The sequence below is a fragment of the Haemaphysalis longicornis genome, unplaced genomic scaffold, assembly GCF_048455015.1.
Source record: "Haemaphysalis longicornis isolate Haplotype H1 unplaced genomic scaffold, Haemaphysalis longicornis Haplotype H1 scaffold_7, whole genome shotgun sequence".
Lineage (NCBI taxonomy): Eukaryota > Metazoa > Arthropoda > Arachnida > Ixodida > Ixodidae > Haemaphysalis > Haemaphysalis longicornis.
In genome coordinates, this window is record NW_027526422.1 from 95,825,553 (window position 1) to 95,969,731 (window position 144,179).

Here is a 144,179-nt window from a genome sequence, read left to right on the forward strand (position 1 = left end):
AAGTAGTAATACACGTTGCTAACAGAAGAGAGAGCCAGGCGAGAGCCGATAAAAGCGAAGCGCAGAGCAAAGCATAACGAACCCGTACAGACCTGTCCAGGTGCCGTAAAATGCAAGGATGTGAGCGGTTTCAACGCAGTATGCTTCCCCTGATCGCAGGGACACCTGCGCCACTTTGGACACGTGCGCACAATGAGAATGCAAAGCCGACACAACACACACTACTCATTCGGTCGGCGAATAAAAATAATTTTGATTCAGCCCGTTCATGCACGCGAAGACTGGTAACCGCACCCGCTGCGGTGGCTCAGTGCCTAAGGCGTTGCACTGCTGAGCCCAAGGACGCGGGTTCGACTCCCGGCCGCTTTTCTTATGTAGGCGAAAAACGAAAACGCCCGTGTGTTCGAGATTTCGGCGCTCGTTAAAGATCCCCAGGTGACTGGCAACCGCAAATTTGTCGGGCTTACGTACATTTAGCGAACTCCTTTACTACGTACACAACCTTTTCGAGCCCGTCTCGAGGCGTCACTGGCGGCCGCGTTGCTTTAGTCTCCTCGGTTTTCTCCGCACATTGCAATTGACATTCGCTGAAGTCGTACTTGATTGATGAGATGTCCCGATATACATCATCACACACGACCTGTTTGGTAACCTAGACAATAAGCGCAAGAAGCAAGAGTTGACGTCTCTTGTCACTACCCGGCACTCTTCCGGGCTCCTACCTGATCAGTTCATCTTGCTACGAAAGCACCGGGATCTAAACCGTGCTTCAGGACGCGGCCGTGCGCAAATGGTAGGCAACGCGACATTCGCTTTCGAGTTGGGAAACTGCGCGAACGCGTGAAGCTTCACACAGCGCAGCCAAGAACAGCGTGGTCGCTCGCTTAAAAACATTTCACGTTAAAATGTGAGTTTTTTGTAGACTTCTGACTTCTGTGTAAGCAACAGGGTATGACTCATAGCCAGCGTGCGCGCTTGTAAACTCGTGTGTGCGGCAGCCACCGCACTTATTTCATAGTTATCTTGAATTACCCTATAGTTCTGTTGTAGCTTTATTTTGGCACAAGAAAAAATTGAGCACCCCTGGATATTTAACGTATCGCGATGAACTGTATGTGAGTGTCTGTCAAGTATGTCACTTAGCCGAGTAGTACTTCTTACCCTGAATCAAACGGGTAGAACACATTGCGGTAACACTCGATCTCTTCGGCAATTCCAGGCGACGTACAAAGCGCCAGAAAGGAGTTCTGTGCTACTTTGCTCCGTATTTCTTTATTTGAGTCGGTTACAGAAGGAATAAACACCTTTGTGGAGTGGTTAGCCGCGGAGAAGAATCCTCGTTTCAGGACCCCTTGAGACCATCAGGGTCTGAACTGACGATGTGCTCTCTCCCGGTTCAAGAGGAAGGAAAGGGTATACGGCCGCAGGGCGGTTCTGATCACAGCACCATACGGTGTGGTTGAGGGTGTCCAGAGCCTCGCAGAAGCGGCATTGTGAATATAGTATTGGTGGAGGCCAGAAATCTTCCCCTTTCCACCCCTCGCGCCCGGACACACAAAAGTTTAAAATTCATTAGGCAAAGTGAAAAGCGAAGCACCCGGCAACAAGTTCCTCGAAAACAGAACTTCGCTTGTCGTTTCAGGCGGCGCTGCATCGTTTTATCGCAACGTGGACCACGGCTCTTTCCTCAACACACTAGGAGCGGCATTCGTACAGGGAACTCCGCTTCTTCATACAAGTGTGATCGAGAGCTCGCACCTCGGCTTTTGATATACGAGGGTTATACGAAGAACAGGCTTATTGAAGCCGTGGCGGGACCGATTTTAGCACTTCGCCTTACGACTCCATCGGCACAAGGGGATTCACTCGGCGCCAGCTGTTTGCGGAGCACCTGTGCACAATAGCCGCCTTCCCAGAACGACAGCGCCGAATAATGGGAGCGGCTAGGGGGCGTGAATCGAATCGCGGAACATTCTCGCTGATTTAAGCATCTGGCTATGCTCTTTCCCTTTGTGTATACACTTGTATTTATAAAGCGCAATTCGTTTTTGCCACACGCGCAGGGATGAGGGCTTGTGAGTGACCCGTGACCAGGGCACCCCTCATCTGAGAGAGGAATGTACACGTACAGGGTATGCGTTTCAACCCTTTCTCGAAAGACGCCATGGTCGAGAAATGCCTCAGCGCCGCAGCATTCCCTCGTAAGTGAGGCGAAATAAGAGCGTGTCACGTTCCTGGAAGACGCTATGCCCTGCAAAAAAATTGGCCGTGTATGCAAATGTCGAGGAATGACGATAGTCTTTCGTCGACATTTGCCAAGTAAATGCCTTCCTTCGCTTTGCCGCTCACGTCTCATGTTGTTCCTCTCCCGTCGCGCTCCTCCCAAGGTAAATACGCAAAAGGTTTGCTCAAGTCAATTTAAATTTGCCGCGTTCTACTGCTCCAGGCCAGGGTGCCTCGATGCCAGCGCTGCCGTACGGCGGAGATGCGCGTGAATGGCGGCGCCACTCTTCAGCGTTTATAGAACCGCGTTGCGCTTCTCCACGTGCGTTTCAAGCGGAACGTGGAACCTATATCTTGTGGAACCTTTCGTTGCTGTTGCCGCTTGTTTGTTAAAGTGCTGCCAGAAGCTATAGTGGCGGGAGCGACAGCAGGCGACGAAGTGAATATTTTCTGAAGTGGAAGTAGTACTTCATTTGCTATCGCAAAGATCAAGCATCCGTGATTTTTTTTTAGAAAGGAACACTGCAAATATTACTTATGTATAGATTTTCTGCCTCACATTTGCATAATGTTTTGTTCTTCAACAATGTTGACAAGTATGAACATTGCCACCGGACTGACACGTTTAGATTTGGCTGTGCATATGTAAACCTATCGAGCAACTTTTTTTCACTTATCCCGTGTGGCTGAATAGAGTTTGCATTCTTCTATGTGAGCGTGCACCTTGATCAGGCTATGAAGAAACCACTGAATGTGATATGAGAACTATCCGTTGGCAACTTATTCAGCTCCGTTCCAGCCGCGAAAGGCATTTTAACCGCAGAACTGTTTAAGCTCTCCGCCGTAGAGCGTTACCACAAAAATACCAGGAAAAAAGACCGAGCGCATGCTAGCGTGCGCCTCGTGCGGAGTGCCAGGCGACAGCCAGACTTTCGCGGGGGCTTTCACGACGGGATGAGCTTGCAAAAAAAATTGTGGCAGCTTTAGCTCAGCTAACCTTGGATAAGCAAAGCAAAAGCTTGGCTTAGTCTAGTTGATTCTTGGATTCGCTTGGTCCACCTTTGATGTAGCTGTTTGGCGGACCACGGCTCAAGGTCGTTCGGTCCCGTGCAACGCTCACAGAAGGAGTCCCGGCCTCGCTTTCATTCTCGGCAAACGCTGCGTTCCTGTTTCACGGCGAACGCGGCGCAAGATGACTCATACATGCCGAGACGACCGAGCGACGAATGCGTGGAAGGCGGCGGTTTTGGTCGGCTGCCGATCAGCTGAGCGGCCGCGGCCGCTAAGACACAAAACAACTTAAAACGGGGCCATGTGCGCAGTGCTGACAGCGGACCCGGCGAATCACGCGATGCGATGCGAGGGGTGTGTCCGCGGGGGGGGGGTGTCTCCGGTCAAACTGAGGTCAACTTGCGCATCCTCCCCGAAACCGCTGGACGACAATAGTAAAGCTTTGCTTCAAAAAATACCAAGAAAAAATACCGTGCGCACGTGAGCGTGCGCCTTGAGAACACTCTGCCAAGCGTTCGTGGCGTGATTCCACGCGTGCTCTTTCTTCTACTGGCCAGTTGACGTGCGTTCGGGCCTGAAGTGGGGAGCACAGTCGCCGAGTTCGCGAAGCCGGTCGCCGCGGGTTCTAGCCGCGGTACACTTTGGGAGAGATGTGAAAGGTTGGCGGACAAAACGATCCGGGCCTGCCAGTCACTTTCGGCCGCACGTTCGGAAATCCATGTGAGGTGCAAAATTTGGGTCTCCGACGAAGGGAGAGGGGCTGCCGCCAGCTCTGCTGTTTCTCCAGCCTTGCACCACTATAGTGCAAGCAGCACCAGATTTTTTAAAGAGCAACAACTAAAGAAAAACGCGAGAAATATTTAGACTCAAATTTCGCGCTATTGGGACGGACGTATAATGGACAGGAGTGACGTAATATGGTCCAACACTAAAAACATCAGTGCGTTAGCTTCACGTTAGCATTCGAGCGATACGGCAAAAGGACTTCGAGACCCCGCTACAACTGCCCAGTCATGTTTCTCGGCGGTGACTGAGGGCGGCAGTCGCAAGTTGCGCCGGCAAGATTCTGCGACGTCACTGAGAAACAGCAAGATTCTGTGACGTCACTAAGAAATCACTGGAAAGTGGCTGGGGGTCTCCATTACTTCGTCTGTTTTCATTAATATCCAGATCTGTTCGAAGTTTGCGATAAAATAATTACCATTGTTATGGGGACAAAGTCTTTAATGAACCCAACTTGCATTTTGTCTTCATGGCTAACGTAACGAAAAAAAAATGTAAATGCGAGCTAAGAATGCCTGCTTTTTTAATGCAAACTCAATGACAGGTCCATAGTACGATAAGCGGCGTTGGCGACTTCTGTAGCCGCGAAACGGCTCCTAAACCCACGTGACAGCGCCGAGTTTCACAATTTGCGCTTCGCGTCGATAAAAGGCTGTGTTTATTGCATCGGCAAGCGAGAGAACTACCTAGCCAAAACTCCGCCGGAACTCGCCTTTCTGTTGCTTATAAAACCACGTGACACTTCCCTGATCAATAAGAGCTTTGTTTTACTCCCGGCACATTTCCAGCAGTGACGAAAGTGAGGGCCAGAAGTAATTCTAACGTGGCCTAACGTAACGTAACTCAGCCTAACCAAACCGACCTCGAGTAATCTAACATAACGTAACCTAACCTATCAGAACCTAAACTAACCCAGCCCAACGTAACCGAACCTAACTCAACCCAACCCAGTAAAATTCCTGTGCGTCGATATCGCAATAATTGTAAGATAAGCCGATGGCACAAAAATGCGCTAATGAAATCCCAATGAATGAGGCGCCAGAGTATAGGAAATTTTGAAAATAGCAAAAAAACAAAACATTTCCGGGCTTAAGTAGCCGAACAAGGACTATCGCTTAAAAAAAAAACAAGCTTGTTATGCGGCCTTCTGATGGCAGCCTTCCCATCTCGAAACCACATTGTCCAAATACTTATCCACGTGACGTACATAGCCAATCACAGGCCACTGCCGGGAGAAATAACCTGCGACATTTCTACCGGCTGCTCGGGCCAGGGTGCTGTTTGTGGCAGCAGAATTCTCAGCAATTGCGTTTAACAATCCAGGCTTACAGCCAACGCACTCGCTTAGAAACTATAAAGAATAATCTCTGCCAGTCTATTCGCGGAACTCGAAAACATTGCCCACAGCGAGACGACAAAACATTGATGGAAACTCAGCACTGGAAGGAGCACTCAACGGCGTTCAATTGGACAATGCTTACGCATCCACAACTCATAAGAACTGCTTAGGTGTCCTCAATGTTTTTTGTTTATTTCTGGACAAACACGGCATCATTTTTCGTCGAACAATAATAAGCTGCGAAAGGCGTGATCTCTGGGTTTAAGCTAAATGTTATTCATGAGTTAATGTACCTTAAACAGTTTGCTTCCGAATTTCCCAATTTCTGTGTTAAGATCCATAGCGAAGAAGGGCTACTGAGTTTAAAGTCAAGAAACCTTTTGAGAGAGAGAGAGAGATAGAATGCATTTATGGTGAAAGCGAGGTTATCCGAGCTAGTGTCACTATATACCTTATTTAGTGACTCTAATCCGAGCCATATCGCTTAGCATGCTACGCCATATGAAGGAATAGAAACATGAGGGTCTGTGAACTGAAATAAATAAATAAACAAATTAACAAAATAAATAAATAAATAAATAAATAAATAAATAAATAAATAAATAAATAAATAAATAAATAAATAAATAAATAAATCCTTTTGAAACGAAGGCATACGTAATCGGAGTTGGTTCGAAACGTCGAACAAGACATCCATTCTCACCATCCAAATCGCTGCGTCGAAATTACGTGTTAAAGTGCTAGTCTTCGGTCGGGGGGGGGTCGACGTCCGCATATATACGTGCACGGCGCTGCGCTCCAGAATGCACAAAGAGGAAAGTACAGGATGTTGCAACCGAAAATGAGCGCCCATAAAACTTTTTTTTTTCTGAGAAAGGCATTCTTTCATTCGCGCTCAAACTCACACGAAGGTCGCAGTTTGTGATCTATTCTGTTTAACACCAAGAACGTCGAATGCACTTGCCTCTTTTTTTTTACAAATAGAATTTAAAAATTACGAGGACACGCAAGCGCTCCTTTTGACGCAATGAATGCTTTCATTGCATTATGAGGAGTTCTAGGTTGTCATTAGGAGCGCTAAAAGGAGTGCCGGCGGACTGCCCTGACGACAGTACGACCTTGTTCCTTCTCGCCCATAATGCTAGCTGGTTGCACCCGTCAGGTCAGTTAATTGCGCTTTCACCCCTAGCGTCGTTCGAAAAAAAAAATGTTTCGTGTAGTTACCACTTTACGTGGTAGGCGATTAGGTTAAGATTTCGGAATTCATCGAGTTACCAGAATTTTAAATTTTGGACTAACCGATAATTCGATTGGTGTAGGCTCTTGCAGACTAACGTAATGAAGATATTGCAAACTGAAGCCTATCGCGAAACCTCCGGCAGGGGTTAACAATAACAACGGAGCAGGCAAGCGACCAAAAAGCGATCCTGCGCCGCGAAGTATACGCAGTGCACTTTTTTTTGTTTTCTTCAAGGACAAGGACGAGAAGTGCGAAAACCGGATAAAACCGGCAGAGCCCGGCGAAAACCGAGATGCTCGTTTGTTTCCCACCTGCCATTAGGCCGTTGCGAAGTTGTTTTCATCGTGAATCATGCTCCGTATGCGGCCCAAATAAACAGCTATGTATATAGCTCGCATATGCCCGCGTTCCTTTCCCATGTGTTTGTCTTTCGTGGGATGGATTTTTTACTCACTTTTTGGCGGAGGAGTGTTATGGTGTGTCCTATAGGGATAACGTGGACGTCAATAAACTAAAAAGAAGTCGTGCGGGCCAAAAGCATCTTAGTACGATAGGCGCATCGGCAACTGACACCACATACGGACACAGCGGGCTTCCTTTTAAGTGCGGAGGACAACGTGCTTCCTTTTAACATGCTTCCGGATCACTTCAGGGGCCCGGCTTTGTCGTTGCAGCTCGTCCGTGGTCCCGTCGTGAAAGATAACCGCGTCACCGGGTCGAGATTTACCATTACGAAGTATACCACTGCGCCACAGAGGCACACGCTACTCGTATGCAAAGTGTTGAGTGTGAGCTTTGGGCTGCGCCGTTGCCACGGGGGCAGGGTTTCGTTGCTAGGCCGCAAATAAGTGCACGATAATATAAAGGAAGGGAAACATCACGAATTAACGAATTAATTACTCCAAATCAATGAAAACTCAATCCAGCGTCTCTTCATAGGCCTTTTCTTCATGGGCTGCGGCGGTCTCTCTTGACTACTTTCTGTATCGACACCAGGATGATACTGAAACTAGCCAAGAGGGGGCGAGCCACAGCCACTCTGGCAAATCACTGCTCCGCAGTTCGACAGCATTCACCTTGCGTGAAACCGCTTTAATTTTTCTATCATAGATTCCAAATTGCTAATGCTTTCTGGGGACTCTCAAAACATGCAGATTTAGCTTACTCCGCTTTTTTATGCTCGCAAAGCCGGATTTTATTGAATTCGGCGTGTTTTGCATAATATTATTGCTACTGCCACAGCATAGGCAAGAAACCAGAGATAAATATTATTTCTAGTGGCTGAAATTATAACTTCGAAGCAAACATTGAATAAAAACACTGTTGTTGAACGGAATGCAGACATTTTCGGTTATTTGGGAGGTTGGTATGTACATGCACGCCGTTAACGGGCGACGACATTTCTGGACCCGTGGCTGCAATGGAGTACGAACGGTATTCTGCACGCAGCAATGTATACCGCTGACAAGGGGCTGATTTGATGCATTGAAAGCAGATGGAACGGACTGAGTTAATCGGAACTCTTTAAACGAAAAACATGGCTCTGGATGAAATGAATTGGTCCAAGGCAAATTTGAGTTGATCGCGTTAATGAGCAGCAGGGTTTGTACTTGGGCAAGTTGGTGCATCATTTTGGGTAAGTTAGGCAAGTTGGTACACCAAGTTGGTACCAACCTGGGCAAGTTGGTACACCAAGTTGGTACCAACCTGGACAAGTTGATACACCAATTTGGTACCAACTGGGTACACCAACTTGGTACCAACTTGGGCAAGTTGGTACAGCAAGTTGGTACCAACCTGGGCAAGTTGGTGCACCAAGTTGGTACCAACCTGGACAAGTTGGTACACCAAGTTGGTACCAACCTGGGCAAGTTGGTACACCAAGTTGGTACCAACCTGGGCAAGTTGGTACAGCAAGTTGGTACCAACCTGGGCAAGTTGGTACACCAAGTTGGTACCAACCTGGGCAAGTTGGTACACCAAGCTGGTACCAACTTGCGCAAGTTGGTACACAAGTTGGTACACCCATGAAGACGAAGTGCAGCCTTGTTTCAATACCAAGAGCTAGCCTTGGGTTGTTCACTTAATTACACTACTGTCCCAAGGACCCTGCTTCTGCCGAAAAACAGAAACAAAGCAAACAGAAATATTGAAAAACTTTCCTATCTCGCGCTATACCTAAGAAGCAGTGGGACCTAAGAAGCAACATAGTTATTCGCGTCTTAGCTTTATGTTGGTGTTCAAACGGTATACTTAAAGCCATATACAATTGCCCTGACATGTCATTGCTGGGGCTTTTACCGGCGGCTGCCAATCGCACAAGCCACGGTTTCCCCTAATGATGTCATTAGAGCTGGGCGGGAAAGGGGCTAATCGCCACTGCAGTGCTTCATTCGTGTTACTTAATATTTAGATTAATTGCTGGAAGGGCAAAACAACTCAGTGAAGTAACATAAAGCCTTGATATTGTAGGTAGTTCTGCCTACCGAGGGGGGTTCAGGCAACGGCCTCGTCAAAACATCACGCACAGAACATTGCAAGAGGAACAATTGCGCTTTACTCAAGCAGTGGAAAATGAAATATAAATGGAACAGGGGATACAATCAACCAAGCACATAACAAAAGCATTTCAGGGTCCCAGGGCTTACGGTACGGCGGGACGAACGGCGGGCCTTGCTGACGTGCGTCTTCTTCAAGGAGGGCTGACGGCGGTGGCTTCTCTCTTGTGACCGGCGGCGCTCCCGGCCGGCAACTCCCCCCGCTACCAAGCACCGCTGCCCTTATCTAGCGTGCCCAAAGATGTGCCACGCCCCCCCTCCATCGCACAGTCTTTCTGCCGTGTGTTCCCAGATGGCAGGAGAGGTGGCGCGCGGCACTTTGAAACGGCCTAACGTGGGCGCTCACAGGGGAGAATCCCCACAATATATATATATATATATATATATATATATATATATATATATATATATATATATATATATATATATATATATATATATATATATATATATATATAGCGAATTAGAATACGAAATGAGGGGCTCGTTGAAAATAAGACAGAAATAAAGGTTGGCAGACAAGACAACATCGGAAAGAAAAGGGGAGGATATGGCAGGTCATTGAAACAAAGAATTTGGAAAGAAAGAAAGTGGAGAAAAAATGCCCGCCAGGTGGGATCCGAACCCACGACCTGGCGGGCATTTTTTCTCCACTTTCTTTCTTTCCAAATCCTTTATCTGTTTCAATGACCTACCATATCCTCCCCTTTGCTTTCCGATGTTGGCTTGACTGCCAACCTTTATTTCTCTACATATATATATATATATATATATATATATATATATATAGTCAGAAAGCATAAAAACTCACACACAGCGCGTGAAAATAACGTAAGCAGAGACAGAAGAGACACACGAGAAAAACAAAACAAAAGTTTACTGACGTTTCAGGAAGAGCAGTCTTCCTGAAACGTCAGTAAACTTTTATTTTTCTCGTGTGTCTCTTCTGTCTCTGCTTACGTTATATATATATATATATATATATATATATACAATAATCTGATGCAAACCTACTCTGACGGAGGCAAGAACGGGAGTAAACATCCTTTTTATTCTTCTTGCCTTGCGTTCAAGTAGTTACTCACACTGGATGTATATGTTTATGGGTACACATTTATATATGATATGTTTTGAACAAGCCATGTTAGACCTGAAACGGATCTCTGTACAAGGAGGCTGCGGGGTGGCAGCCTACTTGCGAGCTTCGGCACTCGAAGCAACTTTAACCTACGCCTGTGTTCGATAGGCAATGTCGTTAAGCAAGTTCATACTCCTTTTGCGCGGCTAAAAGGAAGGTTGGAGAGCTTAGAACACGAAGAAGGTGATGGAAGAACCCGGGTGCGTAAGAAAGCCCGCAAGTGCTTAGGACACTGCCCATCTTGAGAGCTGCGCGTCTGCTCGCATATTTGATTATTAGTAACGCCATCACTTTTACCTTCGCGGAGAGGGAAGGAGTTGGGTATGTACACATTATAGGCGGCACGAAAAAAAGTAAAAAAAAGCGACTCCTGCGAACCGGCAGAATTTGGAGTAATGTCTTAGAAGTTTAGATAAGAAAAAACTTGTTAACCTATGCGTTCTAGGAAAATTGCAACATCTTTCCGACAGCCAACGCTTGCGACCGTCACTGGACACGCTCTTGAAATAGTGGTTGCGCTTCTAGGATATTAAGTTTAAAGTTTCAACTTCGCAGTGCAGGTTTCAGTGCATATTTTGTAGCAACGCGTACTTGTCAACCGTGTTGTTTTTAAAAGCGTGATGGCGTTATACGTGATATGGAGGTGGAAAGTGCGTGATATATATATATATATATATATATATATATATATATATATATATATATATATATATATATATATATATATATATATATATATATATATATATATATAGAGAGAGAGAGAGAGAGAGAGAGGGAGACAGAGAGAGAGAGAGAGATGTAACTATAGTTTTACAGAGAGGTCAGCCCAGCACCGAGCTCTGCTCACTCCAAACGCATGCAAAATAACATACGAAAAAACGCCTACTTTAACACGCGAATGAGGATGTGATTACGGTAAAACTTCCACTCAACTTGACCCTAGCCGCAAGCCGCATTCGCGGAGAAAAAACAACTAAGCTTTCGAAGCCCGTGTGGCAGCGGCAGCCGAGTGCCTTAATTGGCCCGCGGATGTCACTGAGTTTCAGGTGTGTGCCAGCAAGCTGGCGCAATGCCACTTCAATGGAAAGCCATTGCATATTACGCAAATGGGGACGAAACTCGGAAAGACATTGCATATTACGCAAATGGGAACGAAACACTGAACGCCACATTTGCGCAAAGCCTGAACACGAGCCAGCCAGCCGTTCTAGCCAGTTGATGATCGTCTAGTTGTTATTATAGGAGGAGACACGATACGGCCCGGGCTCCTTAAGAAAGTAACACCTTTAAAAAGTACATGCACACACCTTTATTTTGACTATACTGATCTTGAAACTAATCCACTAAAAATTAATATCGAAGGGATGGAACGTGTAAACTTGAAGCTTAAGCCATGTTTTGATCTTGCAAATGGAGCTTACTACGATATAAACTACTCAAGATTTATGTTCGAAGCGACGATACGTATAAGTCCGATTAATTTCTTAGACATCATACGACTTTGGTGATGACCGCGCTTTAATAGCACACGTCATGACGTGTGTTTGCCAACGTCCCGCGCGCGCGATTCAAAGAATGGTGGAGCCTCGGAAGCTTTTGTTTTCCGACATGAAAAGTACACGGAACCTTAGCTATATAAGCTTCGCTGAAAAGTTAAATGTTGGGGGAAATTGCAATCCTCGAGTATCGATATTGGGCTTTGTTCACCCGCCTTTTAAAGCAAAGCTTTCTACCTCTACCAGCCAACGGTTCTTCGCGGCGCTCGGGACAATAAACTCCCAATGGGGGAGGGGGGGAAGGGGGGGGGGGGGGAAGGGGGCGCGGAGGATTTCAGCACTCACGGAGCACCTTTTAGATGGGGCGGTGAATTGACCCAGCGTTCCCCGAACGGAGGGGCCTGCTTGTATGCGGGCGCATCGGTGGTACGGCTTTGGCGTCTGCTTAAGCGACAGTTGTTTCGGGCCTGTTTTTTTTGGCGCAGCTTCGCGTCCATTGCACGCTTCGTTCGCACGGCTTGATTAACTTGTTCGACAGCACCTCCTAGGTAACCTGAACCCGACGGAATTAAGTGGTCGTATGCAAAGATACGTTAACGATGTTTTACAGGGCAGGAAAACAAAATATAGAGACTACATACGGACATCTGGCCGCTTGGCAAACGCTACCTTTTGCGCCCAACTTGGCACGAATGGGACTCCGCTTTCCAAATTGGTGAATACAAATTAGTTTATGTTTTTAAAAGGTGTTACAAAAGGCCAAAGAAGCAACTTGTTTTGCTAAATAGCGATTATAAAAGTTCTCAAAAGTTCGCAATAAAAGTTCGCAATTCTAAAACTTTACTAAACTAGTTTAAATCGGTTAAATGGGAATCACTAAGCTCACCTGCCGAATTGTTTTGGCGTCTGCGCTTGCGTCGCGCGGTGGTGTAGCCTCGAGCTAGCATATCAGGATGGTTAGGTTCCGCTGTCCCACCCTTCGAAAGACGTTCCTCTCCGTTGTCTTTCAGCCGACGCACGGCCGGGCTACAGCGGCAGTGTCCGCTGCTCTAGCCCGGCTGCGGCCGACGCTGCTGCTGCTTTCGGGACGTCGCCCCGGCGAATTCCGGGTATAACGGCTGGCAGAATCTCTGGTTTCACTCTTTGTAGCGCCACGTTTGTGCATTCAAGTGACGTCACATGGGCAATTGTTGTGGGTGTCGTTTAAAGCTTTGCTTTCCAACCACCTTCACAGCGTGGATTGGAGCCATTTTTTTTTTCTTCCGCCTTCACTTCTAAAATCATCCTGTCGACTTAGACTCGTTTAACGCGATGCGCTTCGGCCGGCTCGCTCTGCTGTGAGCGCTGCGTGACGTCCTCAGTCGCGGGTAAGAACAACAAAGGCAGTGGAAAGGCCCCTAGAGATGGCGGTCAACTCCGCTGACGCCTACGACCGTCGTTTCTTTTTTTCTTTTCATCTTTGCTATGCTTTCAGTTTGCCTTCTTTTCGTAGCGCCTAGTGACGTCGGTCCGACCAGCCATGCCGACCGTGCGCGGGCATTCCTTCGCCTCTGGTGTGTCTACTGGCGTCTCGGCAGGGTGCCCCGTTTGCCCCTTTGGCATTCCAGACACGCGACCAGAGAGGGAGATGGCGGCAGCGGACGAGGGTGTAGACCCAAAAGAGAGTGCGAGAGAGGTAGTAATCTCACCCACTCTCTGGCGCCGCTACTACGTCGAATGCACGCAGAGCACTGCCAATTCCGAGTAGTAGTTCCTGAGGGAGAAAGAAAATCAAAAGGAGATCGCTGTCCGCCCCGTGTCCTCTCAACACGCGACTTAATGCGCACACCCGAGAGGAGTAGCGCTTGCGTGCGGTTAATGCCCGGTTGCGAACCCCGTCAAACTGGCGTGCACTTAGTGTCAGTTTGGAATTTGAATCGGACGGATTTGCGCCGGCACGTTTAGTGCCACATTCACGGTACAGCGCCCTCGCGGGCAAATGTGACCAATATTCTGTCGTGGTCAGCGAACTCGCAAGAGCAACAGGTCGAAATAATTTAAGGACAGTGCGAGTGAACTGAATTGAATAGATTTTGAGATGAGAGAGGTCGCTTTGCAGAAGTTGGGGAAGAAAAAAAAAAAAGGAGGAGGAGGTCGCGATCGGTCACTCATAACTGAGAGCGGTTGCGCGGGCTGGCCGCCGAAGGGATGGTGCGTAGTATCTTGGAAAGGGGAGCTTGGATCCCATCTCTCCCTATCCTTTCCAGGACACGCCTAATTAAATGAGTTATGATTAAAATGATTCTGATTAAATGAAAATGTTGTATGATTAAAAAATTAAAAGAATTTATGGAATGTACAATTGAAAGCAATTAAGGACGGTAGTTGATGTGGTGAGATTGTCGTCAAGTTCATATTTACGTCGAGGCAAACGAACGCAGGGCTCACAGTAAACTGAAATTTTTTTTAATCTCCGAAGGCGTGGTTCGCTTCGTACATTTCTCGAGGCTTTTAGCAGCCCGCTCAGGTCGTGCGTGGAATCCGCCTCGCCGCACGCGATGTCACGTGTAGCTTTCACGCTGCAAACTGGAGGGGCAGTAATTATACCGCGCTGAAAATGCGTTTAATAAATTTAATAGGTCCAGTCGCGGTTGAGCCCGAGACAGCGTTCAGTGGCCAGAATTTCGCTGAAATAAATAAATAAATAAATAAATAAATAAATAAATAAATAAATAAATAAATAAATAAATAAATAAATAAATAAATAAATAAATAAATAAATAAATAAATAAATAAATAAATAAATAAATAAATAAATTGTAAGGGATATAGTTGACCCTCCGGTAGTAGACCGAACGTAGTTTATTGGCAGGAGCAGAAGCAAGGCGAGCGTTGGTACAAGCGATGGCCGAACTCGCGCGCCGAGCACCTTCGGCCGTACTTCTTCCGCTGCTACCAGCGCGCGCATGGCACTCTTTCTTGATGTGGCGCACACCCCGATAAGCTGATTGCGTTACAAGAGCTGCTCACTAGCCATGCTACAAAATAAATAAATAAATAAATAAATAAATAAATAAATAAATAAATAAATAAATAAATAAATAAATAAATAAATAAATAAATAAATAAATAAATAAATAAATAAATAAATAAATAAATAAATAAATAAATAAATAAATAAACGCACGCATCCGCATACACGGGGGCATACGCGCACGCATACAATATCTGCTGAATTATGATGGCGTAGGCGTGGTAGGCGTTTCATCGGGTGCATTATTAAGACCACTTCTTTTTTCACGTTCTTTGCGTTTATCTAATGTCGGGCCTCAATGGACGTGTTTTCCATTTTTAGAGGAAAACGTTTTTCCCAGTTCAACTGCCTCATTGCTCGAACCAAACCTCTGTAAACGACGCTAGCGATCCTGCTCTTGCGGAAAACATGGGCTCCTGGTGGACGTTTGTCTCCTCCAGATGGTCTCCTTAGCGCGCGCTAGCGATGAAGTGGCGCAATTGGTTCAAGGAAAGCTGTGAATTTGGTAAGGGCCAGCGTCTGGCCTTACCAGGAAAGCACGTGTATAGGAGACGGCCACCCTTACTATAAAATACGCGGTGACGCTCGTTCCGCCCGCTCTTCTGAGAAACTTGCGCACTATTTTTGCTTCGAAGAAAACGCGGCCGGCATGCGCAGGGATGGATCCTCGTACGCGATATACGCCACAAGGTCGCACGTGCCCGGGTGTAAAGCCACGTGTGTACCGCTCTTGCTTCGGCGGTGAGCTCCCGTAGGATTCCGTCCGATAACGTGACCATACCAGGAGGCACAGTCCTGTTCTCGATCGTGTTTTTGCAACCACCCTCCGCTCGCTAGGGGCGGTGATTCCCCGGCGCACGTGCCCGCAGTTGACGGCGCCTGCGGTTTCTCCAGTCCAGTCGTCACCTGTTTGCGACGCGGCCGTCGTCGTTGAGCTGTTTCAGTAACGCTGCAGTGATGCAACCCTGCAGCCGTGACGAATAAAGTCCGTCAGAGTGGAGAAAACATCCTCTGTATTTAGGCCGCTCGAGGCACTCGTCCGGGGGCGCTTTTCAAGGACGCCGAGACGACTACGATGTGCAAAACAATTGGGAAACTCGATGCGCGTGGGGAAACAAAAGGATTGAGAGGATGAACAAAAAGCTACACGCGCGGATTGTATGTACTCTCGGCGGACACGCCGGTGTAGGCTGTCGCGTGCCCTGCGTTGCCAAGTGGAGACAGGTGTAAGTGTGCCGTTATGTCGATGTCGCCGGGTTGCTTGCGCAAACCGTGCGTGCGTCTGCAGTTAATAAAGAAGAAAAAAAGACTCCCAGTATATACGGAGTACAAAAAGCAGTAAAAAGACAGGTTATCGCAGCGTAGGAATTCTCGATTCTGGATAGCGAAAATTGAAATTGAAGTCTTCTGCACCCAAGCAGCGCTAGGGTTAGTATACATGATGAAATGGTAAGGAATGCTTTAGATCAACAGAGTATATTAAGCACCACCGAATTCTGGTATTTCCGCGTGGTTTTTAAGATTTTTTTCCACCCTTCAAACAAACAAACAAACAAACAAACTTTAGCAGCATTAACGAAGACAAAGACGAAGACGAAGCACCACTCTGAGGCTCACTGCGCGAGCCCTGTGGCGCAAGCGGTCAGTGCTCCCAGGAACTCCGAGCGTTAGGCCAGGCATTGCTGCCGCCGGCCCGCAAGCTGGTGACGTGTTCTGAATATATGTGTTGTTCTGTGGCTCGGCGTTTTCAATGCCTCGTGTTGCCGAAGAATTGGTGACCACGGACATCGCACATGGCAGCCGACAATCACAACGCTTTGGATGCCCAGCTCGGAGCCACCGCTGCAGATGACAGCCATCGAACATCCTCCGCCACGCAGGGTGTCGTGGCTGCACTTTCGCTGCGGCTTCCCCAGTACTGGCCTGAAGATCCAGAGCTCTGGCTCGCCCAGGTAAACAGCCGGTTCGCCATAGCTCGCATCATGTCGCAGATCCAAAAATTCAATCACCTCGCGTCTGCGTTGCCTCCTGAGATCGCAACCGAGCTTCGCGACATGATTGTTTCACCGCCGGCGCCCTCCCCGTTTGACACCCTGACGAGTGAACTCATCAAGCGGACGACAATGTCGGAACAGCGGCGGTTGCAGCTTCTACAATCTGAAGAACTCGGTGATCGCAAACCCTCACAGCTACTGCATCGCCTTCAAGAAAAGGAAGCCACGTTCGATCAAGGTTTGCTTAGAGAGCTTTTTCTTCAACGCCTGCCCGCCTCCGTCCGCATGGTGCTGGCGACCGCGAGCAGTTGGCCCATTTCCCAGCTGGCCCACTTGCCGACTCCGTCATGGACGTTTCCACTCCTGTCGAATGTCTTGTGTTCAACTTACCACTCCCGGAACGTTCCGGGCCCACTAAAGCAGCACCCACAACGCCGTCTCCACCAGCGCTGCAGAGCCTGCGCGAGGAATTCCATGGTGCGATCACCAAGCTATCAGATCAGATCGCCGCTCTCTCAGCCCAGCGCCAGCTTACTCCCTCGCGCCGCCGTTCGCCGTCGCCTTAAAGCAAGGCGTTTTCTGGCACCATCGCAACTTTGGAAAAGCAGCGTGGAAGCGTACAGCATCCTGCACTTTTTAGGGAAACTTCCCGGCGCACCACTAGAGGCGGCGAGTGGTTTCAGTTGGAAAGTAAGCCGCCTGTGTTTTGTGACGGACAAAGCCAATGGACTGCGTTTTGTCGTCGACACCTTAGCGGAGGTCAGCGTCACGCCGTCTTCAGCCGTGTTCCGCAAGAGCAGGCGAGCCACAAGCAGCTTACAAGCCGCCAACAAGTCTCCCATACAGAGAGCAATCGCTGCCACTCAACATTGGCCCCCGAAGAACATTTCGATGGATTTTTCTTATCGCTGATGTGGCCTACCCCATTCTGGGGGCAGACTTTCTGCGTCACTACAACTTGTTAATTGACATGCACCGCAAGCACCTCATTGATGCTACAACGCACCTCTCTGTGCTTGGTGTATCGAAGGAACCGCTCTTGGCGGTCGCAAACACCTCGTCGCACATACCCACGCGTGGAGTGGGCTATGGTTGCCAACATGCCGTTCACTACTCCCGATTTTCCATGACACCTATACCCACGGAGGGATTCGTGATTCAATCCCCTTCATTATAAAACAAACAACGCGTTAGAAGGCAAAGTGGGGGCAGTGCATGACGTACCAGCGGCGTGGAGCCAATCGCAACGTAATTTCTTCCTAGCGATAAAAACGTAGCTTTCACTGTCATTGCAAGCGTGAAGAGACAGGGGAAAGTTTTACAACTGTGTATCAACCATCGCTCGGGGCCTTTAAATGTCCACCAGGGTGCAACCAAAGCTTACGCGGAAACGCACATGTGCACATTTTTTTTCCCAGCAAACAAAAGGGAGAGATAAAAAACAAAACAACACGAAAATAAATAAATAAATAAATAAATAAATAAATAAATAAATAAATAAATAAATAAATAAATAAATAAATAAATAAATAAATAAATAAATAAATAAATAAATAAATAAATAAATAAATAAATAAATAAATAAATAAATAAATAAATAAATAAGAACGAATCAACGAAAGAAATAAAGAAAGAAGCAGCGACAGAAAGAAAAAAGTAAAAAAGACAAAGAAAGAAAAACGGAAACGGAAGTAAAAAAGCAAGAGAAATTCAATCGCAAACAGTATAGGCACCAGGAATAATAACTTTCTTAACAAGTGTACCAGTCTCGCTTGACACGCTACTCACAGTTTGTGAAAAGTTAAATTGTCAGTATCTTGCAGCGAATTCTTGATATGCGCGCATGCATTAGAATACAATTACGAGCAGAAAGTGCAAACCAGATAGTGCGTGGTGGTGCATATGGACCCGTACCTTGTCCTGCTCTACGTGTTGTCATATTGATTACGCTTCTGAAGGTTGCACGTCGAACGCGAACGAACAAATATGCAGTTAAAGCTGCGCAAGGTAGACTGTGCGCGTGCCGCGTTCTCTTGCTCCTGTCTTAATCCCCATTTTGCAATGCACATCAGCTCAGAGCAAATGCCGCAGAAACTGTGTAGCCCCGTCCTGAATCTGTGATGCAGATCGACTCTTGCCTAAGTACTTCTCATTTAAAAACATCGTGTGAATTATATATTGCCCCGGATTAACGTGTTTTACATTACCATTTTTTAAAATTACCACGGATTACAAACACCGTGAATTAACTCCTATTATGCAAGCTGGGGAGTGCTTATAGAAACGATGGCCTCCGAGGAGATTGGGTGACTTCTTTGTGTATGCGCTGAAGCTGTCCGCATGACACGTGCCCGCGGTACCAAGTAATTCAAGGTGTCTGGAAAACGCACACGAAAGAATTTACACAAGAGGACGAAAATAAACCTGATGTGAGGGAGCTCGAAGCGATAGCAACTGCGAAACAAATGACAAACTGCGTCTAGAAATGTTCGGTGCGCTTTTTTTGTTCGCTTTACTAACCCGAGTGCGATGCACTCATAGTCACTGTAGCGTTTGAAGCAAGTCAGGAAAGTTGTGCGGGCGATTGTGAAGATCTTACCCACACCAATTTTGCACCAAGTCGGTTCGAATGCCGCGCGCTGCATCTCTTCAACGTGAAGGTCTGGAGCCATCGACACAGACGGTACGGTGGTTTTAGCTCCATTAAAGCAACTCACTCACTCACTCACTCACTCACTCACTCACTCACTCACTCACTCACTCACTCACTCACTCACTCACTCACTCACTCACTCACTCACTCACTCACTCACTCACTCACTCACTCACTCACTCACTCACTCACTCACTCACTCACTCACTCACTCAATCAATCAATCAATCGATCGATCGATCGATCGATCGATCGATCGATCGATCAATCAATCAATCAATCAATCAATCAATCAATCAATCAATCAATCAATCAATCAATCAATCAATCAATCAATCAATCAATCAATCAATCAATCAATCAATCAATCAATCAATCAGCGCCACTGAGAAACCCCGTCATTCGAACAGCGACACGACACACTTTGCACTTCTTTTGCCCAGAAGCTCCCTAATGTAACGCGCTCCCGACTTGTAATATTTTCAGCCAAAATTACGCTTTTTCAAACCATATATTTTCGTAGCTTGTGCGAATTACTCTACACACGAGATGCCCATTCGTCTCTGTCTGTGTCACTGCGCATACGCGCCGAATTTGGAGCTGGCTGAGTGCGTGCGGAGTAGCGATGCAGGCTGGAAAGCGAGAGGAGCTCACGGTCTGGTTTCTGGTGGGCTCTGATTGGATAAATGGTAATACAAGTGAACTGAAATTGAACATCGGAGAAGTATACAAGATGCAGTACTACACATGGGCGTCAGCAGGAATTCTAAAAATGTGCACAAGCGAACGATGAGCGAAAAGATATGTACTCTTACGCATACAGTCTTTGTCAAAATTTTGTGGGCAAAGCCGGAAACGCGCAGGCTGCAAAAAATTCGATGTACAAGCTTACGTCCCGAGAGAGGCTGAAACTTTTTATGCAGGAAAGATAGAAAAAACACCTTTCTTTCTCACTGCAGTGAGAAAGAAAGGTATATTTTTGTGCCATTTAAAGGTAAAGCCGTTTCTTTGAATTCTTTGTGGTCAAGAAGGGTTAGGATTGGCCCACAAAATTTTGACAAAGGATGTACATACATACATACATACATACATACATACATACATTCATTCATGCATACGCACGCACGTCCATACATTTATACATACGGCATGTAGATATACGTACTGTCCTCCTATTGGTGTATGGCTCGGATGCGAGAACAGTCGCGATGCACAGGCAGACAGACGGAAAAAATGAGATTCTGTTACGCGTATTTTCATATTCTGACGGTTTTTGTTGCGCTATTTTTTCGCTCGAGAAAGGTAAGCGCACGCAAGAGGCAACCGCCAAACAAAAACAAACGAGAGGAGACGAACACGCGTACTCGTTTAAACGAACAAGCCTGCGAACAAACAAGCAACCCCGGAGAGACGAAAACGAGCAGGCACACACAAGAGGCGATTGTGAGAGGTACACAGCTGGCACGAAGCGTGCGCACTGGCGTGCGCGGACGCGGAATCGATTCGGCAGGGGAGGGTTGGGGGTATCGAGGAAATCCACGCCGGCACGCCCCCGCAAGCAGCGCGGAACCGCGCGTCTAAAGCCCGTCCGGTGTCTTCTCCGGCGCGCCTTCTTGGCTCCGCGGCCGGAGGCGCCAGCGAGGCAGACCGAAAACCACTCTCGGCGGCCCGCGACGCCCCATCGCTGCTCCCAGCCGCCTCTCCCGCATCCCTTCGCCTCCATCTCCCGGCGACGCGCGCAGACGCGAGCGTGCTTCGGCTTCACCTCCTGGCTTTACCTGTACTGCGGGGAAGCGTGCGGAACAGGCGTTTCAGTACGTGCGCCGGCAAACGCCGCTTTTGTTCTTCGCCTGAGGGTCGAGTGAACCGAATCGCCCTGACGTTTTTCTGGCTCGATCGGGGCGCGTTTACGCGGTAGGGTGAAAGCGGTTAATCACAAACCGACGCGGTCGGGCCGATAGCTGTAGTTGATACGATGGATGCGACGAGTCTTTCCTGGTTTACATAAACCTGAAAATTTTGGTCTGTCTGTCTGTCTGTCTGTCTGTCTGTCTGTCTGTCTGTCTGTCTGTCTGTCTGTCTGTCTGTCTGTCTGTCTGTCTGTCTGTCTGGGACGCACCACAGCTTCCGTAGAACGCCGTGTCTAGAATGCGGTCCGACGACATTCGAATATTTGAGAAGGCTAGCACCGGCCAAAGCGTCTGTAGGTGTTGTGTAGGGGATCCGTCTTAGCTTCGTGATCCCAAGGACAATGTTTAGAGACTGGATTTTGCTTCGTTTTTTTTCCCTTAGGTTAGTTTTGGTGTTTAAATGATTTCGTTGTGTGCGTTATGTCATGCTATATAATGTTTCAGTTAGGTTGCCTAGCTTTACGTTATGTAGAGCGATTTAGTTCTAGACGCGGCACTTCTGTTGCAAAACGCCGGTGGACGTCGATATAATGGAGAGCTTATAATGCCGTCGGACGGGACTCTAGGCGCGGCCTCCGTAGAGTCAGGATCCTGCGCGGCTGGCGGACACCTGTTCTACTCTCGTGCCATCACGTCCAGGTGCCACGCGGTGTGCATTATTCGACAACATTTACGTTTCAGCTTCATAGTTTCGTGATCTTTGTGAGGCGGACAGATCGATCCTCTGCTCCCGATTCCTAGTCTATCCCCGAAGTCCGTATATGTCACGTAGAAAGAAACAACAACGACGACAACCTTTGTTCTGCGCTGGCAGTGGGGGGAGATATCACAACTCCTTTGTTTTTATTTTCTTCTTTTTTTACACCTTTCAAGTCAACATTGTAATAAAAAGCGTGTACCGTGCTTTTCTCGGCGGAAGCTACTAAAAACTACTAAAAAACGTCAAAAGATTTCAATTTTTGCAAGTACTGCAATGATTTCAGCATCAGTATTGTCAACTGAGCTGCTACTGTGCAGACCCGGGTTCACATCTCACTGGATCACGCGTGTTTTTTTTTTTTATTTATTTGCTCTTCACTTTGGCGGCCATTTTTTTTTGGTCGGTCAACAACAAAAACAACAACAACAACGGCGTGTTTTCGCGAAATGGGGCACTCCTTAATAAAGTACAGCGCACTAAGGACCAATTACAAGAGGAGATTCAGATATGAGAGGATGAAATGTCCAATCGACCCTGAATATCCAACGAGGCGAAGGATCCTTAGGGACGTGAAGTTCACTGTTGGGTCCTCCGTTTCGTTCGGCCATCAGGCATTTGATCATACAGCGCTTGCCCTGTCCGCATTCAAATCCCTCGTTGTGTTAGTCGTAACCATCGCAAGCTTTCTTTGCCCTTGCACCGGGCAGAAAGTTTATTAAGGCCTCACAGGTTTTCCAGAGAAAAAAGAAAAACACTCGTTTAATTTAAACACCCCTCTAGTGTTTACCCGTTAAGAAGACTTTAAAGTGAAATCGTCTTTCGCACGGAAGTTGATTGATTGATGATTGATTGTAGAGTTTAACGCGCCGACGCAACGCAGGCGATGAGGCGCGCCGTAGTGGAGGGCTCCGGATTAATTTTGACCACCTGGGGATCTTTAACGTGCGCCGAAATCTCGTACACACGGGCGTTTTTGCTTTTCGCCTCCATCAGAAAAGCGGCCGCCGCGGCCGGGAGTTTTCGCACGGAAGTAGGTTATCGGTTGCTTGAAAGACTATTTAGCACACGTGTGGAGAAAAGCGCGTGTCTCGCCTCGTCACTGTCCTTTTATTTCTTTGCGATAAGCCTTCCTTTTCAATGTAAACCAACTCGCCCAACAACACGGTCTATTGAACGGTGTTTGAAGAGCTTTGGACTTATCGTCCTCCCCCGCAAACAGACACGGGATAATTTAAGGAGTGTTCATCTAATTTTTCCTGAAGCCATTCGCCTAGCGGACGTTTCCTTGTCTCCAGCTGGTCCTGATAGGCCATCGCGTCCCCTCTCTCTCTCCAAAACTGCAAAAAAGAAAACTTCCGGTGAACGCAACACCAGCAAAAGTGACTTGCGTGCCATAGCGGCGGTAGCGTTGAGTTTAAGAAACGCTTTAAAAGGCCAGGGCCAGCGGTGTTTATGTGTACAGAATACGTATACAGGAATCGATATGTCGCCCTGAAATAACACGTGCCGAGGAACCGATGCACGCAAGGTATCGTGACTCACTCCCGAAACGCATCGTGTATACACGAGAACGTACAGAGTGCACGCCAAGTTGTCGCCTACCGCGTGGGCAAAATGCTGGGCGTTCACAAGTGAAATGAAATGTTGTAAGCAGTGAGGACGTGCTCGCCTAGGCACAGCGCTTGTAAACGGCGGCGTATACAGCCTGTCCCACGCGAAAAATAGACGAAGTCACCCGTAATGTGGATGCAATAGCAAGCGCGTGTGTGACTCAGTGGGTTCGAGAGGTAGGAGGAAACCGCGTGGTAATTTGTACACTCACAGCACCACGCGTCGTGGTCGAGAGAAATTCCGCAAGACCGGCCAGTGGCCACCGAGGAGGGAACTGGAATGTACGCTCATTGCGTAACATTTCGCCGCGTATACCGACGAGACTACGCGCGCGCATGCGCACGCGTGCGCGCGGTTGGCTCTGTGGGCTCCCCTTACTATAACTAGGCTGCTTAGTTTATTGCTTGCTTCAGTCGCGCGCGGAAGGTCCGCTGCACGCGGCCGGCTACACGACGTCTGAAGTGTGACAGCGATCTGTGGGCTTGTGCGCGTGCGCGTGGTGCTTGTGAGAGTGCACCTGTCGGTGGACGCGACGAACGTGCCAGTGGTGTGTGCGCGATATCGGATGTGGCGTCTCTTCCTGTGACCAAGGTATGAAGTGTGAGATTATAATAGCTTCTTAAAGACGATAGCCTTTCCTGGGCTACTTAAACCAGAAAACTTCGATCTGTCTGTCTGTCTGTCTGTCTGTCTGTCTGTCTGTCTGTCTGTCTGTCTGTCTGTCTGTCTGTCTGTCTGTCTGTCTGTCTGTCTGTCTGTCTGTCTGTCTGTCTGTCCTTCGATTAAGGCGTCCGGCCAAAAGTTAGGGGAAATCTTCAACAAAGAGTTTATGTCGCGAAAACCATTCCAAACCGCTAAACTTGGAGATATTCTTTATCTTTGCCAATATTGTCGAGCAGTAAGAAAACGTCAGGCATGTTTGAGGCAAAACAACAATGCACAACTGGTGCTCGCGGCGTCCTTATAGCTGGAAAGAAATCTGTGCTTGATATTGGCGATATCAAATAAGAAATGCGCGTTCAAAACAATATTTTGACGAAATATGCAAAAAAGAGCTCGCGCGAGCCTGAAATAGTGGCAGTGTTCCAATTTTGAAAGTAACAAGAAATTTCAGTAGATGGTGCGAGAAGTGTAGCGCGGCAAAATTGAATTGACTTTAGCCAACTTCCTCCGTGTTTATCGTGCGGGGATCGAAACGGAGGGGCATAAGAGGTGGGCGGGGCAGAGAAGAGAGCCACGTACAAGGCAGGGGCGCCAGACGACTATCGTCTTTCGTCGACATTTGCAACGAAGGGAGCAGATACGCGGCCTCTTTTAAAGACGATAGTATTTGTTGGGCTACTTAAAACCAGGAATTTTGATCTGTCTGTCTGTCTGTCTGTCTGTCTGTCTGTCTGTCTGTCTGTCTGTTTGCTTGTGATTCGATTCAACCACCCGGCCAAAGTGAAACGAAGTCTGCGCAATAGTCTTGTATACTCGCAGCCAAATCTAAACGTCTGAGTACGGGCTATATGTTCCTACTTGTCAGCATGGTATAACAAGAACAAAACATCGCGCAAATATAAGCACAAAAGTTAATACGCAGGGGATATTTACAGTGTTACTTTATAAAAAAATTCATAGATGCTTGATTTTTGCGAAATGAAATACAACATCCACTGCAGAAAAAAAAAAAAAAAAATCACACGGTCGCCTGCTGTCACCCGCGCCGCTGTAGCTTCTGGACGCATTTTAAGAAATCAAGCGGCAACAGTTAGGAAATGTTCCACTAGATAGGTTGCACGTTCTGCTTGGAATGCACGTGGACTAGAGAAACGCGGTTCTATAAAAGTTGAAGTAGGGCGCCTCGATTTACGCGCGTCTCCGCCGTATACGGCAGCGCTGGCATCGAGGCGCCCGGCCTGGAGCAGTGGAACGCGGTAAATTTAAATTGACTTGAGCAAACCTTTAGCGTGCTTACCTTGGGAGGAGCGCGACACAAGAGGAACACTATGAGAGGTGAGCGGGAAAGCGAAGGGAGGCACTTACTCGGCAAATGTCGACAAAGACTATCGTCTTTTGTCGACATTTGCGACGAAAGGAGCAGATACGCGTCCATTTCTTTTTTGTCCAAAACAGGGGGAAAGGAGGAAGGGGAAGAGTCATCAACGGTCTTTGATTTGTCTAGCAGCGGCTTACATTTCGGCTCTGAGTAGTTCCCGTCCACGTAAATCCTACAGAGAGTGACGAATTATCCTTCTGTATTCCGGACTTGATAACAGTTCACCAAAAGTGCGTGCAAAACGCGCAGTTGTACTTAACATAATAACAGAGGAATTCTTTAGCCCAGTGGTTACTATAACTCCCGCTTTGGAGTGAGCAGGGACTAATTTCGACTGCGGTGCTGGCAAGGGCTTCGTCGACGTTGTGTCACACGCACAAGAGCGACAGGCTCAACAATCGTCGTCGTCGTCGTCGTCCTCTTCGGCGACGCCGGAAGTTAGCCAAGAAGCTAACCGGTAACCATTGTAACTGTTGTCGTAGCCTTCGTCGCTTCGTTAAGCGCAGCGTCGTCACGCAGAAGGTACTTTCCTCCACTCACCGGCGTTTGGCAGTGTGGTAGTGCCCCGTTAGTCAAAATCTCGAACATCCACGCCCAATTCGCGAAGCACCGTCTGTGATCTTCTGCCACTTCTGTTGCGTGTCCGCGTATTGAGGCGAAACCATTATATGGCCACTTGAGCAATAAAGCAGGTGTCGGCGTCTGTAACAGCGAAGCGGCGCCTTTGGAAAGCTTTCCAAAGCACGCTGCGTTCCATAGCGGTAGCTTAAACTAGGCAATAGCTCAAGGTGGCCGTCAACGCCAGTACGCTGCAGATCAAGGAAGCAGAAGAACGTAGCTAAATGAGCGAACAACAAGCAGATAAATTCACCATCGTCGTCAGCTCCCCCCTTACATGAACGCAATAACGAGCGGCGGCGCAACGTGCAGGAGACAGACCGAAGCCATTCGAAAGCGTTGAGGTGGCTCGTAACGCAAATAGTCTCAAGGGGCGGGGTTCCAAAGCCCCTGGACAACGCGAGGCGGAAGAAACGTGCCTCAGGCGTTAAACTCTGTCGCATTCAGAGCCCTTGACGAGTGCTTACGACTCCAGGGACTTGTTTCGCACGTTTCTAACGATAGCACCGCAAAAACACTGCGGCCGCGTCGTATGTGCAAAACGAACCAAAACAGCTTCAAGGCGTTCGAAGGCAGCGCTGAGCTTGTCATTACACACTGCTATTCCCAGGGTTTCGTGCAGCTTTTCCGCCTGGCTATATTTACGGGCCGCTTGGTTTAGCGCCTACGCTCATATAGCGCAAACGTCGCGTGCAAGACCTCGATCCGCTCTTCGCAGTCGAAGGATTGTTCGCGTTTGGTCAAAGGTTTCCGAAACTGAGTGTCTGGCGCTTGGCACGCGCGCGGCAGTTATTTGCGTCGAATCGATCATGGTTGCCCTTTTGAGGCACGAGTTATTATTACGAGAGGACGCCGCGCTTTACCGAATATAGATGCGCATCGGCGTACGTCGCGTTGATATTTCTTTTGCGTGCGCGTCGCTCGCTCGCACTGTTTCCCTTGCTTCAAGTTTGAATGTCGCATGTTCACGCTTCGATTCAAGGAAAGACGGAAATCGACGGAATATTATAAGTATTCTATATGTCAAGGAAACAGTAATCAATATCTGTCATCAGACGCTCGTAATCTCAAGGAAGCGGTCCGTCCTCTGTCTGTCTGTCTGTCTGTCTGTCTGTCTGTCTGTCTGTCTGTCTGTCTGTTCGTTCGTTCGTTCGTTCGTTCATCCGTCCGTACGTGCGTCTCTTTCTCCACAGCTTTCCACCGCTTCCCGAAAATTGTCAGTCAAAATATCGAACGCCATGACCGAATAATGTATTCTAGTACGACCCTGAAAACTAAAAACCTCGCAAAGCCGAAATATCTTACACCCACAGCGGTGGCTCAGGGGCTAAAGAGTTGTCCTGCTGATCCTATATAAGGAGCCGGGTTCGATCCCAGTCGTAGCGACCACTTTTCTGACGCTGATAAAAAAAAAAAAAAAAACACCCGTGTTCACATGCAGATTTCGGTTCACGTTGAAGATCCCCAGGTGGTCGAAATTATTCCGGGTGCAGTTCGTCCCATATAACTCCAGAATTTGTTGTCTGAATTTATTGATTGATTGTAGGGTTTAATGCGCCAACGCAACGCAGGCATTAAGGCGCACCGTAGTAAAGCGCTCCGGATTAATTTTGACCACTTGAGGATTTATAACGTGCGGCGAAATCTCGTACACACGGGTATTCTTGCTTTTCGCCTCCATTAGAAAAGCGGCCGCTGCGGCTGGGAATCGAACCCGCGACCTCGTGCTCAGCAGCGCAACGCCTTAGCCACTGAGCCACCGCGGTAGGTGTTTTCTGAATTTAAGATGTCTAACGGTTGTAGAGACCTCGAGGCCTTGCGTAATTTATAAGGTACAGTTATCGTCTCCGCTAAGTGAGAAATATCAGCTTCATTCGCGAGTTTCTCGTGTGCGCATAACAACTGTGGGCGAGCGAGATTTTACCGGGACCTTGTGCTGGAATGTGATTTGACCCGCTATAAATCCTTCCATAGCTGCCGTGCGGTATTCGAATTGGCTGCATTGCGTAGCGTGGCCTACTCTTTCCAAGGTGTCAGACGCATCAACCAAGGAGGAAAAACAAAACAGAAACGAATCCTGCCAAATCCCGCGAAGTCGTCCTTTTTCAATGCTACTTTTTGGATGGCGGCACAAAATTTAGCTCCTCAGGCCACAGGGAAAACAAAGTAACGCGTCTCTTCGACAATTCTGGCAACTCCACTGAAGGCGATTCCGAATTTCGCTTCTTAGCTGGCTTAGCTGGCAATGCGCAGCCCACCCTTATTCTTGCTTTCTTTTTTTTTTTTTGTCTGTAGCAGAAAAAAAAGTAAAGGGGCATATTTAAAGCCGAGTAAGGGAACGTTCGCAACAATGCCAGTGAAGCATCTCGAGACCGAGTCGCGTGCAAAAAAACAGAGTTCGCGCCAACAATAGGCGCCCTTCACGCTAAGAGGACCATTGTCCGCGCGGAGCGTGTGTGCGTTCACAACTGTAGACGTCGTCGAGTCACCGGCGTCCAGGTTCGCCTTTGCGGTGGAAGCGCGCGGTGCGTACACTGAGCAAATAAGAGCAACAGCGCTGTGTAAGAGGGAGAGAGGGAGGTTGAAAAAGAAAGTACACATCCACGCGCTCCCAAGTCCCTAAGCCGACGGCGTAGACCTTCCTCGATTAACCTATAGAGCGGCTTTCTTTCTCGCTCGTTCGCCGGCAGCGTTGCAGAGCTGGGTACAATAAGAGGGGTAATGCATTTTTAGCAGCGCCCATGCACTGCGGAAGAGTCGTTCCTCGTGAGCCCGACATTCCCGGGTCATGGCGCGGGGGGGCGTCTGCGGCGATCCTACAGTGCAAGCCACTGCCGCTTCATCTCTCCGCGGAATCGTCAACGCTCACGACCCTACTTTTGGGCCTCGGGACTGAGCAGGGCACTCGTCGCCGATCGTGAGTGCTTTTTACACCATCCCTCTAGCTTTATTTTCTTGTGTTGTCGTTGCGTCTCCGATTACTGCTTCTTTTTTTGTCCTTTCGCATCTGCCGTGGCATCAGTGAAGTAGGCGTGTTTCACTGCAGAACATGCTCGGAAATGAAGGAAGGGACATGATGGTCGTTGTACGCATGATGGTGGCGGCACGTGGTCGTATAAACGCGCGAAAATGAGTTTTCCTTTTTTCGGTTTGTTTTTCTACGGGTTTTTACAGACTTGACTGCCGACCGAAGGACGTCGCTGGAGTCGACCGTCCGTTTGAGACGTACGACTTGGGGCACATTGACGTCGCGAATTTTAAAGCGACAGTCTTTGCTGGGATACCTAAACGCTAAAATGTCTGTCTGTCTGTCTGTCTGTCTGTCTGTCTGTCTGTCTGTCTGTCTGTCTGTCTGTCTGTCTGTCTACTTAACCGCCCGGCAAAAAAAAAAAAGAGAAAAACATCGCTGGAAGACTGCTTGTACACGAAACGTTTATACAGGCAAGGCAGCTCCAAACTAGTTAAATGGCTGTTATGGTTCATACACATCGCATTATAATCAGCGCGAAGGAAACTTCAGACATATTGGAGGCACAATGTAAGCCCATAATTGAGAGTACCAATGCCATTTTAATTAGCAATACACTTTGGCTAGGTTTTTGCCATGAAAAATAAAAAAAAAAGCCACGTTAAAAATGGTGTGAGAGAGGTGGGCTGAGATCAAACAGAAGAGAACAGGAAGAAAAAAGATGTAAGCTCGAGCTGTTCGAACCACAACGAAAACAAAACGCTGGAAAATCGAACTGCAGTGAGCGAACCGCTATTGCATTCACCAGGGGAGGAGCTAGAGGGAAGGGGCGGAGCATAAGCGGTGGGCAGGAGATAGGAGGCAACGTCGAAGAGGCGCCAGAGTATTATCCTCTTTTGACGACGTTTAGAGAATGTCGTCAAACACGCTTGCCCTACAGAAGGAAAGCGTGGCAGGGGGCGGAAGGAAGTTAGATGGCCAGATGAGATCAAGAAGTTTGCTGGGATAAATTTGTCGCAGTTAGCACAGGACCGGGATAATTGGAGAATAATGGGTGAGGCCTTTGCCCTGCAGTGGGCGTAGATAGGCTGGTGGTGATGATTATGATGACAGCGAAGCAAGCTGATACGCAACCAAATTTTTGTTCCTCCTGGAGTGAAGGTTGACCATGACACTGCCTTGTGAGATGGGCCCTTGAAATCAATCAATCAATCAATCAATCAATCAATCAATCAATCAATCAATCAATCAATCAATCAATCAATCAATCAATCAATCAATCAATCAATCAATCAATCAATCAATCAATCAATCAATCAATCAATCAAAATCAATCAATCAGTCAATAAATTCTTTATTGTAGTGGTCAGGAACAACCAGGCGGTCTTGGTAACGGCGCATTTTTCCAATAAGGCAACAAAGGTTCACCAGCACACAGAAAGTGACGTAAGCGAGAATACACAAAAACAAACAAACGCCCGAATGGAACATAAAGGTGTGACACCCAGAATGGAGTTGGAAACACTAATATATTATGCAACATGAAGGAATTGTACAAAAACATGAATTGAGAGGGTACGCAGTGAAAGCAAACGAAGGCTGAATTAAAGGGCTGTGAACTAAGAGTAAACATGTAGACTTTATGAGAAACCTCCTAACAATCACGTTCATAACAATGCAATAAGAGTACTTTTGAACACAAAAGAAACACAGGAACAAAATCTTGCATAAATGGAGAATCTTGCCTGCTTTATCAGAGTGTCTGTAAATATTCCATCTGCTCGGGCATTCAGACCACGTAGTTTGACAAGCAGCGCAGTTCGCTAGAACATGTTGTAAGGGCGCGATTTAATGCGTCTAAATTTTCTGCGAGTGCATTACAGAGGGGCTGCATGCGCGCCAAGGGCTCCTTTGTAACGCCTCGGATGAAGACGCGGAATGGCCTAGACTTTTTGATGTTTCCTGTAGGAGTGCTGAAGTGGATGGCACCCAGTAGAGCTGGCTGCAGAATCAATGAGGCTATGAATCAGTTTATACAAAAATAGAAAGTCAGCCTTGTTCCTTCGGTGGCGTATCGGGTCAATTGCAAGCAAGCTGGAGGGATCAATACTAGAATCGCCTTCATCCTGCGTCGTAGCGTATACGTTTCACTATGGAAAGAAATTTTGTTTGCACTCACTCAATGGCCGCCGCTTTCGACTGACACGTTCCGTCCTGTGCAGCTTATGCATATTCTAATGAAGCATGACAGAGCGAAGTATGCAGCGGAAAGAATGTGCCAGGAGAGCTGAACGTTTTAAATTACGGCGTGCGACACGTAGTGTTCCTATGGCACGATAAGTTATCTGGCTTGTATGGGCTGAAAAGGCAAGCTTGGAATCAATAAAAACTCGGGGATCTCAGATCACACACTCTCGATTTCATTGTTCTTCATATATACGATAGATAAAACGCATTTCATTTGTTTTATGTGCACATGACATCATCCTAATTTTTCATTAAGTATCAACTTATTTGTGTTGCGCGCCATTTCTAAAACGAGACGACGACACGCAGCAGAGCAGCAGTGTTTAATCAAATATTTGGAATTTTTTTGAACATTTTTATATCGCCTGCATAGAGCAACAAATACTCAACTGCTGTCGAAACATCATTATCAAAAAGAAAAAAAACAAAAGATGACCAAGGACCGAGCCCTGAGGCACACCGCATGTGGCCGAGTGTGAGGAAGTCGCGCAGCAGGGCGAGCGGAGGATCACTGATGTCAAATTTGGAGAGCTTTTTAAACAACAATGAGCGTCAAACCATATCAAATGCCTTGCTAAGGTCACAATAGACTTCGTCAGGCTGGTTTCAATTTTCAACTGTTGTTGACGCATGTTCTATAAACAAAGCAAAGATTGTGGTGGTCGAGCGGTCACATATGAAGCCATGTTGATTTGGAATAATTGCATTTCCTACTCTAAAGATAGCAAGCGAAGGAATGATGGATGAAAAAATTTTCGAGGCAGAGTGCAGTAGGAATGTTGGCCTGTAAATTTTTGCGTCAGTTTTTGAGCCACATTTGAGCACTCTGGCAGTTTTCCAGCACACAGGGTACGCACCAGTAGTAATGCAGTTTTCAAACCACCAAGTTTGAAAAGTTTACACCTCAATAAATGACCTTCGAATCTATAGAGCTGAGGTACACACTTCAGGGGTAGAGGCATGTAAGTTATGATGATGATCTTGCGATGTATGAATGTTGCTGTAAGCTGACAAAAAAAAAACAAAAAAACGAGCACACACATTTACATGCAAGAATTATTGTTCTTGCTTATTTGGCAAACTATCCGACAGCGCCCAGATACAGTTGTAGTATATATAAATATCCCAGAAAGTGAAGCGGAACACAGTCGCCCAGATAGCCGAATTGGTAAGGCATTCGAGATCTAATCGAAAGGCGTGGGTTCGGTCCCCACTCTGGGCGCGTGTTTTTCTTTCTTTCTTTCTCACGTAATTAATAATAATAAATAATAATGTAACGTCACTAACGGTAAAAATATTCTAACCGTTCCCCTATGCCTTCTTTGGCGTTGTAGACTGCCGGCATTTCTTCCTGTATTTTCTAACGAGCCCCTCATTTACAAAACCTATTATCGTGCGAAAGCTTAGCGAGGGCCTCGGTTCTGGCAGCCTTGATGCCAAGGTAGCATAAGAGGGTTTGCCGCCAGTTACCCGCTTATGACAGGCTGTAGACGTTCATGTCACACCCCGGGGGTTGAAAAGAAGGTCCCCTTCTCCCCGTGTAGTCTGAGTGGCGCTGGCTACCACCCTCAAGCGTCAGATACAGTTGTAGTATATATAAATATCCCAGAAAGTGAAGCGGAACACAGTCGCCCAGATAGCCGAATTGGTAAGGCATTCGAGATCTAATCGAAAGGCGTGGGTTCGGTCCCCACTCTGGGCGCGTGTTTTTCTTTCTTTCTTTCTCACGTAATTAATAATAATAAATAATAATGTAACGTCACTAACGGTAAAAAATATTCTAACCGTTCCCCTATGCCTTCTTTGGCGTTGTAGACTGCCGGCATTTCTTCCTGTATTTTCTAACGAGCCCCTCATTTACAATACCTATTATCGTGCGAAAGCTTAGCGAGGGCCTCGGTTCTGGCAGCCTTGATGCCAAGGTAGCATAAGAGGGTTTGCCGCCAGTTACCCGCTTATGACAGGCTGTAGACGTTCATGTCACACCCCGGGGGTTGAAAAGAAGGTCCCCTTCTCCCCGTGTAGTCTGAGTGGCGCTGGCTACCACCCTCAAGCGTCAGATACAGTTGTAGTATATATAAATATCCCAGAAAGTGAAGCGGAACACAGTCGCCCAGATAGCCGAATTGGTAAGGCATTCGAGATCTAATCGAAAGGCGTGGGTTCGGTCCCCACTCTGGGCGCGTGTTTTTCTTTCTTTCTTTCTCACGTAATTAATAATAATAAATAATAATGTAATGTCACTAACGGTACAAAATATTCTAACCGTTCCCCTATGCCTTCTTTGGCGTTGTAGACTGCCGGCATTTCTTCCTGTATGTGTGTATATGTACATATATATATATATATATATATATATATATATATATATATATATATATATATATATATATATATATATATATATATATATATATATATATATATATATATATATATAAATATATAGTCTGGAAAGCACACACACAGAGCGCGAAAAAATAAGGTTAGTAGAGACAGAGGCACACGACAAAGACGTAGAAAATAAAAATAAGTTTACTGACGTTTCAGGAAGAGGACTTCCTTTCTTCAGAGGGAGTCCTCTTCCTGAAGGAAGTCCTCTTCCTGAAACGTCAGTAAACTTATTTCTATATTCTACGTCTTTCTCGTGTGTCTCTGTCTCTACTAACCTTATATATATATATATATATATATATATATATATATATATATATATATATATATATATATATATATATAGTAAATGCTCGTTAATTCGAACTTCCGTTTAATTCGAACTATGATCCTCTGGTTTCCATTGCTCCTCGCAGAATAAGACGGACCTGAGTGATTGCAGTGTGTTTCAAAGCCAAACCAAACGAAATTTACTAGAGATGGGAGACAACGAAACAGAAAAACAACATCGTGGCGCACGCACTACGCTCCTGCAACAGCTTATTTCGCTTCTACAGAGGGCGTCGCACCACTGGCGCCAGTCCTCCGGCGCATGCTATTTTTAATTACGAAACATTATTGACGAAATCACCGGCCACAAACGAGTCGAGGTGGCTTCTTTGTGTTCTGTCCGCGTAGTGTGGTGCGATTTCCATTCATGTTAGCGCCCGCCCACCAGTTCGAACTCCGCTTAATTCGAAAATTCGAACAATTTTGTGGTCCCCTTCGAGTTCGAGTTATCAAGATTTTACTATACACACACACACACACACACACACACACACACAGATATATATATATATATATATATATATATATATATATATATATATATATAGAGAGAGAGAGAGAGAGAGAGAGAGGGAGGGAGAGAGAGAGAAAGAAATGCCGGCAGTCTACAACGCCAAAGAAGGCATAGGGGAGTGGTTGGACTATTTTTTACCGTTAGTGACGTTACATTATTATTAATTTTTATTAATTACGTGAGAAAGAAAGAAAGAAAAACACGCGCCCAGAGTGGGGACCGAACCCAGGCCTTTCGATTAGATCTCGAATGCCTTACCAATTCGGCTATCTGGGCGACTGTGTTCCGCTTCATTTTCTGGGGTATTTATATTTACTACAACTGTATCTGACGCTTGAGGGTGGTAGCCAGCGCCACTCAGCCTTGATGCCAAGGTAGCATAAGAGGGTTTCCCGCCAGTTGACCGCTTCTGACAGGCTGTAGACGTTCGCGTCACGCCCGGGGGTTGAAAAAGAAGGTCCCCTTCTCCCCGTGTAGTCTGAGTGGCGCTGGCTACCACCCTCAAGCGTCAGATACAGTTGTAGTAAATATAAATACCCCAGAAAGTGAAGCGGAACACAGTCGCCCAGATAGCCGAATTGGTAAGGCATTCGAGATCTAATCGAAAGGCGTGGGTTCGGTCCCCACTCTGGGCGCGTGCTTTTCTTTCTTTCTTTCTCACGTAATTAATAAAAATTAATAATAATGTAACGTCACTAACGGTAAAAAATAGTCCAACCACTCCCCTATGCCTTCTTTGGCGTTGTAGACTGCCGGCATTTCTTTCTCTATTTCCTAACGAGCCCCTCATTTTCCAAACCCTATATATATATATATATATATATATATATATATATATATATATATATATATATATATATATATATATATATATATATATATATAAGCCATAAGCCCCTTTTTCTCTAAGCAAACATCGCAAGGTAGTTTTCAGACGCGTGAAAGCGGGCCTGAGTTGTTGACGTTGTGGCCAAGCAGTTTATGAAGTTTTCAATGACAAGTCACTTCAACTGAACAGAAGCCGACCTGCTGGGAAATTGAGAGCGGCGGCCCAAACGGCCCAACGGACTCGAATGGCAGTAACGGTAACTGAGTATCAGACGTATTTAGTGGGTTCCCCGTCTGTACCTACATTTTTAATGTTTGACAAATAAAACATTTATGCCTTGCGCCCCCCTCGTCGAGATACGGCTGCGAAAAACAGTGGCAGGGGGGGGGGGGGGGTATTTAGGTTTTTCCGAACCTAAGCACCCCCCTCACTTTGGGCATCGCGATCATGCAAAAAAAAAAGGGGGTGCTTAGAATCGAGTAAATACGATATATACCTATATGAGGTAACACTTATGCAGTGCTACAGCCACACCGCAAGCAAAACAAAAAAACATTGTTGGAAAGTGAAGAGAGCAGAGTGGTTTTACATTCCGAGTGGGCTGTCAATCCGACATACTCATTATTGATGGCCAAGTATTAAAAATAAATTACGTGGACAATAATGTTAAAGTTACACAATGCTGTCTATTACTTTAAAGGCTGAGCTGGGTCGAGAAGATTGCACTCGCAGGGAAGCCTATAAAGGGATGCTATCGGATTTCCGGTCGCGTTATTCTACGCGGAAAGCTTATTGTATAAGTAAGCTTTCGGCTTTTTTTTTTTTTTTTTTTTCCGCGAACGAACGCCTCCGCGCGGAGCTCTACGGTGACTCATAGAGATGCCACCCCAGCAGTAGTGCTGGCGTCTAGTCAGCATGGAACACGATCCGCTATATATTGTGTGCTGGAGAAGATTGCCTCTTGTAATGATGGCTAGTCAAACGTGCACATGATACTCGACGTCTTTCGTCACGCAATCAGTAAAAAGCGCTGACAGAAGACCCATTACCCCGTAAGGCAACACATGCGTTCGATTGCCTGAAGGACGGCCGGAATTTGCCGTTCTGTGTTGCGCGACGGTTTTCGTTTGTTATTGCTTCCTTCGGTCTCATGAATTAAATCAGGCTATGCTGACACGGAGTTCGGCTTTTATCGCGTTTAAGGCATCGAATTTCACTATCCGAAAAAAAAAAAGTGGAACTCTGGGAACAGCTATTTCGTGTCGATCATGACTACGCTCATGACTAGCTCTTTTTTTACGGCGATGATGGTGATAACTGAGGAGTGATGGTGACCTTTTTGCATTGGAAGATGGAAGATGGAAACACCTATAGCCTGCGTAATTAATTGTTATTATCCTTTCAAAATACTCCTGGTTCATCCTTTTCTCATTTATCTCTTCTTCTTTTTTAATTATGCGCTGAATCTAACTATTGCTGTGGAGGCGCTGAGAGTGGCCCTTGCTTGCTTTTTGTTCACAAAGACACTAAGTCCTTTTTCTGATCTCTACCGGATACCAGTTAAAATTTGCATCGACTGTAGAAAACGCACTGCTTCGATAAAGTTGACTTTGCCCCCATTTCAGGCTGGATGGATACTTCGGCATTCCAGAACTGTGCGCGGATTGTTTTAGTATCGTCCCCACAGCACGCACAAGCTTAATACTGTTGCGAGTTCTTGTTCTTATAGGTCGGCGTCCTCATGCGGCCAGGTCGAGCCTAAAAAGGAAAATGCATTCTTCTTACTGTTGCAGCCAAGCATTTTTAAAGCGAAACCTTTCTTAATGGGACAGATGGCACATTGTAAAAAAAAAACCAATGCATTTTTTCATAAACCGGTTGGTCGACCGAACGTCTCTGATAAAATATCTGGACACACGGCGCCTGCGTGGCACAGGGCTTCCATTGCGTCAAAACGGTTACTGTAAAGTCGCCGAAAAGGAATGGTTCTGGGTAAAGAACATGCGCGTAAAAGGCAAGACAATAAGGAAGGGACAAGACGGGACAGGCCGTCCTGTCCCTTCCTTATTGTCTTGCCTTTTACGCGCAGTTTTTTCACCCTCGAAATGGTGCTGCAACTAGCCCAACAACGCGCTGCCAATACACGCATTGACCATCAAGAAGGCGTACAATAGTATGCCTTCATCTCATAAATCACGTATCGGTACACATTTAGCTTGTTGACCGTGAAGAGGGTGTACAATAGTACACCTTTATGTCATAAACCACGTATCGGTACACTTTTAAATCGTTAGTAGATGCGTTTACTTAGTGCGCGAAAAATTGTCGCATTGGTTCGTTCTTCGATTGCTATTTGGGTTTTTGAAAGTTTGATGATCGACTGGACGCACTTTCAGAGAAGATTAAACGCAATTCTAGCTTTCGCACTTCTCTCAAATTTCATTAGGAAAAGGTGGTAATTTTTTTTTCATACCTCCTCGCCTGCGTTTGCTCTATATAAATTCCCATTAGCCTTTTTCTTGCAAACATTTTTTTCGCCTTCCGAACAGTCTTTGTTTCTTTCACTTTCTTTCTGAGGGCCATCAACATCACTTGCACGCCAACTTGCGTGCAAAGCACTACCGCGCCAATTGCGCGGTAGTACTTGCACAGCACTCAAGAACTCCAGAGTAGTCAGTCCTCGAGTAACCCTGATAAGTCGGTAAGCTGTACTTAAGTTTTTACTTTTAAAAAGCGCCGAAGCAAGAAGTCAAGGACACTGCAGAAGTACTGCACGAGTGTAAATGGTCGGACTCGGTAGAATACTTAAAAATGAACATGTGCTTGGGTTGACTAATGCCTTAGGCTTGCAGTTTTAGCCCTTTTCCTATTGCGGAAGTTTGCTATTCAGCATGAGGAAAAGCTATATATACAGATACACTTCGGAGTCCCGAAGAAATCGGAGGGGGGGGGGGGGGGGAGGGCATGCTGTGGACTTTGTGGACATGTGCATTTCGCTTGGCTGACAGTGACGTCTCATGACATGTCTGATACTGAAACGCAGTAGACACTTGCGGATTATTTTCTGCACAAATCCTCATTATCATTGTCATCATCATTTACTTTTACAGCCTTTTTTTGCTAAATCTAGATGCACTTTCATAGCGCTTTCCCGTTTCTACACTGAGGCTGTAGGCCCTCTTTTTTGAAAGAAAGTTTATTTAGTTCAATTTTCCCGAGTTCGCACTACTTGCGTGATTATCCAGAGAGGCGGTTAACGGCCCGTCACGTCCTTCAGCTAACTGCGCCAGTAATCTCCGAGCTCTGCTAATAAAGTTAAAAGAGCTAAAATTTGTGCCTTTTTGAAGCACACGTGCTCAGCAAAAGTTTCAATTTTCCGCCTAAGTGTTTGTTTAAGAAAGACGCTTAGGCAAGCTCTACCAACGGCATGCTTCAACATTCGAGGTTTTCGATGTCAGAAATCGTGGTGCTGTAAAGTGAACGGAGGGCACGATACCTCGTTTTATGTTTTTACTTTTTCTGCATTTATATTTGCGACTACTGTTGCTACGAGTTGCTACTGTTGCTACTGTTGTTACAACGAAATCGCTTTATTCGAAGTGTTTCGTGGTTCCCACTGCAGTGCATAACGAGCGGCACACAATTCCTGCTTTTTACGAAGTATCGCGAAAAACGAAGCCATTTTTTAGCTCAAAAGACTTCGTTATAACCAGGCTTTACTGTTTTAGCATTTACGGCACTCTAATTTACCATTTCAAGCAAACTAGCTTTGACACGTTATTGTCCCTTTAACTCGCCTTGTTATGCCTTCATTACAGTCGGTATGGTATGACTAGCCGTGACTTTAGAGGGGCCACAGACAAAACGCACGCTTGGTTCATTCGAAAAATTGCCTCGTTAGAGTAATAGTGGCACCAATTTTAACGCACATTTCGCTCAAATAAGCCATATAATTAGGGAAAAAGGGAATGGCCATGCGACCCACTAGCTCATTTCCCGCAACAGAGCCTATGATGTCATATGCGTCCAGCTGTGCGATTGGCTGAGGCCGGCAAAAGCAAACGCAAATTAGGCACGGCTTATAAGCTTTCGGAACGAGCTGTTTGCGCTTAAGTGTAATGCATATTCATTTTACAGCAGTAAGAAAGGGGCGGTAAACAAGGAAAGTTACGAAACTACACGTAAGCATGGAAGTGCCGATGCGCACTGCTGTTGGTACTGGGTGCGCTATGCTTGTTTTAGCTGCACAGCACTCCGCTGCTTTGGAGTTGTCTTACACGACACTAGCCGATTAGCGTTAGCGACGTTCTCTTACGTGACCCTGTTTGTCGAGGATACCCCATCTTTGAGGAAACGACTACTTCCTACCGTAACAAGAACAAGCTAGGTGGAAACACGGTCAAAAATAAAGCAACGGCGGAAAACAGTCCGCGCCGCCGTATGGTAGCGCCATCTGATAGGGCTGACGGTAAGCAAGGCTGCAGTGCCTAATGACGTACTGTCGATTCGTTTGAATACCCGCCCCTGTGACTTTATGGCAGATGTCGCGAAAAAGTATTTGCGGGAAAATCGAAATTTTAACGTAAATGAATTGATTCCTCAGTGAATGCGGCATCGTTTGCTGCCGGGCAAGCGCTGGGGACACTATAAAACATAGAGATAATATACTCTATAAAACACAAAACCTTTCGAAGAAAACAAACTTGTATTTTGTCTGCATGACCCCTCTAAAGTACAAAGGAATAAATTTGCGCAAAATACGAGGACGAAGAGACGAGGGGACAAGACGAGCTCAAGCCCTTTGAAAGGTGGCGCCAGCGGGCAGTCTACCGCGTCGCGTGATGAGGGCGTGTGACCAATTCGACTCGCAGTTCGCGCGGTGCGCCAAAGTAGAATACGGGGTTGGCAGGCAGTGGTTTTCGTGCATTTGAACGCGTGAGCATGCTAGGGCTACTTTCGCCGAAGAATCGCTCTTCCGTAGCATAACGCATTGGGCCTCTTACGCATACACGAAGTCTTATTTAATAAAAACCCTTATGGCCTTCATATTTTGATACGAGTGTTTACGCTGCTTTCGAAATGCCTTCTCGGCAACTGGTTTTCGTACAATAGTAAAGCTGACTTTAAATTAGCTTCGTTTAAAGCAGCCAAACCCACTATACAGTGGCCTGGTTTCTTTTTTTAGTGCTGACTTTCTCGCAACGTTACCGCGAGTTACAATGAAACCTTACCATAGCAAGTGAGCCACGTGTCAGCGTGTCATCATTCCGCCACGTGGTAGCAGCAGCGCGAGGAAATAGTTGAAGGGAAGCAAGAATGAACCGTATAACTGTAACTAAAGGTCTTTTCTGCTCTAGTCTACTGTACATATACTGCCTGGCATTTTACCAAGGAACAAAGGAAGGATGTAGAAGGAAGGCAGGGAGGTTAACCTGGCTATGCGAAAGCATTAGTTAACGCGGTAAACAGAAAACCCGGCTTCCTCGTTGCCCAGAGATAGAACACAAAAATGTGCACGGTAAACAACAACAACAACAAAAACAACAAAAACAGAAGACAACAGTCCCAAGAATGCTCCGACTCACGTAAAACTTCTCAAACATCTCGTAGAAAAGTAGTTGAGTGCAAAATATCTGACCTAGAAAACTAGGCGCTTTTGCCAGACTAACCTCGCCACTTTCACTAAAGACAGTCCTCCCTCTCTCCCTGTCTGAGTTCGAAAGAAAATTGGGTGGTTTTGAACTTGTATCGGAATCGAATCCAACTCTCCCGAAATTGGAAACGAGCACGCATCCCCCAACGCCACGACGGCTCAACGGATCTCGCTGACAAGGGTGTACCTTGATACTCTGTGGCGTTGGACTCAGTAACGTGTGTAAGACACGTGCTGAGGCCTGCACGAGTAATCTGAGCAGGGTAGTTACACTAGTTGTGCTAGTTATAGAGGTCATGCTAGTTATTAAGTGCGAATGCACTTTATAAGCGACCCTGAATTCCGTTGACCGCCGTCCGTCCACATAGCAACAGCTGCGGGTGCGCGCGCTCCTCGTCTTCCTTGGCAATGGGGGAAGATGGGCGCGTGCTGCCTGGCCGCTGACATGGCACATACCCACGTGGGGGATTGGCCAGGAATCGGGCGTGAGAAGGGCTAATGCACCCGCTTAAAGGAGTACTGACACGACATTTCAAAGCTGAGATCCGCTCTAGCAATCAAGTACAACGACAACACAAATAGGTGTCTGTGCATGGCACATACCCGCTTCACCCGCATTTCCCCGAAGGGGAGCATGAATCCCCACTTGATCACGCGGGGTGTTAAATGCAACTAACGGGCGAATGCCAACACAGTTCAACATAACTCCCCCTCATAGCATCACCCGTGCATTCGCACTTCCCCATGCTCCCCTTTGGGGAAATGCGGGTGTGATTTTTTTTCTTCTCACCCTAAGTTTTTCTGTAAAACTGAAATAAAGGTTGATTGATTTATTGAATAGTTGATTAAATTAAGCTGCATAGTGTTTCCGTTGAACGCGCTCCTTGCTTTGCGTGCAACAGCAGCGCCATCGATTTCTTTTTTTTTGTACATCTGATGTAGCAAGCTAGGCGCCTTGGCCAGGCTAACCTCACCAGTATCATTAAAGACTATTCTCTCCCTTTATCACAGCAACGCCATCATGTAGCATGCAGTGAAACCTGCGATCATGCAGCTCTGCCTCAACGGGTGGTGCGGGAGCATTTCGAACACTACGTATTTCCTAAAATAACGTTTTTCTACTACTACTACTACTACGGAGACCCTATGCACAGGCGGTAAATGCAGGCTCCCTAGCGAACGTGGGTATGTGCCACCCCGACGTTAGGCCTAACGTTACGCTTTCAACTCTACCATCGCCAGCTTGTGCTCGCAGCTTGACGTACAATGAGTTTGACGTGCCTGGCGCGTCGTACGGTTCAGCGTTATGGCTACCTACTGTTAAGGCTAGATGTGGGCTTAACGAGCGTGATGGCCCAAGGCTGGCAGTCGCACTAACGGAGAGACGGAGAACCAAATGGAAGTAGACGATGACAAGGGGAGGACAGCTTCAGCAATTCGACAATTCAGTGCGTCAGCGTTTACGAAATTATGAGCAGTTTGTTGTGTCGTGGGCGACGGCGAGCGGCCTCGGCAGCGACGGGAGCGAAGGCGCAGCGCGCCGGGCCCACGCACAAGCCCAAGAAGAAAGAGTGCGGCCTGCTCGTACCAAGACCAGAACCCAAAGAGAACGTTTATTGTTCGACAAGACGACACCGAGACGCATACGCACGTGACCCGTCACGTGCGTCCACAGCAACGACATCTAGTTACAATTAATACAACCAAACGCACACAGTGAGCGGGCGCTCCACTAGAGGGCGCCACTACACCACATCATCTTCCCGTGCAAAAGAAGTTCGCACACTCTGCGAAATACGCCACTACACCACATCATCTTCCCGTGCAAAAGAAGTTCGCACACTCTGCGAAATACATACAGCATCTTAAATGCACACTCCACATCATTCTCCCGTGCTTTGAAGAATGTCTGCATCTTCCTTTCACTTGACTCACACAACAGGCTATCAGTCGCTCACGACAGTTCTATAAGTCCCAAAAAAAAAAACCGTCCAAAACACTTTCAATGATGATATACGATTCAACACAGACATGACACGTCCAACATGACGCAAAGCATGAACCGTACGTATACCCCCTACTGCACATATTCGCGAAGCCACTGAGGCTGCTTAGTCTTACGGCGTGGACGCGTAGACGATGAACTTGCATTATTTGACGATCCAGACGCCCCCTCATTTTCCCTTGTTTTGTCTACATGGTTATTTGGATCTATTTGTTCACTATTTTCTTCCTGACATTCTAATGGTTCCCGAGGGACAACGGATTCAGACCTTGCACTGGTAGAAACCTCCGACAGATCAGGGTCTGTCTGAACCCTGGGGCTTGTCCCTTCTGACAACTGTAGACTAGGGGACTGACTGTCACAAATGTCCAAGTTAGACAAAGAGTATAAAAACTCTTTATGCCTCGACGAGAGTTCAACATTGTCAAAGGAATACGGTGCTGAGCCAACCTCGATTCCCTTCGGAACGACTGTGAGTTTCGAAGCGTTCCAGATCTTTCCATCACTGAGCTTAAAAGTGAAAGGTGCAACCTGAGCTTGCACTGTCAACGGCTTACTATACTTCAGAAATCCTTGCTTACGGAATTTTACCTTCACGACATCTCCCACCTTTATGCGGGTCTGCTGCGCACCTTTCCTTCTGTCAAAGTACTGTTTAGCTTTATGCTGCTTCGTGAAGACCTGATTCCGAACATGAGGCAGGAAATTGTCCGATTCTGCTGCCTTTTTACGTATCCTGAAGTTGCTAATATCCACTTTGGAACGAGGCTGACGTACATGCAGCAAAAAAGCTGGAGAAAGACCTGTCACTGAATGTGGTGTGACCCTCTACGACCCAAGAAATTGTGTAATGCTTTTCGAAGCATCCTTGCCTTCCAGTCTGGCTACCTGTAAATGTTCTTTGAGAACTCTGTTAAACCGCTCAATCTGGCCGTTAGCCTGAGGGTAATAATTCGACGAGAACACGTGGCGGATACCTTTCTCCTTTAGATACTCTTGCATTTGTTTGGAGACAAACTGGGGTCCATTATCCGTCACTAAAACCTCAGGGAGCCCTTCCCGACTGAAAGACCAGTCCAACAACTTAATGACATCCTCAGTTGAAATGGAATTTGTGCCCAGAACCTCAGGCCACTTAGAGTAGTAATCGACTAGTGTAACAAGAAATCGGGGATACGACACATCTAACGGACCGACGATGTCCATTCCCAACTTTTGCCAAGGCCCTTCAGGCCATTCCACTGGCTGCAACGGAGCTACATGAGGCTTAGCAGACTTGTCTGCCAGCTGACAAACGTGACAATGCTTTACATGTTCTTCAACATTGCGATCCATTTGAGGCCACCAGTAACGTTCCCGGAGAAGTTGTTTCGTACGTACTATTCCTTGATGATTTTCATGTGCTAACTCGAGAAACGTAGGTACCAGTACACAAGGAATGACTACACGGTCATCACGCATGAGTAATCCGTCCACAACAGAAAGTTCATCCCTTACATGAAAGTAAGCAGTTAAATCACTGTGTACCTTTTTCTTATCAGGCCAACCCTTTGACACATACTCTGCTACCTTCTGCAACGTCACATCGGCCTTCGTTGCCCGCTGCACGGTTTCTTTATCGACTACTGATGTTACTAATGACACTATCTCTTCCTCCTTAACAAGTTCTTAACCGGTCTGAATGGGTAATCTCGATAGAGCGTCAGCCACCAGATTTTCTGACCCTTTGCAATACTCGATGTCAAAATTGTAGTACAGCAGACGAGCTGACCACCGTGAAATCCTTAAAGGTCTCCGACCTGAGTCTCCTGCGGCTAACAAAGCAACTACAGCCTGATGGTCAGTTCTAAGTGTGAACCGTCTGCCCCAAAGAAAAATGTGCCACTTTTCGCACGCGAACAAACAAGCCAGCGCTTCGCGCTCTCCCACAGAGTATTTTCTCTCAGTCTCGGACAAAGTTCTAGAAGCAAAGGCTACTGTTTCAAGCCTACAACCATACCGCTGCTGTAGTACCGCGCGAATTCCCACATCAGATGCGTCGGTAGTAACTACTACAGGCAAGTCAGGATTAAAGACCTTCACAACCGGAGAACATGTGAGGCACGCTTTCAACTGATCGAAACTGCGCTGAGCATCATCAGACCAACAAAACGTCTGACCCTTCCTGAGCATGAGGCGAAGTGGTTCAACTATCTCTGCATAGTTCTTTATGAACTTAGCATAGTATCCTGCAAGACCTAAGAATGATTGCAGTGACTTTATGTCCGTAGGAGCGGGAGCATGAACTATAGCTTTTACTTTGCTCTCCAAAGGTGAGATGCCCTCAGCCGAAATCTTGTGACCCAAAAAATCAAGTTCCTTGACCGAAAAAAGACATTTGTCGTTCAACTTCATGCCACTGTTTGCTATACATGTTAAGACTTCAACCAGGCTCGCGTCATGCTCAGCTTGAGTCTTTCCCCACACAAGAATATCATCAAGATAGCAAACAACATTTTTGCCATTTTTTAATATCTGAGACATCATTTTTTGAAAAACCGCAGGCGCCGACGCCAGACCAAAACACACCCTCTTAAACCTGAATAAGCCTTCATGAGTCACAAAGGTAGTTAAGTCCCTACTGCCCTCTTCCAGCAACAACTGATGATAAGCCGACGCCAAGTCAAGCTTAGAAAAACAAACAGCACCATGAAACATCTGCAACAGCTCTTCAACATGCGGTAAAGGATACCCATCAATGATAATTGCCTTATTCGGTTCCCGGAGGTCCACACACAGCCGAATGTCCCCGTTCTTTTTCCGGACGACGACGAGTGGCGAAACCCACTCCGAGGCGTCGACACGCTCAATGACATCATTGTCCTCGAGGCGTCGCAGCTCGCTGGACACTGGATCACGGAGAGCAAGAGGCAATCTTCGTAGCTTAGATGCAACTGGAGTCACACCTGGCCGCCGTTGGATCTTATGCGAGACGTCCTTGACAAGACCCAACTCGCCGTTGAAGAGATGTTCGAAACCCGGGGGCACGTTCACGGGACACTGCACTGCACACACCGATGCTAGTCGACACGTAAGAGACGCACCGTCGATCTGAATGCCCAGTTGCTGGATGGCGTCGAGCCCCAAAAGAGATGTCCCTTTGTCGGTGACGTAGAATGTGACGGAGCAAGACCGTTGCAAGACTTGAACAGGAGCTTGAAATGAGCCGCGGATGCCGATACGTTGTTTGGAAAAATTCCACAAGTTGACGGAAGCCTTGGACAGCGCATGCTGTTTACTGAAGTGACGCTTGAAATCTTCGACAGTCATCAACGACACGGATGCTCCGGTATCGACTAAGAGTTGCATGGTCACTCCGCTGACTTCGGCTTGAACGACTAAGTCCTTTCTTGGAGGATTGTTGACGCTGACTTCAGCTTGGACGACTAAGTCCTTTCTAGAAGAAGTGCTGACTGTTAAGACGGAAGATCTTGCGGGTGCGTTGATCTCCGTGGATGCTGGATGCTCTACAGGTTCCGGTGTCGAAGCGGATCCCGTAGCTTCCTTCGAAGAAACTCGATGCACTGGTGCCGGCTTACGGCACATCGATGCGAAATGTCCCCACTTATTACAAGAGTTGCAGCGCCGATTTCGGGCTGGACAATTTGGGAATGCTGAATTGTGCCATTTATTTCCGCATCGCTCGCATAACTGAAGCTTGCCTGCAAACTTCTTCGCCTGGACTGTACCGCGAAACTCTGCAGCTGACTGCGAATGGAAACGTCCATCTTGGGGGCCACCATCTTGTCTTCCCGAACCCGGTGGAATGACGTCACGGCCTCCCCGGCTGGCCAGGCCATCTTGAATTCCTGTGCCGCCATTTTGAGCGCGCCGGCCTCCCCGGCGGCCCATGCCATCTTGATATTCCACGCCGCCATCTTGAGCGCGGCGGCTTCCCCGACTGTCATCTTCCGCGACGCCACCTTCTCCTCGTCGACCTACTGCTTGTACTTGATGATGCGAACCGAAGGCTTGGTTCGCCAACGACAAAGATTCAAAACTCCGACCAATCTCTTCAGCTTTCTCCAAAGACAACCTTTCGCCATGTGCGAGCAGCTTTTCTCTAACCTGGGGGTTAGACGTTCCATGTATGATTTGATCTCGGACGCGCTCCGCGTACGTCAGCCCGAACTTGCAACGTACGGCTTTCTCCTTTAGAGCGGTCACGTATTCTAAAAAACTTTCCCCCCGAAATTGACGACGGCTTGTGAACTCATGTCGTTCAACAAGCGTATTTGTGGACGCAGCGAAGAGCCGGTTCAGCTGCTCCAAAAGTTGGTCGAATTTCGAAATGGCCGGAGCCGAGGATGCGGTCACACTACAGTCGGTCGCGGAGTCGGTCACGATAGGGCTGGTTACATTAGCGTCGGTCACGTTACTGGCGGCGTCCCTCCTTGCTTCGTCCTGCTCCGCCTCAGCAAAATACCTTCGTTGCTTCTCCCTACCCAAAACACTGACGAGCGCCGACGCGCGTCGTCCGTCATTCCAGTCGCTGCCGCCAGCCGCCTCGAGATGGGCCTGAAACAATTTTTTCCAGTTATGCCACGGAATCGGAGGCGGCCCCGGCAATTCGAGGAAAACGGGCAGGTTATCGAAGAGGCCCATGCTGCCAAGCAGGAAGGAGAGAGATGCAGGAGCAGAAGCAGAAGAGCGAAGTAGGGCGAGGCCTAAACGACGGTTCGACAAGCGTCAGCACAAAGAACGCTAGGCCTCGCGACGCCAGACGCGCCGGACAGTCACACTCGAGCGAGGTCAAACGCACTCACGTTTTCATTCTGCCGGACCCGTCGACGATGTCGTCGCAGCAGAAGAAAAGCATCCCATCCTCGTCGCCAAAAAGATGTTGTGTCGTGGGCGACGGCGAGCGGCCTCGGAAGCGACGGGAGCGAAGGCGCAGCGCGCCGGGCCCACGCACAAGCCCAAGAAGAAAGAGTGCGGCCTGCTCGTACCAAGACCAGAACCCAAAGAGAACGTTTATTGTTCGACAAGACGACACCGAGACGCATACGCACGTGACCCGTCACGTGCGTCCACAGCAACGACATCTAGTTACAATTAATACAACCAAACGCACACAGTGAGCGGGCGCTCCACTAGAGGGCGCCACTACACCACACAGTTCTTATGTGTCCGCTTAATTTCTGCTCACGCCTTTAGTGTTTTACCTTTTTCGGGCACAAAGAGGTTGTGTTGAAAGCGGCAAGTGTGAAAGAGAGCGGAGGTTAAGTAAGAGTATACACTAAACAGTTTTATACCTTTACGGGTGCTGAGTGGGTGCCTTCAACACCTGGAACCCTTTTTGTGCCTTTTGAGCACCCAATTTTAGCTCCAGCGCCCTAACAACAGAGTGCTGAAAAATAAGAAATGATTCAAGCCGGCTGACTTTCAAATTGACGGGGTGTTTTTGTTTCCTTCCGTTTTTTTTTTTCTTTTTGTTCTGTCAGAGAGTTAATTCGATTCGTTATTGTACAGCAACACTAAAGGCATGTTTTCAAATTTTTTGTTTCTCTTTTTAAATTTAGCGCAGTTTCAATGGCGCTTGTCTGTCCGCGTCGCGGCCATTGTGCAGAACTATACATAGTTTCTACAAATGCTAGGATTCCTATAAGATGCAAATGAAAGAAAGCAGACTTGTTCACTTGAACCTCAGTTGGTTTCAGACGGTTAAGAAAATTGAATGCCGCTATTGTGCACATATATCTTGGGACCGTGCCACCCTTTTCTTCTTCTTTTTACCTTTTTGTTTCGACTAAAATGCATAATGGCTCATGCAACAAAGCATCCGTTAGTTGGTCTGAGCGATTTGTCCCGTGTTTTGTGTGCGGTATGTGCCTGTCGGGTATGTGCCAGAGCGGCGGAGCTTAGGCCTAACGTTTCACTTTGAGTACTTACGACACCAACTGTTACCATGCTCGACAGACGTTGCGTGGGTACTCAATGAGCGCCGGTTGACAACGTACCTTAGACCTCAAAAAGTGGCGTTAGGTCTGATGACTCACGTTAGGCCTAATATTTGTGATGTCTTACGCTAGGCCTAACGGTAGGCCTAACCATTCAACTGAGCCTCACGACAGCCAAGCAACGTCATGTCGTCCTGCTAGATAGTCAGGTAGAGCTGCGGCCCTTACCGGTTGACGACGTTAGAGCTGAAAACGTGGCGATAGGCATAAAGTCTGGCCGTCGCATTCCCGCTTTACCCTTCCCTCTACTGGGCATCAACGTTTGCGCAAGCGAGTTGTAAACTGAAAAAAATATTTCAAATGCTTTTTCTTGATTTCATTTAATTAAGTCGTTTGGGAAAGAAGGACGGCTGTTCACGATATAAAATAGGCGTAGGGAGGGAGGGAAATGGAATATAAACAAATGCTGGTAGTTCACAAAGGCTCAGTTAAGCGAATGAGTGGGCCATTCTTGGTATCTGCAGTTAATTGACCAGTTGATGGTATCAGCTGTAGCAACAGCTAGCGCTCCGTACAGTCAGAAAGTAATATTTAGCTGTTGTTTTTCTGTGATCTGAGCAGAAGTTGGCGGGCTATCAGGGTGATTTGTCAATGAGGTAGTCTGAACCGTTTTCGGACTTTTGCTTTCTCCGCCTCATAAATACCTACGCACATGGAAATTTTGCATCATATTCCACCAACAGTTTTTCCCTACAACTGCACAACATGCAATACACCAAACACCACCTATCACCTCGTATGGGAGTGCGTCAAATATCCCAACCCAGTTCCATCACCTACATTGGAGCAGTGAGAGCCAGGGGTTTCCCCAGGCATCGAATCAAGGGGGGGGGTGTCTCAATGGCCCGAGGGGCGGGGGTTCATAAACTAGAAAAGCTGTTTTTATCCCACTAGTTAAATAATTAAGTTAAATAATTACGTTAAATTATTAGTTAATTAATTAGGTTATGTTAACTAGTTAAATAATTAAGTTAAATAACTAGTTAAATAAACTTCCCTCGACCGTGGGACTGTCCTGCATACTCGCGTTTCCGCTGCCTCCATTGAACCATTTTTCCCTGGGCACCCGACGTCACTCCCAAAATCACTTCAAGCAAGTGGTATTCCACTTGCGTGGTATTCCACTTCGGCGTATTAAAAATGGCAGTAAGGCACACCCCCGAAAATATCTGGGTTTCGGAGAACTCGTGCACAAAATGTTCTCGTCCTGCAGTTGCTCCCGCACCCACCCGTCACCCGTACCGTTCATATGAGAAAGTTTCCGTGACTAATCTGCGGCCGTTGAAGCTCCCCTTTTCCTTACCTTTTTTTTTTATTTTCGCTACTCCCTGGCTGGTAGCAATGTACTCGCAGCGTGGTCAGCCTCAAACCACTTTGCCCCTTTCCTTTGAAAGCCTTTTTTGTGTGCACATACGAACTTGCCACGAGCTGTCGAAAAAAAGGAAATAAATACGTGCAACGCTAACAGCAAGCTCGGGGGGCGCACTTCTGTTTATTTTGCCCGAGGCTACTGCCAAGAATAGCAGACGGGCAGCCCGCGCATGCGCAGATCGATACTGAAAAAGGTCCATACAAGGACTGACAAGAGTGAAATTTGGGGATTCAAGGGGGGGTATCCATAAAAACAAGGGGGGGGGTCTACACACCCCCTAGGGGGGGTGTAGGGAAATCACTGGCCAGCTGGAGGATCAGGAGTACCTGATCTCCCGGGCGAGGACTACTGGGGAGCCCGAAGGCGGCCTGGACTGAGGCCACCACCCACTCTCCTTTCCCCCTCCCTTTTCCCTTAAAGGTAAATGTTATTCTTCCTCCTCCTATTCCTAATCACTACGACGTTGCTTGTAACTTTCCCATTCCACCTCTCGCTACTATAGTTTTTTGACGGAAAACTAGGGGAATGCGGGAAGTGTACGGGCAGGAAGGTGAGAAATGAGCCCTCTTCAAGATTCAGTACCAACTAGTCCAGTTGTCGATTTTTGTCTTCAAGATAACCTGCAGCATTATTGCAAAATCAAGGCCGGCGAATTAGCGCGAATACGATAGTCGCAACAGGAATAAACATGAAGTAGCGGACAGCGTATGGATATAGAAATGCGCCAATCTGTCTGCTGGTGGACTTCGGCATTCACCGATCACGCGAGCGTTCTTCCGCCACAGGCGTATAGAGTAATGTACTGGCGAATCCGTCGGGCAGTCGGAGTCGTGTGTCGCTCGGATCCGGGAAGCAGCGAAAGGCGAGAAGCGAAGAACGCGTATCCGCGGATGGTACGGCGGGTACCTGCTCCGGATGCGCAGAGGTCTCGTATTGCGAGCGCGAACGGAAGCGTTCTCTGAGGCTGTCGTCGACGGCCCCGGGCGGCGGGGGCCACAGGTAGATCTAGTGGCGACAAGGTGACGACAACGACAGGGTCTGCCGAGCGGACAGTTGAGGAGAGAGCACGTGAGACAGCGGCACAATAGCCGCGGTATCCGAGCAGTAGAGGCACCGCAGGCGTACCCTGCAGTCACGTTTCTGGAACGCTCCGACGTTCGAGGGTCAGCTCTCGTAATACGCATCTGTTGCGCTGTGTCCGAAGCTGGCGTCTGCCATCCGACGTCTTAGGTAAGATCTTCTCGTTTTGTCACCGGTAATTAATTTCTATTTTGACGATGGTCAGGCATAAGGGATAAATTTTCTTCAACGCCCACCCTTTTTGGTATTCCCGCGCTTAACTTATCGACTGGTACCTTTGAAGGAATATTGAAGGAGGCTGGCGATTTATATCCGAATAGAGCTTTGAACCACACATGAATTTCCGCTTCCCCAGTTCTTGAAAAATGCACACTGTTCATGAAGCATTTTCTAACCAAATTCTTCACCGGTGTGGCGTTTGTAGCACACACGCATGCAGCCTAAAAGTGCACTCTCTTTCAAGTTCAGCTCTCCTTGCATCTCCCCAGTTCAACAGACCAACTATCACAGTCGAAAACAATCACCACCGTCTCCGTCCGCTAACGCCTACTGCAGTTCGAGGGCCTGCGCTCTTCGTAGTGTCGGTCTTTAGAGTTAGCGTCATAATTAAAATAGCAGAGTGTTTCTTGTAATAACATCCCGTGCACTTGTCGGCCTACCATCCCAACAAAGCCTTTTGGCTTTCACCTCACCCACCTGCTTCGCCCAGCATCGTTGAAATGCTAAGTAAACATATTTTAGACAGGGTAAACAAACTGACGCAGTCGTAAGGTTGCATGTCCAAGGGTATCTGAGCCGAATATTGGCTTTAACGAGCAGATGAAAGCTTACATTTAAGCAGCAAAGTTCGCAGCAACCTTCAGTGCTTATTTCAAATTTCGGCCACCGGTCACCGCGTTTACGCCCGAAGTTCACCTGTCTGCTACTGCTTAGTCTTTTTAGAGGACTTTCGGTTACTCGCACGTTCGCGAAAAAGACTGACGAATTGCAGAGATCCATGCTTTGTGACGCGTAGACGGGTCATTTCTGCTATTGGTCGGTCTTCGTTCGCGCAACTTGCAGCTACGCGGAAGTGCGCCAAATGGACTGACCAATCGCAGAGATCTGTGTTTCACGACGCGTAAAAACGGTGCGTCTGCTATTGTTCAGCCCTTTTACTGCGCATTTGCGGTTACGTGCAAGCTCGCGAAGGAAGGTATGACCAATAGCAGACATCCGTGCACCGTGACGGGAAAACGACTCATCGCTGCTATTGGTCAGTCAGCCTTTCTTCGGGAGCACGAAGAAAACATTACGGAGGAGTGGTCCCTATAATCCACAATGAATTGCAGCATAGAGGAGAGAAGGATTAGGACAGCCTCCCCTCGCCCTACGGCGCATTGCAAGTGTGGCAGAATTCACGCGGGTTTTGGCAAGGGCAGTAATTAAAGGCCAACCCACCGAGGACCACGTCGCCTGGCGGCCCAACCCCTATTCAATGGTTGACGGGCGCAGGGGGAGGAGACCACAGGTGAAGCGAGTAAAGCCAGAGGTGGTGCCGATTGCGCACAGAATCTATAAAAAAAGGGACCTCCTAAAACGGCGCTTCTAGCTTCAGTAGACGTGACGTCAGAGCTTCTCCGAACTTTCCTTCATGCATTGCAGCAAGTGTAGGGGAAGTAACGTCACGGAGCATCAGTTTCGCTGCTTCGGCTGGCTACCGATAAATTTAATGACGTCCCCCTTTTTTTTTTGTTTTTTTTTTTGCGCTCGCGGGCACGATAAGCTGCGCTTTGAACGAAAATTGAGGCGGAGAAGGCGAGTTTACGTCTGACTTTCGAAACATTTTGCCGCCTCCACCGTTTCTTCCGGTGTTCAAGCAGCTGCTATTTCAACATAGTAGCGACGGAGAAGGCTAGCCGTAGCAGAGGAGAATAAGAAAAGATAGTTGGCGTCATGGACGTCTCAAGGTTATGGAACGCAGCTTCGCAAAATGTGCTGTCAGGGCTCTGCTGAGTATTCCTCACTCTATGATCACTCACTTTCGGTAACGTGGAAGATAACAGAAAAAGAAAAACCAATAGCAGAGATCTGCGCTTCGTGGCTTGTAATTGCGTCATCCCAGCTCTTGGTTAGTCTTTTGTTCGCGCACTTCCAGTTACGCGCAAGCGTCGGTTTTGTATCGTCTGCTCTTCGTCGACGCCGACACTTTTCATTAATAGAGAGTTTTAGCTGACCGTTTTCGACGGTTCGCTCCGGTATTGGCGGCCCGCTCAGCGCAGCCGGAGCCAATAATGCCGTTCGCGGCCAAGCGCGCCACGCATGCGCAATGGCGCTCCTGCTGGTAATCGGAGCGGAGCGCACCGTGAAAGCGGTCAGTTAACTCGCTAATAGTGTTGACTCCAGCAGGGATTCCCGCGACCGTCATCATCAAGCGCAACCTTTCCGAGCGAAAGCTCCACTACGCGATGTCTCGCAAGGTCATTCATCGCGTCGCAATGGCCTTGAGCCACCGGAGCGCCCGTGTGGCAAGTGTGACGGCGCGTCACGCGATTCGCTTTGGAGAGGCGTCGCAGCTGCGCTTTCTCAGAGCCTCGCCGCTGCGGTACCGCATGACTAGGCAAAGGTTCAAACGGCTGCTTCGCCGGCGCGTGGTCACTCAGTCACGCCATGGGTGGAGCGCCGCCACCGGATAGCAAGTTTGGCAGGCGTGACCTAATTTCACGAAACACTGTGCGCATAATCTGCAAAAACCAAGCCAAACAGACCTTTCGCTCGTGGTAACGAGGTTTACAAGTGTTAATCCTTACCCGTTGTTGTAGGCGCATCTTACCTATACGTTTTGTTGCAAGACCTACGCGCGCGTTGTAGAGAGAAATGGCCGAACATCTCGCCGAAGTGTTGGCTGCAGCCAATTTCGCTCCGGTTTTTTACTATGGTGCTGCCCCGTGATTGTGAAGCGTCTGAATTACACCGCCGGTATATTTACAGAAACAATCACGAATTTTATAATTGCAGCCTTCTACGTAGTCTCTAGGAGTTGGGAAAGATGGCTTTCACCCTGGAAGAGGCCCGGGCTCAATTCCAGATTTGGAGAGTTGCCTGTTCGGAAGAAAAAAATTGCAGAAGGTTCTTGGAACTGTGATTTGGTTGATTATAGGGTTTAACGCGCCGACGCAACGCAGGCGATGAGGCGCGCCGTAGTGGAGGGCTCCGGATTAATTTTGACCACCTGGGGATCTTTAACGTGCGACGAAATCTCGTACACACGGGCGTTTTTGCTTTTCGCCTCCATCAGAAAAGCTGCCGCCGTGGCCGGGAATCGAACCCGCGACCTGGTGCTCAGCAGCACAACGCCTTAGCCACTGAGCCACCGCGGCGGGTCTTGGAACTTTACAATGGGGAGGCGAAAGCCTAGTTGGACCATCTACAGATGTGATGTTTAAAAACGAAGCGCTTGGCGCGCAAAAACGATAAGTGCACACGCCGGGTGCCCTGACGCGGTCGTGTACACATTCGCACAGCGCCCCGGCCGGCGCGTGGTGCGGCCAGCACAGGCACCGTGGCGCTACCTGCGCGCATGGAACGGCGGAACGACACACTCAGGTGCGGCTACAATTTGTTGCCGCTCGCCTGAATGAAACCAATAGCGGAAAACAAGTTACACATGCGAGAAAGGGGGTGATACTGTGGGGAAAGTTTGCGCAAGGGACCGTCACCCGCGCTAGTAGTGCACGGAGGTATCAAATGCTTGCCGCTATATTAAGCCTAAAGATATCTACGGGGACCTTGCACAGACGTAGCTAAGTGCAACTCGAGGCGGGCTTTTCTCATTCTGGTCCTCTTCCGACCCTTAAGGAAGAAGGCCTTAAGTTTGCTTTCTGCATACAAGGCTAGGTAACGACACTTAAAGGTATGAAGAGAGGCGAAGCCTCAGGTGACGACGCAATGGCTGTGGATTTACTAAGAAAGGAGGTTGAGATTGTGCTACGAGAGCTAGCGAAATTGCTAGGAAAATTTAGCAAAATCTAGCAAAATTGCCTTATGACATAAGTTTGCTTTCCGCATAGTGGGTAGGTATATAATGTCACTTAAGGTATAAACAAAGGCGAAGCATTAGGTGGCGACGTATCTATCGACTGTGGATTTACTAAATGAGGAGGGCGAGGTTGTGCTACAACATCTGGCAGAATTGCTAACAAAATTTAGCAAGAGCTAGCAAAAGCTAGTAATTGCTAGCAAGCTAGCAAAATTTCCTTACGACAGAAGTGTTTTATGCATAGGGGGGTAGGTAGTGGCACTTGAATGTATGAACAGAGGCGATGCCTCAGGGTACGACGTAATGACTGTGGATTTACTAAAGGAGGAGCGTGAGTTTTTAATACGAAAGCTAGCAATATTTAGCAAAAGCTAGCAAAATTGCCTTATGAAAAGTTTGCTTTCCGCTTGAGGGGTAGGTAACGGCAGTTAAAGGTATGAAGAGAGGCGAAGCCTCAGGTGACGACGTGATAGCTGTGGGTTTATAAATATTAAGGGTTAAATTTTGCTACGAAAGCTATCAAAATTGCTGGCAAAATTTAGCAAAAGCTAGCAAAACTGCCTTATGACGTAAGTGCTTTCCGCAGAGGGTGTAAGTAACGCCACTTAAAGGTATGAAGAGAGGCGAAGCCTCTGGGGATGATGTAATGGCTGTGTTATTTACTAAATAGGGAGGGAGAGATTGTGCTACTAAAGCTAGAAAAAACTGCTAGCAAAATTTAGCAAAAGCCAGAAAAATTGCCTTATGACGTGTATGTTTTCCGCATAGGTGGTGGGAACTGCATTTTAAGGTAGGGAAAGGTGAAGCCTCTTGTGACGACGTAACGGCTGTGGATTTATTAAATTAGGAGGGTGAGATTGTGCTGCAAAAGGTAGCGAATTGCTGGCAAAATTTAGCAAAAGCTAGCAAAACTGCCTTATGACACAAGTTTGCTTGTAGGAAGAGAGGCGAAGCCTCAGGTGACCACGTAATGACTGTAGATTTACTAAATGAGGAGGGTGAGATTGTGCTACGAAAGCTAGCAAAATTGCTCTCAGAATGCTTCAGTACATTAAAGGTACTACTGGCCTCGAAAACTAGCAAAACTGTCAAATTTACAAGAGGGAATATGCCAAAGTGCGTAAGAATCACTGTCCCGTCAGCCTTCTATCGGTTGTGTATAGGTTGTTTACCAAAGTGTTGATCGATTGATTGTAGGGTTTAACGCGCCGACGCAACGCAGCTGATGAGGCGCGCCGTGGTGGAGGGCTCCGGATTAATTTTGACCGCCTGGGGATCTTTAACGTGCGCCGAAATCTCGAACACACGGGCGTTTCTGCTTTTCGCCTCCATCAGAAAAGCGGCCACCGTGGCCGGGAATCGAACCCGCAACCTCGTGCTCAGCAGCGCAACGCCTTAGCCACTGAGCTACCGCGGCGGGTTGTTTACCAAGGTATTACTTAAACGCACAATGGAAACCCTTGATTTACAAAATCTGCATGGGAGACTAGGCTCGATTTAGGTAAGGCTACTTATAGGTGTATCACATTCATGGCAGCAAACAAGTGTTGGACACATTCGAAATAATACAACAAACGTCCTTATATGGAATTTAAAATGACAAAAAAAGCCTTTGATTCAGTAGAAACCTCTGCAGGGCTGGATGCATTATCACGCCGCACAGGACCGAATCCATATAAGAGCTTACGTGAGCGAAGTACAAGAGCGTGGAAATTAACCCAAGTGCACCGCATAGCATGCTTTGGCCACGGCAATGTTACAAGTTGGTCGCTTGCGCAACCAATGGCACAAACGTACTTACTAGCTTTAGCGAAACACCGCTGCCAGTCTCTTTGCTAAAGGCCAGTCGTGGTCCCCAGCCTGCCCGCTGCAACTCATACAGCGTTATAGATGGCACGGAAGAAAAAAAAAAAAGAAGAAAGAAGGACAAGTGCTCTTTCGATGTCAGGCATTCCGCTTTGATCGCATTTTCTGCGGGGCGATACTACTCAAATTTGGCTCTGAGGTGCTCCGTTGCGTAAATGGAGGGCGGTTGAGAAGACCACTTTAATGTCGACTTTCTATTTTTATGCTATCTATAGAATACATAAGCAGGCCTTTCTCTTTTCTTCTGTGGAGCCTTTTCACCCGCGAGCTGTCTCAGAAAGTTTAATGAGACTTTTCAGACTCACTACAAAGAGCGCGCACTCATGTCACTGTCGACACTATTCTTCTCTTTTCGCAACCACCGTTCCTAAATAGAAAACTACACGCATACCTTTCCGGACGCCGTGTTCAGGTTCGTGTGACGGCTTTCTTAATGCGTATTCGCCACACACACACCGCCGGAGAATCTGGTGCTGGCGTGTAAAGGTTCGCGTTGTGTTATTCAAGTTTTATAGGCGGCGTAAACGAACTCTGTAAACAAACAAACAAAAAAAATGAACGCCTTCCTTCCAGAAACGGGAGCACATGAAGCTTGACCTCAGTGAAAACGACTCCTGCTACGAATAGCCAAACGCGAAACCATTGTAATCAAAACGCAAAACAATTGACCGACCACAGCATAGCCTTTGCTTTCGGTGAGCTTTACACTAGCGCTCCGCTGAGCGAACCAAGCGTGGCCTACCCATGCCGCAGGCGACAGCGAACTGGCTGACTGGCCTTCATCGGAGCGCACCTGCAATAAGTGCGCGCTCCAGCTGCGCCGGGGAGCGACAGCTGTGGGCGAGGAGCTAGGGAGGGAGGGGAATCCCAAGGAGCAGGGATTTGCGCGACGACACCGTCACAAAAGGCCATTGTGGCGTGATCTGGCGAGCCATTTGTGCGCGCAAGCGCCAGCTGCTAACAAGGAGCGACAGCTGAGGGCGAGGAGGAAGAGGGAGGGGGTTCTAGGCGAACAGCCCCGACGACGCAAGTCAGCCAATACGGGCTTCGCTTGAAAATACTTAGGAAGCACTCATCAACCAACACTCATAGTGCGGAAGTACCTGGAAAAGGGAACGCGCCGGTGCGGACGCGAACAAATATCGAGCAACTTTAATAGCTACATGGAGTAATCAACTTTGGCTTTGCACCTCCCCCCGTTAGGGCCTGTCTTCATATTAGACCACAGTAGTAGCTGTGCTCTGTCCTGATATTGCATCGACCACGGAGATGTTCATGCAGAATAGTTCCTTTGTCTTCGCACGCGCGCCTTCCGCGAGACAGCTTGTGGGCAAGTGTACCGTGGAAAGGTTCAGTACGGTAACACTTACTCGACTGTTCGGGAAATAATACCCTCTGCCACACGGCACATTTAATGACATTTCGAGCAAATGTCATTAATTCGGCGCTACACGAGTATACCAAATGACATTTGAGGCGAATGAAATTTAGCGGCAACTGAGCTACCGGAGCTCATTTAGCAGCCAAATGAGTACCCTCGAGAGCTGTGGCGCGTCACTAGAGAAGAAAAGTTCAGTTATACCCCGAAAAATGCCGTTCTAAAAACGGTCAGCAAGCATACTTTCCCCAAGATGTTGTTTTTGGAATAAATAAAAACAAGTACTGACAAACAAAGAAAATCTCGTCCTCAGTTCGCGTGATACCATAAGGATTTTTTGTGGACTTATTTCGGCTTGTTATGTTCACTGATGTCACCTAAACCGGTAATTTTCGTATGTTTATTAAAAAAAATAATCCTTTCGTGTGTTTTAAAAAATTATTATGTATGCACTTGAAATTTAATTTTGTGGTTTTGCGAGCTCTCTAATCGTCAGCGCTATCACTATCAAATGACATTTGTTCCGCCGTGTGGACCCACACGGCCAAACCGAATGCCACTAACAGTTAATATTATTCACTTTGAATGACATTAGACTTGCCGTGTGACAGGGGTATTAGATGCGAAACACTCTAAGGTGTTCATTTTTAGATACTACATCGATTGAGTGCGCGGATGTTTTGGGTAGGTGGCCTTGGGCCGCGGTCTCGTGTCGGGCGATCAAATTCCTGCCATCGCAAACGGGACTTGGGAAAGACGCGTTGGGTGGCTGCCTGTCGGTGATACGCGCGTTCCACGCTAGGCGAGTCGTCCGGAAGCGCGCGCGGAAGTTATGGCGAGGCACACGACTGTTGCTGCTTTCAAGATTACGCAACGACAAAAAAAAAAAAAAAAAAAAAAACACCCTCTGATAAAGTGCCGTCGCTTAACACGTGCGAGAGGCCACTGGCGCGCTCTAGTCTTGTTTTGAAACATTGCTCGTAGAGTTGACGCCTCTCAAACGTCGCCACTGACTTACAAGCTTCATCGTGTGTAGTTTCGGTGGCATAGGGTAAACGAGGGCAGAAGATAGTAACGTGTAGAATAAAGGGTTACGCCATTTGCGAGGCTGGTTTATGCACGTAAATTTCTTTAGTGCGAAAACACTGTTTCGCTGGAAATTCGTGAAACCTGTTTTGTAGAGCCGCTTTCGTGAATAAAGCGAAGCTTTCTATTGCTCACAGATGGCGCTGTTGCACCAAAACGCACTGCAGGGAAGCCAACTTTTGCTGACGATGATGATCGTGGGTGAAGTGGAAGATGGTTGGAACGCCAAGCTTTCTACAAATGTTTTCAGATCCTAAAGTCAAAGTCAGAAACCCAATTTGTTACGCCCAAAACGCACTGCACGAAAGCTAACTTACGCAATGGGTTTTCGCAAAAACACACCAAGCACTTCAAAAGAAAAAAAAAAAAAACCTTTTTCGTGGTCGGAATCGAATTTGGGTCCGTCGCGTTATGATGCGGACATCTATTCGATTGCACTATTCTGACACGGCCGAATCAGCTTGGATTTTGGCCTTTGACTTTGACTCTGGTTGCATGGAATAAAGCTGCGCGTTTCAACTATTTTTTTTCCTGGATTATAACTTACTCGCGCAACGGCTGATGTGCAGCGGATGGAAGGGGCAACGCAGTCGTGCGACGGTTTTATGTTAGGCCTAACGCCACGTGGTGAGGCCTAACTTCGTCAACCTTGACACGCAGCTCGAAGTATAATAAGTATAGCGTTGCTCGGCGAGTCGTAAAGATCAGCTTCAAGGATGCCTGACATTAAGCCTAAGCATAACACGTTAGGCCTAACGGCACGTTTTGAGGTCTAACGTCGTCAACCGGTGCTCATTAAAAAAAAAAAAGTACGCTGCGTCAAGCTGAGCCCCTGAAGACTGGGAGTTTAAAGATGAAAGATTGACTGGAAGCCGCTGAGAGCTCAATAAAAACATTTTACTAAACAACGATAAAGCTACGGGCACCGATTTTGTCGTAAGGCCACATAGTGGAGCGTTAGGCCGAAGATGGCGCCCAGTCGATAGTTGTTGTTAACCTAGCAAAGTGCTACATACCGGTAGTGCATTGGACAAGCACTGGGAGGGTCAACCACAAGAAATCTGTGCCGGTACTCTGAACCATGTGCCGATATTGTGAAGCCTACGAAAGTAATACATTCGCACAGAGTAGCACATTCATGCCCGGGAAGGGGGGGGGAGGGTGTAGGAAACACATTATAAGAAGGAACGTCTACAGCTTGCGCAAGCTATCCCGTGATAGGCGTTACCACACCGTTCTAACCGAACCGTCTGCCCGGCTCTACCAACTGACTTTTTCTTCGCGTGCTAATCTGGGCATCACCAAATTTTCAGGAATACATAACCGCAGCAGAAAAGTCGTCTCCTGGTGGTGGGTCAAATGAACTGATGGCGAATCAGAGCCAATAAAAACGACATTTTTTTTTTTTGTAAAGTTCTGAACGGAGCAACTTCATCCAATGTCGCAAACTTACTCTCCGATTTATGGGAGAGTTGGCGTGAAGCAAGAGCCTCTGTCAGGCTGTAGCCCTTAGCTCTTGCTTCACTTTCCACAATTGGAAAGTGAATAAACTTGAAACTTGAAGATGACGTCGAACTACGCATTGGTGTTCTTCACTGTCGGGGGAAACAAATGCTTTTGTATTTGGTTGATTGATTGTGAGGATTAACGTACCGACGCGTCACAGGCGATGAGGCGCACCGTAGTGGAGGGCTCCGAATTAATTTTGACCACCTGAGGATCTTTAACGTGCGGAACACACCGGCGTAATCTGGAACACACCGGCGTTTTTGCTTTTCGCTTCCATTAGAAAAGCGGCCGCCGCGGCCAAGAATCGAACCCGCGTCCTTGTGCTCAGCAGCACAATGCCATAGCCACTGAGCCACCGCGGCGAGTCCGCTTTTATATCTGCAACGCGCTTTGCTTCAATGCGGGTGTGCATGACACCTACCAGTAATTTATGTCTGCGCTCTTTACACTTTGGTAATGCTGTAAGCAGGGAATATCGGATGTTACCGACTGTAACTGGGAAACATGCACAAGCCAAATTTTGTTTTTATGAGGAAAAAAAACAAAACAAAGGTTATGAGAAAAAAATAAGTATGAGGAAAAAATGAAAATAATAAAAAAAAAAGAAACATGCTTACTGCAAGCAAAAGTCAGCCTCGAATGAGATAAATCTTGGGCAGCGAAATTGTCTTCGCAAGGGTAGGATGACAACACGTTCATTCTCTAATAGCCTGTACTGGGATGAGTACCGAGTCGGCTCGAAGGTTTAAAAGTTATTTCCGCTTTACCCATAGCGTCAGGCGCAGGGGCCTGAGACCAAATTCCGTAATCTGTACTGGCTTATGGTTGCTTGGTGGTTTGTGTAAACGAGGGCATTGCGAAAAAAATCAATCACTCCATCCATACGTACGTCCGTACGTCCGTGAGCTTTGGTGTGCCAGCGAAGAAAAATGCAGATGAACTAAAAAAAAAAAAAGCCCTTCCACTCAATGTGAAAGCTGTCGGAAGTGCACAGCAGTGATTCACCATAATGGGCTGTAGCGCCGTTATCCGCTCACTGCTACCACCCAACGCAACTCAAATTTCCCGCCTTCGCAGTGACAGACAGACAGACGGACAGACAGACAGACAGACAGACAGGCAGACAGACATACAGACAGACCAAAATTTCTGGGTTTAAGTAGCCCAAGAAAGACTATCGTCTTTAAAACGAACCCAACGAGCGTTCCTAACTAAATGAACGCGAGCGCTGCCGGTTAATTGCGTATATTTTACGTGAAACGTACCTCCAGCTTTCTTTGCAATAAACAACGGGGAGATGTATGACAAGCGCCAGCGGTTCACGAGTTTCGAACGCTCGTGACTATGTAAACCGCTTGGCATTCGAAGCCTCTGGGTTACGCCGCGACGACAGCCACTACGACGGAACGCCGTGTGACTCTACTTGGGTCCAGCGAGCGAGATACGACGATAAGGCGATCCCCTAAAGGGCGCTGCACTTAAAAAAAATATCCCTGCCTCCACTTTTGTTTTAGAGGAACACCACTACTCCACTACGCTTCCCTTTATGATACGGTGTTCACAAGCCTTCAAGTCGAAGACGACACTGCAGATAAATTTGGTTGATTCCGCCGTACATTCATTGGAAGCAGAAATATGCAATTCAACCTTGTTAATACGTACTCGAGTAAGCCGTAGTATAGTATTAAATCTTATCCACGTCGTGTCCCAAGCAGGAATTGCAGGCATGACCGGCTAGATGTAACCGCAATTACCACGTATGAAAGGGTAGTGCGGCTTAACCAGTTGAAACGAAGTTGTTACATTTAGCCGGTCATGCTTTAAAGGGCAACAATTTTTCCTGTCTTTCTCGCAACACTCGTTCCGCCGGAAGCTCGGACTGTTTTGTACGCCTGTGCTCTCAAAAGCGTGGTTTCAAAAAATCGTACCCTTGTTTCTTGGCACAGTTGTTGCGATGTTCGACGAACCGGAGGAGAAAAGAACAGACGCAGTAAAAGCGCGGGGTAATCGAACTTGTTGTAAAATGCAACGGCGACTGCTTGGCAACGCGGGGGAAATTGCGTTCTTGGGTTTCGGCGGCGCGGCCACGCTGTCATGTTTCTCGGCTCGCTTACATGTTTCTACGCTTCGTTCGCTTACTGTTGAAACTTCCCAAGGCATACCGGAGGACGAAAAAGTGGGGAAGGGTGGAGTGTGGGCAGTAATAATGAAACAAAAAAAAAAAGAGAAGAAAAAAATTTACAGCGATCGGACAGGGCTGCTGAGAATCTTAGTTCAACATTTACAATTGTAGTTTATTTATTAGTGTTATCTATTTGATTAGCTGTTCTACGTATCCTTGGCTGATCCATCTGGTGGGTGAAATCAACGAATTTTTGCGTTGACCTTGAAAACCACGTTTTGGCTTTGCAGCTCGCCTCGTTGGAGCCTGTCGCCACGTTAGACTAGAGGGTAGCCGTGCTTTGTACTGATATTGCATCGACCAGGAATAAGTTCATCCAGAATAGTTCCTTTGTCTTCGCATGCACGCCTTAAAGGAGCACTGACACCAATTTTCGGCGTTAATATTATTGCACAGTTCGCTTCCTTCACTCAACAAAATACCCTGGCTGAAATATGAGCGGCCTGCGACGCCAAGAACATAGTTCAATTGGATCTCATTTATCGCGCCGACGAAGCAGCGCGCGGAGCAGCACTCAGCAAATGGACATCAGCGTGGCATCACTCCAGGAGAGGAAAAAGAAGTGACGCGACAGCGCTCGTCAAAAACTCGCGACGTCACTTCCGCGCGCGGCCCCACGAGCCTAATTTACTGGAAGAAATGCGTGATTAGCACATACCGGAGCCCATTATTTAACTATTCAGTCCTCGCTGGAAGGCAATTTTTCCACAGGCGACAAATGCGTCCCAAATCACGTGCGGGCGCAGCACCCTCTCAAGCGGGCGCCGGTGACGTCCGCACAAAGTGGTGAGGTCAGGCAGGGAGTCTGTCATATGCGCCGTTCGGGATGAAAGCGCGGGAATTTGAAACAAACGATTTTCAGGACGTTCAATGTAATTAACTATCGCGCGCTGAAGTATTTAAAGTGCTGTTTCAGGTTGGCCAGACCATTAAGCATCGATAAAAGCAATAAAAGTGTAACATAAAATTTTCGTGTCAGTGCTCCTTTAAAGGGGCACTGACACAAAATTTTGAAGGCGAGATAACTTCGGAGATAGATTGGTGGGAACACATATACATCATCTGCAAAATATCAGCGGTGAATGCAGCCTAGAACATATTTAAAATCAATTTTGAAGTGTGCGAAACGCAACCGAGCGGCCAGCAGAGGACCACGCGCAAGTGTAAATAAACAACATCCAAACACGTCACGAGTTTGTGTTTGCCGCTTCCGCACTGCCGGCTCGCCGCTCCAATCGGAGGGCCGGAGGGCGGAGCTTCTGCTCTCGAGAACGAACGACCCGATCGTTGGCAGCGGAGGCGCCGTGATTTCGTCAGTTCATCGGGCAGCTGGCCGCGACCAAAGTTCTACAGCGATTCCAGGCACTCTGTTTCTATTACTGTTTATTACCATTGGATGCGGAAACGCGCCGGAGGCACGAAAAGCCCACTGAGCAAGCCGCACGGTCGCTGTGCAGGCGGCGGCCACGGCCGCGAAGTGGCCCACGCCGGCGCAGGTAGCTCGAGTGATAGCTTGTTACCGCTGCACGAAATTGTCCCCAAGTCCCGACCATGGCAGCTTATATGAGAAAAAAGTTAATGATGCGATGGCGGTTGCATTAAAAATTGTCATCTGCACCGCTTACGAGAGCGGCACTCGAATATCCGCCGCAGTGCTAAGCCGAACACATCTGTAGGCGGACCTGTAGGCAGATCGGCCGGCTGCTCCCAGCGCGCGTCTTGCCACCCACCGTCTCGAGCGTCGCGCGTCGTTCTTTAGCCGCGGTAGCATTTGCACTCGCAGCGCCTGTGTCACATCCACGGTCGCTTTTTAATTAAGCGCCTCACGAGATCAGTACGTGGGGGCATTCCCAGAAACTGCCGTCGATGCGGATTCGACAGTGCTACGGCGGCTCTGCTCTGTGATATCCCTCCGACAGTCACGTGATCCGCTTTGTTCACACAAAATCCACAAAATCCATCGTTTCGCGGCACTCGCTGAAACCGAAACTGCGACTGGCCGCATTGAAAATGCCTCTAATTAAACAACCGTCGCACGCTGAAGCAAATGAGGTTTCTACAGGTTATAAGTAGGTCACTAGCTACTTATCGCAACAAAAAAAAAACAAGATGCAAAATTTTTGTGTCAGTGCCCCTTTAAGGGAGGCAGCTTGTGTGTGAGTGTACCGTCGAGAGGTTCATGGTGACGTACAGTGATGACGAGCACTATACCTGTCTCAACACTGGTCAAAAGTACCTTATGTAGGTGAAAGTTCAGTGGCCACGCAAAATAAAAGTTCTTGTTCCTTCCCATTCTAAACAAAGCGGTAACTTAATATTGTGGCTCTAAACCGAGCGTTAACACGAAAGCGTTCATAGGCTCATTCAGTGATTTTTCGTGGGGAGCTGCGTCCGCCGCGGCGGTGGCTATCCGCCGTGCTCATCAACCGTGCTTATTAAGCGTCCACGTAATGACGTCATCGCCTCCAACCGGAAACGCGACGGTGCAGCCAGAAGCGAGCGCCCGCCTAAAGATGGAATCGGGAGCAGCGGCAACCGGAGCGTGGGAAGTTGGAGGAGCGCTCGTAGTACCGCCAACAATGATACTACGGCGGAGATGAAAAAGAGAGTATACTTGATTTTCGCAAGCACTGCGCCTGCGCACTGATGTTTGTTCGCTCCAGCTGGTGCTCGCACGTTGCTTAGCAGGCAAGGTGGCCAGAAGTGATCGGAACTGACGCCATCACACCGATGTATCCTTCCGTACGAAACTGGCCTCTGCGCCAACGTCGCGTCAGTTAACCACAAAAAGCGGCGAAATTTTAACCTTAAGCTTTTCAAAACCAACGAAAGGCTTAGCTTATTAAGATAAGCGAACTGCGTTCCAATTAGAAATTGTACCCAGTGTATTGCACCCAGTGACATTGCAAACTACTTTTCGAATCTGCCGTGACCCGGCACCAGACTCTGTCTGCTGTGCGATGTATGGCGCCACGCGGCCAGGTCAGCCACTACAAGACGCCCACAGAATATACACTTTGGAAACACAGAGGATGTCGCATTCTCCCTCAGACTCAGCAATACCTCGCAGCCGCATGCCCTCACGGCATCTCAGTAAGCCGGACAAGCGTACATGTCCTGTCTTTTTCCTGTTGTGGTCAGACCAATGAATGCTCTATCCTACTTACTAGCACTGTATCGTGGTCTCACTACTTGACTGGTGAGATGTTCTGTACGATTGTCTACACGTCTGTTGGATGACTGCAATGTTTACCAGCGCCAGCAAAGCGCGGGGAGTGCGAAGTGCGGCAAATGATTGCTTTTTTTTTTTTTTTTTGCGGCTGTCGCTGCCTTCCATCACATGATGCGAAAGTTGAGTTGGCCTGGTAGAATGATGCGAAAGTTATGTTTGACACAGACATGCATACCATTTACTGAGTGTTCGGAAGACACTCATAAATTTGTCATAAATTTTGTACAGTTCGTTGAGTGGTTTTTGATTTTAATAATTGTGGGTAGCTCATAAGGCCTGACACCAACGATGTGCTCCTTTTTTTGTAATTTCAGGATGGAAGACAAGATACCGGTCCCAAGATGGAAAAAAGCTCTCAAGCCCGTCCTAGCAACAGTTACTCCTTTGGTATTGCTGCCCATCCCGCTGAGTATAGGAACCGATGTGAGTAGCCCCTACATCTCTTGCATCATTCTTTTATCTTATCTTATCAGCTTATCTTTTGCAATTTGAACTTCGAAATCAATGTAACTGAGGTTCGCATGAATAACGCGCTGGAAGTTTGTCGAGAGCTGTGGTGATAAAATTAACAAACAGACATGAGGGCATCGTTGGGAGCAAAATTTTCAAATTTTTGGGTTCTTTCGCACCATTTAGCTATAGATCTGGGCTATGTTGGCGCTCTTTTGCCCATAGTCATCCTTGCGCCATTAAAATCAAATCATCATTCGTAATATTTCAATCATCATCATCATACGCCTGGCTAGAGGCGCGCCGTAGCGAAGGGCTTCAGATTAATTTAGGCCATCCAGGTGTTGTTAACGTGCGCCAGTATCTCCACACACGGGCGTTCTTTTTTTTGTTTTACCTCAGCGAGACAAACGGCTGCCATGGCCTGGATCGAACCCACGCCCTGCTGAACACATTGTTAGGAGTAACTAAGTGCATTCCCGATACGCGTAACGGAGAATCTGTTTCTTTTAGTTCCGCATTTCGTTTTGTCGTTCGGTCGGGTAACTTCGAAGATATACACCAAACTGCTCAGCGACGGACCAGCTTGGGGCTTCGTATCTTGCGGGCCAAAGTTGAACAGACGAGGTTGACACGTAGACACCACAATCGCTCTGGACGCGTTAGGAAAAATTGCTGTTGGGCCAGTTGATAGCTGGCTCCTGAAATAAAAAGGTGGTCTTTCGGAAAAGGTAAATATTCCGAAATAAATTAAAGTATAACTGGACCACTGTTTCAGCAGCGAAGGCCTTTAGGGGTTCGGGCTGTCGGCGTCTCATGTCGTCGTCGTTCGTCGTCGTATTCTCATGTGGTCACGGTACTAAACACCGGACAACTCGTTTTCCAACACCTCGCACTAGAACGTTTTATCTCCATAGGCAAAAACGAGTGCTAAAAGTTTGCTTGCACTTCGCTCCGTACTCGCTTTAACTTTACGGTTTGCTGTAGTCCGTCTCGAATTTCACTTCTCCTTCGTCTTCGTAATTGGGATGTCGCGTATATCAACGCGCGCCGTGTGGCACGCGAGAGGCTTATAATCTTTGAATAAACTTATACACTGCATGATTCGCCCCTCCCCAGCTTTCATGTTAGTGGAGATGGCCCACTTTTTTTATGTCCTTGAACCATATTTTTGCCGCGTTCTTTTATACTCCTAGGTACGTTTTAATGGAGAAGTTATTTTCACGCGGGGAAGTGCTGAGGAAACTAATTTAATTAGGTAGCCGGCGTGCGAAAGGTCACAGATATGAGCAAAAGTTGCGCGCAGACGATAGCGAAAGTTACCTCGCCTTTGATAAGTTATTTCAGAATTTCAACATTAGCCAATTTCTTGTATCTTGCATAAGATTTACGTTGATGCCATTGGGATGAGTATCGCAATTCACACACCGTGCAACCCGACGGAAGTGTAGTCGTGTCGTCGTAGGTCACACATGAGTGTAGAGGCGTCAGTAACAAATAAGCTCAGTATACCCTTGTTGCAACAAAATGGCTTTATTGAAAGTGTTTAATGGCCCCAACAGGGAGTCAATTATCTCCGTTTTTAACGAACTATCGCCTATAGCAAACTCAGCTTGTCGCCCCCAGGACTTTGTAAAAACTAGTGCTCAATAGATTGCCGAATGATGCATTTAACGGCCTTTTATTATTGGGCGTGTCTGGAGTGCCGTCCGACGGTATTATAAGCACTCAACTATATCGACGTCCACCGGCTTTTTGTAGCGAAATTGCCGCGTCTAGCACTACATGGCTTTAGATAACGTAAAGCTAGGCAACCCAACCTAAACATCACATAACTTGACCTATCGCACACAAAGAAATCATTTAAAACACCAAAACTAACCTAAGCTATAAAAATTATAGCTGAATTTAAAGAAGGCAAAAGAAAAAAACCGTGCAAAACTCGGTCTCGAACCAACGTCCTCGAGATCACGAAGCTAAGACGGATCCTCCACACTACAGCAACTTTTTTTGTTCTTTAATGCATGGAAAATTCAGGCACACTTACGATTACGCAACAGACGCAATGGCAGGTGCTAGCCTAGTCTTAATTTTCGAATGTCGTCGGACGGCACTCTAGCCACGCCAGCAGCGATCAGCCAGAGTGCCGTCGGACAGCACTCCAGACCGTGCGTTTACTAATACCGTCTTGCAGGCCTCCTGGGTTGCCTTCGTGACGCTCTGGATGGGCGTGTACTACGTGGTCGAGCCAGTGCCACTCTCGGTCACATCGCTACTGCCCATCGTTATACTACCTTTCCTGGGCATACTGTCCACAGAAGAAGTGGCCTCCTTTTACCTCAACGTGAGTACATCCTTCAGCCAGTCTTCGCGCGTCTTACCGACCAGCTGCAACGCGTGGGCTTCGCACAGCTTGCTGTGCGTGAGCAAGTGCAGGACGCTTACCTCGGTTTAAGTGGCCTCTTTACTGCGGAAGCGGTTTAAGCAACGGTTACTCCCTGTTTTAGCAAGGAAAGCTAGGGGGAGGGTTAAGCTGTGTCTGCTCACAACACCGTGAAAAGGCAGTTCATGCCCATGAGGTAACGGGAGCACTTGCGATATTTTTCGCGTGATTTGTTAGGGGGAACAAAACTTTGGCAATCGGAACCTATGCCTGGCATTAACGTTGCCGAGTGATCCTGATGAAGCTAATCCCTTTTGGGAAGACGCCGGAAGCGGGCTATGGGTCCGAGTTTTCCAAAGCTTTTGTTCCTTGTCGCCATTTATACGCATCTCCATCTCTTGCTAGGGTTCAATTATGGACTGTGTGATTTTGTTTTGTGAATTCACCATCTCTAGACTGCTGAAGGAGTGCTTTCTTTACCGGCTTTAATTTTGAGGAAAAAACCTTCAGTGCCCCATTCTGCGAAAAGGCGCTGCGTTGTAGTCGTTGTTGTAGCCGTCCGGTACAGAAAATGAACGCGAACATCAGAGTTTTGTAAAAAAAAAAACAACACTTGGGAGTCCGTGTGGGTCGCAAACCTGGGTTTCTACGGCAGGAGCCGAGGGCGCTACCTACCGCACTATCTCCGCACGTCGGCAGCGATTGGATAAAAGGTATAATACCGTGTGTCGTGTGATATTCGAAAGCGATGGAAGTAAAACAGGTGTTCACCAGAGGCACACAACTGGGATTCTGGGGAAGCTGCGGCGTGTGTTACCAGTCAGCTTGTTAAAGTAATTCGCGCCACAAAAAAAGAGACGTAACTGAAACGGAGAAGGAAACGCGGACTCGACGTGACGTAGCAGTAATGGCGCCTGCCAAAGCAAAGAGACGCAAATACCATATATGAGTTAAGAAGTCGTTGGTAAGGACATCGCCTTCAAAGCAAGCAAGCAGACTAAAAGGGGCCATGCAGGCAAAACTCAAGTTTGGTTCATTCGAAAGATTGCCTCGCTGGAATCATACTGACACCACTTTTAACGCAAACTTCGCTCAAATAAGCTACATAATCAGGAAAAAAGGGTATAGCCATGCGTCCCACCAGCTCATTTCCCGCAACAGAACCCGTGATGTCATTTATGCTCGGCTGTGCGATTGGCTGAGGCCAGCAAAAGCAAACGCAAATTGGGCAGAGCTTACAAACTAGACGAACGAGCTGTTTGCGCCTGAATGTAATGCATATCCATTTTACAGCAGTAAGAATGGTGGGGTAAGCAATGAAAGTTAAGAAAATGCATGTAAACATAGAAGTACCGATACGCACTGCAGTTGGTACTGGGCCCGTTTTAGCTGCACATCAGTCCACTGCTTTGGAGTTGTCTTACACGACACTGGCAGATTGGCGCAAGCGACGTTGTCTTACGTGACCCTGTTCGCCGAGCATACCCCATGTTTCACGAAACGATTAATTTCTACCCTAAGAAAAACAAGCCAGGCGCAAATACGATCAAAAGCAAAGGAACTACGGACACCTGTCAGCGGCTGCGTGTGGTAGCGCCATCTGGGAAGACTGATGGAAAGCAAGGCTGCAAAGTCTAATGACACACTGGAAGTTCGTTTGGATATCCGCAATTACGACGTCATTGCTGACGTCAATAAAACACACAATTTGGCGGAAGAGTGGAAATTTTGACCTAAATTATTTAATTTCTTAGTAAATACGGCATCGTTTGCTGCCGGACAAGCGCTGGGGGCAATATAAAACATAAAATATTTCGAATTAAGCAAAATTGTATTTTTCTGCATGGACCATTTCCTGCCACTTGCTTAGCTGACAGATTCAGTACGTCTGCAGTTGCACGTTTGACGTTTTCTGACGTTCAGCGGAACATGTTCTGAACTTTTTCTCTTTTCCTGCTTCTTGTTGCATGAAAGTCATGGCTGACGTTAAAAAAAAAAAACACTAAGCGGAAGGACCAAAGCTGTTGACGCACCCTTGATTTGCTGCTCCACCAAATTCTTCTTGACTCACGTGAAAACGCCTACTCCCTTTGTGATTACTGGAAACTCATGATGTATATTAAACCTTTGGTGGGGAATACTTCGTACATTTGCACCCTTTAAGGCTATGGGGCTTTATTTCAGCGCAAGTCATCGCTTCTTGCCGCTACTGCATGCAGAACCTATAAAATTTCACGGGTCTTCGACGCCGAGAACTCACCGGGAATTTCCACCAGCCACTTATTCCTACCTGTGGCCGTTCGAATTTTTTTTTAGTAGCCAATAAAATGTGATCGTGTAACAGCGTTGTACAACATGTTTTTACGGATACTAATAACAGAGTAGTTATTGGCTCCGTGAAATTACATATGAATAACGGATCACTAGATGCCTTCCCGTTGCAATGATTGAAATCGCAGCTTCCGCCCAGTCTGCTCTTCGTACACTCGCGCATCACGGGCTCAAAAACTTGAGAAAAATTGAGAGAAACAGGACGAGTTTGTTTATTCTCGTAATGGCCGAACTCGAGCTTGAGCGGTGAGTCAGTCGGCCGTACCGGGATCTTGTTTGATTATCGGGTAAAGTCCTTCGCTGTCAGTACTGCCCTACGAAATCGATAACTACTTGGCATGCACGGCGGGAAACTAGAAGCACAGGACAGCGCAAATGGCGGTGATGGACGTGATAGCGATATTGCAATCACGGCTTGCGTTATGCGTTACGACAGTTTGCGGAGCATGATACGCGATTGTGTATCCAAAAACTGAGGAAAAAAAACATTAGTATGAATGAAAAGAGTGTGTGACGCTCCTCAATTGAAAACTCACTACTGGACATGTTTTATTAACGTCAATTGTAAGTATAGAAATTCGTTCATTACGCTTACGTTAACCTCTGTTTTTTAAATAATAAACGAATGCTTTCGTAACTATTGAGTGCCAAAATTAAACAGCTTCGGGGTGATTTTGTAAGCTTTACAGCGAAATGCGTGCGCGTTCGTCACAACTCTGCGTGCACGTGTTGGCGATCCGCTTATGTTAAAAAAACGGGAAAAGTTAGGAATCCTTTCTAAACTCGAGAATAGTGCTTCTGGTAGCAAAAAAAAAAAAAAAAAAAACGATAATGTTTCGCGTTGGTGCGCAGAAATGCTTGTAGTTGTGTATTGCTTCATGCGTGGAATTAACTGACTTTAATTTACATGAATGTGATTACATTCACTTTTCAAAAAAAAAACAAAAAAAAACCAAAAAAAAACGACGAATCCTCGTTGCCATCAACAGTACGGCCAGAGTCCTGGTACAACTCAGGGGTGCTCGCATGAAAGTTCGTGGACAACAAAGGGTAACTAAAGGGAGTCGTTGTAGCTATTGGCACCGTCCTCCTCTTCACCGCTTTCTTTCTTCTAACCGAACTTTTTTTGTTGGCGACCCGAAAAGGCCGCTTTACCGCATGGTGTACAGTCGTATAGCTTTCCCCCAAAGCCTGTGTTGTGAGGTTGGCTGCCTTGCACGACTCCCCGGTTGGACAAAAAGCCACTCTTACAAAACCAGTCGGCAAACTGGTTTGCGGGTGATGCTTCCGCGAGAGCTTGTTGCTTTTGAAATAAACTGCGTGCATACATCCTTCCCTTCGCTGCGAGGCCCTGGACCACTTTTGAAACCCCTATCTGGGGTGAATGCGAGAGTAAATGGGGGCTAAATGGCGCTTGATCGCGAGATTTCGGAATGGAAAAAGGCAGGACGTCTTTGTCCTCTGTTTCTGGATTTCTTGTGTCTTGCGCTCAAGCCAAGTACTTGCCAGAAGGGGTGCTCGGAATATCCATAGTTGTCAACCACTCATACAACTCACTGCCAAATTTGGACGAAGTAATGCCGGAAACGCAGCATCGGTAAACTTGCGTGATTTTTTTATTTAACTAGGAGGTGGGAACAAATTTGAAACTCGCAGTGGAATTTAGATTCAGGCGTTGGATTCGCACATGCCTAATCTCTTTAATGCACTAATGGTTTCGTGATAGAAGCGATAGTATACGCTGGCGGTAGTTTCAACGTTGTCTGGTCACTGAACAGTTTTTGAAAGGAAGTTGCGCTTGGTATACTTGGGGGGCGGACGTTGGAAGAGCAAAAAAAAACGTACACTTTCACGAGAATTTCCCTTCAAAGGTATGTCACACCAACCATCCTGACATTAAGGTTCTCTTTACAGTATCATTTTAATACGCTTTAAATAGGCACGACTTAGATTAAGTAAAGTAAAATAATTTAAATCAAAATAGATGTATTACAACGTCTACCGATGATTTTTTCAATGCAAAAATAAATACAGCGCAATTCTTGTGATACTGGGGTGACCGATGTCACGTCTCCGACACGTTCACTACCTGACCACCAGCTATACCGCACTGTACACTGCCGTACATCAAGCGAAGTATTTGTATGAATACGGCACGCTGTGATATTAGCTGTTCACACAAGTTGGACTGGGGCAATCCCTACAATCGCGGCGAGTTCGACGTCGAAAAAGGTGGCACTCTGCGTTGCCCCAACAGCAAACACACCCGCCGCGGTGGCTCAGTGGCTAAGACGTTGCGCTGCTGAGCACGAGGTCGCGGGTTCGATTCCCGGCCGCGGCGGTCGCTTTTCTGATGGAGGCGAAAAGCAAAAACGCCCGTGTGTACGAGATTTCGGCGCACGATAAAGGTCCCCAGGTGGTCAAAATTAATCCGGAGCCCTCCACTACGGCGCGCCTCATCGCCTGCGTTGCGTCGGCGCGTTAAACCCTACAATCAATCAATCAATCAACAGCAAACACGCGCGAAACTGTTATCAGATCTGTTTTCTACAAGCTCGCATGCATCTGATAACAGTTTCGAATCGTCTCAGAACCACAAGTGTTCGCATACAGAACACGTATATCCGAGTGAATATTTTCAGAACCGTTTCGGGAAGGCTGACATTCAGAGGGAACATTGCGTTGTATCTTGATCGGCGCTGACAAGATGCTCGCGTTTCTAACACGGCAACGAATGTGCCTCAATTGCCAAGCCAAGCCTTTAATTAACTTCAAGTTCTCCCATTCGTGGTCCAAACCCTCGAGTGCGGTACGTGCCGTATGTGCCCAGCCATGATGCATAATTGGGCAAACTGGCTCGCCGACGTGATTTCGCCTACTGTGCAGCCAGCCGCTACCCTGCAAAAACAGACATTTAGAATTAAGAAGACAGTAACCGATCGCGTGGAACCAAGTAGCTCCATGAAACCTCAGGAACGAGGTTAGCTTAAAGAAGTGAAGACTAAGAAAAAACAGCGCAAACGACGGGACGAACAAAGGTAAGACTAAACCACAGGCGCTGATTTGGTCTTGTGGTTTGGTCTTTGTGGTTTGGTTTTACCTTTCTTCGTCCCGTCGTTTGCGCTGTTTTTTTCTTAATTTAAACAATGTACCAACTGGCCCGTCAGCATACTCTTCTAAAGAAGTGAAGTTTTTTTTACTCGGGCAGGTCCGTGATTATTCGGGGTTAGCTAAGCAGAATTGACAGGCTCCGTACGTACCAAATGACGAGGCTGCCAACTGGAAACATTTTTTTTCACCGAGCTGTTGAATGTGTATGTCGTCCCTCAACGTCATGACGTTTTAATGGGTGGCAATACTGGATTACTTCCCTGAAATCTGGCATCTCGCATTAAGTGCGGAATTCTTCCTAAGGTACAAAATGGCATCCCTATCTTCATGCTATTAATGCAAAAAAAAAAAAAAGACGTCTCTACAGAAGCTTGATGTGGAATGCTTCTAGCGTTTGTCTGGCTGATGAAACGAGGCCTGCCATCTTCTTTCTTTCTTTCTTTCTTTCTTTCTTTCTTTCTTTCTTTCTTTCTTTCTCAACCCTTTCGTCCTGGGCGCAGAATACTGGCCTGCTGTTCATGGCGTCCCTTATGATCGCCACTGCCATCGAGTCGAGCGACCTGCACGAGCGGCTCGCCTTCAAGTGCCTCCTCACCCTCGGAACCAGCGAGGGAAGGTGGGTGTGCCTCCTCCTCCTCCTCTTTCGCCGCCTCCTCCCTGCGGTGCGGACTATTACGCCGCGCGGAGGCATCAGTGGGCGGGCGGACACAGTGGCTGTGAGCCTCTCTGGACACGTGGGCTTAATGAAGTGCTCACTGTGGGCGAAGTTCTGGACGTTATTGTGGAGGTACTTAGTGACGACCAGTAAACAAACGGAAATATCCCACATTGCGGTGGACACTGGCTTCACCAATGTGCACGTCATAAAATCGCCTGGTCAATTCTCAGTACAGCTATCATGGTGGCTGAGGAGCAGCGTCGTTATATATGTTCTAGTAGTGCGATGGATAATGATTTCACTTCGGAACATTGAGGTGTAATTTCACCCTCCTGTGCGGGTAAATTTTGTATGATATACAGTGGGCTCCACCATTAAGACGAACTCGGGTAAGACGAACATTACGGTTAAGGCGAACAACGCTTTTGCTCTCTTGTAACGTCCGCAATAGAAAAAACCTCCGCTTAAGACGAATTTCGGATAATACGAACAAACTTTTACGCTCCCTTCGAGTTCGTTTTAACGGGAGTGTACTGTATGTATAATTACGCGACATATTTATTAGATATGCTGTGATAAACAATACCACCAGCCGCTACGTGTATGAGGGGTTGCCAGAGGCCAGCGCACTCGGCGCTAGAGATGTAAGAGGGAGAGGTGGAGTTATTACAGTGCGTACGGAAGTGCGTAGTATGCTGCATTTTTTCCCGACCATCTCCTGAGTTTTTCGAAACAACCATCTTGTGAGTTTTGCGAAACGAAAGTGGGAGGAACGCTCCGTTTGGGAGAAGTTAGGCATTGCAAATCAAATGCTGGCGCAAGTTTTGCGGAACGTCCTGTATACTGTTAGTTCCTTTAAGTAGCTGGTTCAGTTTACCCGTCTCCCTTTCCGCAACCGACTGAAGAGCCTCCTTCACCCCACACCCCTCAAACCCCTTCCCCGTCTTTCTGGAAAGCAACGCGTTAGTTTCAATCATCCGAACAGGCTATTCGCCGAAACAACGCATCACGCGCAACCTCGACCGCTGGCCTTTCCCGTCCACGTATGGTTCTCGGACGTGGAAGCGGCATGGACGCAATATCGCTTATTGTAAAGCGCCGGCTCGTGCCCTTTTAAGGGCGGTGGCCCCAGACTGCCCGGCGTGTCGCTTTCCATCGGCGATATTACACTCGCGGGTACAATGCACTCGTGCGGCGAGCCTTTTGGCAAGGCAAGCCACACGCCCCCTAGAAAGAAATGCCTACGGAACACGCGTGTGGTCGACTGAGCCCGCCGCCTTTTCCTGATTGGTCGTGATATGGAAGTGGTACGAAACCTGTCAACTACCGCGCGGGTAACGATTATGGCGGGAAATGTTTCTGTCGCCCCCGCCAATGAAGAGGTGGTGGAATGACGCTTTCTTGCCTTAACAGTGACTCCGCCGATATATTTCCTTGGCACCGGAGATTGCGCCGTGCTCATTCAGTCATCCAGGCCACTCTGAGTCGGTGATGGTCTGGACGGACCTCATTTGTCATTCTTTTAGTCTTGTTCGTCTACTGGCTCTGAATATGGGATGATGCCCTTCCAGACACGTCTGTAGCTTTTGTTCTTTTTTTTTTCCTTTTTGTTTTGCTGACGGAAGCTAGAGATGTTTGTGAGCCATTTGTGTGGCTTTCGTGTCACCGTTTATTTTCCTCCTCGTCTTCATCGCAGCGTAAGCGCTAGCCATGTTTATGGCGCACTGCTTGCATTTTGATCTCTCTCCTAAACCACCCTAGCATTTTAGCTTGGGGCAGAGTAAAAAATACATGCTTCGGTGAAAAATCCGGGGATTTGATAGCGCAAGGCCAAAGCCTTTGGGTATGGCGGGATGAAGGGGAAAAAAGATATATCTCGGTTGTCTGGCCGGGCGGAACGAATACTGTGCATATTGAGAAACTTCGGCAAGGTTGGCAGAGGTCGTCCCCGCGACCACTGGCTTCGCGAATGAAGCTAAACACGAGAATGGCGGCGTCTAGGCAGCTCGGCGGAAATGAAGACTCGTAAGTTGGCGCGCTGCTGCCCCATTTCGCGAAGCGGAGCAGTCTGCGATGTACTTTACGGTCGTTTCCGTTTTATTATTTGGTTCGAACATAGGGCAGGTTCTTTCTTTTTTTTTTTTTGTAGGGTCGGTTGATCTCAGTTGCTTCCCAATACTCTGTGTCTTGCCGGGCGTGCACTTTCCTTTATCTGAGCGTTAGATAATGATGTTGGGGCGCAGAGGCCGAGATAAAGAAGTTTTCGTGAAGTCAGGGAAAGCAGTTATTTGGTCTAATAGTTTTTCATTAAGGAGCAGTGACAGTTGATTTGATTGATCGTAGGGTTTAGCGCGCCGACGCAACGCAGGCGATGAGGCGCGCCGAAGTGGAGGGTTCCGGATTAATTTTGACCACCTGGGGATCTTTAACGTGCGCCGAAATCTTGTGCACACGGGCGTTTTTTTGCTTTTCGCCTCCATCAGAAAAGCGGCTGCACTGGCTGGGAGTCGAACCCGCGACCTCGAGCACACCGCGGCGGGTGAGCAGTGACAGTTGTGGGGTGGACTGAATAAGTCATCGTACAGTGACCATACGAAAACAAGTTTACGGTCCGCTGGCCCTGTGTACAATGGATAGCGTACTTAATTTCTTCATTAGATGGCTAAATAAAACTGTACACCAGGAATGTATTTAACATATAATTGCCTGATGACGACGCGCGCCGTAGGTGTTACTTTCCGATCCTGTTTTTTCTGGCGTTGGTTCACCGAAAGTGGATTAAAAGTTGACAGCAGGCAGCGACCCGTTTTAGTGATGAAAAATGATCCAGTTATAATAATTCGTGCGCCATGAACGTTTTTGGGCAAAGTGAGGGAATTAAAGAAAAGTTATTCGTAAAGTTGGGTCGAAGGAGAAAAAATTAAGTCAGAGATTTACGACTAAATATTCGCCGCTGGAAACAGTGCTTTTTCGCAGCCGTGCTCATTTTACTCCGTGCTATACACCAAAGGTGTCGTCACTCGACACCGCCGCAGAAAATTTCCCCTCGCGCCTAGAAAACAAAACCAATACAGCCTGTTTTCTGAGACATGCTTCTCCCAAGATGCCCCATGAGACCAACGTCAACATGCTTGCGTTTTTTTTTTCGCAGCTGTATGCAAAAAAGGAGCAAGACATTGTAGTAGTAAACACAAGACTGATGACGGTGTTTTACGACACTCCTGTAAATATAAAAAATCGTGCACTAACAGCTGTATGTTTTGTTTCTAGGCTCAGCGTGTCATAAAAGCTAATAAAACTAGGATTTTTTAGCTTGAAACAAGCATTTTAATTGCGTTATTACTATATTAGATGTCACGTAACAAGCCGTCTAAGCTCTTGCACAGCCAAGCTATTGTTTTGTTCGTGATCTCATGGGGTCCTAACGCTTAGAAAAATACGCAGAAAAAAGTTTGTGCTCGAAATAAAAAATCCATGGTTGAAAGGGTATTACTAAAGTATTCACTATTTTATAACTTTGGTTTTCTTTGGTTCTGCCTGCCTTGATACACTGTAACTCATTTTAGGCCGAAAAACAGCTTTCACGCGCTTTTGCCTTCTTTTCTTGCATTGTTTTTTCACGTTAACTCGTGAAATAGCCGTGTAGCGTTGCAGTAGGAAATAGTTAGTCAGCTATAAATAAATAAAAAAATAAAAAAATGGCATAAAGTTGCGGCACAACTTAGATACGGCGTTGCATTTTCATAATACTTTAACGTGCAATGAGTATAGCCGAGTTGCGGTCAACAAACAGAAGAACAATTGCTCAGCCTTAAAGAGAACACACACACACACACGCACACACACACGCACGCACGGACAGAGAGAATGAGAGAGATAATGAGAGAGAGAGAGAGAGAGAGAGAGAGAGAGAGATAGAGATAGATAGATAGATAGATAGATAGATAGATAGAGAGAGAGAGAGAGAGAGAGAGAGAGAGAGAGAGAGAGAGAGAGAGAGAGAGAGAGAGAGAGAGAGAGAGAGAGAGAGAGAGAGAGAGAGAGAGAGGCAGTGCCCCTTTTTACATCTTTGAAAATAAAATATTCACCATTTTCAGTTTTCGACAGCTAGCAAACTGGTCGCTAACACGTGACTTCTATTCCAGGCGTGAAACACACTTATATATAAAAAAGAAAAGATCAGAGTGCTCCCACCCTGCTAAGAGGGAAGTCCAGCTAAGCGGGCGAGCTGGTGGCATTTGGTATATTGGGGCTTAGCAATGTTGATTATTTTGTATGTTGAATTTCAAGGGCGGTGACGCGATCTGGTGGTTAGAGACAACGAGGTTTTCGCAGGCGCCGCACAGGCGGCCGCCCAAGAGCGCGTGGCAATGCGCAATGTTAGGGGGTAGAGAGACGCCGCGCGTACCGAGAAGTATATGCACGACTCGGGAAAGAGGCGGAGGGGGTAGAGGGTAGTATATAGGCTGTAACCATAATTCCTCCGAAGACAGCCATGCTTCAGTGTTTACAACACACCATGCATGAAAGCCAACTTACAAAGAACAAGCTTCCACCGATCCCATTAAAATCGGACTCGCCTCTATAAATGAATGCACTGCAGAGAAGGCATTTTTCTAGGGGCAACATAAGCCGTCTTTTATAAAAATATGGAAACCCTAGGACCTTGTTTTATTGTATAACTTTTTTCGCACACTGAAAATTGTTGGTCTGCGCTCAGTTTGCGCCGTAGACAATCTACTTAATCCTAGCCATAGACATCTTCGCTGTAAAATTAAAGATGAAAAAAAAAAAAAACCACTTAGTAGACTTCGCCGTCCAGCATAAACGGAGTGACTGAAGGTCAGAATGTGCAGATGCTTCCCTGGCCGGAAACTAAGCGTCGCCAAAGCGGAAAAGGCGTTTTAGGGGCGAAGCTCCTCTTGCTCGGGCCCTGTCCCGTCCATTGTTGCTGCTGTACACGGCACCATGATGGTGATTGTGGCAGGATCCCCCTAAAGATTATAAAGATTGGCCAACCAAAGATTGGCCGAAGAAGTCAAAACGTTCAACGCGTTCGTTGCTACCCAACAAGGAGGAGAGGAAGAAGAAGAGGTTGTCGTTTGTCGCCTGCGAGCTCAAGACACGTACCGGGGGTATGCGACACAAGACGCTCTGCAGTAGGCGATGGCCAAGGTAGCTAAAATGTCACACACCGAATTCGCCAACTTACCCATGGAGATTCTCATCGTCCAAAACAACCTGTACATAACAACCACAAACATCGACGTCGTCGACGGGCCTGTCAACGGAATAGTGGGAAGTCTCAAGCTTTGCGAGCGAGGAGTGGTGGTCTTGACGCGGCGGCGCCGGGTTTCGATCCCACGACTCTCTGGCCGCGACTGGAGGTACGTGGCGCAATTCCCACTGCGCTACAAACCGAGACGCGAGCATGGCTACGAACGCGCCTTATGTCCTTCACTCATTCAGATGGTGCGCGCCGTCAAGAAGACCTATAACAATGTTTCACGGTTTCACCGATAAGCATTTTAGCTTCGCCCCTCTCATCATCATTCACTTCGTGGAGATGGCGGGATTTTTTCCCGCCAGCCGTAGCCGTTAAATATTGATAAAAAACACAAGGATGGCGCTTGCAAATTAACGAATCAATCAATCAATCAATCAATCAACCTTTTATTTTCCAGCGCAATGCCAGAGGTTCCCCAGGCAAAAAGTGATCTAAAAGACCTCGTGAGTGCTCACACTCACAGCATATGCATGGCAGTAGTTCTAAATTCTTCTTTCGTTATAAAGAGTCGGTTAGTTCGAACAGTAGGCGAAGAATTACTTATACTGAAACAGGCACACGCCGTGGTGGCTCAGTGGCTAAGGCGTTGTGCTGCTGAGCACGAGGACGCGGTTTCGATTCCCGGCCGCGGCGGCCCCTTTTATGATGGAGGCGAAAAGCAAGAATGCCTGTGTGTACGAGATTTCGGCGCACGTTAAAGATACCCAGGTGGTCAAAATTAATCCGGAGCCGTCTACTACGGCACGCCTCATCCCGTGCGTGCGTCGGCGCGTTAAACCCTACAATCAATCGATATACTGAAACAGAGAGAATAACGAAATAGCACGGGAATAGCAAAAGCACACGGATGAAACAACAATCGGATTGCAACCAGAGTAGCAATACCCGAGATACGAAAATGCAAAAAAAAAAAACAAAAAAAAAAAACCGGAACAATGTTGTGAGCAGTGTATATGTAACCAAACATATGTACTTAAGAATATTTAAAAAGAACTCTGTCATTTTTTTTCTTGTGTAGTCACTGAACTTACCTTTTGTATTTTCATATTCGCTTAGCAAATACATTCACTTCATTACATTCAATTCATTCACCCTGTGCTCACGATGACAGGTCGTCCGATTGCTGCAAAAACGGCAGAGTATCGCGTTAAACCAAAAGACAGTTGCAAAAATGTCGTCCATTTTTTTTAAAAGACAAGCTGCTAGAAGCTGTGCAGAGCACTCTTGGAATTGAACGCTTCCGTGCAGGCACAAAGATTGCAGATACTGCTTCGCTCAACGCCACTAGGTAATTCCCACGACCGACTTAAGTGCTACCTCGGATTTTAATTGATATCTATGAACCCTTTTTTAAAATTTTTCGACCGTAGAGAGAGAGAGAGAGAGAGAGAGAGAGAGAGAGAGAGAGAGAGAGAGAGAGAGAGAGAGAGAGAGAGAGAGAGAGAGAGAGAGAGAGAGAGAGAGAGAGAGAGAGAGAGAGAGAGAGAGAGAGAGAGAGAGATCTTTAATAAAGTCTGGTGATGTTAGCCGGGCTAAAATGCCTAACTTGCTACGCCAGTTGATGAAGTGATGAAGGTGATGGCGATGATGTTCAAGGACTTTATGCTCACAGAAATGTAGATGCACTCAGCTGGACTCAATGGGAACTGTTCACTGTTCGTGTTCCGGCCTAAGTCACTGCTTGCCTTTTTGGTTCGCGCATGCTCATGCGCAGGGTCCTGCTGGGGCTGATGTGCATCACAGTGTTCATGTCCATGTGGATGCCCAACACAGCCGTGGCCACCATCATGGGACCAATGGCCATTGCACTGACCACAAGATGGCGACGCCTTCCTACCACCAGGTGCCCACCAACGACTGCCAGCACCGTGCGTACGCTTTTCGTCTTCGATGATTGATTCTTATAATCAGGGGGCGTTCGTGTGCACTTTGTTCATACCTTTGTTCAGCAAAATGGGCCTCGATATGAAAAGGTGACTGTGAGAGGGAAAGAGGTTCCCAGCCTGCACCACATATGTATCGCAGGGGATATGAAAAGGTAGAAACTCACGCCGTTTGGTGTTACCTGCTATCGCAAATGAGCAGACCGATCACCAACTTTCACTTCTATTCGCCACAAAAGTAAGTTGCCTCGAGAACATTTATTTATTAAGCAAATCAAACGAAAAGCGACAAGGATGAGGATATGAACACGAACTTACACACGCCCGTTAATGACGTGAACATGCAACTGCCGAACGATTTTCAACAAGCATCGTCTGGTTCAGAGATCATTTATTAAATGTTTACGCCACAGCAATTGCGACGTGCCTGTTAAATGTTCTATGCTTAGACATTGGAATTTTTTTTTATTCAGTAAGGCTGCTTTACTTGTGACATGGCAAGCCCCTACTGACCTGTCTGCAGCAAACCATCTTTCCTCGTCCAGAGTGGCCGCTACGCGCTAAAAAGAGGTCGCTTTAGAGCAGTCTGAGGCGAGCCTGACAAACTCCCCCAAGATGGTATCCACATGTGAAGGCACAAGTACCTTCCACCGAACTGTCACCTTCCTATAATGCCTACTCCCAACTGGGCTACGAGCCTTCTTGCGGAAGAAAGATAATCAATAAATCAATTCAGTAAATCGATCGGAGTAGAATAGTGGTGCCTGTCAACAGCACTACAACTTGATTGCTAACCTTTTCTTTCTTTTCTCGGAAGCCTCGTCGTGTTCTTTTTAGTTAGATTCTGCCTAATCCCAAGATTAATCCTGCAGGTCTCAAGCAAAACGGGGATGCAGGAAATGATCATTTCGAAGTTGGAATTACCGCGGATCCAAGGTTGGTCACTGATTAAGCTTCACTTTATGTCCACTTGTTGAACGAACATCAACGAAAGTGGTTTCCATTGCGATGTGGTACCCGATTGAACTGTGCGTAAACTTGTCGAGTGATGCCAAACTTGCCACTGACTGCTCAAATATAACCGTCCCATTACTTGTCTAAACAATGAGAAAGTTGTGCCCATGTTTATAGGAGGACTCAAATAACCAACTTATTTTTTTGTGAAGTTTTTTAAATTTACGTCGTTACCCGCCGTGGTGGCTCAGTGGCTAAGGCGTTGGGCTGCTGAGCCCAAGGATGCGGGTTTGATTCGCGGCGCGGCGGCCGCTATTCTCATGGAGGTGAAAAGCAAAAACGCCCGTGTGTTCGAGATTTAGGCGCACGTTAAAGATCCCTAGGTGGTCAAAATTAATACGAAGCCCTGTGCTACGGCGCGCCTCATAGCCTATGGGAGTAGCTTCGGCAGTTAGACCCCACAATCAATCAATCAATCAATCAATCAATCAATCAATCAATCAATCAATCAATCAATCAATCAATCAATCAATCAATCAATCAATCAATCAATCAATCAATCAATCGATCAATCGATCAATCGATCAATCGATCAGTCAATCAATCAATCAATCAATCAATCAATCAATCAATCAATCAATCAATCAATCAATCAATCAATCAATCAATCAATCAATCAATCAATCAATCAATCAATCAATCAATCGATCGATCAATCAATCAATCAATCAATCAATCAATCAATCAATCAATCAAATTTATTTCGTTGTGCTTGGGAGCGTGTGGGAACATTTGAACGTCGTTCATAGATCTTTGAACCCGGATTCCTCCAGTAATTTATGCGGAAGGCAAGTCTTATACTTACAATTGAACGTTAGCGGGGCAGAACCAGAAATTTTGGGTAGCGTATGTTTCAAATTTTGCTACATTCTTAAAGTTAGAAATATTATTGCGTTTTTTGTATCATAGCACTCATTACACGAGAAATTTTACAGAAACAGCCAATTATTATTTCGGTTACTGAATCGTACAATGGCGGGCGAAGCATTCAAGACATGTCGTTCTTTACACTATTATAGTAAGCATTAAGCTATCCAACACCACACCCTTTTAACCGCCACATAATCTGTTGTCAAGCGGACTAAAGCGCCCGGAAGCTTGACGGCAGAGAAACCGAATGCCCATCACAGACGGTTCTTGCAAGAGCCAACAATATCTCCGAATCTAGGCCATGGCCTTCTTAATGTTTCCGCCATCCTTCCTTTCGTGTGTACTCAAGTTTCGAGTGAAACTTTCGCGTGACGCACAACGCAATTTCTTATACCTGCCTTCTTCTTCGCCTTTATTTTTTCTTTCAGCGGAGCCTTAATAAGGAAGAACCACGACCTATTGAAGAAGATCTTCCTCCTGTCTATTGCTTACTCTTCAAACATTGGCGGCACGGGATCTATAATAGGCTCGTCGACCAACATTCTCTTCAAGGGCATCATCGACGAGTGAGTGTATCTCTCGGGCGTATCGCTGCTTTTAGCGTATCGTGCCCCGAATCACGGACTTGAAATTAAATCCCCCGCGAGCAAACTTGGATTGCTGTTTACGGTTGTGAAAAACGTATCCCTTGTCGAATCGATTTGTAACGAGGACAAATACGTGCCCGAACGGCCGCTCGAGTGGAGTGGAATTGTCTCAGAAGCAGACTGGGATACGTACTGTGCACGTCATGTTCGGTCGATTGCCGTGGACATATGCATTGGCTTGAGGAACGATATTTACTCGCAGCGTTTAAGGTATTGGTTGGCGCAACAAGTCAAACACCTGCCATGGCGTGACGCCAGCCAAGGTACAAGTAGAGAAAAAAAAATCTGCCCGTATGTACCGAACGGGTCGAAAAAAAAAACGAAACAAAAAAACAAGACGTGAAGTGAGACGAGAAATCGTTACCTCTGCACGGGTTCAGCGATGTTGTTTGCATGGTTTCTCGCACAATTAGTTCTCTTCTGGAGGCACTGCATTTGGGCCTACAAAGCCAACACAGGGCGAACGAAATTCAGATTTGTTATGGATGGGTAAACGGGCCGTTGATTGAAGCTTAACGAATGCGTGACGCCTGCTCATTTGTTGCTATGGGACGAATTTGCCACGTGCTCGCTAAGGTTTGTCACAATAGAGATTTAGCTGCTAAACCCATGACAAAACATTATCCGAGTTGCGAGGAGGAATAAAGGCGCTATATACGGCATTAAGACCAAGATTGTTTGGGGACGGTTTCTTTTGTAGGGACAGTTTCGGGCCCTTTTCTCCCCCCCCCCCCAAAAAAAAAAAAAAAAAAAAAACATCTCATCGCATCGCATCGCTCGGTCGTTCGGCCAACATGGAGCGGCCTTGCAAGGAAAAAAAAAATTCCCCCGCATTTCCCCGTGGGGGAGAATGTGAAAGTGCGAATGCACGGTTGTCGGCCCGCTTGCGGCGCTTGCGCTCGGCCCCCGCAGCCCACCGCCTCGCCGCCTTCTCTTCCATCTCTTCCATCGGGTTTGTAGTATCACGTGTACACCACGCAGTTATCAAGCCGCTATAACGCCGCTGAGTCGCCAACGCACGCCGCTGACGACGTAGTTTGAATGCGTTAAAGATATAAGGCGCGTTACTGACAATATCAGCGTCGCGTCCGTAGCTTATTCCAATAAAAAAAAAAAAGCGTCCGTAGCTTATTCGGTAGAGCGTCGGGCTGCGGCCCGCAAAGTCCTCGGATCGAAACCTGGCGCCGGACGCTGTTTCTTCTTTAAAGAGCGCTGCGGACGCCGCCGACGCCGACGCCGCCGACGCCGGCGGTGGATGGTTTGGGGTCGCACACTTAAAACGTGGAACGCGCCGCCCGGCGGCGACCGTCGGGCTTCCGCGGTGACGTCAAGCAGGCCGTTTGTAGGCGACCTATAGCTCTCCCAGATACACAGGGGAAACTGTTCTTTTATCCGTCGGCGAAATTCGCTCCATATGGGCCGCGCTTCATGCGCCTCGCCAGTGACCAAGTAGCTCTTCTAAGTGCAAAGCACTTTAGGGGCTCGCCTTGTCGTCGTAGCTCGCTCGCTGGACCAAAGTAGAGCCCCACGGCGTTCCGTCGTAGCGGTTGCCGTCGCGGCGTAACCCAGAGGCTTCGAAAGCCAAGTGGCTTATGTAGTCATAAGCGCTCAAACCTCGTGAACCACTGGCGCTTGTCATACATCTCCCCGTTGTTTAGCGCGAAGAAAACTGCAGGTACATTTGAGGTAAAATATACGTTATTAACCGCCAGCGCCCGCGTTCATTTAGTTAGAAAGGCTCGTTGGGTTGGTGTTTATACGATAGTAAGCGAAACAAAGTGGCAGGGAGGGCAACGCCGCCGCGTGCGGGAGGAAAAGCAAGCGCAAAAAGAACAGAACTCCCGCTGACGCAGTTTCGGGCAGGGGGCGCGCAAGCACTGAGAAGGCGGGAAATTTGAAATGCGTCGGACAAACCTCCGTTCAATTCATCAACAGAGGAATGAGACAGGGCGGCGAAGAGCGTGATGGGTGGTAGCATTGTGCGGATAACGGCGCCACTTGCCCATTATGGCGAATCACTGCTGTGCGCTTCTGACAGCTTTCACACTGAGTAGAACGGCTTTAATTATTTTCCCTTGTCGCCCGAGTCGCAATGCGTAGTTTAATCTCTAGAAATGTCTTCAGAGCCAGCGACGATGTCGGAACCCTTTCATATGCTTTTATGAAACAGAAAATGTAGTCCCGTCTCCGTTTCTTGAAATCACAGCATTTCATGAAACGGAATTTCAAAAAAAAAAAAGAAAAAAACTTACTAGTTGAAAATAGTGCTTCGTCGCTATAGAAAGACCGCACTTGTCCGATGCTTATATATTTATTGAGAATTCCGTGGTGGCATTTATTTTTCTTAGTCGGGCCTTTACTTTTAGGATCACACTTTTCTCGGCATTCTTAACGTTTAAAACTATTAGCTTAAAAATATCACCGCCTTGGTGAGCTGACAGCCGTATTATCAAAACTTACAACAAATAAGTCCAGCTAATTATTCTTGTATGAATCAAAATAACGCACGAACATTTTCGCGTGGCAGCATATAGGCTGGCAGTCACGTTCATTACTACGCGCTGTAACTGTAAGCGATATTCCGGGGATGTTTTTTCCCCTGCTCGATAACATTTTCTGCGGTTATTTTGCATCGTTGTTTTTTTCTGAATATTACTCTGCAAAAGGCCGGTACTTATTTGCTGCACAATATTTGTGGGAACACGGGACAAGGATCCCCCCCAAAAAAGGGGGAACGGTAGCCGGTTGCACCAGCGACGCTTTGTAATTTCGGTGAGTAAGGGACTGGCAGTAGGTGCCAATTCCAAGGTATCATTTCTCGAAGACGGGCTCCCCACCTCGAAGAAACTCGAGCGAGTAACGGTACACCCCAGAGAACTTGCGTGCCTGGAATGACTCCTTTCGCCCTTACTCAGCGCTAACGTCTCCGTGGCTCGAGCTGGGCGTCAAATTTCCCCAACGGAGCCTTCGGACCTATTCATAGCTCGGTTAGAAGCAACATCATATCGCAAGCTACGTGACTCACGCGGAGCGTGTGAGCTGCTGGACTGAGCAGTGAGGTTCCGCAGTTTTATGCGGAGAAAAGAGAAAATTGCCGTACATTCATCTCTATAACTTTCCTCTTCGTATATAAACAAGACGTGAAATTTCATACGTCAAATAAGTAGGAAAAGAATGCACATAACGTGCCCAATTATTTTCTGAGAAGTGAAAGCACAAAAGCTCACTACAAACCGCCGAAACACTTTCCCAAAAGGCTATTGTATCCGGCCACGATCAATGCGCGCATTCTCAATTGTTTCGTTGTTGCCTCTGCTAGTGCAGCTGGCGACCGAGAAACGGTCATCGACGTCCTAGAAAGTGTGGATATAGTCTTTGTCCGCAACCAATCGATGCAGAAACAAAAAAAGAGAAACTGAGTATACATCTGCCTTTTTTGTTCCTCTCCTATTGTGTTTACAACAGCACACTTTACTTGTTGTAGATTCAGTAATAATGATACACTAACATTGTGTGGAAGCAATGCACATGTTCATTGTCAAATATGATCCAAATCATGGAGCAGCATCAGAATAAAGAACAATGATAGAGCTGTTCACTCGAGCTTTCCCTGTTCATTCATTCGGTTTTCCCCGTTGATTGTGGACAGCAGCAAGCCCTTCTTGTGCGATAGCGGTGCCTTAGAGCTGAAATCTTATTCGGGGTCTTGATTGGCAGCAGAGTATTAAAGATAGGAAAGGTACGCCCTGCGGTCTAACCTGCCATTGTGCTAGTTACCTGTGCACATGCAATACCGTCTGTCTCCGCCACTGCTGTCGACTTGAACTGGGCTGCAGCCTAAGCGTTTTATCTGAGCCACATAGCGACGTAATCACGGAAGTACTGCCCGTATTCTGGCTGGGACAGATTAAAACGCTTCGATGCGGGTGGCAGGAGGTTTTTCACCCCGATTCGGAATTAATAGCGGGGGAAAGTCATGGCGTCACTATCCTGATAGGAAATGGAAAGGAACGTTGCCAATCCCACAAGCAATCAAGTAGAAAAAAATGTTACAAAAAGCGACGGTTTTTTTTTCTGCGATAACTTTCGCGATTCAATTACATTCATTTGTATAATCCGGTACTGGTACGTCCTTCGTTCTTTCAGTCCGACGCTGAACCAGCTGAGCTAAGTAAAAAAAACTCTACCGCACTCGCTATTTCATGCGTGGTCAGCAATTCGTGTTAGACACGAACTTTTATGCAGGATAAATAAAAGCCGGTTTGAATCCTTCACCTCACCCGTGGCAGTGGCTCAGTGGCTAGGGCGCTGTGCTGCTGAGCCCAAGAACGCGGGTTCGATTCCCGGCCGCAGTGACCGCTTTTCTGATGTAGGTGAAAAGCGAAAACGCTTGTGTGTTCGAGAGTGTGTGTTCGACCGTTAAGGATCCCCAGGTGGTCAAAATTAATCCGAAGCCCTTCACTATGGCGCGCCTCATCGCCTGTGAAGCGTCGGCGCGCTGAACCCTGCAATCAATCAATCAATCAATCAATCAATCAATCAATCAATCAATCAATCAATCAATCAATCAATCAATCAATCAATCAATCAATCAATCAATCAATCAATCAATCAATCAATCAATCAATCAATCAATCAATCCTCGGCTTGTGATTTCATGAGCTTGGCCATGTGGAGATCCGATGACAGGGGGTGCATTGTTACATTCCGCTTGCGTTCTCCCTTCCTTTCAGGCTGTTCCCTCATTCCACGGAGCTGACGTCCGCCACATGGATGTTGTACAATGTTCCACCCATGATCGTCTGCACCGCCATCGGCTGGATTTACCTGCGGCTCATAATTAAGTTCTGCAGGTACGTTACCTCACCGATTGCACTCGGTTGTAGTTTCCGGTCTTTCTCCGTCATACTAAATCCGCTCTCGTATGCACACGTACGTTGTTCTGCCAGAAATGTACGTTTCGGCTGTTCTACCAAAATTTTTAGCAACCTTCTTTATGCCACACCCTTGATCTTTTACTGCACGGAGGATGTCCCGTAAAAGATCGCAAAAATGCCACCCCGGAACGATATTTATCAAAATATCAACCATAACCGTGCTGATGGTAAGCCGGCCTTTGATGAAGTTTGCGAACAAGCACTGTTCTCTTAAACACATCGTGGCGCTGCTTCTCCACGTTGCACCTGAATTGGCGATCATTGCAGCGTGCCTAGTTGCGTGAAACTCAGTGCGCATGCGTCAAACTGTAGGTCTAACCTCTGGCCAGCACTTCACCTTCGTGCTGTTTGCGTTCGTGCTGTTCGTGCTGTTTGCGTGCCATCCGTAGGGGCAGTGGGGTTATAATTGCAGGCCTCAGTGAAGGCCGCATGATGGCGCTACTGACGTCAGGCCAGCGTGGTCATCGCCACGCAAAGGGGACATTTAAAGGGAAAGTGTTTTGTTGCTGATCTAACTGCTAGTTCTGCAATAAGCGCGCCCAAGCTACTCACGTAGCTCTCGATTGTGTTTAAGACGCATTTTTAAGTCGAAGGTCACAACCCCACTCACTAGGTCCATATCTAGTCAGAGCCGTGGAACCGTGGTGGCGTTGGGGATCAGTGCTTGTCCCGCATTCCGGAGGCCCTGGGCTCGACTGCCATCCGGACCCAAATTCAGTGAATTTTCCTATTTATCCAATTATTTTCTTGTATTCTATTTGTCACGTATGCCATTTCGTCGGCTGCATCTCGTATACGTCGGTATTTCGAGCTGCCGAGTCAACTAGTGCTATCGCACTTAGAGGAACTGAAAAAAAAGACACCTCAGCAGATGACATATTCTTGTCGTTAACTAAATTATGCTTAAATGTTTCGCGTATTAGTGTAACCCACGAAATTTCAATCGTCTCAAATCGCCCTTTAATCGTGGCATCGCTTTCCGACGCAGTCAGCAGCGCCGCTCCGCGGTAGCACGTAGTACAGTCATCCACAGGCTTAGCTGGAACACCATATCCTACTTCGCTGTGACATAGCTCGAGCAATCTGACGTAAAACAATTCAAACCAATATGGAGGACTTGATAACCGCATTTAACTTAAGGTTAATTAAGAAAGCAGGAGATGGTCAGTGCGGAACGATCCAGCTAAGACGGTGGACGACTGTATAGTACTCGCTTTGGTGCTTCTATATCGGTAGATTGACGGTTCAACTTCTCCGCGCGGTGTGTGCCTGTGGTTCCGCGGAGCAGGAAGAACCAGAACTGCCTGGAGGCGAGGCACGACATCCGGCGCGAGATCCAGCTGCAGTACCAGAGGCTGGGCTCCGTGAGCTTCGCCGAGTACACCGTGCTCGCCATTCTGGGCGCGCTCATACTCGTCCTCTTCTTCTACAAGCCGCAATTCATGACCGGCTGGGGGGACCTCCTGCAGTACGGCACGTGAGTATGCCGCTCGCCCCCTACCTCGGCCTATATACTATACGTTGCCTGCGGGGGTTCTGATACAGAGTATCTAGAGTGCCATCTGACGGCGTCCTAGCTCAGCGTTAAAGACGTGACCGGTGCAAAGGCTCGCGGGTATGTCGTCTGCTCCCGCCACTTCCGGTCCGAGATCTCTCGCCCTCCCGTACGCCATCGGCTTTCGAGCGCGTGTGTCCATGTTGTTTATTTGTCACAGGGTGCTTACATGTCAGATAAACACCTAGTAGGTGAATAGGGTGAATAGTTGTCATTTATTGAATTCCCGATGCGTGAGCGTTTTCCCCCCGTGGAAACACATGAACAACAAGCACACACGGGCGGGAAAGCCGACGGCGTACGGGAGGCCAGGAGAGCTCGCGAACCGGAAGTGGCGGCACTCCGTGGGAGAAAACAATGTACCCATGAGCCTTTGCGCTTTTTACAGGTCACCTAGTCATGGATAAAGTACCTCGCGAAGGCAGTCGAGTATTGAAGACGATAGTAATTCTTGGGCTACCTAAACACGAAAATGTTGGTCTGTCTGTGCGTCGGTCTGTCTCTCGACTCAGCCACCCGACTAATAAACATTCTGAAACGAGAAGTTAATGTAGGCAAATCCTTTCCAAACCGCTCAATCTGCTACAGTACCTCATACTTGTCAACACTGTTGAGCAAAACGAAATCATTAGGCATATTTGCGGCAAACCACCAGTACATAACTGATACTCGCAATGTTCTTCTATTTCAGAACAGGTCCGTGCAGGATTTTTTCGACAGAAAAAAAAAAAATACCCGTCGGAACGATACTTTGACCCAAATACAAAAATCGCTCCCGCGAGATCTAAAGGCTCATGGTCGCATTCCAAGAAGTCCAACAGTAACGAAAGGTTGCAGTAGATGCGTGCGAGCAGTGGAACACGGGAAAATTGAATTGACCTTCTGTGTTTATCGTGGGAGAGCGGGGCATAAGGGGAAGAGTATGGGAGGTGTGGAGGAGAGAAGGGAGGCATTTACGAGGCAGGGGCGGCAGAAGACTGTCGTCCTTAGGCGACATTTGCAGCGGAGTAAGCAGATACGCGGCCATTTTTTTAAAGGCCAGGCTGGTGCAGAACAGAACGTCTGCCATAATGATGTAGAGGTTCCATTGTAGCTCCGTGATACGAATGGCGGTGGTTAGAGTCCCTCTGTGGTCTCTCTCTCTCTCTCTCTCTCTCTCTCTCTCTCTCTCTCTCTCTCTCTCTCTCTCTCTCTCTCTCTCTCTCTCTCTCTCTATTTTGGCTTGGGGTCGTTTACGGTGTTTTAGAGCAGCTTTCGGCGATTGCGTTCTATCCGTTACGTTAGGTTAGTGAGAGCGAACTAGTGCCGGCCTCGGCTTTTTCTTGCGAAAGACTGCCGGACGTCGATTTAGTGGCGTGCTTATAGTACCGTCGTAAGAAATTCTATGCACAGCGTTCTTTATATGGGAAGCTTTACAGCGGTCACCGAGCCCCGCTGTCTTCAGGGCTGCTATCTTTTTTTAAGGCGAAACAGTTTCTTGGCTAATTTCGTAGACGCACGCACCCAGCCGGCGTCCGCAAATCACGTGAGATCTGCCACCGGAACAGACATCAGCTCCAATACCTGCCGCAGCAACAATCGGCGACGTTTATTCTTGTTTTCTGAATGGTCTCGTAGGTGGCGGTGAACCGTCGTCAATTTCTCAAGTAAGGAAAAATTGTTTAAAACATTCTGTGAGTCGGCCAATCACCAGGAAAAAAAAAAGAAAAAGAAACTCAGTGATTACGAACTCACGGATTTCACTTGCCAATTGAAAGATCCGAATTACGCTAGTACGCAATTTTCCGAAAAGGCTCGCTGCTGAATGCTGTTAATTTGGTAGATGCTTCATGCACGCCGTCAATGATCCGCAGCAACATCATCAACCATGGCAAGAGCGAAAAACAGTGGTTTCAGCACAGCACAGGTTATTTGTCAGTATTTATTCAATTTCCAAGTTCTCGCTTGTCAAGCCGTGCTGTCCCAAGATGTCGTTCTCAAACCGATGCAACCGCCACCTCCATCTTGGATACCGCAAGTCCTAAAGCAGCTTGAGTACTCCCACATCAACGCAGGAACCGGCTCCGAGAACACAGGGCAGTGTTCTCTTTCTTTCTCCGGTACCATTTCGCAGCGTCGATATGGGTCAACAAAGTGTTTGAGCGCGAGTACACTTCTATGCCTTGCTTTGGAAATGTGAAATAAATATGAGCGGACATGTCCGCATGTTTTTTGTTTGTTTTTTATTGCCCTAAACGCCCTTTTAATGGGATGGTCGTTAACGGTTTCCCTGAAAACGTCCGCGAAGATGTCAACACTACTTCAAGATGAGACCTAACTGCGAGCCCCTTTGTAGTACCTAATAACTCGTCTTATATCTTCGTACATTGTCGCACTTTGGCCAGGGATCGACTTAGGCGAACAATGCGAACCCCCGACTGCTCTCTTCCGCCGAGATGCTTCTGTTCGACCTATTTTGATGAGGTGCCCATGAGAACACCGTTCGATAAGTTTACCCGTTACAAATGGCCTCACGTGACAAATCATTCTTCCGCTGGTCGCGTCATTGACGAATGGGCTGTCGAGGAATAGGCTAGATACGGTTCGTTCCATGGTGTGGGCAACAGTATAGCGGCGTCACTTGATGTTTGACTTGAACCGAGAGGTAATTTGGCTGCTACGCGGTGTTGTGCAGAAAATACCCCCAGTTTGTTTACTTGTCTGCAAAATGAGAGCAGAAGAGGCGGCGTTTGATTGGACAACTTTCGCAGACAATAGGTGAAGACTGGTCGAAGAATTTTTCCATTTCCTAGGCTAGCGTGCAGCAACGAAGTAGCCGATGCACGGTTTAAACCAAATTCGATTTTCAAGCGCCAAAGCCACACTTGGGCTGTGAGGTACGTGGTAATGGAGGGCGGAGGGTTGATACTCGTGTATACCTTGTATGCACGTGCGCGTGTGCTTCTCGGTTTCGCTTTTGAACTCACGGTGGGGTGTCAGTGTGCATGGAGAAGGAGGGGCGCTGTGCTGTTATCATATAAGATCAAGACCTCTATGCACATTATCCCTCTTTTCTCAAACAACTATGAAAGGGCGCGAAAACGACTATGGTATTCCGACAAGCGGATTGGTAAGGCGCGACATAGGCGTGATCCCGCTTTTCATTAGGGGATGAGTCGAATGAACGGAAAGTCTCTCTATCCGGACGCTCACAAAAGTTCTCTCACTGAATCTTAGTTGAAGCGTGCGACCCGCATTTGCACTAAGACCGATTAACTGACTTTGAACGGGTGCGGAAAAACCTCTCCGCAAGCGGGTATCTCGCGTCGTTTTTGAATGCTGTGGAACGCCGTTCGGCCGATTCCGTCCGTCGAACTAATTGTAAACAGATTGTGACTGCGTCTACAGCGGCGAATCGTACAGCTTCAGACTACAGCAGAGGGCAGCACCAAAGCGACGACGAAAAGCAAAGAGCAGCGTCAAGTGCTCTTGCAGAGCACGCGGATGCAACAGCTCACAAAACTGACCTGGGCCGGTACTGGGAGCTTGTCCGTTTTGCGAACGTCCGTTTCGCGTCCGTTCCATCGCGACCTACTTCCGGTTGTAGAGGGCTTGGGGTCCGTTGACTTTTGCTCAGCTGTTCTTGCAAATGCATTTTGAGCAACTTATGAGCAACTTATGTGTTTATTTGAACGTATTTTGAAAACTAGACACGATAAGATTTTTTTATGACGAAGTTGAAAGTTTTCACTTCTAGGGGACGAATGTCAATAGATTGCCGCTGCAGCCAGCTATTTCTTGTGAGCGCAAAGCTTAATTTGCTACAGCTGCTCAGTTTTTTTTTTGCACTTGGACATCGATTTTTATGTCCACTATGCCTCTGTTACGTCGTAACAGAACCCAGAATTTATATTACTCGCAAAAATAGCTGCAAGAGTGGCTGACCTTAGCCTTTCTGTACCGGTCAGCACGACTCTGCTCCGCTAAGGCACTGTCCACTGTCCGCTAAGACACTGTCCAATAGAAGGTGCCGGGCTGGGGGAGAAATGCCGCAGGTGGAGGAGCGAAAACCGAGGAGGGAAAGCTATTCGACACAAGTTTTGCCGCACAATAGGAAGAATGTTACAACAGCATCACATCGACTGTCAGCGGAAAGGGCTTCTGCCTGCATTTTCTTCCTTCGTTACAAAAACAGCGACCGCGGGCCTGGCTGAGAGCCGAATAGGCAGCCACGTGCTCTTGCCTGCCTGTACCGGCTAACTTGTCCCGCATTTAACGTCACTGTTCTGTCTCATGTTCTCCGCAGAAAAATCAAGTCTTCCACTCCCGCGCTGGCCATCTGCTTCCTGTTGTTCGTGCTGCCCAAAGACCCCCGCAACCTGCACTGCAGCGAGCCGCTCGTCTCCTTCAAGGAGTTCTCCACCAAGATGCCCTGGGGAATCGTCATTCTTTTCGGAGGGTGCCTGTCCATCGCGGAGGCCTCTCAGGTGATCACCCTGTGCCCGTGTGCGCGTAGATCGTAGCTTTCTGACCGCGCAGCATAACTGCGTGAAAACCTTGAACGTGTGCCGGCCCCACGGCGGGGTAGCTTCTCCGGCCAGCGGGAGCTATACACGGAAGGCAGGATTATCTGGCGCATGATGAAACCCAGCTGCGCGCCCAGAAAGCAGCAGCCGCAGGGGCAGCCGCCGGACGACCGGAAACAGAAACAAACAAAGAAAGCTTGGCTTTTTAAAAACACCCAGATAACGGCAGCCTCCGCGTATCACGCCCGCGGGACCAGCAAGCGACTGGCGGTGGGGGAAGCCCCATGCAGTTCATGCCAGTCCTCTGCCCTTAGAGCTGGTGGCACCTGAAGAGCGTGTTGACCGGAATAAGCGTTCTTCGCTGTGCAAACCGCGAATGTGAACGGGACGGTCGAAGTGAACCACGTGGTTGCGACCCTTCCGCGCGACAAGGAAGTCTACGTCCCCCATTAAAACATCCCAGTGGTGATACGTCAGTGTACAAGTACAAGAGTAAAGCTTCGTTTTACGTTGATTGCCACCTATGTGTGGCACAGGCCAACTTGATCGTTTTTTGGAGCGACAGCTGTTAATTAAAGATAAAGGTGAGATCACTTTGTCTGCGCCAAAAGCTCAGCAGCGACCGGCCAGGGGAGTGCTATCACAGCAACGCCACCGCTTCATCTCTTTCCATGGGCGATGCTGAAACCTTTATATCTGGGAAGATGAAGATGTATCTCCTTCGCTGTATCCATGAGGTTACTTCTTCGTGTCCCGTGGTAAGAGCGGAGTGGCCGATGGGGTGCGCGCCACTGTTGGTAGGCGTGAAAGCGCATCCAGTAGACACAAGCCGCGAGTGTTATCACTGCAACCGTTCGCATCTGTGTCGGCGCGCGGCCTCTCAATCTCGTTATCCCCTGGTGTGTATTTTTACCGAGCGTTTATCAAACCGAACGTTTTGCAAAACTCTGAGGACGATCAGGCGAAACTAATACCTCATTTATCGTCAGTTGCAACCTCTACGATGTGTTGCGCTCCTTCCGAAAGTGCGGCTTTACGAGAGCAGAAGTCTTTCGGAGTAAGGAAAAGCTGAACGGACAAAATTGGCGGATCCCACAGATTGATGGCAATTAACGTAACGCGAAGCCTTTCAGTGACACCCACGCCTGAATGCGTTTTCGGTGGACGTAGGTTTCCACGTCGTCGAAAACGTCACACGGAAGTGTCGTAACCATGTGGTCTACCCCGACTGTCGCGTTTGCATTCGCGGTTTGTGCAGCAAATCGCGCTCCTGCTGGCCAGCATGCTGTTGAGACGCCACGATCGCCAAGCGGAAATGACGTTATGCAGGCATGAACTGGGGCTTTCCAGCCACCAGACATTTACTGTTCCCCCGAAAGTGACACAAGGAGGCCAGCGTCATTTGGTGGAACTTCCCTGGGCTCCCCGTCGCTTCATGGCCCCGCGGGCGCGGCACGGGGAGGTCAGCGTCATCTAATGCACTATAAGATAAAACCCAGTTTCGCGCCCTGCCAAAAAGCAGCAGGAGTATCAGCAGCACCCTTAAAACCAGGAGGAGAGCCAAAGAAATCATCGCTTAAAAAGATGGGTCATCGGTGAAGATCCGGCAAAGCATGCGGGGTGTGGCCAATAGGAATAAACGTTCGTTGCCATCGATGCAGTGCCGGGCAGTTCTAAAACAATACCATTGGCGTCCTTGCAGTATGACGGTCTTGTGAATCAAGAACATGCCGCCCATTCCATCGACCGCAGTACCTGTTGTTGAAAATGCGCCAATCAGCGCACTTGTAGTTTCACAGTTTCGCACCGCGAATACGATATGGGCGCATTGCACCGTAGAGTGATTTCAGCCCACTCTGAATGTTATTGCATTACTTTTGCACAATCGCCATCAGAAATTTCAAAACTCCCCTGGCGAATAATTTTAACTGCGGATCGTTTACGATTAAAGATTACAATAATAGTAGTGCACGCATTCCTAATCTTCCCCGTTCGTCGTCTCACCACGCATGCGCCTGGCATCCGCAGCGTTCGGGCCTGTCGACCATTGTGATCCACACGCTTAATGGGCTGCGAGACCTTCCTTCGGGCCTGGTGCTCGTGCTTCTCTGTTTCACCGGCTGCTTCCTGACCGAGGTGGTCAGCACGTACGTGGTCACCGGTATCCTCACGCCCATCATCAGCGAACTGGTGAGAGCACTGGGTACACCACGTTTAGTCTCTCTGTGTCGTATATGGCACCCGCGTCACACGTCGGATTAAAAGCCGGCCCAGGAAAGTTCTAAATTTTTGAACAGAACGAGGGCCCCTGAGTTATTTCCTGCGCAGTGCCTACACAATCCGACTGTTGATTATTCGCTGACGAGCTATCCACTTAACCTGATCTTGCAGCCTGCGTTAATTTGCAGGAAGGAAGAAAACAGGTAAAAAAAGCAGGAATGTTAACCAGGGTGTGGGGTAGTTTGTTATTCTATGCGTGGGAAAACTGGAGAAAAAAAGCAGCAGTAAAAGAAGCTGAAAGGTAGAGACAGAGCGTAGAAGACTGTGCCCAGCGTTATGACACTACGCGTTAGAATTAAATGAGCGTCCCTGGAGTCTAGTATGCTGTAATCTTCGCGCAAGACCGTCGTTTTGAGGAAGCGCATGGTCGCATTTGCGGAATTGTACGTAGAGGATGAAGGAGGCCCACAATTGTCTTATCAGGAAATGGCCGCAGAGAGCCCAGGTTTCACAGAGTCGAGCAGTGCTGCCTTCTTTTCAATAAAAGACGTGAGCGCTCGCAGAAAAGGTGCTGCGTGGTCTCCGGCATGCCGAAAACTTAACTAGCCACACTGGCTGCCATGCCGATCAAATGGGAGTAGGCATTTGTGAATGGCATTCCCAGCCAAATGGTTGCCTCAGGTCTTTGCCGACTTAGTAGAAGGGGACTTTGAAGGCGCGGGTCGAAAGCGCCGACACGGGCATTGCTGGATTATTGGATAAGGTTCATTTGGAAAGGGTTGTCTCCCGGGCAAATCTACGCAGAGCCCTAGCTGCGTCCGGATAGCGGGATGAGAATGGTCTCCGTTCTTTGGTGGGCCGCACGGGTGGAATAGTCTGCACATTCATTGCCAGCAATGCCGCAGTGATTAGGAAGTCATTGTGAGGCAATCCCATGAGATTTATCAATCAGTAGAAGAGTAGCCCTTAAGGGTTTTTCAGCATGGGTACCACACACCAGCACCCGCAGTTCGACAGAGCAGCCACCTGTGTGTTAAAGAGTAGGCCTCAATGGCTTGTGAGCATGGGTACCACACTATCACCCGTGGTGCGATAGAGCAGCCACCTGTTTGTTAAAGAGTAGCCCTCAAGGGTTTGAAAGCATGTGTACCACGCACCAGCACCCGTGGTGCGATAGAGCAACCACCTGTTTGTTAAAGAGTAGCCCTCAAGGGTTTGTGAACATGAGAACTACACACCAGCACCCGTAGTGTGACAGAGCAGCCACCTGTGTGTTAAAGAGTAGCCATCAAGGGTTTGTGAGCATGGGTACCACACACCAGCACCCGTAGTGTGACAGAGCAGCCACCTGTGTGTTGAAGAGTAGCCCTCAAGGGTTTGTGAGCATGGGTACCACACACCAGCACCAGTAGTGCGATAGAGCAGCCACCTGTTTGTTTCCTCTTTCAGGCTGTGGCTACTCGTGTGCACCCGCTCTACTTCCTGATGCCTGCAAAAGCATCGTGCCTGTTTGCCTTCATGCTGCCCATCGCTACCGGAGCTAACGCCATCCTGTGCGACATGGGAAGGCTCAGGACCTTTGACATGGTGAGCGGCCGCCATTCCTGAAAGGATGCTGCGTGTGCAAGCGTGATCAGAAGGCGCCATGTGGGATTATTCAGTAGAGACAGTACAACTATTTCGCTAATATTAGATGACAGGACGAGTTATTGGCTTCCTTTTAATGTGCACAAGCGGTTGCAAGTTGCATTAACGGCGTCTTTATTGCATTTTGGGCGTGTGATTTCGACAATCTCTATTCAGAAAGGTGCTTCAAATCGAGAACTTGGCACCATGCTTTCACGGGGGCTATTCGACTTAGTCTCCGACTCACTGCGGATAGTCCGAAAATGGTCCGAATATTCTTATCGCTGAAAAAAAAATCATGCCACCTTCCGTCTAACGACGACGATGGTTGAGCGCGAAGCTTCCTCGGGATGGATTCGTTGGTTCGACAATCCCGCACTCTGGAGGTAGGCAACACTTTTCTAGAATACCCACAGCAACTCTCGAGTGTGCACTCCGTAGGCCTAACGCTTGGGTTTGGGTGCACGGCGCGAGTCGCTACCTGATGCTTGGCGATCGCTTCGGCCATGTCGAAATGGGGAAATCGGATAGACGCCGGACGCAGGTTCGATTCCGGCCACGGGAAGCGTCTATCTGTTTCACTTCGTGCACGACCATTCATGATCATCTTCAGAGAAAGTTGGCTTTTCTGCAGGGTGTATTGGCATACAACGGCATGAGTGAGTACACTAAACCTTCGCTTTAAAACGAATGCCGCGGTGCCCGCTGTGTGACCAGGACTGCTAACCGAAGAGATCCAAAGTCTTGTTCAGGACAATAGAGCAGATAGACCACAACCAAGGATTCTTGCTCTGTGACCGCACCCAACATTCGGCGGTGAGCGCGGAGAGAGGCTGTTGTCCTTTAACGCGCAGTAAGCGCGTCGATTCCATTGAAAAGGCATTGTAATATAAATGCTGCTACGACTAACACTGCACATTTGTTGCGCTTTCGCAGAAACGGGTGTTGTGCGCCTATTGCGCAAAGAAAAGAAAAAAAAATGGTTGATGGCGCCTAATCACTCTGTTTCGTTACCTTTCCACAGATGAAGATGGGATTCATCATGAACATAGCGTGTGTGCTGGTGCAACTGGCCGCTATCCACACAGTGGGTCCACTGGTCTTCGATCTTTACCGGTTTCCTTCCTGGGCCGCCAAGGACTTCGGCCTCACGGTCATCTCCGCCGTCTCATCGGCACCCAACGCGTCCGCCATCGGCAACGACACCCTGGCCGCCACGACGCTTTCCTCGTTCCTAAACGTCACGCTTCCTGAAGTGATGGCGTCCACGTGACCTCCCACTGCGTCCACACCGGACCAGGTCTAGCTGAGGCCCTCGCTGTTTTACCGCGCTGGGCCGACCTGTACGCTTGTCGTCATTTATGCTGTTTGCGTACCGTACTCACGTTGCAGCCCCATCAAACGCCGTGTGCGGGGTAGAGTTGTGCTGGGCCCGTAGCGAGAGTAGAAGCGAGAGAAATAGCGGACGGAGTCCAAAAAGGACAGAATGCTTTCTTGTTCGTAACAGCGCGGTGAACTAAATGTTAGCAAGGTACTAAGCGAGTGACTGAATGAGCGTCCACACAGGCGAACATGCTTGGTTATGCTGTCCAGCTCTATGCTGTTGCAGCAGGATCACAAAAAGCATGTGTGTTGTAGGTGTTCCCATGCGTGAACACGAGATGGTGATACCATCGCTGTGTATGTCGTCCAGTGCGTGTCGCAATGAAAAAGATGTACAGTGACGTTTTTTTAAAAAAATGTTTTGTGTCAACCGGTTTTGTGTTTCGTATTTTGGTTCTAGAGTATGAGTGGTTGTCGCAGTACTTCAGATGACAGCTTTACTCTGGTTTGTTGTTGATTCACACTGACAGCTTTTGATAACTGCATATTGTTAACGTAAGTATTGTTGGTCTCGCTAATGGAAATTCTAATATGTGTCGCAGTTACGCTTGCTACACTGCTTTACTTGTAACTATGGTGCTTTGATTCGCATGTTAGTTCTGCAGAAAAGAAACCTGGGCCTGCTGTGTGCTATTGTCCGGTTTATTGTCCGGTGTCAGGTTCTTCACGTCACGTTGTCACGAAAACATACCCTTACACACATCAACGCGTTCGACGTAGCTTCTTGACGCTAGCGTAAATTCGGCTTCCTGCGTCACACGAAAACAGCGAGCTATCCGCAGCCTGTAGCAGGACAGTGTCGGGGCGCGGATGTCGCGCATTCTCCGTGACGAGGCTGGTGGCGCCGGCGCGAACTGCAGCATGCCGCATCTGGCGCAGGCTGTCACCGGGACGCCTAGACGGGCGTTTAGTTACGTCGGCCATGTCGAGGCGCCGAACGATAGTGTGCTGCTAGTGGTTAACGTCATAGAGTTTCTTAGTAAGTTGTAAGAAACTCTATGGGTTAACGTAACGTCACCGTGCCGCGCGCGCGCGTTGACGTTACGTCGGCCTATAAAGGCCGCTTTAGGCAATATGCTTGGCAGATTCTTCTCAGGCCAAAAGAAAAAAAAACAATCCGCCTTTTTGAGCGCAACTGGCGTTCCCGTGCTCCCGACAAAAGGTCGTTAGAACAAATGGAAAACAAATGTCTACGCGAAGCTGGCTACTTCGAGTATGGTTTTTCCACTTGGCGTATTGAAATTCATATATAAAGGCATGTAGCTTTGCTCTGGCAGTCGACCAGTATATTTATTTTGGTATGATCTATGTTGTATTTTTTGCAGCTATGCGTTATTTTGTGGTTCTGTTTGAGAAGGTGAAAATAAGCTGGCTTTCAGTACTTCACACGATAAAAGAATGCAAAAATAATATGCAAAAATATAAAACCGGAGACTCCCTTCCTGATCTTAGTGATAGAATTTCTTGATTCAAGTACATTAATGTAAGCGCGAATAACTGACATGAAAGAACTAGGTATTGTTTCTGGCTGTTTTATTTTGATGTACTCGCAAATTTCTATTTTATGTACTCGCAAATTTCTATTATATGTACTCGGAACCTGTGCTACTCTTTTTGCTGCTTTTGGTTTTTGTTCGAGGGTCAGTGCACGAAGCTTGTTTTACAGGCAGAGGTGCACTGTTTGGACGCCCAAAGCGGTTAAACCTGTTTAGAAAAATTGTGCGCAGCAGAAGTGTTTTACGAACCTTTTTTTTGTCATAGTTCTGTACTGATCCATATTCTGTTTCTGAAATACCAACTATATTTGGTAAAATTGAATGCGTGTTAACAGCGCTGCCTACATCAATCGTCGCTATGAAATGTCCTAATGAACTTGTCTGGGAAGCCTTAATAATGAAAAGGGAATTTAATATTAAGTAGTGTTTTGGTACATTGTAGTTGCCATTTTGTTGAAGTATGCGCTTCATTTAAACCTATTGTGCTAGTGCATTGTAGTCACCATTTTGTACTTCTTTGTGCTTCTTTGAAACCCTTCTTTAAAAAGTATCTTTTAAAGGGAATGACCGGTTTTTGGCAGCGATAAAAATCACCTTTCTTAAAAAAGGTCGTATTTGTGTAGCACGTAATTTTAAAGGTAAAGGAAGACCTAAAATAATTACCTTATGCATCAAGCACACCTACACTGGTTCGCCTCCTTGCTGTCGATGTTCTAGGAACTTTAAAAGCCGAGTAGTTATGACGTACGCAGCAGAAATGTAGTTCCTGAAACTACAAAAACACATCCTTCAAAACATCTTGTTTTCAAACCACAAAGACATTTATTCAAAAGACATTTATCCTTCATGCATTCTTCCGTAGTGATCTTGCCCAGCAAAGAACAGCTATTTCGCACAGCGTTCAATTCTGCGTGCATACGGAGCAAATGATGAACTACAGACGTTGTTTGAACTTTAACAGGTCGTAAAGGCCGTAAAGGCACTGCTGGTTTAAATCTTGCTCAGTTATCATCATGCTCGAAGTCCTCAGTTATTCGTTGAGCCCTAGCTTTTACGTGTAACAGCTGGCCAATTCTTTTCATTCCATTTTTTTTTCTCGGGCAAGGGCTGCGGGTCAGTGGACGTGAAGGTCAAGGTTTCTGAGACAGAATTTGATGGTGGCTGTAACGTGCTGCTCTCAATGGTAGCAAACATACCCCTTACGAAAGTGCCGACGACGATGCCGTACTTCCGCAATGTGATTTCTCGTGCATCCAGGAGTCTCTTATTGTAGCACAACGGAACGCCTCATTCTCGGTCCAGTGCCGCCTTAACTGGTGCGTACCACGATGATGCGCCGATGCTGTGCAAACATATATGAACGGGCCCTGCGCGCGAGTGTTGTACATACCTGCTCTATACGGATACTGTTTTTGTGCGCTTCAACATTGTGTGCGTTTATATGATACTACTTGTATGCGCGTGTACATTTACAAGAAACGACTGTTGCAACAACGATGGCATAATGTGCATCGGAATGTTGTAATAAAGGAAGGAACCAAAGAACACATTTGACCTCCAAAGCTGTTTCCCTGCGTTCGCTGTCCTTTGAAATTTCCAGGCCGTGTAGCGCCTGTTTACGTACACATCGAAGTTTAACACGAGAAAACTGCAAGATTTTTTGGGAAAAGATTCACGTAAAAGGTTCTTCGACGAAATGAGACAAGCTAAACAAGCTCTAACCAAGAACCGAAATATAATTATGGTTTAAATAGTTTTTACACTGATCAACTCAGGTTTTTTTAGTATTGCTGCTTTTCTTTTTATGTGGTCGCAGGAACTAAACAACATTTACAACAGGTTGTTTCCTTGAAGGAGACAACCTGGAAACTCCCAGAGCCAATGTCCTCTACTTGGAATGGGATCGGTGCTTGACGTGGTTAATGAAGGATCATTATAGCCGAGGGAGGAGCTAGGAACACAATAGACGCGTTTGCGGTAGACAAGCGAACGCTTCCTTTCTTTGTTTAGTCTCACCACGTTGGCCACATTCAGTATGCAACTGGCACCTAAGCACACGCCCTTCAACCACAAAAGTTTCGAGGAAACTCGACCAGGTGGTGGTTAGAACAGCAATGCCGCAAAGGCGACCAAGAGTTCCTTGGCTTGGACAGGCCGCTCTCAGAACTTGTTTCGCCACAGGTGAACATGGTTAAGGCGTTACCATTAATGGCGCTTTGGCATAAAATTGACGTCCTAACTTCACGGGAAGCTCGATAGTTTTGAGGGAATTTTTGCATTTTTGCATACTACGCTTGTTTTGAGTCATTACGAACCTCTCAAACGGCTTGACTAGAGTGTTCTGTTTCCCATGAAGAAACAGGAAGTCATGCGAATTCTAAATTGGAGGGTAGATGCAAAAGAATAAACGTATTCCGGATTATGCTGTCAGAATTGTTCAACTGAATGCAGCTTCCTCTAACTATGATTACGAGATCACAAGTTTCGTTAAAGATGTTAGGAGACCAACACAATAAAACTCAGCAAATGGTGGCGGTAGGTCACTTTAATGGCGAAGTAAATTCTGCAGAATTAGGTGCATGCTCCAAGAAACAGGGCAATACACCGCCGACATAGCAAATGGAAGATATGTACCCTGTCATTTCGACCCGGAAGCTAGGCGCTGACTTGGGTGTGGCAAAGACGCGGGAGCCCAAGAAGATGCCATGTTCGTTCGTGTAATGCACTGAGGACGATAGCTACTGCAGAAGTGGTGTATTGAAATATCACCTATCTTTGAGGACAAGCAAGGGCAGTTTCCTTGCTGACACGTCACAGTTTCCTTAGGTACCCCACAACCTGTCCTTTACGCTATACTTTACCACACTTGCGTTCATTTGATTTGTATGGACACCATGCCAAGCTTGCCTTCCGGGCAAGGAGTGTGCCATACGCTACCTCAAGACATGACCGCCGGGCACCAGCGGGTGAAGTCAGCACAACAAATCGGGTATTCACGGATGGAGGAGTAGAAAACACATCACCGCAGTTTGCAAAACATTTTACATACACACTTATACTCAGGCACAGCAGACGTCAAAGGAAAACCCTCACCCCGCAATACATACGCGAAAACAGATAGGATACGGCACACTGGCGTTAGCTTAAAAAAACTGCCAGACGTATACCGCCAGCAGCTCTTCCCCAACACACATTGTCTGGCTGCTACCCGACACGCATCCAGCTTATAACCGCCCTTTTCTACTCGGTATCGCTCTGCCCTGGGGCGTCAACCAGCCATCTTCCACATCATTTAGTCCTGTTTGGAGGCTCATCTGTCAAGATGATATGCGAGATGTGCAATAGCAGATACGACTGATTGAGTGGGCGTCCGGCATAGCGGCAGCCCGCAGTCTTGTACTAAAAACACCGACCATAGAGAATGACGACCATCTGAGCAGATATTTAAAACAGAATAAAACTTTCCCTCCGTTCTTCTTCCTTGATGCTCAGTCACTCAGGCGCTGCCTCGCGTACGTCACTAAAGCACAGCGCCAGACAAAAGCTGGACGCCGTTCTGCAAGCCTCTGCTGGATTATCTCACCCGTCTTTGGTAACCAGTTTACAAGGTCATCTCGCGATTGACGCACCTCGACTTTGCATCGGTCCTCATCACACAATGGCGGCAGTGACAACCAGCATGTTGCGGACCTCCACCATGGAGCAAATTAAAAAAAAAAACGCTACTATTTTGTTTTCAATAAAATGCTAATGCAGATGGGCAGCGGCTTCCAGCCTTCAGCCGATTCGTAAAAACCCCAGTTCTCTGTTATAGCCATCTCGGAACGCGACTCTGAAAACACAGTGCTGCACTCATCAACTTTCATGGCAAAGGCAAGAAGCCGGCTCGGTGTCAAACGGGAGCTTATTACGGTTTTGCTACAGAGCTGGCCTCCTAACTCTCAATACATTTGCAGCAGTCATCGTGAGAAACACAGGCCTCTATATCACCATGCCGCTCTGTCTATACCCTGCCCTTCGCGTCGCTGAATACCGGCCATTTGAAGTACATATTTCGCAGTACACTGCCACCGCACTATTTGACAAGAGACTCGAATGCGCACCGATGCATAAGAAATCAAGACAGTGACGTCTAAAGGCTGGCAACCCTATTGTATTGCTGACTGACTTTAGCTGGTTTTTATTAGCACTGAGAAACACTAGTAAAAAGTCTCGAAGTTCCATCGACGTGAGGATGGTTTTCTTTCAAGATAGTTAACAACTACGAGCTGGTTTACAGGCAGAATCGCACGGAAGCGACCACGTACCAACTGAATTACTGCGGATGGTCTCTGCCGGCCGGTATACGTTTACGTACATATGTTATGTGGAAACGTGTCACCTCCCCGTTGAAGAGTTCACGCTATTAATATACCTACAAAACCCCGGTGGTCGTAGCGCAAATGACTTCCTAAGGCCTAATCTAGAACAACAAAAGGACAGCCATTCAAGATTGGAAAGTTTTCGAACGCGTCTATGAATGACCTTCGCTTGGGTCTAGCAGCGTGCACCTCTCCCGAAACTAAGGTACTTCGCCAGCGACTTTCAGTCCGTCTACGGATCGCCCGAAGCTTGCCATACTTTGCGTCAACCACTGAATTCAGACGCTAAAGCCAACCCTCCCACTACCTGGCTTGAGATGGCCGGGAGCTCCTCACCCGAGCTACAGCTCCTGACCACCACTAGGGCTCAAGAATACCTGGCACGCCTTCCTCACCTAAGGGACACTCTATAGGACTGCGCCGCACCAAAAATAAAAGTTATTTTCTCTCAGCCGCGAAGCCAGTTTTAACACTATGTTCTCTCATTTTGTAATGTTTACAGGAGCGAACTCGTGCTCTGCAGCAAACTATAAGACACAGCAAGAGTCTAGGAAGCAGCGTAAGAAACGATGACATTCGCAGTAGCCGACAGTTGAAATGCCGCAGCATTTTGTCTGCGTGTATTTATCCTGGTGCACAGTTCATTCCAGAAGCGCTTTTGGGTCGAGAGCATTGTCGATCAAACCAGAACGATTGAAATGAGTGATGAGAACGTTTCATACTTTCCTTGTCGAACAAGTCTTCTAAAACATTTTTTTTTTACAAATAAGGGTGGTTCTGTGTGTCTTAGTTTGCTTTGCAGGCCGTAAGCAGCGTTTCCACGTATTTAATTCATGCTTAGATCCGGGCCGGAAGTGCCGATTTTGACTGGAGGTAAGATTGAATGTCGCTAGAAACCGAGCGAGCGAGCGGACTGGACTACACACACACACACACACACACAGAAAGAAAGAAAGAGAGAGAGAGAGAGATAGATAGATAGATAGAGAGAGAGAGATAGATAGATAGATAGATAGATAGATAGATAGAGAAATAGAGATAGATAGATAGATAGATAGATAGATAGATAGATAGAGAGAGAGAGAGAGAGAGAGAGAGAGAGAGAGAGAGAGAGAGAGAGAGAGAGAGAGAGAGAGAGAGAGAGAGAGAGAGAGAGAGAGAGAGAGAGAGAGCTTTAATGAATACTGAAGACGTTAGCTCCACGAACGGCGGGCTTGCCACTCCAGATAGGGGTCAACATCGTCAGGCGAAAAACGAAAAGAAAGGAGGAAAAAGTACCAAGTAATAGTGAATTATAGGGTGAGGATAATTAAATCAATAAGGAACGTAGGAAAAATTTACAACATTAGGAGAAGAAAATCTGAGGATATAACCCCCTCGACCAGTCCCGAGTCAAATGAAAATGTCAAAAGAGCTTTTTTCCCTACTGCCGCGTCAGCGTGATTCTGCAAGGTGCCCACAATGCAGGGCAAACTACTGATCTATAAAAAACTGACAGGGCACTCAAGCATGCAACGCGTAACGTGAATGCTGCTGTATATCCCCGCGTCTAAAAAAGACACGTCGATAACTGCTAATTTGCATTAAGCTCATTGCCAGTCTCTCACGACAACGCAAACGAGGACGACCACGAGGAGTATTGTGTTTTGCCCCTTGATTTCGCACATGTCGACAAGGCGACAGTGGCATTTATATTTGGCTGTTGACATTTGGTGTTTCTGGCCAATCTAGTGCGGCACCAACGTTCACAAAATAAACACTTATTCCCCCCCCCCCCCCCCTCCGCTGCGGTGACAAACTGAACCGGACTGAAAAAACGTTTATTTATGTCTTCTTTGCGTGGTTTGGCGGCACTGCCCCGGGGTCTATTGCCACGTGCTACAGCTCCTGACTGGGTTCAACAAGTGTAGTTGGTAGCCTTGGTACAGGGCTCCAGCGGCCTCTGCTGCTTCGCGTGTCCGCTGAATCAGACCGATCTGGTCTTCACAGCAGTCGCTGGCCAGCACGTGACTCCCATTTCTCCGCATTAGGGTTTGTGATTTAGGGGACAGCCGTTGTGCTTTGGCATTCCCATGTGTCGCGGTGGAGGGTGGGTTTTTGATTGGACAATGAGCCAGCGTCTGTATATCCAGTCGGGTAAATCTTATTCAGTTGTTTAAGTTTGGGAACGTGTCTGTTTGCGGCTGTCTCTCTGGTAGCTACTGCCCTCGTGAGGAGTCGTGTGACGGAGGGTATCATTTTCTGATACCACGGTAATGTGCCAGTGCCGCAGAGTATTCCGTGGGTACTGGCATGGGTAATTCGAGGTCGGAATTAGTCGTCGGGTGCTTGGTTTGTCGAACAGCTTCGAGCAACCCTGTCCGCCTCGATGTTCCCTTCCATCCCAGAGTATGCGAATTCCCACATGATCCTGTGTTGGATCTATGATGCTCAGGGTGTTGAAGTACCCCACCTTAGCCTGGAGGAGTACATGTGCACGTAGTGTACGGTGGCTTACTCGTGTCTCGTGTCGCGAGTTGGAAATCATTGTAAGTTATCGGCCTGTCCGGAAGCCATCCGCTGCTGCCAGAGCGACGGCTATGGCTCCTCGGCGTCTGTCACGGTACAATGACGCAGCGACCTCAATGCTGATCTCATGGAGGTCTGCAGTCTGAGTACAGTTAACTTGCGTCATTTCCTTAGATCTTGTGTGGCTGGGTCCACGTGCGGCGACGGAGATGAATGCGACGATGGCGATGGTGATGATTTATTCCGCGTCGGTGCACGATTTCATGCAGAGGATGGTCTTCCCTCTGGAGGATGGTCTTCGCTCTTGTAGATATCATTTCAATATATTTTATGCCTCTTTATGACCAAACCAAAGTGCGCCCGTCACTCTCAAAAAGCCATGCTCACCACTGCCAATAGGACATCCAAGACAAGAGCAACTTCGCAGTGTGTTTCACAAGCTATAACAGTCTCCTCGACTTTATTTCATTACCGACCCCAAATGAGTGGGACCCTACCACGGTGGACCCTACTAAGCGGTAGCTGCTCGCTACAAAAAGTATCAGTCATGTAACATGAAAAAAAAAAAACCAGGTCCCTTCGCTGCACTTCATTATGCGCCCGTCTCCCATTTAGTCGGGAAGAGATAAACCGATGGCGCCAGCTGTACAAGCTATCGCCAGCGACGCTGAGGACAAAGCAAGCCTACGACTATTCATAAAGCGATTTAAATGTTATCAAAAACAGCTCTGTTCAGTGAAGTTGCCTGTAAGCTCCGATTTAATTAACGCAAGGATTACATCCTGAGTAAGGTTTCTCATTCCTTGCTGCTGTGTATAAACTGACGATAATGGGCGACATGCACGGGACTTTGAGCGGGCTGTCACAGGTTGCAGCTTATAAAATTTACATAGATTGTAGTAATGCATATTACGGTAATATTAATGCACGCCGGAAGTGCCGATGAGGAAGCGCCGATCCCCGTCTCTACCTTCTTCGTTTGCCAGCGTCGGCGCTCTGTTTTAAGCCGTGCGTCCGTGCCTTTCTCGGTAGTGAACGTAATGGTAACGCATCGCTGGCACGTGAGCGCGAACGACACGCGTCGCCGAGGATTCACCGACAAGACCTTAACGAGCTCAAAGGGGCTGCTTCCTTTCACGCCCGAGCTCACTTGTACGCAAACACCGCTATCTTTCGCAATGCGGACCGCTCGCTCGGCTGCCCGTGCGGCGGCCGCTTCTGGCGCGCACCGCTACGCAGGGCGCGTGATCATTGGCCCAGGGGGCACGCGGCACAATCGGCACGGAGAATTCTTATGATTATGGTTACAGCCCCAGGAGCATTTGCTGGCACGACGGCACTCGCCGCCCCCCTCCTCCATTTTCACGCCGAGGTTCTCGCGTCGCACTCGACCGCTCGTCGGCGGGGTACGTGCGAACTCTAAGGCGCGGGAACCGTTTCGGATTAAGGTTGGTCTTGCTCCAAAGCCTCAAAGATTGGTGGTGTACTAAAGCAGGTGCGCCAGTCAAAGGTGCCTTTTCAGTTCCAGTATCTTTACTACCGATCGTCCGGGCTCAGCCAGTCTTCAGCATGGTGATGACGAAGGAATCCAATTCCCCTGACGAAGAACCGTCGACTACTGAAATTCCGGAAGTGACCTGGAAGGGTAAGGTGGTTTTGGCTTCTCCAGGAAGACTGTGAGTTTGCAAATATGCATGCAGGGACTTAGTCATGCAAGTGGACAATGAGAATGGCTAGCAGGGTAGCACAATCGATGCGCGTGATAGGGGTCCGATGCGCGTGATAGGGGTGATAGCGCGTTACATCAGCGCGCAAAGTGTGCAGCGTCCCCATCGGGTGCGGCAGCACGTACGTGCTAAAGATGACCACCTCCACCTCCCATGACAAGTCCTCTTCCAGCTAGTCACATTACTATGTCCTGCGTAACAGACATGTTCTCTATTACTCTTATTTAGGCCCGCATTTAGTTCTGGCGTTAGTCATACCCGAAGAAATATATATTTTGAGATTTTGTAGTAGCAGTAGAACGAAAGAGAGGATCAAATATTCAGTGTTAGGGGGTGGTACGTGGTATGTGGGAGGGTAAAGAAAGGGTGATGATTGGCATGTTGATGCGTTTGTGGTGAGGCTGATGGTCGGACAATACTTGATTTGATCAACAAGTTACAATGTGGGCACTTAGCACAACACGGTCTTATGTCACAGACCATTTAAGCATACCTCGGTTCACGCTAGACGGTGTAGACACAGTATTCAGATTATACGTGACAGTCCACTCTTAGGCGAGAAGATATCATTATTGTGAATAGCAGCGGCATCCAAATTGTGGATGTATAGGTTAGTTTTTTGTTAGGGAAGAAGGAAACTGGAAATGTCAAAGATTACCTTCTGTGGCAAGGAGATGTCCGCTCGATCCAAAAGTTGTGTTTTACGAACCCACTTGAGTGAAACGTGATGGAATCCCGGACAATTATCTGCGTACCAGCCAATGTAGAGCATTACTGTACGTTTTGATTGTTCAGTATTTGGGTACGTCGTGTGCATCTTCTCCGGGACTTTGGTTATCGTTTTTCTTGCGAGGCTCCTTTCGCTTGCACGTGTCTACGATTTCTAATTAGGCGCTGTTTCACGTAACTGAAAAGTCAAGGGCAACCGCAGATTGGTTTAGCGAATTTAAATAGAAGCAGCATTTTTTTATTGAACCCAAAGGTTGATCGAAATAAATTGGCGTGTTAATTGAAATTGTTAGTTGATTATATCTAGGGATTGAAATTATTTATGTTAGCTGAGATGGGACACCTGAAGGCAAGACCAGTGCTCCATGGGCGAAGACAAGTCATAGACTCAAGGTGCCACAAGACAGCGTAACGAAGTTTTTTTTTCAAAGTTTTTGTTTTTTCTACGGCTCACTTCTCTATACCAGTGCAAAGAAAGGAAGCAAGCCGTTATCCGGCGCAGTGTGAAGACAGGAGGCAATGTCAACTGGAAGGGATGATGATTTGATCCTGTCTAACCCCATTTGAGGTTAAAATTGCCTTGCCAGTCCAGTGAGAAGAGGAGGGGGAACTTTGATGTGCCGGTGGCCGCGGAGCCACATGGGGCCCGTGGACCGCAGGTTGCCGCCCTCTGCTTTAAACGGTATATCAGTACCTATATTAGTCGCATTGCATCCATGCATGCGCATGTTTACGTCATCAGTTGCTACATATGTACTAGAACTGTGTACGACAAGGTTCACGGTTCACAACGTCTCTAAAAAGGTGTCGTCAGGCGCGCAAAACAAAATACCTGCATTTTAAGGTCAGGGTCACTGAAGAAGTCTTGAGAAAACAGGACTCAGGATAAGATAAAAGGATAGAAAATATTGCCTAAGAAAATAGCAGGATATGCTTCTTTCATTGAAAACAAGAACAATGAGGGCATTTTTATATCTAAGGCCGTCCTAGAAGACCGACAACCTCTGTCGCCTGCCAAAGCACGCGGAGAAACCACGAGCCGCGTGATACGCAGTCAGGGAACCACGATGCAGTTAATGGCCCCGTGATGTGAGAACGGGACAACACCTGGTAGTTCCCCTTCACTTGCGTGCCCGCGGTTGCGGCGGGGTTTATCGCTATATTTGTCTTCTCTCTTTGCGGCTTGTATGACCGCCGCTTACAGCCGTATATATACGAAGGTTCTTGCGACATGGTGATATCCGCCTAAGGCAGCACAGGGTTGGCTCCCGTACGGCGGTGTTAATGTTAGAGAGTTAAACTTTTCCTATGCTAAATTTGGTTCTCTGGCTTTAAAAGGGTGCTTCGCGTACCTTTAGTTAGTCTTTGTGAAGCCCTAAATTTATTTCTTTGAAAAATTAAAGACGTTCGACTCAATGTGAAGGCTGTCGGAAGTGCAGAGCAGTGATTCGCCATAATGTGTGGTGGCGCCGTTTTCCGTTTAACTGCTACCACCCATCACGCTCTTCGCGGCCCTGTCTCACTTCTTTCTTGATGAATATGCAATTAAAATTTCCCGCCTTCGCAGTGCTCGCGCGCCCCTGCCTGAAACTTCGTCAGCGGGAGTTCTGTTCTTTTTGTGCTTGCTTTAATTTCTTATGCTGGAGGTGTTTTGTCTTATTTCGAACGCGTAATTTTTTTTTCTTGGGCGGCTTGAGCCTGTCTGCGGCATTTCTAACGCCCCAGTTTTTTCTTCCGCGGCCGCTTTTTTCGCTTATTATTGTAAAAACCACCCCAAAGAGTGTTCCTAACTAAATGAATGCGGGGGCTGTCGATTATATACACAGATTTCGCCCGAAATGTACTTAGTCTTCTTTGCGCTAAACAGCGGGTAGATGTATGACAAGCGCCAGCGGTTCACGAGGTTTGAACGGTTATGACTATTTAAACCGCGTGGTTTTCGAAGCCTCAGCGTGACTCCCTGACGATGGTGCACCAGGCTCTACTTGGGTCCGTTATCTCGCTGCGCCACCTGATTCTGGCAGTCGCTTGACATCGACCGTTAGCGAGATACGACGACAAGGCGAGCCCATAAAGTGCTCTGCATTTAAAAATGGCTTTGGCTATCGCCCCTAACACACCCGCCAAGTCGCTAATTGAAGAAAGAGCCTAGTCCGCCGGTGTCGTTCAGCGGCTGAAGCGTTGTGCTGCTGAGCCAAAGGATGCGGGTTGGATCCCTACTGAGGCGGCCTTTTCTCTGACGGCGCCTGAAAATCAAACACCTGTGTGTCGAGGTTTCGGCTCACAATAAACACCCCCAGGCGATAGACATTAATGTGGAGACTTTCTCTAAGGCGTGCCTCATACATAGCCCAGGCGTTGCTTCTGCGGGTAAATTATCTAATTTGTAATCCCTAAACTTCATAATATCCCTTTAATCTAATTTCCCGAAAGAGATGCTGCCATGAAATCAAGGTTTAGAAAATAACACCATTTTTCTTTTAGTTATTGCTATTCCAGTTCTTTAGGTTGTGTTCATGCTGACGTGATATGATAAGGGCAAACTATCTGCGCGGTCTTTGAGGACCTAACTCCAAACTGCAAGTGGAAGAAGCTTTTGAAGTAGTCAAATGTATTAAAATCAGCAAGGAGGCTGGTGCCACCCCATGCTCAGACCGACAGCTTACGATAGCCTCGCGGCGAGTCAGCAATGTTATGCGCATGCGCTGGAACAGCCAAGTGGAAAGGTCAGCCTTGTGAGCACCGATCAACAGCAGCCGAGGATTTCCTGGTGGCTATGGTAAGCTGCCGTTCTGTACAGAGGCTGGGAACCGCTTCCTTGTTGTTAACACTTCTGACAACTTTACAGTAGTGATCCTATTGGAATGGCTCGGCTTGTAACGGCTTACCTAAATATCTTTTTATGAGCTTAAAGGTCCATGCGTACTCTGGAAGCAGAGTGTCCCAGCAGGCACGTCTATCTTGCGCACTATACGTTGTATTCATTGGCGAGGCGCGCATGCAGGCAACCACGTGAGTGCGCCTTCACTGGTTACGTCGGGCTCCGTGAGATGGCGGTACTTGTCCGTGCTAAGCACATGATATGTGTTGGACGTTCTAAACTCTACCCCACCGAACGCAAAGTAATGCCTCGACCCCAATGTCAGTGCGATTAATAACGTCTCTTTTGACACCACCGTTGAGAATCGAGTTGAAACGGAGCAGACAACGCATGCGGGTGGTTTTTTTTTCTGCATGGTGCGGACGCAGTGGCACAAGCCGCGCCATGTCCGTGGCACTTCGGCCGTGTCCGTGGCCGTTTCCAGTGTTTCCAAGCGAAGAAATTGGCAGCTAAACTTTTCAGTGAATGCCACCTATAAGGGAGGAGAAACTTTTCTAAGGATGTGCGGCTGGCGTTCGCCACATATTTCTTGTTTGCTTTTCATATATTTTGCAGAAAAAGTTTGCGCTAAAGTGCACCTCAGCTCGCGCGTGCTAGGAAAGTCGTGGCGGCTTCTGTACATCGTCGGTGTGCCGCTGCTCCTCCTACCGGTCGCCGCGTACGTGCAAGGAAAGGTACTTGCATTTCCACACTTCTTTTAAGACTGGTAGCTTTTCTAGGACAAGATCTGCAAATAAAAAAGTTGGTGTGTCTGTTTGTCATACAACTCTAAAGGAAAACAAAAAGTTCTCGCCTTTTCCTGCAGCCTAATGTGAAACGTAAAATAAACGCGCAATGCGTCGTCAAATCAAGTTAAAATAACTGGTTCTAGAGGAAGTTAGCATAGAAGACTAAACGAGGTGGTTGCCGCATGTTGTATATAGCATCAGCTTTCAAATTTAATTCTTAAGATCACAGCAGACAGAATTTACTTCCGGTGACAAAATATAACAAATTAATGCTATGCGCAAAATATGGTGGCAGAAAAGACGTGCGTAGATAGCAGTTGTAGCATCGGAAATAAGAGGCCTTCTACAGAATATTGCCAGGAAAAGACGAAAAAGACGGCAGTAAGCGATACCGCTGGGGTGGCAACCATGGACGGCGAAGGAGCTGTATGTGGAGCGTATCCTCCGCGGACACAGTCATGACTTATGACCATCATCTTGTAAATATATAGCCTCAACACCTACCATGGCCCGTTTCATTTGTTCTGCCGCCACGTAACAATACGTTATATAAAAAAGCTAATATTACTGTTAAGCTTTTGAAATTACAGCCATGTGTCATCTAAATTATATCTAGAACGCTATAGGTAAAAAGAAATGCGGATATTTTTATGATCACGATCCCAAGATACGAATGAGTGTCTTGCGTTGCACCCCAGGAGCTTTGAAGACTAATAAATTAACATCATTCTTTTATTTACGCTATTTAAAAATGACTCGTTCGAGACACACATCGCTGTGTATAAAAAAGAAAAATCTTTACCATCCTTTTTGAAAGAAAATTGAGAGAAGCAAGAAAGCTTTCTCACATAAGAACCACATCAGAAGAGCGTCAATACCTTTGCGAATAGTAATGTTCAGTGCACATTACTCCGAATAGGGGAAAACAAGGATTGAAAGCATCACGCGACCGCTGGGCCTCTTTGGCCGCCGCGCACCCGTATTGCGCAGAAATCTGAGAACTGCAAATTTTCTTCGTTTATGAACCATTAAGGGCAGCAAACAAAAACGAATGAAACATGTATGAACAACATTCTTCTACTCACTGGCTACCACAGCACGGCGTAACCTACATAGGTCTCATTGAGAAACCCTTTCAGGAGCTTTAAACCTATTTATAAAAGACAGCCATCTTTTTACAGAGGCTTCTCTTTAGCAAAGGCAGATGGCCTTTCGTTTTGTACCACAATGATTTGCAAATATTTTCGGATGATTTGGTAACGAGAATAGAGACAGGTACGGCGATGAAAGCAACCAACCCTTCTCGAAGTTTAACAATGATATTTGTTTTTGATATGAGGTGTAAATTATTTTTGATGGGGTCTCTTCCTCCTCGTACTACGTATTTGTAAAGATTTCGAGGATATCGGCCTGACAAAAATAAAAGTCTACCAGGTACTTTTAAACTGGCAGGAGTTGGTAGCGGGTATGTTTTACAACAATCACACAAAAACTATTAGTTGATACAGAAAAGGCACGATAACGCGAAACTATATATTAATAAGCTGCGTATGCTTAATTGGCATCGCGCACCTCTGAAGCACGGAATGCACAGATTTCTCGGAAAGCTTCGCGCTTAAAGAATAATTCGTTTTTATTGGGGTTCAAATTCTGGACAACCGCCTTAACAGGTGGGTCACTTTACGAAATAAATGCAACCGTGGGTTAAGCGCTCGAAGCACTCAAGCCCTCGTAGCTTCGGAAAACCATTTGTTGAGTTCTTAACATTGCTGAAACGCGGTCGGTTCAAGTTGAGGCAGAAGCATAAGTGCGGAGGAAACTCTCGCCAACGCTTAATTAATTCTCTCCTTGGCGCAATGATTGCACAGGCGGGTTGGTGCGCGTACATTCTCCTCTGGATGGCCTTCTACTGGTCGGCGGAAGCGATTCCGCTGGCGGCCACTGCGCTGATGCCGGTGTTCCTCTTCCCTTTCTTCGGCATCCTCGACTCCCAAAAAGTGGTGGGATTCTACCTGAACGTGAGCATGCTTTTACTCTAGCGAGCGTGATCCTACTTTCCCATTATAAGGTCGTCTTCCGATTATGTCAGGAAGACGACCTTGATTTCAACTAATTACGCTAAATTTTGCAGTATGAGCTAGGTACGCTTTATAATCTTATTTATCTTTGCACAAAATTGGGAAAGCGTTAAATGCCTGGTTCGCAAGCGCCATAGACGGAAAACGATGCATCCATTGCAGGAAATAGGAATGGTCATGTTGTGTTCCCTCATCATGGCCGGCGCAGTAGAGACAAGCAACCTTCACAAGAGAATAGCCTTGAAATCGCTACTAGCAATAGGAACCAGCAACCTCAGGTAAGTGAGACACAAGTAATTTTCGGTTCATTGTTTGAGTGCCTATACTTCCCGGGGTGACACTCGTTATACCAGACTGAAGCGATCCCACAAATCGAGCCTAGAAAATACCAGTTTTTGTAAGGATGAGAAGTCACAAGCTCGCAATGGTGCTAGTTCTAATAACCTAACGCGTAGCGGTGGCTAGGCGGCTAGGACGTCGCACTGCTGAGCCCAAAGACGGGAGTACTATCCTGGTTTCAGCAGCGATTTTTTCTGATGGAGGCGAAAAAATAAAACCGCACCGTATATCATATCAATGGTTTCCGACCTATATGATGTGTGTTGCATCGGAAAAATACTGACCGCTGAGAGTGAATGGAATCAGCTAAATATCATCCTAGTTCATATCATAAAACGCCATTGCCTTTAACACCGCGTGGTTGATTAATTCCAATAAGGCGAAAGCTCCCCGCTTATGATTTGTTTGATAGCCGAGTTGCAATCCTATTATTGTAGTACGCAGTGAGCAGCATCTTCTCGTTTTATTCTTTGCGCTTGCACGTTGCCCATGCAGCACGAAAAAAAATTAACCTTGCAGCTTACCAGCGTGAAGCGATTGCAGCGACCAGCACAGAATGGTCACGTCTAGACTGAAGTATGGGCGGCAGTCTCCTAGATTAAATGGGTCTAAGATGTCTAAAACGTGTCCCGAATCGGCCCTACCTTGGCCAGGCTAGACATTGTATCTAGCACGCAACCGAAAAAGCACTTAGCGCTGGTAGTCATTCCATTGCTTGAGTACGGAGCATTTCAGGGGTCCGGCTTGTCGCCGTAGCTCGTGCGGGATCACGGTATCTAATCACCGCAGTCAGGCGGCATCACGCACCGAAGCAGAGGCTTCGAAAAAATAACCACTTCCCCTGGTCCGGATCGAACCTGGGTTCCTCTCGTTACGAGGCCGATGTAAATCCCATTGCGCTACAGAGGCACACGTTACTCTTTTGCGAAGGGGGGGGGGGGGGAGGGGGGGGACCTTTGCGCTGCGCCGTTGCCGCGGAGGCTGCCGTTGCTTGGCCTCAAATAAGTACACAGTAATATAAAATAAGGAAAAAAAAATCACGAATTAATGCATGAATCGCCCCAAATTAATGAAAACTCAATCCAGTGTCTATTGATAGGCCTTTTCATGGGCCGCGGCGCCCTCTTTTGACTACTTTCGGTATCAACGCGAGGGTTGTACTGAAACTAGTCAAAACAGGGCGCCACAGCCATTCTGGCAAATCACGGCTCCACACTTGACAGCTTTCACGTTGAGCGGACCTGGTTTAATTTTTTCCTTTTTCATGGACTCGCCACTAAGGATTACCGAGAAGACATCCTCAAACTTGCATTTTTTTCGTGAGATTTAGCCATTGGGAGCACCAACTCAAAATTAGAATATGATGCACCATTTAGACAAAGTGAGGAAATAAACAATTTTGAGCAATAAAAAGATGGTGGGGCTTACCATTACAGGACCGAAAACAGGAAAGAGGGTTTAAGTCATAGCCAAATTTTCTGCTTGTTCCATGCAATTAAGTGTGACGCTTTGTGCAGGAAAGCTGAGGTACACTTTTGAGATCAATTTATCGTTTTGATAGTTTAAAAGAGACCGAAAAAGCAATGGACGCTCAGAAGCAGTTTGAAATAAAAGTGTCTAAGTACTCGTGGTGCTGGACGGACATTGTTTGGCACCTTTTCCCTTTTCAGGAGCGTAGCTTGCGATTAACACGTTGTGATTGATGTTTCAGATTGCTGCTAGGGTTTATGCTGGTAACCATGGCTCTGTCTGTGTGGATTCCGAACACAGCGTCCACTTCGATCATGGCACCAATCGTCATCGCTGTCGTTGACCTCGTGCAGACGACGTCGTGCGCATTCGAGGAGGACGAGGAAAGTATGGATATATTTCCCCGGCAACAACCTCTCAAAGTTATCGATAAGAACTTTAATAGTATTTTAGCTTTCGTATTGCGTCACTGCTTTGCGTTGCTACGAGTAAAACTATATGCAAAGTACGAGTAGAGGGTAACTGAAAATGCACTTCACGTATGGGGCATATTGGTTATCGTTCCCCTTTTGGTTTGGTACAGAGTACCAGAGTACAGAGAACGGCAAATGAACTTCCGAACCCGCTATTTAATCATGACAACGCCTCCAACTCCATTTCCTCTAGTATCTCAACATGGCGGCCCCCCTGCATTGGGGTGCGCAACCGGTTTTGGACGATGTTTGCGTGGCTGATGTTGCGTACGCAAGAGCCGCCACGCAAACCTGTGGGTATATGTGGTGCTGATTGACGCGTGTCACTTGTTGAAAATGTGGGAACGCGGTAAATCACGTTACGTCTTGCGCAATATGAACACATACATGATTCCCCATTTTTAACTGTAACCCATTCAACCCGCCGCGGTGGCTCAGAGGCTGAGGCGTTGCGCTGCTGAGCACGAGGTCATGGGTTCGATTCCCGGCCGCGGAGGCCGCTTTTCTGATGGAGGCGGAAAGCAAAAACGCCCGTGTGTACGCGATTTCGGCGCACGTTAAAGGTCCCCTTGTGGTCAAAATTAATCCGGAGCCCTTCACTACGGCGCGCCTCATCTCCTGCGTTGCGTCGCCGCGTTAAACCCCACAATCAATCAATCAATCAATCAATCAATCAATCAATCAATCAATCAATCAATCAATCAATCAATCAATCAATCAATCAATCAATCAATCAATCAATCAATCAATCAATCAATCAATCAATCAATCAATCAATCAATCAATCAATCAACTGTAACCCATTCCAATTTGTGTGTTTACATTGCCATCTTTGTATTTCATTAACTTAAAACGTTTTATACAACATACAAATTTTAGTGGCAGGAAAATAAGGGCATTTCATACAAAACAATTTGTGCGGCTTCAGTGGCGTGATGAGGAAACCATGTTACCATGTGTCCTGTCCGCAGTTGCTTTCCCGTCAGGAGCTGTTTTCAAACGATAACAATAACAATACTTTAACAATACTTTATTTCAACCCAGGAGGGCTGGGGTGTGCTGGAAAGGCCAAAGGCCCATACCGAAAGGCCCAGCACACCCAGCAAAAAAGATGTTTTATCATCTTTTTTTTAAAACTCATGGGCGCACTTTTTGACTGCTGGCTAGTCTCAGTGGTGTCTTTAATAGACCAGCAACGATCAAAATATCTTCGCTAAAAATATACCATTGAATTCTTTACTAAACAGTACCTCGCCAGATTTTGACGCACTAAATGTTTAGGGCAACTCGCAGCAGACCACATTGGGAGCGTATTCAGCACGATTCAGCCCGTGCTTATGCACGGACTGTACTTTTAACCAAAAGCAGCGTGTTCCTGGTATAGACTGAGTGAAGTGATCAACTAGCGCTCCAGTTGCTCGTATGCAACCCTGGCTGCATCAAAAGTACTTTCCTTGACATCGCTCAAGGTAAACCGGAGTAGCTGTGCAGTCGGCAATTGTTTACGCTCGGTTATTGGAAAACATTCAAGCGTGGTGCGATGTGGGGCGAATTGGTTCCCACTAATGGGGAAGCCGGGCCATAAGCAAAGTATGTTAATTATTGAACTGTTTTTTCACGATTCTTGAAATTTAAGCCTAATTTGCATGTTTCTAAAAGAAGGCGCATGATTTCGAACTTGCCCTCGTTCTCTCGTGAATAAAAAGGGAACCTCGGTTCTCTGCCCCAAATTGCTGCTGTTGCACTGAAATTATTCATTTTAAAAGACGCCCCGATGTTGGCTTCAGAACACTGAAATGAATGGGCCCAGGAAGTCTACTAGAAAGATTTTTACATAAACACTTTTAAAAAACATATTAACTTTAACTCTGTGTAGTAAAAAATAATATCGCCGTTTCCGTTGGTCAAATCAGGTCGTGCCGAATGCCTAAAAAGGGACAAGGACGACGCACCGGTGCAGCGACGCAGGCTTTCAGGGTTTGTAATTGCATTTACTTTTATTGTTGCTTACCTGTGCGTCCACAACTAACAAACGGGGCTAATCGAAATCTTTGCGGGAATTTTCCTTCTACGCTTGACTGACTGATAGCATCCTGGTAACCTGACATATCATTAGATGCTACGTTTTAACGTGCATGTCATTAGTGGGTTTAAATGAAAATATCGCAAATATCGTTCTTCTAAGGCTAGCTTCCTGTAACGGAGCTGGTTTTGTGCTACTGGATGATTTAGTTCGTGAGTTATGCATGTAACCAAGTTTCTGATGCTCTTTATCTATTACTCGAGAAGTGTTCATAAATGTAGTTGTGTGGCGGGTCTCCAAACATACGAAGACACCATCATAGATGATTCTTGAAAGGGTAGAAATAGAGCGGTATTTATAAAAAAAAAACACTAATATCATTATTACGCTTAGAGCGCAACACAATCACTAAATTTATGTTCGTTTCTTAACGTTTCGCAGCTCGCAGGTTTCACGCAAGAACGCGCTGCTGACAACAATGCTACTATCCGTAGCCTACGCCGCCAACATCGGCAGTACTGGGTCACCCATCGGTACAGGTCCCAACCTGGTCCTTAAAGATCTCATAGATGAGTACGTATCACTCTTGCACAAAGTACATATTTAAACCTGAACATCTGCTGCTCGTATAAATAAAACAATTTATGGCCAGTTCCCCACAACACGAAAAAAGCGGATGCACAGGCTTTTCTCCCAGTCCTTGCGTCCGGGTTGAAACCACTCCTTTTTACGTATCCAACATCAAAGCAGAGCCAGACAGTCACATTCAATTTGAGCCCACAATGCCAGGACCATGACCACACCCATCACTCATGGCGATGAGAAATCAGTCTCGTATGCTGCCGCGTGGACTTACCTGGCTAAGCGTGGTGCCGTGACATTATTAAATAAGCGAATGGCCAAACCATTCATATGGTGGTGAATTAACCCTGAGCAGCTGTTCGGCTTCATCGGGTTGCACGCAATCACGAAACAAAACACAAGGTCCAATGCACGGAACTGCGGCGTCTTGCTGGTCGGCGGTGTCCACGTGACTGGCGGCGTAAGCGGCTGGGTCGCGTTCGACGCCACACTCCCTGTCGCCTCACCTGCGTTTCCGCTGCTGCTGTGCAGTGCCGTCTCCCCATTTTTGACGAGTGCCGTGCCCTTTCTCCCCGCAAGGTTTTCTGTACCCAGACATATACCGGCTCAGACCACACCTGGGAACGCATGCGGAAGATGAACGCAGGGGTTTCAGGTAGACGGCTTCACCGTAACACCAGGCGCACGAAATCTTGTAGTCGCACCTCCGACCAGATGTGTGAGAACGCGCTCTTTCCGTTTCCTCGCTGGAGTTCCAGGCAATACCAACCTCTGTCACATGATGCTCCTTGGTGGAAGCCACGCCATCTCTTTTCGCCCTCGCCAGCTGTCGTCCTCAGCGAAGGCAGACTGTTGCATAACAAATTCTTCTCATTGAAGTTCAATTACTTCTGATACATTGGGCGACCTTATTGCTCTGATTAAGAAATTACAAGAACCATATTTTTAATGTCTGTCGAGTTTTAAGCAGCGGCCAAATTGATCAAAAATTTATGTTTTGAGGTGGCTTACTTGAAAGTGAAACACCACCTTCATTCACTACAAAGTTGCCCTGCACCAAATGCCCCCTGGTATCTTGTTTAGTAGCCACAAGATACGCGGTCACCTCCAAAATTAGGTTGACATTTTTGTGCTTTTTGTCTCCCTCTACCGACCTCACCCGGTATTTGTTGCGCTGCTCCACAGCAGTTACATTTGACGCGCGTCCATCTCACTCAACCACTGCAAGGGCCTGCACAATACCTCAATTTTAAACCGCTGAAAAAGTCATGTTTTAACAGTTTCAGTGCGAACAGCATTCGTGATGGTAGTATTGGTAGGCTTTAGTGTTCTCACTGATAACGTCTGTAACGCGAATACGACCGGCTGAAAAAAAAAACGTTGTTTGACGATGATAATGATTGTGGGTGAAGCGTAGGAAAATTAAAACGCTTCCCTGCGAAGCTTGGCGGCCGCTTCGTTACGCCCCCTCCGCTAATGGTTGATGTGCAGCAGAGGAAGGAGGTGAAGCGGGCGTGCGACAGCGGGACGTAATAGGCTTAACGTCATGTTGTGAGGTGGATATCGACAGCCGTTACCCGCATGACGACGTAGGGTGAGAATGGCATTGCTCTACGATAGGCCTAACGCCACATCTTGCGGTTTAAGATTTCAAACCAGCACTAACTCAAAAAACTGCTCCCTGAACTCAAAGCAGAAGGTACAGATTCACGCCGTACACCCCAAACCCAAACATTAGCCCTACGGAGTGCACACCCGAGAGTTTCTGTGGGTATTCTAGAAAAGTCGTGCGTACCTCCAGAGTAGCACATACTCGCAGTTTAGGATTGGCCAACCAAAGACTCTATCACGAGAAATCTTCGCGTTCAACCATTGCATTATTTTTAGTAGCGTGTTCCCACGCAGCATCGTTCGATTACTCATTTGAATTTTAGGTACTTAACGGAGACATTTTTTAAGCAGTTCTGGTTTTCAAATGAAAGCTGCTCAAGCCCCAACTTGGTGTTCCAGCAGCTTTTAGACCTACACTTGGGGCCAAAAAACCTACGCCACACAAAGGGCGGCGGAAAAAACCAGACTCCGTCCTATACCCGACTCTGCTATGGCTGCATCTACAGAATACGAATATTATGGTAGTTCTTTCTGTTGCGAAACGAGCATCGGGTACCCTCATCAACGCGAGAGAACCCTCCGCAGTGGTTCAGTAACGGAAGCGTTGTGCGGCTGAGGGCGAGTACATGGGTGCGATGAACATTCAACGAAAACTGCTGAGTGGAAATTTTGGCGTGCGTTAAAGGAACCCTACAACACTTCTTTCACCTTTTTTTTTTCTTTTCAATGCCAGAAGTTTTCCCAGAACGCAGCGAAAAGGCGCATCCTGCAATTCTGTTATCACAAAGTATACTTCAGTTAAATATTCCTACTCGACGCCCATAAAATCACTTACAAACTTTCTGAGAATTGATTGCGGGCTTGAATGACACTATGACTGGATTCCTTTCAGTTGCAGTAAAAGACGCATAAAGCAGCCACATTAAATGGACCCTGCAACACTTTCTTCAACTTTTTAAGACATCTTAAATGCTTGCAGAACGTAGTCACCCAACACCCCCAGTACTTAGATTAGGGGGTCGCAAAGTACCTCAGCCAAAAATTACTGCTCTATGGCCATCAGAGAATTTATAAACTCGCTCAAAAGATTTTTCTCTCTTTCCCGGTCTTGACGTTCTTCGATGGCTCGAATTATGTCACTAAGGTCATGTAGCGGCTGTTGGCCGGTTTTCCTCCAGTTGCAGCAGTGAACACTTTTCGATAGCAGCTTAAAAAAAGTAACAAAAACATAGCATAAATGGAAGGCGTATCTGGTGCGACCAGCCAATCACGCAGTGCCGCTCTGTGCTGGCGATAACTATAGCTTTCGCAGTGGTTCCAGACGCGAAGGAAAGAGTTAAAGCACTTATCGAAAGTGTTGTAGGGTCCCTTTAAAGAAAGCCTCAGCAAAAGCAGTGCAGAAACGTGCAGACGTTTTTGCGGCGACGAACAAAGCTCGCCGTGCCGTTCTGTGCTGGTGATAACTACATCTGCCGTTGCATGTGCTTCCAGGCATGAAGGAAAAAGCGAAATTGATTATCTTCAAAGTCGCAGGTGCCAGTCCCCGCGCTATAAGGCAGTCCGGTGGTTTAGCTTTCCCACAACGTCCTCGATTAACCAAATCATGCAGCCAACAATGAAATTTGGCGAATGACGATGTCGGCCATACGATTTGAAACACGAGCTCTGCTTGCGCTGTGGCATCTCGTAAAGAAGCATGACTTTCTGCATTATCAAATGCAACTGCATTTCACACTTTTGAAACAAATGGTATGCACGTTGCTGTCATTCGTCCGTTCGTCAAATTGACTTTGTTAGCGGCATAGATTAGTCAGTGGAGGTCATTGTGTTGATTGTAACCACGGGGCTGCCTTAGAGTGCGGGTGGTCTTAATTATTCTGAAGCCCCCAACTACCGCGCGTCTCACAACCTAGGTATTGCTTCGGCGCGCTTAACCAGAACTTAGACTTTCAAATCTTTCGAAGATGTAAAAGTCTGCAATGTTTTATCCCACCTGCAAGGTTTTAGCCGACTTTATAAAAAAAGAGCTGCACCGTTCAGAGGCCAAAACAGCGGCTTGGTTAATCTTCTCATATTTTTATAACTGGTCAACTTTGGACGCAGAAATGTCTCGCTGAAGCATACATGACCTATAACATTTTTAGATATATGTGTTTGTGCGTAATTGTAAATTAATCATACGCACACGTACGCACACACAAAGTGAAAGTTGAACTTGATAGCGTTTGAAAGTAAACATTGCTATTTGACTCACAAGAAGATTGAAGGGAAGAACGACAAAACTTTACTTAGTCCACCCTTGTTCCCGGTATCTTCATTTCTCATAATAAAAAAATAATGTAGTTCTTGCTGCACATTTGCTGCACACGTTAGAGTTTTTTTTTATTATTTGACTGAGTACAAGGCTTCGGATTGCGTTGCTATTTTGCTAACAATGTCTTTTTCGCAGCATGTTCCCGAAATCGACTGAAGTATCATTCGCAAGCTGGATGTTGTACAACATACCGACTATGATTCTGTGTGTTCTCGTCGCCTGGGCCTACCTGCTACTGTCTTCTATCAGAACTTTGTAAGACCTCCTTTCAACCAATTGCCGCAGTCAACTTCACTGCAATTTCTTACAAGGAAAATGTCAGCTACTCCATTAAGCGTACTGAATATTACAATGACAAATTGTACCTCGAATGTGTTTATGCTTTATTTACATTTTCGGGCACGCTACGTGTGTCAAATAGTCATTAACACACTTTAAAAGGAAGGCCGTGTCTAGAGTGTCGTTTGGCGGTGTTATAAGCTCTCCACTATATCGGCGTGCACCCGCGTTTTGTAACAAAATTGCCGCGTCTGGTACTACAGCGCTCTAGATAACGTAAAGCTAGGCAACCTAACCTAAACATAACATGACGAAATGCACAGAAAGAAATCATTTACTATACCAAAACAACCCTAGCCATAAAGCATAGTTCAATATAAACGTGAAAAAAAAAAACGAGAAAACGAGGCAAGAGCCGGTCTCGAACCACCGTCCTTGGGGTCAAGAAACTAACACGGACACTCCACACACAAACGCCGTGGTCGGTGCTAGCCTGCGCTTAAATTATCGCCGGACGGCACTCAAGCCATGCCTGCGGCGATGAGCTAGTGTGCCGTCGGACGGCACTCTAGACACTGCGTAAAAGGGAAACAAAATGCACCAGGCTATATTATAGTTACCTTATAAGTTCACAAAACAAGCAGGTGAGGATAGGTTGACTTAGTACAGTCTTGTGAATCATAATGCTATATGCAACTTCTGTAGAGAAAAGCTTTCTGTTTTCTGATCTTTCGATGCACGTGTAGGAATTCAACTAATATACGGGTAGAGACAATTTTTTAGGCCATGATGTTTCAGCAAATGTGGAATCCGTATTATCAAGCCTAGAAATAAGGGGAGGTAGAAGGTGTTTGATACAAGCTTTTGAGTATTGAGGTGTACTAGAAGTTCGTCGAATAAATTGAGTGCTCATACCTATGTCCTTTTTTATTTTAGCAAAAGCTCAAATCGAGGGACGACGGAGCAGAAGATTCGAGAAGAAATCGCAAGGCGATACGGCGAACTTGGACCAATTAGGTAGGCCTATTATTAATTACAGGTTGCTGAAACTATGAAACCTGGTACAGATGACGCTTGATACCAGTACAACTACAGACGTCAATTTCTGACGAACCAATTGCTGCACACAACTAATGTTCTTTGTTTACTGTTTTAATGCTAACTAGAAGGCATACTGCTTTAGGGGGAGCTACAGTACGGAATTAAGATGCCCTGAAATCCGTCGTGGCCCCACACAATCTATAAGTATTTTGACTGATGCATTGAATCGAATTGAACACCTTTTTAATTTTGCTGCGTGTCGGTATAGTGGTAAAATGAATTTGTTTTGGAAGAATTCATGCGTGGTTCTCATTTACATATGTATTGGGTAATCTAGCTTGTTATTTTCAAGAGTAAGGATGGCAAGAAGAACTACTTAAAATACTAAGAAGGATGCAAGGAGTAGAAAGTTGCAAACAATTGAAATATTTAAATAGTTTGCTATTGTTGACACTGTGTCGCTTTGCATTTGTAAGGCCCATCTTTAAAAAAACGTGGCTGCTTGATAAGGCTCATGAGTGCTGCTTATGTGGTTGAAATAGCGGCATCAACAGTACCAGACTATATCTACATACTGCAGCTCAAAATTGGTTCCCGACATTCTCGAGGAATTTCCAAACCACCATCGCAGTTCTACCTGCTGTACAGTTTTATTGTATAGTTAGTTATCGGTTCTACTACTTTGTTAGTTTCTTCTCAAATAAAATGGAAGAACTCACTCATTAATTCCAAGCAACGTACAGGCTGATGATATACACCACACCAGGATGCCACAAAATAATTTATACTTAGGTCCACCAAAGATTTTTCTGGCATGCCAATTAAACGCAACGCTACCCTCGGGAAATATTTAACTCTGCTGTCTAAAATTGACGTGAGGATTTAACTTTGATAACCACAAACTCGGGCCTAAAAGTTGCCAGCAACCCTTTCTCAAATATTTACAACATCTAATGTCTCTTTGAAACAGCAAGTGAGCACATCCAGCCCATAGATTAGGTGGCCAAAAAACGCCTGTGACAAATATTATGCCTCGGCGGACATAACCTGGGAGCTCTCTCAAACGGTGTCAGTGCTTCAGCGCTGTACATACGTGTCTGCTCCAACTTTTCTTCATTCTTTCTTTTCTCTTCTTTGCCTATTTTCCCTTTCCCACGTGCAGGATAGTAAACTAGGCTCTAGCCAGGTTGACTTTCTTACCTTCCTTCCTTCCTTCCTTCTTCCTTCCTTCATCTCAAATTTTTTTCCTCCTTTCTCGGAATTCTTCAAAGTCTGGGCATTGTATTTTGTACTTTAGTTACGTCACGTAACCGATACCGTTGTTATTATCGGGCTTTCTTTTAGTCGTAAAAATAAACTCATTCGATAGTCGCTTTATAGAAGGTCGCGACAAAATGAATACAAAGAGTAGCAGAGGTATATGGTGCGGAGAGAAAATTATGCAGCGCATATCTGTGGTGGCGATAACTTTATTTTGAAGTTCTTCCAGACACGACATAATGGTTAAAAGAGTTTATCGACAACGCTGCAGTGTCCCATTAAAGGGCAACAAAGTGAAAGCGAGTTGGCTTATGTACGTACGCAAATTAGAGTGTCGGTAATACGATATGACACTAGCGGCCGCAGCAGCACTTGCTTTTATGGAAGAAAATGCCCAAATCGTGAAAGCAGGTAACGCCGCCCCATGCATTTCCACCCTCTATTCACGTGACATCACGAATCTTGAATGGTGAACCGCGAGATTATTGAAGCTTGCCTAAGTGTTATTCTGAAACAAACACTGCGCCCGCATGGGCATGTAATTGCAAATTAAATGCACGCAGGAACATCCAAAAGTTCTCATTATGTGCTTTTAAAGCGAAGCTGTATATGTATAATCCCCGCAGTTCTCGCGCCCGTGTGGATCGAAAACTCGCGGACATTTGTACAGCGTATGAAAGAATTCATAAACAATAATAAACACGTCTTAGGGCCTCCGTATATCGAGATCCTATATTGCCCCTGAAAAATGTCTTCCCAGCAGTGCATTTGTGATTAGAGGCGAAGCCGACTTTAAATATATTAGCATAAGCCTGGTCATTGTAATTTGGTCTTCCCACATTGTGTTGCACACACTGAAGCATGGTCATCTACGGAGGAAGTATGGTGACAGCCTTATTTTATACTCCTCTCCACTGATGCCACCTCCGAGTCGTGTGTATTGCTCGTCATGCGCAGCGTCTATGCGTGCATTCGTATGCGTGCATTTGGAAAGAAGGGAAGTGCGCGCACGCGCAGGCAGGCTTCTCGCGCTTACCGTTGACATATCCGTTCCGCTGAGGGGAGATTTCAACGTGGACGCCTTACGGCCTGATGCGAGCTGACTGCAGTCCTTCGTGGTCGAGTGGTTAGGGTTAATGTGTAAGAAAGCAAACTGCCCACGGCACAGTAGGAAAACGGACAGCCCATGTTAATGCCTTAGAGTAAATCTGTAGTCCTTATTCCAAGTTTCAGTCAGGCAATTGGCTATGAAGAATGCGCAATCGCAAATTACAAACAAGCGTATTCTGTTTCGTGCACTCCTTGCCCTGCACCTAGCCTCGCTGGCCGTCCTTCTTCCCAGAGGAGATGGGTGCTGATTTCTTAGGGGCACAAACCTCAGCTAGCAAACATTAAAAAGGATGTCTTAGCCCAGACTTTGTCTTAATTTTAATTTCGGTGAAATGCCTTGGTTTGTGCACTGGCGCTGCCAAAAGACGCATGCGTGCGGGTAAACGCGAGCGCCTACCTTCCCTTGTTACCACTAGGGCAGATACATGCAACAAGTAGTGGAAAAATGAGAGATTACTAAGTTTGCGCATTTGGCTTGAGACGAGACGGCCGACAACTGCACTTAGCAGTTACGTGCGTATTTCGTACAAGTGCTGCCAAAAGGAACCATTTTTTTTGTAAAGCTTCGTCGCGGTGATGAAGCAGACCCTTTAATTACCAATTTTGCCTGGGTGCCTTCATACCGTGATGGTGTAAATACAGCGATCTGTTTCTGATTGGACTTCAATATTTTCGTCGCAAGTGAAAGCCAATGACAAGAGGTGCTCTGAGATATCGCGATATGGAGTAAAATCGAAAAAGATCATGTACCCTTTCGTCTAACGCCGCCAATGGTTGAACGCGAAGCTTTCGCGTAATGGCTTCTTTGATTTTCGTCCGAGTTAGGACTGAGTTTCGGCCATTTCGAAATGGAGCAATCGGATAGTCGCCGGATTCATAACGCGAGGCACCCACGTTGGATTCAGGGACCCACTGAAGCGTCTTTTTCTTTCCCTTCAGCCACGATCATTCATCATCATCGTCAGGGATGTTGCCTTCCCTGCAGGGCGTTTTCGCGTTGCAGATGTCATCAGTGAGAAAACAAAGCTCCCCTTTAACGGCTTGCTCTGGGCTATTTGTGACGTGCTATTGATTGATTGATTGATTGATTGATTGATTGATTGATTGATTGATTGATTGATTGATTGATTGATCGTAGGGTTTAACGCGCCGACGCAACACAGGCGATGAGGCGCGTCGTACTGGAGGGCTCCGGATTAATTTTGACCACCTGGGGATCCTTAACGTGCGCTGAAATCTCGTACACACGGGCGTTTTTGCTTTTCGCCTCCATCAGAAAAGCAGCCGGCATGGACGGGATTCGAACCTGCGTCCTCGTGCTCAGCAGCACAACGCCTTAGCCACCACGGCGGGTGACATGCTATTGAACGCCTGCAAGCATCCATCGGAAACGTGAGAGAAAAATGCCACTTGAATTATTTTTTTCTCAGTGAGCCAGGCACTGGTGGTCGTCGAACAAAAGCCGAGAGAGCTACGAGATGTGGTCGCGCCGCTAAATGAAACATCATCGAGCCTTCATTGCCCTTTTAAATACAATTTTTCTGATGCTGTACTATTATATCGTTTACTATTATTGTACAATTACCAACGTGCGGATTTAAAATTGGCGCCGCTGTTTTTGTTTCATCTTTAGCTTCCCAGAGGTGTGTGTCATGTTCCTGATGGCTGTGATGATCCTGCTGTGGGTGACCATGGAGTCACTGCTCCTGCCGGGATGGGTGGACAGTCTCCCCTTTGGAAGGTAAGTTAAGACTTCTCGCGTCGTCAGGACGACACAACCATTACGCACTCTAGGCTGTATACACAGCGACTCTTGTGCGAATACGTGTGAGAGAAGGACTGCGTTCCTTTAGCCGCTGAGGGAGCAGTAAAAGTGTCTTGAAGATGTACAAGAAATACACGTCTACAAGCAAGCGATCGTGCACCTTTAGTGATAAGGATAACGTCTTGAAGAAATGTTTGTTATCTCGCTTGAAATGCTGCCACAAACTAAACATGAAAAAAAAAGCGGTGTTAGAACGGCAATACAGAAGCTGCACTTTAAATTAACGGCTACTTTGATGTTCTGGAAGAATCATTTACGCTGCATACAAGTTGACTGTACACGTGACTCTCGCTGAGTGCGACTCTATGTCGAAGAGGGAAGCATACGTGTCGGAGCATCTAAGCATGTACAGTTTCCTCTACTCATTGCTCAATATGCTTGTATGCTGTAAACTGAAGTCTTTAAAGACTGGGAGTTTACCGCGCCCAAGCAGCACCTGGGCTATAAGGCGTGCCCTAGTGGAACGCTGGGGGTCAGTTTAGACCGCATGTGAATCTTTAATCGGTGCTAAAATCTAGGTGCATGGGCGTTTTCTTTTCTTTTTCCTGAAGCTGACAAACATTCCTTCGTGGCTAGGGTCAAACTTGAACAAAGGTTTGTGGGAAATGGAGGCTGAAAACAATGCCATGTAATGTCCACACCATATATGCGTCACTACACGCGAATGACATTGATGTAGAATCATTCAGCCGTTCAAACAGCCTTCTGTGTTTGTTAGGCAATGAAAGCTGTTGTAATTTGGGATAATCATGATCAAAATATCTTTTCTTCTTATCGTCATTCCCTCTGTTTTCCGGTGACGTGAGAACATACGAACAATGGCGCTTCACTTTCACAGAAATGAGTAGGCTAAGCCCCAAAAGATGTCGAAAGTGCGCACCATTGCTGCGAATTTTGCAAGCGCGTAAGCCCATTTTGATTGCGAAATTTTTTTTAACAACATCCACTAACTTTATCTTTACACTTTATTACAAATAAAGAGAAATGCCCGGTTTAATTATTTCGCACCAAACAAAGCATCGTTGGTCGTGGAACCAAAGATAAGACAGCTACGAAACGTATTAACTTCCCGTTAAAGCAAAACGTTCATTGCCTTTAGTGTCCCTTTAACGACGGGCCCTCTGGCACGCTTCTGGCCAGCATGCAGCCGGGAAATGCGCTAGTACAAGCCTGGTTACAGCTTTCGCCGTGCTTGCATTACGTGTTCCTGCAATCGTCTTCCTTATTTTGCGAGTGCAACGCTCTGCCTAGTTTTAAATTTTGACCCCCCGAGCGACTGTGCCCCTGACAGTTGTCAACCGTCCGCGCAGTGCCATCAAGGCCTCCGCCCCGGCCATGCTGGTAACGCTGCTGCTGTTCGCCATACCGCGCAACCCGAGGCGTCCGTGGAAGAGCGAACCCATCATCACGTGGCGAGAGGCGAGCGACCGGGCACAGTGGGGGGTCATGATCCTCATCGGCGGGGGCATGGCCGCCGGAGAAGCCTGTATGGTGAGCACAGGGCGGATCCTCTTCACGCATTCAGAGACACCGCTACGATGTGGTTTCTCTGGCGGCGGGGATATAATAACGAATAAACACTCAGAAATACATAAACGGCAATTCGTATTTTATTGCCTAAGCAATGCATGGTCCGCGTCGCGAAATGGCTGCGCCGTCGATCCGCGGAAAGAAAGCGACAGAAAAGCAAAGAACGACGGGGCGCGCGTGCGAAATGAGGTGACGTCGAGCTAAGTTGGCAGCGCGGTGGCGCTGCTTTCGCGCAGCTTCCGGCTTGTCGCTCGGGAAGCGGCCGCTTTCCGCCGCCTAACGCGCCCATAAAATGGAGTGTATAAGCGAGTGCAGAGCCAAATAAGCCGCAGAAGACGATGATATTGGGTTAGTGGCGATGACCTTCCCATACTGATACCGGCCGCCAACAAATGGAGTGACAGGCAGGTGGTCACCAAAATGGGCATCATCACTGGATGTGAGGGCACTTCTGGCCACGCCATAGTTCTCTCGGAACGCTAGTTCATTTTCGCTGTGGTTCAGATGGCTACAAACCCAAAATCAAACCTTGCTCGTTTTGTAAAAACAATCTTTTGACAACACCCCATGCTCTATTCTGGCCACGGAAGATGTTGTCTTATCGATAAAACGCAATAAATATTACAAACCTTTCAAATTTTGTGTTTATTTGCTGGAATGGCGGTAACAGCGACGCAACAAAGGTTAGCACTGAAAACGTAGTTAACCGTGTGTTAACTGAACGTTAGCATTCAAGTTATACGATAAAACGGAACTAGATGCACCACTACAATCGAACAATCGAACACTACAATCGAACAATCGAGCACTACAATCGAACAATCTTTTTTTATGTGATTGGCGGTGGCCTACCTGAGCGGCCGCCAATCACAAAACCAAGATTCCGTGACGTAATGGAGAGTTCGCCAGAAAGGGGCTGGGTGTGGCCATTGGTTTATCTGTTTTCTTCAATATCTAGACCATTTGTTGGAAGTTTGCAATAAAATTGATACCATTGTTATAGGGACAAAACAAAACCAAACTCGTATTTTGTCTCCGTGGCCCCTTTAAAGGGCAGCCGCAGATAACGCATCAAGCGCCCTCTAGCCTACTGACACCATCTACACGCATGGTTGCGGGAAGAGTAGGGTAAGGTCCCTCACTGAACATAAGCGTAAGCATGCGTTTGGATTCTAGGCAAAATGTTACAGGGGCAGTTTTCAACGCAACGTGTTACATGATACACAAGCTAAGAAACGTCTGTAAAAACCACTAATAAAGACCTGACTATTAAGTAATTCAAACAGCATGGCACAAGTAATATCAACGATGTGATTCTCTTAGTACTTGGTGAATTGGAAATCTCTTTTATTTTACTTCCAGCAATCTGGTCTGTCGGCACTACTGGTTGAGCGTTTGAAGGGGCTCGAGGTGCTACCTGAAGTGCTCACCGTTCTGCTGCTCTGCTTCGCTGCCTCCATGCTGACGGAAGTGACGAGCAACGCAGCCGTCAGTTCCATCCTTCTTCCGGTCGTCTGCAGAACGGTGAGTAAGGAAGCTTGAAAACACGCAGGCTTATCATTATGAGTAGCAACCATAACCTGCTTGGGAATGACTTTTACAAACACAAAATTTTAGTGCTAACAGCGGTTGGCGGTCAGAAACGTTTAAGAAAAAAACAATTACATTTTAGAAATACGCGATTGACATAGCTACTCTTCTTCTTACCCCCAAGCAGGCGAAACATGTACTTTGTTTCTTCACACCACTCTATGATCTGTTTTTGTGGCGTGACGACGTTCCTTGGCGCAACAAACCTATTTCCGATTTCGTTATATCTTGTCGCCTATCCTCTGAAATAATCATCCCAACTCTTATATTAAAAGGTCGCAAACTTCAGTTTTCTGGTAAGCTGATTTGAGAGGTACCGTTCACCCCGATCATTCATAACCAGAACCACATTTGCAGTGTTCTATATATGAACGCGTCACGACAAGGCAAAGTTGAATTAAATGAAGTTCCTAAATTTGCCCGAAAACATTAACACTGCCGGGGCTTGGACAGGCAGACGTCAGGGCTCAATAATCAGCCAACTCGAGAAGAAGCATGTTGAGGCGCGACAGCGCCTAGACGAATTGAGTTAGACGAGCTTCCGAACTTATTTGACCGTCCAAACGCACCTGGAGAGCTGCCCGGAGTACGAAGCTGCGGCAGAGTTTGCTGCCCAACAACTCCACATTCGCGCTGACAAAACTCGTGTCTATGCGTTTCTGTACAGATCGACGTTACCCGGACCGTCTGGTGGATTCGCTCCGACTCGATTAGTTCCCGTCTTGTCCATGTGTACAAGGCTACGACTACTCGTGGGTCTTAGTTACGACCGCACCACTGGTGGGCTTCAGTTTTTGTCCACTGAATTCCTTAGTTGGCTGAATTGAACCTATAAATGTGTGGGTGTGCGTGGGGCACTGTGCACGCTCTTAAGTGCGCGCGTTTCTGTGCCTGAGTGTGTGATTCAATTTTGTTTGAGTGCTTATCTTCGCGGAGAGTTAAGCTTAGTCACATGCGTACACAGCATTCAGCAAATAACATTCCCATAAATAAAAGCTATTCAGTAGCCAGCTGCAGAATGATTAAATATATTCTCACTACACCAAGCAGTGACCGTATTACATCCGTAAATTGACTCACCTTTACATCAGCGGGTTAGCTGTACTTTGTCATTCAAGTGGTGAAGTCAAACGCAACTACAGGCACCGCCCAGTCTAAAATCACAACGGGAATACCGCAAGAACCTAACAAGAATTCCTGTCGCACGGCAAAAAAACTTTGTTGTGACAACAGAAGTCCTGTTGTTACGACAAAGCAATCTGTTGTTGCGACACACATTTCTGTCGTAACGACAAAGTCAATTTTCTCAACGACAAACATTTCTGTAGTCACAACAGAACGGCCATTTACTCTACTCTTCACAACGGGAAATAACATTCAAACCATGTGCAACTTCTCATGGAACGTCAGGATCACGACAATACAGGAATTCGGCACGACAGAACATCAATATCAGGACAGGAATACGACACACGACAAGAGTACGACAAGACGACAGTACGAAACGCAAAAATACGACAAACCACGGAAATATCTTTCTCGGCATTTTCGACTGGGCACTACAATGCACAGTCACGTTTCCTAGCTGTGGCTTTTATCAGCCGCCGCCAATCCCACAAACAAGCCCTTGCCACGTCATAAAAACCCGGCAAGAAAGCAGCTGGTCAGTCGCCACTGCTTTATCCGCTTTTCTTGATGTTCCGTTTACTTGTTAGATGTTTGCATTAAAATTGGTATCATTGTTACGGGGGGTAAAAAGTTCTTTGAATGAACCATGCTTTTTTGGCCCGTTTAAGCGGAGGGTGACACATCCCAAAGGGCGGTGCAGTCCTTAGCCGAGTCACTGTGTGAGTGAGAGTGGCGTCTCACGCAGGCTATCGCTCGCGGCGTTCACCCGCTGTACTTCGCCATCCCGGTGACCATCGGCTGCTCCTTTTCCTTCATGCTACCGGCCGCCACTCCGCCCAACGCCATCGTCTACGATCTCGGAAAATTGCGCATTCCAGACATGGTGAGCACCCATTCCTACCACACTCTACATAGTATTATTAAAATTAATTATGTACTGAATTGAATTTGTAATACACAGTTTGAGTAAATGTTGTTTTATAGTTTAGTTACATACATGCAATATACATATTTTAATTTAATTTAATTGGATATATAAATTTCAATTCTACGTTAATTTAACATGTACGCAATGAAGCGAAAATTGGGGCATCAGAAGTACCGGTAGCCACCGTGTCCTAACATTTTGTGTGTTCGTGGGTTCGTCTGATATGGGCCCACTTCCAATGCTTCCTAACATTTGTGTTAATTTCTATACACGCGTGGTTGAGCGGAAATAATGGAGACCAAATGATGCTAGGCTTGTGCAACAGCTGACTGTTTACCTATGCACAATTGTCTGAACCTTCTTCTTCTACTGCCCTAACTTTCAGCTGGGATAGCTCCTCAGTGCCGCATCCAACCTCCTGTAGTAAATGTGTTGTGTATTTGTGTATTCTATCGTGGTTCTGAATTTGCTGCCAGAAAAGGGAGATTTCAAACATTTTTTTTTGCCGTAATTAAGGGAACATTACTGGGGTATCCATATCGTTCCCGCCAACGCCTGCTACTTGAAACATTAGAGTGAAGTAGGAATATAGGTTAGTCTAGAAGACAAAGCGATGTCATAACTTAAGCGAGGCAGTTGAGGAGCAGATGACAGCCATTCCTGTAGTATGGGGCTCGTTATAGCCTATGCTTCCGTGTCTGAAATTACCGAATTAGGGCGACAAAATGCAGCTCTGTTGTCGAACGAAATGGCTTATTGTGATACCCCGGCCATTTTTGTTGCAGGACGTGTTACTCCAAAAGTTTCAAAACATTAAGGAAACCACTAAGCTTTAAAAGTTTGAACTGTCTTCGTGTTCTGAGGTGCGCAGACGAATGCAGGAGCAGGGCTCGAATTTTTAAAGCTTACGGTAATGAAATCGCAGTTGCCCGAACAGGGCATGCAAGCAATCTACTTCAATATAGAAGACAGTCCTACATACCGCGTCTAAAACCACCCCTTTAAAAAAAATAACGATAACAAAACTACTGCATAAAACGTTCCTGAAATAGCCTGAAACAGCCTGACGTGAACGTTCCTGAAATAGCCGGATCGTGCAATTCATGCCGCATCGAACGGCATATTCCTCAATATAACAGTTTACCCCCCCTTTCGGCAGAAAGAAAGACAATGCGAATGAGATGGAGCATTAAGGTATAGATTGTTTCGCGCCCACACACACCAAGGTTCACGTGCGGCGTGATCCCATGAAAGACTGCCGGCAGTTGGACGACAGAAGTTTTCGTCAACGCAGAAGGGTGTCGCTAATAAAGAGCAGGCGGATATATTACTGTTTCTGTCTATGGCTTGATAAAATCATTACGTCGACAAGAGGGTTGAGTTGCTTTAAAAGCGTGATGTTACCTTCTGGGGTGTATTCGCAAGTACTCACTTTCAATCGCAATCTCCGCTCAGTTTGCAACCATGCTACGGCAAGTTCCTCGTGCTAGCGATTGCCCTTAACATTTCACAAATATCTTGGGAACATGTGGCACAATTTTTACAGGCGCGTTTTTGGCAGTGCTCAGCTGGTATTGATTGATTGTGGATTTGAACTCGTCGACGCTACACAGACGATGGGGCGCGCCGTAGTGGAGGGCTACGGATTGATTTTGACCACCTGGAGATCTTTAACGTGCGCCGAACTCTCGAACACGCGGGCGTTTTCAATTTTCGCCTCCACCAGAAAAGTGGCCGTCGCGGCCGGAAATCGAACTCGCGTCTTTGGGCTCAGCAGCACAACGCCATAGCTTAGCTGGTAACTGCACCGATTTGAAACAAAGTTATTCGTTACTAACTCCCCTTAATATGAACAGGTACACAACATATGCGGATTTTTGAGGTAGTCTTAGGCAAAAGAAATAAGATCGGCGGATTGCTACGTTTTTTTCATTTCGTATAGCTCGACAATGCTGTGAAGACCTGCACTTGGTCTTACAAGGAAAATGTAGATGAAGCATCGAAGAACGGGGGGAGGAGGGAGGGGGGGGGGGAGGATAGGTAGGGTCTCCATCAATATCACAAAATGCACCCAGGAACTTGCAGATGTTATGTCAAGGGAATGTTGAATAGTCGTCAAAAGGTTGCCCCGACTACAAAAGCTCGCCAAACAGGGTTTTTAGATAACGGCCAAAACATATTCCCGAAATTCCGCATCGTTCTAATGGTAGGGACAGAATAGAGTCAGGGCTTCCCTTCAAGGACACTGATGGTTCCATTGACTTTGAAAAAGTGAGGGTTTAAGCACCCCATGCGTATCTATTTTAAACAGAAAGGATGTGTTCACTGACATAAAAATACAGTGCCGAGCTCCGTCGCTTCCGTCATGTAGTGGTAGCGTGGCGTCAATCCGTGAGCAATCAATCCCAGCGCAAACGAATTGGCTTTTTTGCATGGCGAGAGACGAACAGAGACGATAGAGAAGCAGCACCTTTACAGAAGAGCTTACAGCATGACTGGGACAGAGCAGCGCTGCTGACGGAAGCCCGATGCAGTCTGAACTCGGTCACTGAAAGCGCTGAATTTATGCACATAAGCGGCAATGGTTTCGCTGCCTCCCGGGACGTTGCACACGACACTAACAAATTGCAGAAGCACAAGAACACTCTCTCCCGGTCTCGTCAAAGGCAGTGCACGTTGAGTTAGAGATAGGGGGAACGAGAGATCTCTTCTGGAGGCGTCCGCTTGCTGATGCACACCCAGTGATTTCCCTACACCCCCCCTAGGGGGTGTGTAGACCCCCCCTAGTTTTTCTGGACACCCCCCCTTGAATCCCCAAATTTCACTCTTGTCAGTCCTTGTATGGACCTTTTCCTCCCGCACATAAACACACATATAACTTACTTTCTTCATTGATTCGATGCCGTTCTTTGTTTACAACCGTAATCTTTGCAGAAGCTCTTTCAGCATGTACATTTAAAATGGGCAATTTGGCGAGGCGAAGCGCTATGGAAGCTAATCCTGGCGTTTTAATAAATCGGGAGCGTACAATCGGTGCCTGATTTATAAGTGCTGCATAATTCGTGTACTACCTAAGCATTGTTTCAAGAACTCAAATTTCGTCACTGGCCCTGGTAACAAGTTCGAAAATGTCCTTATACGTTGAAAAATGGCGAGAAATTAAAAAAAAACTGAATACAGACCTTTCATGGTAAAAAATTAATTTCTCTAAATTTGTTTTTTTTTCTTAGATTGAATAGAAAGCACCGCCTCTTAGGTGTATATATATATATATATATATATATATATATATATATATATATATATATATATATATATATATATATAGAAAATGAAAAACGTACGTCACGGGGATGAGCGTTTGATTAACAGACGTCTATTATTTAGCTAGTAAGTGGGATAAAAAAAAACAGCTTTTCTAGTTTATGAACCCCCCCCCCCCCCCCCCTAAAAGCCATTGAGACACCCCCCCTTGATTCGATGCCTGGGGAAACCCCTGTGCACACCTCAACACGATCCTTGGTAGAACAGTTTGTGATTCACCGCCAGCGTGGACCCGCGCGGCGGACGCACTCCGGCTTGTCGAAACCTGTTGGAAGAGGGCGGCTTTACCGCAGAACTTAGAGGTTCACCGCACTACACCAAACTTGCATCACGTGCGCACAGGGAAATTGTGCGCTGAATCGTAACAATACACAGTGAACCCTCCTTATAAAGAAGTTCGGGACATAAAACGGGCTTTGTTATAAGCGATATTTTGTTAAAATCGGATACAATGCGCTCTCTACTCACTGCAGATGGAGCGATGAAACACTTTCAACAAAGCGACATTTCGCGTAAAGCGATTTCGTTATAACGAGGGACTTATTTTCTAGAGCTGGGTGCTTTTGTTTATTGCATTGTTTAGTTTGTTTTTTTATTTTGTTACGCAGGCAAAACCAGGACTGATGATGAACATGCTCTGCTCCCTGGTTGAGACGGCCATGATTCACGCGCTCGGCGTTTATGTGTTCGGGCTGCAGTCATTCCCCGACTGGGCCCGAGACAAGGATTTGGTATCGAGCACTTCTATTTTAAATACGACGGACGATTCCATAATTGGGCCGCCCCTTGTGACACCACTACATTAGGCGAACTTGATTTTTTTATAATTAAAGCATCACGTTAAGACTGAATGTGAATTAACTTTCGCATGCTTTTTATACGGCTTTAATTTGTGCGCTTTGCCGATACCATTGTGGTCATTATCATCATTGTCCTCGTCTCGGACGTCACCACGAAATGTGTGCCAACTTCAGGGTGGGAGAGACTCCCTGTGGCTTCCGCTCCACGTCATCGCAACCCAACTCTGACTACGCCTTTTTAACGACAACCTCTAGTGTACTCACTGATGCCGTTGTACGTCAATGCACCCTGCCGGAAAGCCAACTTTCTCTGCCGATGATGATGAATGATCGTGGGTGAAGTGAAAGAAAGAAAGTTGTGGTTGATCCCTCTTTCATAGGAATCGGTAAAACACGAAAGTGAAAGGTGTCTTCATGGAAGCAGTTGAACGTTCAAGGAACTTTCTTCATGTGCGAAGGGTTCGCGAACGTGACCCCTCCAGAGGAAGTGATGCCGACACGCAAGAAACAAAAAAAGAAATAGCTGGTTATTTCCGGGACACCAACCCCCCCCCCCCCCCCCAAAAAAAAAAAAAAAAAAAAAAAATAACCGGTTTATTTCGGGACAACAAAACCAAAAATGACATGCACAGAAACAGCAGCTTGAAACACAACGGTCATGGGAACAACGCCACAGCGGAGTGTGCCTCAATTCACGCGCGTCCCCCGAACACGAAGGCGCTAGCATCGAGACGCCAACTATCGGCGCTCATTATCGTCATGATGTGCTACTTCCTTTCGTCTCTCCTAGACGGCAGCACCATCTGAATGAGTCATAGCGAAGGACATCAGGCGCGTTCGTACAGTTGCCCACCTCTCCGCTCACAGCGCAGTCGGTAGAGTGCCACGTGCCTCCCGTTGTGCGAGAGGGCTCGAGGGAGCATGGGCTCGAATCCGGGCGCCACAGCGTCGATGGCAGTTTTTCTGGCGACGTCACTTCCGTGACGGATCTCAGGTAAGTGGGATCTCCATGTACCCGGGAATAAAACACTTTAGTGTTAAAAAACGCTTCCCGTGGCCGGAATAGAACCCTCACGTAATGAAGCCGGCGTCTATGCAATTGCTCCATTTCGACGTGGTCGAAGTGAACGCCAAGCTGCAGGTACAAATTCTCGCCGTAAACCCAAAACGTTACGCCTACGGTGCGCACACCCGAGAGTTGTTGTGGGCATTCTAGTAAAGTGGTGCGTACTTCCAGAGTAGCACATACTCGCAGTGTGGGATCGGCCAACAAAAGAACACATCACGAAAAAGCTTCGCGTTAAGCCATCATCGTCGTTAGACGGAAGGATAGTCGACGTTTTAAAAGACCTTATCGTCTTTCTGGGCTACCTAAACGCAAAAATTTTAGTCTGTCTGTCTGTCTGTCTGTCTGTCTGTCTGTCTGTCTGTCTGTCTGTCTGTCTGTCCATCCGTCCATCCGTCCGCCCCTCAATTAGGTTGCCCGGCCAAAATTTAAAAGCATACTATCGAACAAAAAGTATGAACAGGCAGAACCTTTACAAACTACAAATCTAGAATCATACCTCCTACTTGCCAACATTGGGCCTCTTCGATTTTCCACTTCTGGCTCCCCGCGGGCTGCCCGCGGGTAGTCCGAGGATTCCCCGAAGCCATAGGGATACACGGGAAAATCGAATGTTGGACTGCTTCTCGGGGAGTCCGTGGTGAGCCCGAGACTGTAAATCGAAGAGGCCCATTGAGTCAGCAAAAGAAAACATTGGGCACGTTCGAAGCGAAACACAAACACATAAGGTTATGTATTTGTGTTTACACGCCTAGTAAATTTTTACTAGAAGTGTTCTGTTCATTAAAAATAGACGACCCTAACTTTTGGTATAGCGAATAAATTAACGAGTTAAGAACAATACAGTAATCCCTCGTTAACTCGAAGTCGTAATATCAGTTGAAAAGTTTGAGATGAGCGGAGTTCCGAGTTAAGCGGAAGCCCAAAATCTGTGGCCAGGTCACTGACATTACAGCTAATGTTGGTAGTAAAAGCTGCACTGCACAGGGCAGATTTTGTAATAAAGGCAAAAAGGTTCGCAGGAAAAACGAATTTTTATTATGGCGCCCATGTTTGGGCGGAACCCGGTTTGTGCAGGGCGAAAGAAGCTGGTGGACTCTTCCAGATGATGGTTCAGTCGATTGA

At 47.1% G+C, this 144,179-nt stretch overlaps 1 protein-coding gene and 1 pseudogene across 3 annotated transcripts; both read left to right on the forward strand.

Annotated features, from left to right (window-relative positions):
• The first annotated feature begins 28,960 nt into the window (after positions 1-28,960).
• LOC144146135 (Na(+)/citrate cotransporter-like) lies at positions 28,961-104,902 on the forward strand (annotated as a pseudogene). Its single transcript, XR_013317665.1, has 13 exons — positions 28,961-29,248; positions 67,308-67,416; positions 69,638-69,787; positions 75,769-75,884; positions 82,928-83,072; positions 83,969-84,032; positions 85,409-85,546; positions 90,361-90,480; positions 91,853-92,041; positions 96,405-96,585; positions 98,653-98,814; positions 100,294-100,431; positions 101,495-104,902. The product of XR_013317665.1 is annotated as a Na(+)/citrate cotransporter-like (transcript).
• Positions 104,903-111,428: 6,526 nt separating this feature from the next.
• Positions 111,429-142,039, forward strand: LOC144146136 (Na(+)/citrate cotransporter-like). 2 transcript variants are annotated; one of them, XM_077678092.1, is made up of 15 exons: positions 111,430-111,666; positions 111,741-111,863; positions 116,111-116,229; positions 118,152-118,301; positions 118,524-118,639; positions 120,412-120,557; positions 122,557-122,620; positions 123,108-123,239; positions 127,309-127,428; positions 128,389-128,469; positions 132,497-132,604; positions 133,999-134,179; positions 135,581-135,742; positions 137,682-137,819; positions 141,797-142,039. In XM_077678092.1, the coding sequence occupies exons 2-15, from the start codon at positions 111,788-111,790 to the stop codon at positions 141,992-141,994; spliced, it is 1,791 nt and encodes a 596-aa protein (XP_077534218.1). In that variant the 5' UTR covers positions 111,430-111,666; positions 111,741-111,787; the 3' UTR covers positions 141,995-142,039. The 2 variants fall into 2 exon arrangements, with proteins under 2 accessions (XP_077534217.1, XP_077534218.1); XM_077678091.1 differs by having other exon boundaries at positions 111,429-111,863.
• Positions 142,040-144,179: the final 2,140 nt, after the last annotated feature.

Coding starts and splice junctions, on each gene's coding strand:
- LOC144146136 (XM_077678091.1), top strand. CDS start 111,788: ATGGTGATGACGAAGGAATCCAATTCCCCTGACGAAGAACCGTCGACT. Junction 118,640..120,411: donor ATAGGAACCAGCAACCTCAG/GTAAGTGAGACA, acceptor TTGATGTTTCAG/ATTGCTGCTAGGGTTTATGC. Junction 127,429..128,388: donor CTGTCTTCTATCAGAACTTT/GTAAGACCTCCT, acceptor TTTTTATTTTAG/CAAAAGCTCAAATCGAGGGA.